Source organism: Schistocerca americana, unplaced genomic scaffold (assembly GCF_021461395.2).
Source record: "Schistocerca americana isolate TAMUIC-IGC-003095 unplaced genomic scaffold, iqSchAmer2.1 HiC_scaffold_38, whole genome shotgun sequence".
Lineage (NCBI taxonomy): Eukaryota > Metazoa > Arthropoda > Insecta > Orthoptera > Acrididae > Schistocerca > Schistocerca americana.
In genome coordinates this window covers 2964465-3096772 of record NW_025726104.1, presented here as the reverse complement: position 1 = coordinate 3096772, position 132308 = coordinate 2964465, and the positions used below count along the sequence as shown (strand labels likewise).

Here is a 132308-nt window from a genome sequence, read left to right as displayed (position 1 = left end):
TCAGTGGGGTTTGTTGCAGGATTCTAGTACAGGTTGTCAATGAGATACAGTATTTTTAAAAGTTTCCACACCAATACTAGTTTGTGCCACTCAATCTGGGTAGTTGCTAGGTATGATGTTGTTTGCTTACAGTGTGTTTGTGTGTGTGTGTGGGTAGTTGCTAGGTATGATGTTGTTTGCTTACAGTGTGTTTGTGTGTGTGGGTAGTTGCTAGGCAACCTCTTCAACCAGTTATGTGGAAGTCATAGCCTAACTCTTAGCAACATAACAGATGAAACAAGTAGTTGATCCACATGTTACCTCTTGCACAATCGCATGTGGAAATGGCATTAATCGGGCAAGTGTCCTATGCATTCTCCATTGATATAGGTGTATCCCTTTCTATAAAGAGCTGCATGGAATTGATCAAGAGAATTGTGTTAACTTCCATACATGGGAATTAAGACAGGATACTCCAGCTGTATCATGTATCTTGTTTAGCGGTGAAGGAAATTTTAACAATCGTGGCCTGGTAAAGTGCTGAAATAAGCACAATTGGTCTGTTAACAATTGTCTTTGGCTGTGGCAGGTGGAATCTCAGCATCCTTGGAGTGTAAACGTGTGGTGTGAGGCAGTGAACCATCAGCTCATAGGCCCGTTTTTCTTAGAAAGAACACTGAATGCGCACAAGTATCACAGCCTCCTAACAAATCATCTTCCACGGATGCTAGAAGAGATTCCTCTGCAGACTAGGAGCAACTTGTGGTACCAATACGATGGCTGTACAACTCACAGTGCACGAAGTACAACATGGCTTCACAAACTGTTTACAAATCATTAGATTGGATGCAGAGGACCTGTATCTCGGTTGATCCATTCGCCAAATTTCATGCCTGGAGACTTTTTTTCTATGGGGAAAGCTGAAAGACTGTCTACAAGGGCATACCAACTACATCTGATGATATGCAATGATGTATTACTGCAGCCTGTCAGATTGTCCCTGCTGAAATACTGGTATGTGTGCAGCAGTCTTTCCATACCAGAATGGGAGCATATACTGGTGCTGCCAGTGGTCATTTTGAACACAGCCTGTGATGATCAATTGTCTCATTACTGGTCACAATCCACATAACTAGTGTATGGACTTGGACTGTTCTTTGGTGTGTGCTACCGCAGCTAATGTACAAGTGTTGGTGTGGGAACTTTACAGCTAATGTACAAGTGTTGGCGTGGGACCTTTTCAAAATATGATATCTCATGAATGGCTCACACTAGACTCCTGCAACAAACACCGCTGATAGACTAATTTACCCTACTTTTAGTTAATACCGATAGGCATAGTTTCATTTAAAAAAGTTTATGTTTGCACAAAAAATGCACTTTCTAATATCACTACAACCTGTTGGTTGGTTACTAGCATAAGCCCCCAACTACCAATCCATTCTGTGAAAACCACACATCAATAGCACTTTCCATTTCTGCAATGTTTGTGGTGCAGGTTTTAAGTGATTATCCCTGTATAAACAAATCTGTAGTACTGCCATGGGTACTCGCATGGTGCCATCCTATACCAGCTTTTATATTGGCCATCAGGAGAAGTCCTTCCTATCCTGTCAACACCTAAAACCCATTGTCTGATTCAGAGTAATTGAGACATTTTCATGATCTGGACTCATGGTATAGACTGCTTCTTCCATAACCTAAAAACCTACTCCCAAATCATCTTAACCTGATTATTCTCAACTCAATGCGCCATATCACTAGACATCGATATCCATAAATACATGTCAAGTGGACCAACCACCAACAGTACCTCCCTCCACTTTGACAGCCGTCACCCATTCCATGTCAAAAAGGCTCTTCCATGCAGCCTTGTCACACGTGGACTCACTATCCCCAGTGGAAAGCAGGAGTTGTCTAAATATGGCAATAGCACTACCAGAGCCACAGTATCCTATCCGTCTCATTCATAAATAGATCTCCCGTGCCATCTCCTCATTTCACACCTGTAACCCTGCTAACCAGACAATGGTCAGCACTCATCTAATCACCCAGGCCTTGAAAAGCTCAACCACATCCTTCACTGGAGCTTTGGCTATCTCAGATGGGGTATACTGTACTCAAGATACTACCCTATTCCTGCAAAGTAATGTTCCACTGCCCACACAATCTAGAGAACATCCTTGTCCACCCCTAATCCTGTGAGTGACCCAGGTGCAAGACCTGTCCCACAGATCCACCCACCACCTCCTACAGCAGTCCAGTCGCAGGAATCTCCCACCATATAAAAGGCACGATCATGTGCAAAAGCAACCTGTTAAAAATCAGCTATGCTGCAATTACCATACAATTTTCCATGTAGGGATGACAAGTAACCAACTGTTCACTCGCAGTAATGTCCAGCACCAAACTGTGGCAAACCACAGACTTGACATTGCAGTTGCCAAGAGGCTGTACACCACTTCAACAACTGCTTCACTAGACATACCATTTGGATATTCCCTTCCAGTGCAAGTTTCTCTGACCTACGCAGGTGGAAATTGTCTCTCCAGCACATCTAGTGCCATCCACCTGACCTAAACCTCTGCTAATTTGTTTCCCACTGTATCACTTCACCTTTTCCCTTCTCTCTTCTGTACCCACCAATCTTTTCCCATTCAGACAATGTACTGTCTTCTCCAATCACTCTGCCCCCCCCTCCCCCCCCCCCCCCAACCCCCCCACCCCACCCCGTGCAGCTACTGCGGGTGTGTACATTTGGGTGTTTGTGTGGTTTCCAAACTAAACCATGTGCATTTTAGATATGTTAGATCCATATACTTTACCTGAAACTAATTCTCTGAGGTACTGAGACTACTGCTTCCTGGCTCTATTTTCAGCTAACACAGAAGTATTGTCTACAAACAAAAGTGTATGGGACAGGATATTTACCAGTGAATCATTCACACGGGACACCAAAAAGACTGTTGTGTGGCATGTAGACAACCCCCGAGATGGTCCACCAAGGCAGTGTGACTGCAGGAGCATACAGCAAAAACTCTACACAAAAGATGGTCCAGCACTTCTCAGAGCTTACAGTCAAAAATTATCAGGCAAGGTGTCCATATTATGCAAATTAACGTAGGATTAACAAGTGACAAATGCAGTTACCAAAGCAAATTAGATGATGAGCATGCCATCAGTATTATAGCTCTATAGGAAATGCATTTAGGTGATAATTCAGAAGCTACATGCAAGATTACGCAATATAAAGCAATATCAATACTCCTCTCAATTGTTAGGTGCTACCACAATAAATGAAAAAAGAAACAGCTCTTGGATTATGCTGGCTTAAGCTGTCAGAAAATTAGTGATGTAGAAGTAATTAGAATAAAACTCAAAGGCCTGGTTATTACATCAGTCCACAAATCACCTAACGGAAAGTGTCTGACACTAGTCTTACACACAGCAACTAGACAGCACGTATATGTTTAAGATTTTAATTCCAAAACACAACCCGGAGATACATAAATAGAGACAAACATAGAGAACCATTGTTCGAATGGATCAACACACAAGAAATTATCTAAGTTTGATGCCAAGGAATTTAAAACGTTTTGGGCAGGCAGATGGAAACTGATACAAAACCTTACCCATCCATCTTTTCCACTGATGAGAACAAATTACCACTGAATCACTCAATAGTGGGTACTGAAACATTTTTCAAGGAGTGTACATTGGCTCACAAAAGTTATCATTGGTGCTGAAATATCAGTTACAAAATACATTGATAAACCCACATGGAAATTTGAAAAAGCTAACTCGATACAATACACCCAGGAAGTGGCGTCGAGTATGCAAGCAGTAGTAAATCGTGCCGTAGAAAATCGTATTACATTTAGTTTAAAGTGCATAGTCTGCCAAAACAGTATTCATAGCGGTATTTGTTTGTGCTCTTTTTCACATATATGGATCCATCTATCGTGTATGAACAACAGAAAAGTGATAAATCCGAATTGTGTATGTGGCTTTGTTAAGTGCAGTGGTCGAAAAAGTGCAGTCAAGATGTATAATGCTGGTACTGAAGAACTCATCTCTGATGTGCTGAAAGAAGAACTTGCAATAGCTAAAAAATATATGAATGACATCGAATCGTTAATTAATTCTTTGAATGTCGATTTTAATCCTTTTGTGAAAAATGTACAAAGTGAAAACTACAACACTCTCAAAGAAACCGTTACTGAAATTCAAAGTGCTCCAATATCTGCTATAGTTACGAAAAACTCGTTTGCGCCCATTGCACAAGAGAAACACCGACAAATGAAATTATTGAGAGAAGACGAGACAAAACCAAAAGTTTATATCTTTGCAGACAGCCATGGATGAGATTTAGCCACTATTCTTACGAATATGCAATCTAAATTTTCCGTTACTGCCACAGTAAAACCCGGGGCTCCTTTCCAGCAAATAATTAAAGATTTAAGCCCTCAACCAAACGATGTTTGTGTAATTATTGCTGGAGCTAACGATGTTTATAAAAATGAGTCGAAAAATGCAATCACAGCATTGCGAAATGCACTGGAAAGAATCTCGCCAAGAAAAACAATCATCGTTAGCATCCCATATAGACATGACCTAATAAACAGTTCATGTGTAAATAATGAAATCAAATTCACAAACAGAATGTTTCAAAAGGTATGCAAAGCATTCAAGGACGTGAAGTTTTTGGACAGTAATTCCGAAGAGAGAAACCATTTTACTCGGCATGGAATGCACAGGAACTGGCTAGGAAAACGTGTACTCGCTAAAGCATTATTAGCAGAAACATTCAAACTATTTGAAAACACCACTCCTCCAATCATTCTAAAAGCACCTGTGTCCATTGAAACTGTACCATTGGAAGAAACACATACAGTGTCGTCAAAATACTCCTTCAAACCTAATGGAACAGCTGAAGGGAAGACTTCATATGCAGCAGCACCTGTATGTGAATCAACACAAACAGGTCCTTTATACAAAAGCAAGACAGCACCAGCAGTTACAACTCAAGTGGGAAACGTTAGTCCACCGCCAACTTGTGAAGCAGCAGCATTTAAGGAGGAAGAACAGTCATCAATAGCAGAAACAGCAACACCAACCCCCACAGGATCAAGTGTATAAGCCGACAGTGTAGAAACCTCACCAACAGGAGATCCACCCTCTATGGCAAAAAGGATCACAGTAGTGACTGCAGCTGCTCCACATAGGATGTGCCTGAGATCAAGAAAGTCCTCAGCTGCAAATGGGGATTTTTTATGGTACTGGGGCAGAAGGGGGAAGGTTCCAATCAGAATGTAAGTAATGTAGTTAATAACAACAAATGTGGGTGTTACCAGCACAACAGCTCCCTCTTCCCTGCAGAAAACTGTTCCTGTAATACTGGTATGTCAAAAGTAATAAAACTCAGTCCTAGCAATGGTAACACCACAACTAATCATGTAATTAAAAATGAGCTCAAAATTTTTCACCAAAATATTCAAAGCCTGCTCTGTAAGTTAGACCAATTTATTGTAAATATTGATGAACCAACAGGCGCAAATTGTGCTCATATTTTCTGTCTGACAGAACACCATATCACTTTTGGCATTGAAATGCTCAATATACCAAATTATGGTTTAGCTACCTCATTTTGTAGAAAGCATATGTGCAAAGGTGGGGCAGTTATTTATGTGAAAAACAGCCTGTCCTTTGATACAATAAATGTAGAGAAATATTGTGTAGAGAAAGACTTTGAGGCATGTGTCACAGAAATAGTAGAAGGTAACAAGAAACTGGTAATCGTAGCAGTATACAGGGCTCCATCTGGTAATTTTAAAGTATTCATGAAACAATTAGATTCTGTGCTATTGTATCTCACAAGAAAAAATAGGGACATTATAGTGACTGGAGATTTTAATATAGATTTCCTAGGAAGCTCATCTTCTAAGACAGAGTTTGCAAACTTAATGCATACCTACAACCTTGTCTCCACTGTCAGTTTTCCCACAAGAACTACTGCCACTTCCAGCACTCTAATAGACAATATCTTTGTAGATATGAGTAAAACTAATCACATCAAAGTTGAAAAAGTCATAAATGGACTCTCTGATCATGATGGGCAAATACTCACAATTGACAACTTTAATACAAATCAGAACAAAGCTAGTGCACAGTGGAAAACCATTAGAAACATGAATGAGGAAAATATCCAAAAATTCAAATTATGCATTCGGGAGACTGACTGGAGGTATGTTTATCTTGCAAATGATGTTAATACAAAATATAATTTATTTACTGATGAATTATCAGATATATTTGAAAATGTCTTTCCAAAAAAGGTCTGTAGACTACAGAACAGGCAATCAAGCAAAAAACCATGGCTGACCAAGGGCATAAAAATATCATGCCAGAGAAAAAGGGAACTGTATATAATATCTAGACAATCCAATAATCCCCTGCAGATGAAATATTATAGGACATACTGCAAAATCTTAACTAAAGTCATTAAAAAATCTAAAAGTATGTGCATGCAATCTAAAATTAACTGTTCAAACAATAAAATCAGAACGATTTGGAATGTAATAAAGAGGGAAACAGGTACTTCACCATCTGACAATGAAAAATCTGCTGTCCTAAAAATTAACGATTTGGAAATAACTGATAGTAAACAGATAGCAGACACATTTAACAACCACTTTCTAAGTGTCACCTCTCAAATAGGTTCAGTGGTGACCTAAGAGAAGCTTTAGATATTCTGAAACTTAACCTCCCACAATGTTTTAATGATATAAATGTAACACCCATAACTGTTAATGAAATAAAAAAAATAATTCACTCATTGAAAAGTAAAGGATCTTCAGGTATAGATAACATCTCTAATAAACTGTTGAAAGCCTGCAGTAATGATGTAAGTGTAGTACTTGCTCACATTTGCAACATGTCTCTTTATGAGGGAGTTGTTCCAGAGAGAATGAAATATGCCACTGTGAGACCTCTTTTCAAGTCTGGCGATGCTACAGATGTAAAAAATTATCGTCCTGTCTCTCTCTTAACAACATTCTCAAAGGTTCTTGAAAAGGCAGTGTATAACAGGATTGTGGCACATCTTGATAAACTTAATATTATTAACCACAGACAGTTTGGTTTTCAAAAAGGGGTTTCCACAGAGTGTGCCATATATTCACTCACAAATGATGTCTTGGAGCCTATTAATAGTAAGAAGTCACCAGTTAGTGTCTTCTGTGATATTTCCAAGGCCTTTGATTGTGTAAACCACAAGATACTCTTGGAGAAGGTCTATCATTACGGAATCAAAGGGCCTATAGGTAACTGGCTAAAATCATATCTTCAAGACAGGAAACAAAAGGTGGTTCTACATGGCTGCAACAAAGGATCTCCTAATCTAGTGGATTCTGAATGGGGCAAAATTCAGCATGGAGTTCCCCAGGGATCTGTCCTTGGACCCTTGCTGTTTTTAATATATGTTAATGATTTACCCCTGTCCATTAGTAAAAATTGTGAATTCACAATGTTTGCTGATGATACAAGCATTGTCGTTGATGGTCAGTCTACTGCTGATATGGAGACTGATGTTAATGATATACTCAGAGAAGTTACAGCTTGGTTTTCAATTAATTCTCTTTCAGTTAATATTAAAAAAACTAATTTTATACAGTTCCACACAAAAATAAAACTCTAGAAAGTATAGTAATTGCTCATGACAACCAGGAACTAGAACAGGTGCAATCCACTAAATTCCTGGGGGTTCACATTGACAGTAGGCTCAACTGGGAACAGCATGTGTCCCTTACTCTAAAAAGGCTTTCATCAGCAACTTTTGCTCTAAGAATAATTACTCATTTTGGGGACATCAACATTTTAAAATCGTCTTACTTTGGGTACTTTCACTCATTAATGAGTTACGGAATAATATTCTGGGGTAATTCACCAGCCTCAAAAAAAATCTTAAATGCTCAGAAGAGAGCAGTCAGAATCATGTGTGGGGTTCCTCCACGAACCTCATGTAGAAAACTTTTTATACAGTTAGGTATTCTGACCACAACATGTCAGTACATATACTCTCTGATGAATGTAGTTAATAAAGACTATGCTCAGTATGAAACAAATTGTTCATACTATAACTACAATACTAGAGGTAAAGATGATCTACATGTTGAACTAAAAAATTTAACACTTGTACAGAAGGGAGTAAAGTATGCGGCTATAAAGACTTTTAATGCATTGCCTAATTATATTAAATGTACAATAGAAAATGAAACGCTGTTCAAAGGTATGTTAAAAAAATACCTGCTCGACCATCCACTGTACTCGTTAGATGAATTCTTTTCCAGAAGTAATGCCCTCCCTTAATAATAGATGTATTTAGTCTCTTAGTTATTAGATGGATGATACAATATTATGTTAATGTTATAGTGTTAATGTTATAGTTATAATGTTATGTTGAGAATTGCTATACTAGTTTAATGACAGCTTGTAATATCTATATCATTGAATTATATTACTATTCTGTAGCATTAATTGTATTTGTACAATTGTATTGACACGTTCCACATCCAGGCGAATCACTCGCATGTACGGATCTATGGAATACGCATATCAAATAAAAAATAAAAACAACCCGCACTGGACACCTCAAAAGGCAGAACATTGGGAATTATTGTAGATGTAGCTAAATGGAATATCTGAAGGGAGGTAACAAAATAATGTGTACTAGGATGGGACAAACCTGCCCAAGTCCTCTACAAAGGATACCAAGGGTCTAAATAATGTTTTGATAACATTTTGTATTTAAAAATATTTGTGTGTATAAATTGTTCATGTTGATGTAAATTTGACAATTTAAGAAATGGTCATGCTTAGGAACAATGTAAGAAATAGGTGTTATGTAAAAGCCAGTGTGCTTTTGTTTGAAACGAAAATAGCTGTGGGGAGTGGAAAAGGTGCGAAAGGCGAATTGGCGTGCTACCTTGAGCAAGTGTGGGAAGTAAGTCACACAGTCTGTAGGCAGCAGTGATTGAGGTAACTCCTTTGTGGAGCAGAAGCTTTGCCTGCAAATTTTCATAAAAATGCCTTGGTTGAAGACTGCAAACAGCTTACAGCATAGCTGCGAGTTGTTGAGCTACTGTATGTAAAACTGAATGAAGCCAAGAAGAGAAATTGAGCCCATACAGCAAGAAACTTGCAGGCCATAGTGTGGGTAGTGTAGCCGTCATAACTGTTCGCCAAACCCAAGCCTATAGCCACCAGATAAGATTTTTTTCTATTTTTACCTTTGTACAGCATGAACCATTAATTTAAACTGTGATTTAATAATCATTCTTGAAATTTACGGAAACTGGCTCACCCTGTCATTTCATCCTAATCATACATCTGTATAGGGTTCCTTCCTGGTGTTTGATTGATCCGAGTGTCCTGTTTTACAGACTTATGAAGTGCCAAGTTAATATAAAGAGGCACCATTTAAATTGCTTTAGTGTAAATAATAAAAATGTTTTCTTAACTATTGCAAAGTGTTATAGTTTGCTTACATAAAATTCAATCAGAGTGAAGTGCCAAGAGGGGACTGATGACCATAGATGTTAAGTCCCATAGTGCTCAGAGCCATTTTGAAGTGCCAAGTTAATATAAAGAGGCACCATTTAAATTGCTTTAGTGTAAATAATAAAAATGTTTTCTTAACTATTGCAAAGTGTTATAGTTTGCTTACATAAAATTCAATCAGAGTGAAGCCAAGTTACTAGAACCTGTTAGATGGCTATACAGAATTAGTTCAAAGAATAATAGCTTTTGAAAGTAAATTCCACCAAGAAAGAGGTTTTCTTTAAGTGAAATGTTCAGTTAAAAAGTGTGTGCTTTAGTGTCTAAGTATTTAAGTTTCTTGATTATGGAAAGTGCTTTTCTAAAGGTTGTTCCCCCCATCCCCGGCTAATTTTTTTTACCTTCCTTGAAGTTATCTACTGGGCTTTTTCTTTTTTTAAATCATAATGTATAAAGATGTAGCCCAAAATTGTTTAAGTGGGGTAATTTATTCGAAGAGCCAAACTAAACAGTAGCAAGAAAGTAGGCAAAATTCACATTTCTGCTTCTCCAATACTTCACTATTTCATTGCCAGGATAGGTTGGTGACCATTAAGTACATGTTTTAAACCACTAAATGAACTTGGAAATGAGTTGTCCTAGCTTCAGTATATTATTATTCATACTGTGTTTCTATCTAGCCACTGGGTAAGATCTTAGGAAAAGAAGTGAATAGTCCAATTTACTTATCCATTAGATGCAACACACGGTAAATCCTGTAAGAAGGATAACTCTATTGATTATCTTTTCCTATAAACAGGACTATCCGTCCACAGTGTATTTTATTTGGAAACTAAACTAAATTTTAGTAAGAGGGTTATACGTGGCAACATAGGGACAGGGTTTCTGTTATTTACATAAAAGCATACTAATATCATAATGGTAGTGTTACAAGGTCCTATTAATGTGTGGTCATCACATTTGTTAAATGTCTCACCACATTCCTATTGAAACTATTTACTCTTCTTGTAAATAACACCTATGACAAATTTATACAAATGTCCACTAAGACTTTGCTTGTCAACTTTCATTTAGGTAACAGCGATCTTTTAGATGTATTTAAATCAGTACTGTTAAGAAATACTGACTAGCTTTATTTTCAAGAATCTCAAGTCCAAGTTATACATACTGTTATCCTCCAATAAGAATCATTGGCCGATTCTTCATCTTTGACAGGTTCAGCATGCCTGCAATGCAAAACATTACCTTTTGTATTAACACATGAAATCCAATTTTTAAATTTAATAAATGCTTATACAAACATAAAGTTTCTTCAAAAAATGTATTTCTGACAACTTCCTGTCACAGATAATTTTCACTGAATGTTTCAACCCAGTTATATTGCTGATGAGAAGCAAATGTTGATCTTTTCCCTCTCTTCCTTCACCATCTCCTGTTTTGTTCACCTTGACATATTTCTACCAAAAAGACTACCCCAATGGATCCACTGCTTATATTTAACACACAGTAAATTCAGTGCAAATATTTCCTTAACACAGGATGTGCATTGACGAGCTTGAATTAATCAGAAAAATATAAACAGATACTAACCATTCCACAGCTCTTACAAAATACTTGCATTAAGTAATCATCAAAGCTACTTTTTGTACAGCAAGAGGACTAACAGTCAAAATGGTGCTACATGCTACAGGCAGTGCAATACAATTTATTTTACTCATTGCTACAGCAATAAATGTACTTATAAAAATATTCAGACTTAGACTATAATCAAATACAGAGAGAGAAAATATTCTAACTAAAGAGATATAGCAGCCATAGGCAGAAACAAATAAAAAAAAGTGATACTAATCTTAGCTTTGAGGACCAAAAGTTTCTTCATCTGGAAAATGTAAAAAGAGAAATGAGACTGTTCAAGAAATAAGGATGAAAATTTAGGATCTTGAGTCATGGAAGATGGATGGTTAAATGAATGAAAAAACTAGACTGGACATGATGAAATTCAGATGCGAAAGAGCAGCAGATGATGTAATTTTAAATGCTGAGAAATAAGATCTCTTCAAGAGGAGCCACCAAAAGGTCAAATAAGTGAAGAACAAGCTGAAAATACCGGTAAATGGGCTAAAATGGTGGCAAATAGATAAACGAAACAGAAAGATAGTGCTGAAGAACAGGCAACCAAACAACAACAACAACAACAACAATAACAATAACAGCACATTGTAGCAATATATAATAGCAGTCCCACAACATCTGGAGGAAGATTTTCCACTAACAGAACAATAAATTCATGAAGCCATCAAATCATTCCAAAACTTCAAAGCAACAAATGAAGACTCCACTACAGCAAAATTATTGAAATAGTCAGAACACACAAATGATCTACAACTGCTGTTTGAGAACATTTGGAAAGCTGAAGAGATTATTGAAAGCATTAATCCACAGCTATGAAAAAAAGGGGACACACAAAATGTCAACAATTGCAGAGATGCCTGACTTCTGCCAGTGGTATACAAAATATTATCAAAAATTCTCTGGACAGAGTTGTAGAAACTTTAGACAAATAACTGGGAGAATCTCAAGGAGCTCTAGAAAGGGAAGACCCTGCACAGAACAGATGTTTATTAGAAAATTGATAATTCTCCACAGACTGTTAATCACCAAACCAATAATAGTATCACGTATTGGTTTCAAGAAAACATTTGATTTGGTAGGCAGAGAAATTATGGGTAAAATCATCAAAGAATTTTGTGTTAAAGCAAACATAATCCTCAAAACACTAGCAAATAGGGTGACTGAAGCTAAATTTATGGGAGAAGTATCTCAACCATTTGAAATAAAAACTGGTGTTAGACAAGGGGACAGTTTATCACCTTTACTGTAACACTACATTCTAGAAAAAATAGAAAGTTATTGGAATTTGGAGAAAAAAAATCACAAAATTGAACCAATAGTTTTAGGACGAAAAACAAATGGAATTAAGGTAAACTGCCTGGCTTCTGCAGATGATTCTGATATACTTTCAAAAAATCTGACAGACAGTTATTAAAAGAAATCTTTTGGAAGAAATAGCAAAGAGAGCTGGTCCCAAAATTTCAGACGAAAAAACAACATTGATGACAATTTCAAACAATGCATCAACATTCTTAGAAAAACAAAAATGTAAAATAGCATTAGTAAGTAAATTTAAATATATTGGACAAACTGTACAACAAAATGGACTAGAAGAATTAACAGTAGATGCAAGAGTCAGCAAACTGGAGAGAGCAAATCGTTTGACAAAGGATATTTACAACAAGAAATGTACAACTAAAAAAAACAAATTTAAACACTATCCCACAGTGGTATGACCAGGATGTTTACATGGATGAGGATGCCTAATGATGAACTATAAGCTGGACAGAACAGAGGTTCCACAAAGGAGCATTATTAGAAAATAATGGTTGCAATACAAGCTACAGATGGCTGGAAAATGAGAAGTAATGAGGAGATATACAAAAATTTTGAGAAAATATCAGAAGTAATGGCTAAAAGAAGATTAATCTTATTTTAGAGACCTCTACTGAATGAGTAGTTCTGGAAGAAGGAATCAATGATAGCATGGATTACAGAAATAAGAAAGAAACAACATCAAACAATCAGAAATAATAGAAAGAAACCTTTTTACAGATAACATACTGAATGTAAAAGGATCATCACCTCTCCAAGATCAAAATTAATTTCATCCCTCTCAATAAGACTGTGAAAACCGGAAATAAATTTCATAAATATGATACTGCGAAGCTCAAAATCAATCAAAACGTAATGGAACAATGCCACCAGTAACTGACAGTTGAATCCCATAAATGGGCAGACATTGCCTCCATGATCCAACAAGCAGCTAATACTACAATCCTGACAGCTAAAAAGAGGAATCATACATGGTGGAATGAGGTTTGTGGTGAGGTGGTGGCCCAAACAGCAAGTGCATGGAAATAGTGGAACTCTACCAGGAGACCTGATGATTTTGATGTATTCCATGAAGTTCAAAAATATGCAGCCAGAACTCTACTGCATGAGAAACAGCAGTTAGAACAGATCGATCAGCGTTTCCAGATAAACAATGTCAGAGATTTCTATCAGACGTTCAAATCGAATTTGAAAGGATACCAAGCCCCTAGTTTTTGTTTTAGAGACGAAAATGGAAAGCTCAGTGTTGTGTACATAGTTCCGCATATTCAGCGCGTACACAAATTTCCCACTAGAGTGCGCCCCGCTAAGCACAACAGCGCAGGCGCAGCACTCGTCCATCTCCCCACTACGAGATGGTGCTGCCATAGAGACGGACCAAATTCTGCTTCCGCCGATCCGCGTATTAATATGTAACGCAGCCAATGAGATTGCTGCTAACATAGAACACTTTCTCCTCGCGCATCACACTCACGCAGTGATACATGAACGTGCGAGGTATTATAACGGGTGTAAAGACCTTCGATCAGTCAGTCTGCATTTGTCTGCACCAGTCTGCATTAGTCTGTACCAGTCTGCATTAGTCTGTACCAGTCTGTACGAGTTCTACAATTGTCTGTGCCAGTCCATAGTCAAGATCCAGTCTGCGCCTAATAAGATTACCATATTCCTGTACATAGCCATGAAGATAAATGTATAGACACTTTTGTCAAGTATCCGAGATATATGTAAGAATAAGATTAACGTACCAATACCAAAGGAACTTCAGATTGTCAATTGTAAATAGCATCCAGAACCAAGTTAAATAATTTTTATATTTGTTATTATTTTAATAAATGTGTGTGAAAATTAATCAAGTTCTATTTAAAGTTGGTCACCATCAATCTGCTACTCTAAGTGTGCAAGTGGCATTTCTATCGTCTGACCTAATGGCAGAAGATAAACATGCCATGATAAGACCACGAGACATATTGCTGACACTCGCTTACTTCGTTAGAGCAACAAGTCAAATAATCTGATGGTGTGTGTACTGAAGGTCTTACAGTACGCACACCACACTCGGCCTGACCAACAAAGAGAACTGCAAGATAATGTCTCGTTACTTTGAAAACCTACTTAATTGTGATGAACCGAAAGAAAGATTCCCTGTATGTGCCCCAATCCACAAACTACCCCTCATCTCCATCTGGTAAAGAGGAGACCAAAGAGATCATCAACAACTTTAAGAATAATAAGGCAGCTGGAGAGGATTCAATAGTGGTGGAACTACTGAAGCTGGCAAATAATGAAACTCTAGATATACTAGTCCAACTTTTTGAGGAGATCTGGAGAGCTGGGATGATACCAACTGAATGGCAGTCAGCTTTAATCCATCGTATACACAAAAAAGGTGATAAATAGAATGTCAATAACTATAAGGGTACCTCATTAGTATCTGTTCCATATAAGATTCTCTCCAAAGTGATACAGAATAGAATAGAAGATCATTGTAACCAACTGGTTGGGGACTATCAAGCTGGTTTCCGAAAGGGCGATTCTTGCGCAGAACAGATCTTTAACCTGAAGAGCATGATCAGGTACAAAAAAAATTGGAAAAATAACTATGTGGTCATATTTGTTGATTTTCAGAAAGTATATGACTCCATCGACTGACAGGCAGTAATGAATATTTTGGAAAAGAAAGCTGATCAAACAAACTCTTACTAACACAGTGTCAAAAATTAAATTTATGGGTGAGGTATCTGAACCTTTTCAATTGTGTCTTGGAAAAGGTCATTCAAGAGTGGAGAAAGTTATTAGCCCAAGGAGAAACAAATGAAGAGTGGTTCAGACTTGGTCCTAAGAACAAAGGGGTGTGCATTGGCTGCTTAGATTTTGCGGCTGACCTAGCCATTTTTGCTAACAACATAGAGTCAGCAGTCAACAAGATAAATAGGCTGTCAGAAATTGCTGAAAAAAGTTAGACTCCAGATCTCTATTCAAAAGACAAAACATATGACGAACATCTGTGATGGACCTGAATGGATGATAACCAACCTGGGAAAAAATTGGATGAGTTAAGAATTTCAGGTATCTTGGTGAAGTCATCCACCTGGAGAATGGATTAAAAGAAGAAGCAATTGTCGGGATGAGGAAGTTAGACCAAGCATACCAACTGACAAAGAATACTTATAACAAAAAGTCTATGAGTATATGGGCCAAGTTCCAACATTATAATACAGTTGTAAAACCTGAGGGCTTATAAGCATCCAAATCTTTGACCACGAATAGACAAGGTAAGCTGAGCGGCTGGAAAAGCGTGAGTGTAGGATATTAAGGAAAATCCTAAGGTAATAGATGGGTCGATGGACAATGGCGAATGAGAGCAAATGAGGACTCGTGCAGCAAGACAGAACCTATCACAGCATCCATTACGAAGAAATGATTGTTATTTTATGGTATCTCATGAAAATGGACGGTGATCGACTAACAAAAAGAATATGGAGTTTCATTCCATCTAAGAAAACGAGGCCGAGATGGTTCAAAAAATGTGAAAAAGATCTTAAGCAGATTGGTATCTCAGAGAGAAATTCCTGAAAGGAACAAATTTAGAAGATTGGTGACCAACTACCAAGGTTTTAACATGGCATCAACATCCGAAAGACAGTGAGGACCATTATCTGAAGAGCATAAAAAGGCACTTCTTGCAGGGGCTCAGAAGATACTGGCAGGAAGTCAAAGCTGGAGCAAGAACAAGACCTGGACACTAGAGTGAAGTCGGTTGTTACCACGCAGTCCGTAGAGACTCACCTCAATAAAAAAAATAAGTAAATAAAAATAAAAGGCTTTCAATGCAGAAGAAATAGGGGATTGAGAACAACACGAATAGAATAAAGGGGGAAAAACATGAGGAGGAGATGGACGAGTACTGGAAAAACAGGAGACGACAAGGGAAGAAGAAGAAGTGAAGTTATTACATGATGAGAGATGGTGATTGGATTTGATTTGATTCAGTTTTCATTACATACACCGAAAAAATGAGATGATTCTCGAGGGTGTGGAACATGTCAGAATGTATAACACAAAACATTTTAATATAATGAATACTACCCTGATCATTTGTCATGAGATTGTCAAAATAGGTGAATACAATACAATAAACTGGAAAAGCTAATATTTACAGAATTAATACGCTGTCAGAATGAAACATTGTTATGCACTATTAATAAATTTATCATACACAAAATACCTAATTTTGACTGTTGCAACCAAGTGCTGTCAAAACTTAAATCTAACATATTTTTACTTAAGCTGGCCTTTCAGTCTCTGTTAGGATATTCATCTATAGAGTAGAAGGCATTGCCTATCAAAAAGTCATTCAAACTCTGTTTAAACTGTGCTTTATCTGAAACCAAGTTTTTAATGGTTGCTGGTAATTTATTGAAAATGTGTGTTCCTGAATATTGGACCCCCTTTTGGACCAACATAAGTGATTTTAGGTCTTTATGTAGATTTTTCTTATTCCTAGTATTGATAATATGTATTGAGCTACTTGTTGGAAATATAGATATATAACTTGCAACAAATTTCATTAAGGAGTAAGTATACTGAGAAGCAATGGTTGGAATTCAAAGTTCCTCGAATAGGTTCTACACGATGTTCTTCAAAGACTGGTCCCAGATACTCCATTGCACCATTCACCAAACCTGATAACCCCGAGCCGTCAGTAACAAAAATTAAGTCTTGCTTAAGAGATTTACAACACTACATGCACTTGTTACCAAAGTCTCATTTACTTTTAGAGCTATCTGTTCCACTTCCTTTTTGGCCCCACTTCTCTCTGTCTTCACTATATCTGAAACAGTTCTTATTTTGTTGCCCGATACAATTATCATTTTCTCTTAATAAAGCTACTTCGATTTCTGGATTACTTGATTCAATATTTTGCAGTATTCTTTGTAATGCATTACAATTCTAATATCAGAAACGTTCCTAGATAGTAGATACAGTCTCCTTTTTGCCCCACATGATATCTTTATTCCTTGTATAATCCATGGTTTATCTTTTGACTTCTGTGTGATCTGAGTTACCTTTAGGGGAAAACAATTTTCAAAAGAGGAGGTAACTTTATTAATAAATGCTTTGCATTTTCCATTTGAGTCAGGTAAACATCTCTCCAGTTCATGTCTTTGAGCAATTTCCTGAATTCCTCAATTTCTGGCTTATTTATTATCCTCCTGTACTCAGATTTAATATTTTTTTATCCTGACAAGTTTCAACATTTAACACAAGATGCTGCACGTCGTGATCAGATAGTCCATTTACTATTGGTTTTGTGATATGATGTTTTTCCCCTAGATTTGTTCATAAAGATATTATCAATAGCAGTCTCAGAGCATTTACATATCCTAGCTGCAAAGTTCACAATAGGAACTAAATTGAATGATAGTGTTAAAAACACCAGCAACCACTATTTCCCCTTCTTTTGTTTTTTACACAAGCTATTCCTTTCGCTTTGTGAAATGAAGCACTGCCTAGTTCCAAAACACAGGACTACTATGACAAGGTGAAATGTTCTCAGAGTGCTACATGTATGATAGTAAATGTAATCAGCACTATAGTTGTTTTCTGAGTAGTTATGCTGTGTGTGTTTCATTCAATCAGATGAAATGGAATAAAATCATCAATTTATTTATTTGGGCTCTTTATCACCAAGATACATTCAATGTTGGTTGAGGTTTATCTTTTGAATTCACTCCAGTGTAGATTGTCAAAATTTTATCAGTTGTCAATGTACTTGTAACACAGTTTCCGAATTTACTGCCATCCAGGAAAGTATCGCACTCAAATTATTCTCAGAGACTGAGAGATGGCTGAAACCGAGAGCAGAAAGCTCTGACATATTTAGTGACTAATGGAATATATATCAGAAAGGCAGGTTAGACACTGTAGGAGAGGGAGTGTCCATTGTCTCTATTGAGGTCAAAGCTGATTGTGACAGTGAAGTTATCTGGTTGCGTATAACAAGTCTAGGTGAAATCACGTTAATTAATGGATAATCAGCCACCCAGTTCTGCTATGACAGTTTTGGAGCCATTCACAGAAAGTCTACAGACAGTAGCACATAAATACCTAGATCATGCAATACTAGTTGGAGGTGAATTTAGCCTACTGAGTATAGATGGTAGCCTATGGCTTCATTGCAGGGGGTGCAGTCAATCTTGTGAAGCACTTTTGAATGTGGTTTTCGAAAATTGTCTTGAGCACCTAGTTTGCCATGCCACATGCAATGGAAATATCTTAGACCTTGTAGTTACAAACAGGCCAGATATCATCAATGACTTCAGCATAGAGATGGGGATTAATAATCATGATAACATAATAACAACTAAGGTTACAAAAATTAATAAATCAGTCAAGAAGGCTAGGAAAATGTTCATGCCAGAAAGAGCAGATAAGCAGATGTTAGCATCTTACTTAGACAGAACTGACATCACTTAGTTCCATTAAGATGGACGTAGAGAGATTATGGTCAAAGCTTAAACAGATCGTGAATTGCACTCTCAACAAGTCTGTACCTAGTAAACGAATTAAGGATGCAAAAGAGCCACTGCGGTTTAACAATGAAATTTGGAAAATACTGAGGAAGGAAAAGCTACTGCACTCTTGGTTCAAAAGAGAATGCCAAATGGCAACAAGGAAAGGTTACTACCACTGTCATACCTCAGCAAAAGATCTGGCTGAGAAGCAGGGGAATTTATTGTCCTATGTAAAATCACTAAGTGAGTCAAAGAATTCCATCAAGTCACTTGACCAGTCTGGTGTGGCAGTAGGAGATAAATGTTTTAAATTTTGCATTTAAGAAATCATTCATGCAAGAGAATCATATAAACATACCGTCATTTGACAATAGCACAAAGACACCTAACAACAATCACCACAAGAGGCCAGCACTAGCACAAGTTGTTCACATGATATTCGTTGGACTGTTGCCTGTAAACCCGTCCCATGTCAGTGCTCTTGGAAGAGAGCTGTGGCAGTGACACGGCTCTGTTGTTGTTCCTGTGCAGTGATCTGCAAAGACGCGACGGTACGGGACGGGGGGTTGGGTCGAGATTCAAGCAGTGATTAAATACTTCATAAAGAAAGGTACGAAAGTGAAGGACATTCATGCCGATTTCCAGAAAACACCAGGGGACTCTGCTCCTTTGTCTTCAACTGTTGCCAAGTGGATAAATGAATTTCAATTTGGTCAGGAGAGCTTAGATGATGATCATCCATGAATAGGTCAGCCAAAACGTGTCACTACTCTAGAAATCATTGCAAAAGTCCGCATAATGATCAAGGAGGATCACCAATTTAGAGTGCATGAAATTGCTCACGCTTGCCAGATGTCATCTGAAAGGTATTCACAAGATGGGTGCCGCGACTCTTGACGCTGTGTCAAAAACGCATGAGAATGGACATATCACAACAATGTTTGGCCTGTTTTAGGAGAAACAAACAAGATCTTTTGTGCTGGTTTGTGACCACGAGGAAACTTTGGTTTACTACTATACCCCAGAGACAAAGCAACAATCAAGGCAGTGGAAACATGCTGAATCTCCGCCGCCAAACTCCTTCAGCGGGGAAGGACATGGCGTCAGTGTTCTGGGATGCGCCACCAAATTCCTTCAGCGGGGAAGAGCATGGCATCAGTGTTCTGGGATGAGAAGGGGATTCTGTTTGTACATTATCTCCCCACTGGGCAAACAATTACTGGAGAATACTATGCTAACCTTCTGGACAAATTGCAACAAATGATATGCGAAAAAGGCCAGGTTTAATAAGGAAGAAAGTCGTCTAGCATCAAGCAAATGCACGCTCGCATGCATGTACCATCGCCATGGTAAAATTACACAAACTAAGGTATGAATTGTTGCCACACGTGCCTCTTCCCTAAACTTAAAATTTTTCTTTGTGGATGAAGATTCACTTAAATGAAGAATTGATAGCCTGAGTTGACAACTATTTTATAGGCCTGGAGGAAAATCATTGTCGAGATGGGATCGAGGTATTGGAACACTGTTGGACCAAGTGAATTAATCTACAAGCAGGGTACATTGAAAAACAAAAAAGTTTCAGTGACATAAGTACATTTTTTCTATTCTGTTTCAAGAACTTTTCAAACCACCCTCGTAAGCATCCCCGACGCCTGAAATAATTAAAAACAAATAAGTCGCCAGTTGCAGATGGAATCTCAATTTGGTTTTACAAAGAGTGCTATATGGCACTGGACCCTTACTTAGCTTGTATTTATTGTGAATCTCTCACCCAGCAGAAAGACCTAGCAACTGGGGAAAAAAATACAGAGGCGTCTCCTGTATATACGAAGGGCGAAAGAACAGACCCGCGAAATTACAGACCAATACCCGTAACATCAGTTTGCTGCAGAATTCTTGAACATATTCTGGGTTTGAATCTAATCAGTTTCATAGAAACCAATAAGTTTATGTCCACAAATCAGTACAAAGCATCGCTCATGGGCAACTCAGCATGCCCTTTTGTCATACGACGTCTGTTCAAAAAATTCCAAAACTTTGTCCATAAAATTTTCTATGCTTATCTTTTAATTACTATGGATTGTCTCCTTCGAAATACTCTCCTCCACAATTGATACACTGCTCCCAATATCATTTCCACTTCCAGGAGCAGTCTTGACACACATCTTGCTGGGTCGCATAAAGTGCCGTCTGCGAATTTTCTTTTATCTCATCTACCATAGCAAAACTTCATCCTTTTCAACTTTGGAAATAAAAAGAAGTCTGCAGGGGTCATACTATTCTCGCAAGGAACATCTCATTCTCATTTGTGAGATCCAAAAGTTTTTTTGGTCTTGACTCATGAGCCGTGGAATGAACTTGGCGGCAACACAATGCATTCCAAGATGCTGTGTCATTTCATAACATGATCCAATTGAAATGTTACATTCTTCTACAATCTCTCAGACAGTGTATCTTCGACTGCCACACACAATTTCTTTGACGTTCCTGACACAAGCGTCATCAGGGGACATCTAAGAGCGTCCTGAACAAGGATTATTTTTGACTTTTGTAAAGCCATTTTAAAACGTGTGAATAATACATAACACCAAGTATGGCTTAAGCACTCATCGCTATAGGCTCCCTGCATCATTTGGTGTGTCTGTGTAAAGGTTTTCTTGAGTTTCACGCAAAATTTAATGCAGATGCATTGCTCCTCTAACTTTGCCATCACAAAATTCACAAACCCAGATTCCATATTTCTTGATTTCCGAGAAGCATTTGACATAGTGCCTCACTGCAGACTTTTAACAAAGGTACAAGCACATGGAATAGGTTCCCAGACATGTGAGTGGCTCAAAGACTTCTGAAGTAATAGAACCCACTACATTATCCCGACGGTGAGTGTCCATCAGTGACTAGGGTATCATTAGGATCATTCCAGGGATGTGTGATAGGAGCGCTATTACTCATATTTTCTATGTGCATAACTGATCTGATGGACAAAGTGGACAGTAATCTGTGGTTGTTTGCTGATGATGTTGTGGTGTATGGAAGGTGTCATCGTTGAGTGATTTAGGAGGATAAAAGATGACTTGGGCAAAGTTCCCAGTTGGTGTGATAAATGACAGCTAACCCTAAATGTAGAAAAATATAAGTTACTGCAGATGAGTTGGAAAAACTAATCCATAATGCCAGAATCCAGCATTAGTAGTGTCATGAATGAAGTCACATTGTTTCAATATCTGGACATAACGTTGCAATGTGATATGAAATGGAACAAACTTGTGAGGGTCATGGTAGGGAGGGCGAATAATCATCTTTCGTTTGTTGGGTGGATTTTACTACAGTGTGGCTCAGCTGTGATGGACATCAGATATAGGATGCTAGTGTCTGGGATCCACAAGGGGTCGAATTAAAGCAGACATTGGGGTAATTCAGAGGCAGGATACTAGATTTGTTAACAGTAGGTCGAAACAACAACATACAAGTATTATGGAGATGTTTCTGGAACTCAAATGGGAATCCCTGGAGGGATTTTGAGGAACACTGTGCTGACTGCAGAACAATTCTGATTGCACCAACATACATTATGCGTAAGGACCACGAAGATAAGAGACGACAAATTAGGACTCATAGAGAGGCATATAGACATTCACTTTTTCCTCAATCGATTGGCAGATGGAACGGAAAAGGAACTGACTACAGTTGAAATAAAATTACTTGATAGTTGGCACTTCAAACGCCAATAAGAGTAGTCAGCGTCACACTTGAACTGTCTGCTGTTGCCAAACTCCACCAAAATTGGCCAGTCACTTCCAATTCCTGGTTCAGCATTCTTTCTTGATGTATTTGTATCCCGAATTACGAGCCCGACACTTTTATTATGTATTTCATGACACGCGATAGCTACACCAAAAACAACACACATTAACAATGCTAATGAAAGACACACGTTTCATTCATAGCACTAACCAAACACTACCGAATAACTCAGCACAAGGTGTAATTCAGTATCATACATATAGTTATCATATTCACAGAGATCATCTTACATTAGATAAGCTTTTCACTACATTGTGTGAAACTGAAATTTTTAAGGTTGCAGTTCATAGTTGCAACTGGGTCACTACATTCACATATATAAATACTTCATGCAGTGCTGTGGCATAGCACAATGGTTGGCAGATTAATCTAATGTGTAGCATGTCGTAGGTTTGAATCTCATCAATGTAGCAAAATTTTTATTTCTAAATCTAACCAAAAGAGTGTGATTATTATTTTCATTCAATTAATTGGTTTAAATGTATTTTTTTATTTTTAATACTTTGCTGCATCATTTTTCATCATTGTTTTGACTGTTCTATTTGGTCTTATTTTTCTTCCTGTCACTATTTCTTCATTTGGAATCTGCCTCAGTCATCTATAATCCACGAACAAGTGCCCACATGGACTGTTCACTGGTTTCTAACATGGCAGCATGTGCAGCTAGAGTAAGGATAGTTACAGGTAACAAATGAAACGGAGAAATTTTAATTTGCTTTCAGCCCTGAAATTGAGTTTTTGTTGTCTTGAGTTTACCCTTAAGCGTTAGCTTTAATCGCCATGAACAAAGCGATCATGATATTAGTACTGCTGCAGACTGTTGACCACAATTTTCTCAGCTGGGTTAGGACACAAGTTTACAGTCAGGGATACAAAACGGGTCGTCTTCCCCAGTTCAGTCACTGGTCACTTTAAATCAATAGTCGACAGAGTATCCAACATTTCTGACATACCTTGCACCAGCCACTAGAAAAATTGCTCTGTGTTAAACGTTTAACATAATTTGTGAAGTGAGCCGCTTGTTTGTTGTCACCTGTAACCAAACGGTAGCTGGTAGCCAATGTGGCAACATTGTTGCGGCAAGTGATTGATGTCAACTATCAAGTAATTTTATTCAGACTATTGTAGTGAGACAGGGTACCTTCTGCCATGCACCATATGGTGGCTAGTGGAGTATGTATGTAGATGTGGAATCAGTCTTTCCTTCTCATCCCATCTGGAAAGTCTCCCCTGATCTGCAGTTCTGGGTAACTTTCTCAAAATCTACAATTTTTCCTAGACCTATCCTTCACCCCTCTTCCTTCCACTTCAACCCTTCTGCTTGAAGAATGAGCTACTGGCTCTGAAAGCTTGCCTAATTATAATCTTCTTTTATGTGTGTGTTCTGCCGTCACTTAGCAAGTAGATTGTTTATCTATCCAATTCAATTATCATGTAACCAAAAGCTGCATTTAACACACCAAGTCTCTTTTACCAATCACTTTTAATATGTCCTACAGAATGTACTGGCTATCCTGTCCTTTTTTGAGATTACTGTTTTGTTGTACTTTTCTACAGGCATCGTCTTACTTATTAGGAGTCAGTTCCTTCATGTTGTTGTTGTTGTGGTCTTCAGTCCTGAGACTGGTTTGATGCAGCTCTCCATGCTACTCTACCCTGTGCAAGCTTCTTCATCTCCCAGTACCTACTGCAACCTACATCCTTCTGAATCTGCTTAGTGTATTCATCTCTTGGTCTCCCTCTACGATTTTTACCCTCCACGCTGCCCTCCAATGCTAAATTTGTGATCCCTTGATGCCTCAAAACATGTCCTACCAACCGATCTCTTCTTCTAGTCAAGTTGTAGAGCTGCATGTACTCGGGAAAAATTACGGCTGTAGTTTCCCCTTGCTTTCAGCCGTTCGCAGTACCAGCACAGCAAGGCCGTTTTGGTTAATGTTACAAGGCCAGATCAGTCAATCATCCAGACTGTTGCCCCTGCAACTACTGAAAAGGCTGCTGCCCCTCTTCAGGAACCACATGTTTGTCTGGCCTCTCAACAGATACCCCTCCGTTGTGGTTGCACCTACGGTACGGCCATCTGTCTCGCTGAGGCACGCAAGCCTCCCCACCAATGGCAAGGTCCATGGTTCATGGGGGGAGTTCCTTCATAGTCAACAGTTAAGGAATGGGTGGCTGAATTCATATGTAGCATATGTCTCTGTAAGATGACTCATGAACAACTTCCTAGAATTACAATCAAATATGAAAATGCTGAGAAAGAACACAGTGTGATATTGCAAGATCAGTAATTAAAAAGATGTGCAAAACATTTGATGCCGTGGCCATACCAGAAAGTGAGTGGCATGTCTGTTGAAGCCTGACTACAACCTAATGTGAAAAACAATTTGGGACAATCTGACACACAACTGATTCTATGCACCAATCTGTTCCCGTGGATGAAATGAAACAGCAGTTGCACAAAAATAGCCAAGGTGACTTAATCGGAGAGAAAGAGTGGTCATTGTTTTCTAGGATGCAAAAGGGATTTCTATTTTAGATTAGCTTGCAAGACTGAAACAATACCTCACAAATACAATGCAAGTATTCTGACTCAACTGGATGAAAATATATGGAGCCAAGACCCAGGGGGAAAAAAAAAGTTTATTGTCAGTGAAATGCATATGGTCACAAAGGCACTTTCACAATAGGAAAACTGGGAGTTTCAAGTGTGAAGTCTTCAAATATCTATTCCATTCTCCAATTTTTTCACATTCTGACTTTAGCTTCTTCTTCTTTTCTTTTTGTATGAATGATTCACTTAAGACTACATGCGTCACAGCTCAAAACCGTTTTGTGAGTCAACAACTGGATATGTTTTCACTGGTCTGTCTCTTGTAACTCCGTTGGACATGGAGGTAGCAAATGAGGATGTAGGATGTCCATGACATACTGCTGTGCTGTCAGAGTGACCTGAAGTCATATCCGATGCTGCCCCACACGCCCTCTCCCTATGTCGTTGTCATACTCACTGACAACTGTCATCGCGGGTCTTGCAGAATGTCTCACTGCTGGTCACATGACAGGTGCAGGTGTGAAAGGGTTACTATGTGCTCGGCGTACATTAGAGCAATTCTCCCATGGGCTCGTCAGACACGGTAAACCGGAAGCTTGCTGACAAGCACACCACCCTTACGTTCCCAAGCAGTCCAACATGGGGCCACTACCACATCTGAATGACTCACAAATCTGCATATTGCATAATTCAATCAGCCTGGCAAATGGAGACACCCAATTAGGCCCCTTCAAATTTTGTTGCGTGCTGATAATGCTGACTCACAGAAGTACAGGGCATCTGTGTCCTTCACAGGGATCACTCAACATCTTACACTCTTCACATCTCTTATAGCTCCTACCATTCTTGGTAACAATCCGAGACACAAACAAAGCTAATGCAATCTGGTGGCCTTTGTATCCATTTCAGAGAGTTGCGACTCTCATAATTTACCACTGGTATGCACACTCGTGAAACTACGTTGCTTCAGGGAGCTTCCCTTTTTTTTCTTCAAGCTGTTTAGTTCTTTGAATCCATTTTTCTTGTAGCTCAGAATAATTATTTTATTGTGTAGCAAACTTACAGACTAGCATTCTGGTCTGAGCTGTCGGAGTTGGCGGTCATGTGTGTGTGAGGTGTGCTTGCTTGTGTGAATGAATGGTGTGTATTTCTATTTCTTTTTCTGATGAAGGTTGTGGCCAAAAGCTTATGTGTAAGTGTCTTAACTGTGCCTGTCTGCATTTTAACGTGCCATCTTTATGGTAATTAGCACTCTATCTTTTCCTACACTGCTGATATTCCAACCTGGAGTTTCCATTGTTTGAACTTACGGTCTACTGTTTTATGTTGCAGTGCACTTCTCCAAGTGTAATACACAAATGTTGCCTTAGGAAAGAGTCACAATAACATCCATGTCTACCGTTTGCTATTTTTTACGAAATAGCACATCACACTCGAAATTTAACTTAGCCAATGAAATAAGTTTGAAGATTTATTGTGTGTAAGAGACACGAGGGCCCACTGTGTGGGAAATGTGGGAAGTTCTGTGCAGAGATGGAGTTATCCACAGACGCAGTAAGTCTTGGGAGCTATACGGGTGTTTAAACATCGACACCTGCTGGGATGAGGGGCCACTTACTCTGAGGTGGCGCTGTGCCAGCAACGAGCTCGACCCATTGATTAGCACCACAGATGACAATGAGCAACCAGCTGCTTCTCTGTGCAGAGATATAAAATTTATCGATTTTGGACATCTTTTGACAATCTGTCACATGGAGAACAATGTTTACTCTGGCAATTTTAACACTAATCTACTGTTCTGCAACATATTAATGTGAAATGTTGTCTATGATGTTGAAGCGTGTAAGTTAAACTGATATCTGAGAATTTGTTGTTTTTGTGGCACTATCTGGAAAATGACCTCTCTTGCAGCTCCAAGCATAAATGTCAAGTGAAGAAGAATAATTAGCACAGCACACTGGAACCGAGTAGGGATCCGGTTTACTGCTCGGCCACTAAATTAGCATATTGTGAGTACACCAGAATAGACGCTGTACACACTTGCATATACTACATACACAAGTACAAGCATCGATCAAGCTACTGTGAAACTGCACTCTGTGTGACTCATCACTACATCAGAATACTGTAAATGTGGTGATTCCAATTTCTTAAGGTCTCCTGTTTGTTTTCATCAGTAGGATCTTATTTTTCAAGTATGTGGGAATCCAATGAGCTGCCTGTTTGGATACATTCTTTCTGTATGTCCCACAAGTTGGATTCCTTGGAGACACATTGTAACAAGAGCTTTTAGGAATTTGCCTGGAGATTTCACACTGGGTTCTGTGTGATGTATCCCATCCTTTATTCTTGGACCTAAGATTTTTACTACAATTTTACATTCTTCTAATTCAGTTTGCTGTTTTCATGTCTTGTGTTGGACAAAGAGTCTCTCTCATGCATAAAGAAATTCTAATTTGATCACTGTTGTACAATGTTAGATTTTAGAGTTCCAGGAAAAATACTTTTAGTTAACTGAGAGACAGTTTGTACTTTCTGAAGTCTGGATTCTATGGCCTTCTTTTCATTATGATGTTCAGTGGTCTTTTTCACCAAATTATTTAAACTATTTAACACCGAATACTATGTCATTGCCTATATAAGTTCACCCAGTGCCATTTTGGTATCAGCCAAGAATTTTTTCTCCAGGTGAAATTAGTAGTCCAATTTTCCTAGCTTGCTCCCTTAATATTTCAAATTGCTTTAGCATATCAGTGATGTTTTTGTCAATTAGTATTATGTCATCGGTATAGGTTACACAATATAATTCTATCTTTAAGTTTACATTCTAGTCAGTGTAATAGTGCACCTGCTCTTCTCCATTGTCTTACAATTTTCTTAGGGGCATAGTTGAATAGCAATGTGATATGCCATCCCATTTTCATATTCTTATGTCTGTCTTAAATTACACTGCTTGAAAAAAAGTGAGACACTCAGAAGGTGGGGAGAAAACAAATTGAAACATAGCTAATTTAGAGGGTATGTGATGTTATTTCAGTGATAACAAAACAGAGTCAAATTTACACAGAACTTATCAGTTTGAGCCCACTTATCAATACAGCAATGCACCCTGTCTGGCCTGGACAGTGCGGGAGGATGTCGTATAGCTGCTGTATACCCTCCTGAGAAAGGTGATCCACAACTGTTGTAACTGGACATTGCAATCATGGATACAGGCAGTGGGATGGAGTTGACGTCCATGTTGGTCCCATAATGTTATATCGGGGACAGATATGGGGATTTTGCTGGCCACAGGAGTATATCAACATCACACAGACAATTTAAAGAGACACACACTACATGTGGACAAGCACCGGCCTGTTGAAAAATAGCACCACAATACTATTACACACTGCTGTACCATCAGAGTTCCCACGGCCATTACAAGCCGTGACCTGAAGTCATACCCAATGGCTCCCCACACCATGGGACTCCTTTGTGACCCACCCCCCCCAAAATGTGGAAGAATGGGACCTCTCCCCATCTCCCCGGGTCACTGTCAAACTTCTCCACGATAGTCATTTGGAGCAGTGCAGGACTGGGACTCATCAGTGAACATAATGTGACGCCATTCATTAGCAGTCCATACTTCTTGATCATGGCACCACTTCACATGCAGTCATTTGCTTGGGTGTTAATGGCAGCCTATGCACAGGACGGCAATTCCATAGTCTGGCTGCTCCTAGCTGTATGACACAGCATGTTGCAAGGAGACTATTACAGTGAACTCCTGTTTATCCGAAATGATCAGGACGGTGGTCAGTTCCGATAACGAAAATTCCAGATAAATCAAAGTCCCCCTGTTTTCACATGTGAACACTCCAAATTGCGTCAATATTGCGAAATACGATCGTAAAACGTGCGTAGGGTATGTAAAACATTACTGATATGGTTGCAAATAACCCTACACTTTTTTACTGAAAAAATTGTGTTGACATGTTAAAAAGGCACCAAACTATGATTGAAAACTCAAAGTTTTTAAATGCTGTATAACAAAGCTCGTTTATTTTGCATTCTTACAGAAAAAATCTCCCTTATTTGGCAGCAGGAAAAAACAGGAGTTTTAATTTTATTACCTACTCTTTTGAATAAAAAATAAACTACTGAACAAAATTATGAAACAAATCTAGAGATTACTCAAAGGAACGAAAAGTCTGTCCAGAGGAACTTTCAAGAAAAGTAAAAAAAAAAAAAAACTTTTTAAGTTATGGACATAGAAGTTCTAGGATGCTTCATTAGAGTTTATTTTTTGGTAACGAAGTCACGAATGTCTTTTTTTCTTTTTTTTTTTTTTGCTTGAGAAACTATTGCTGCAACAATACATCTCCAACGTTGAAATCAAACTATTTCAGGATAAATCGTCTCCTCCTGTTGGCTGATGTACTCCAGGGCAGTTTGGATCACTTCGTAACAGAATGTGTGAGGAATATTTTTCTTTGATTCATCATCAGAAACATAGTCTTCTAACGCTTTATGATCGGTTACAATTTGGACGATTTCATCCTCAGTCACATGAAAAAATGCCATTTTCCATCCACTCTTCAATGTCTTCGAAGTGTGTGTCTTTACAACCAGCTTCTCCAGTAAATTCACCAAAATTATGTCAGCTTGAGTTTCGGTGTTGTCTCCTCCTTCCCACCACTTAGGTTGCCTTACGATCTAAGAGTTTTTTCCAAGACCTAACAAGAGGAACTGGAGGAATTAGATTCCAAGCTTCAGCAATCAATGAATGACACTTAAAACATCAATTTTTTTAAGAGCTTCCACAAAATCATCTGCAGCATCAATCACACCTATTAAGTATTCCAGCATCTTGTGTCTGTAATGTTTTTCCATCACCTCAAGAATACCTTGGTCCATCGGTTGACATAGAGATGTGACATTTTGTGGAAGAAATACAACTTTGATATCCCCATCTTGCAGATCACCTGGGTGAGAAGGAGCATTGTCCACAAGAAGTAGCGCTTTTCAAGGAAGTCCTTTTCCTTCCATGTAATTTACTACAGCTGAAACAAACTCTGCCTGGAACCACTCTCTGAAGATGGCACGGCACTGTTCATACATGCCTTAAGACTGATTCGTGTACCTCAGTGGGAAAGCTGGTTGGTTGGTGTCTAAATGCTCTTGGTGTTTTGGATTTGCCAATTAAAGTAAGACACAGTTTATGATTGCCAGTGGCATTACTGCAAGCGAGGACAGTAAATCTTTCTTTGATTTTTTTGTATCTGGAAGCCATTTCTTCTTCTTTAGAGGCAAGGGTTTTCGTTGGCAGCATTTTGTAATTCAACCCAGTTTCATCGCATTTGTAAAGTTGATTGTCAGTATAACCTCCTTTGTCAATGATTGTGTGCAGTTTCTTCTTAAAATCAGCATAGCAGCTTCATCCCCAGATAATGATTTGGCACTGATGGCAATTTCATGGATGCCATGCTGCTTCTTGAAATGATCCTGCCAGCCATTACTTCCGAGGAATTCTTGCTTCTTTCCTTCTATCAGCTCATTAGCTCATTTTGACAAATTAGAGGACCTGAAACTGACACACCTTTGGCTCTTATTTATTCGTGCCACAAAAATAATGCCTCTTCTAACTGAGGATGTGCACCTTTTCTCATTGTTTTTCAAGATTTCACTGCGCTGCCCAATGCTTGGATGGAACAAAAATTTTTCAATTCCTGATCGATTTGTCTTCCGATCAGTAATTGTACTCCTACTCTGCAGCAACTTTTGTGGGTGGCTCACCAGCATCAATTCTCTGCAAAGTGTGATGATCTTTTTCCAACAAGATCACATTCATTTTATGTTACGTGCCCATAGTCACGTTCAGTGTTCTTTTTACAGACACTCGACTGAGTCCTTTATGGTTTTTGGCCCCTTTTATCTCTGGACACTTTAAGGCACATAGTGGGAGCACAAAACCTCAAATCAGAAACACACAAATGCACAACTTGACAACACTCGAGATGCACTAGACAAACTTTTGATTTTTGAAACCAGGCTGTGGCAGCCATCAAATGAAAGCATTCGATACATCTATGCCATTTCCTCTGTTCTACCCAAGCCCACGTGGCAACACAACAGGGTGTTGTACGTTCACTGTTAAACACTCAGCTTTGATGTACCGACAACAAGTGGAAAGTGTTAGGTGGCGCACTCTAATTGTCAGTTTCGACAGGCCTACGTTGTGCTCCATAGAACAATACTGTATGTACTGTACTTCCAAGGAGTTCCAATAGATGGCAGTGGCATGAAACCATGCAATACGAATAAGAAACGCACTAGAGCTTCAACCAACACACGCACGAATTGACGATACTTGGACTTTTGACACGCACCAGTGCACTGATTAGCAGTAGATTGCCAAAAAACACCAGCAAATGCTTGGCTCCAGGTGCACGCAAATTGAAACTTGTCAAGTGTCAATCTAGCTAGCCAAAAGTGTAGCTGCACGAGAGTTTACTGTACTTGTTCTCAGATGGCAGTCACAGACGTGAACAGGTTACAATGTACTCAGTACACTACACAGTGATGCTCTCTTGTAGTGGTCTGATGTAGTCAACTGGAACATTGATGATGAGTAAGCCCTTACTTTCCAACATCAGGCCACTGTCAGATCCAAATACTCCAAAAATACAGATGTTGCAAGGTTTAACCAGGGGACCAAATGGACATCCACAATGAGGTTTCTTTCAAACTCTCATCAGATAATGCTGTCTCACACCAATATGCAGCACCTTCATATCCTCCAGAGTGATGATTCAACATCTGACGCTATTCACATCCCTTATATACCACACGATGCTTGCTAAACAGCAATAAAAAAAAAGAACACTAATGAATAATGAAGGAAAAGACAGACTGTTACTTACCATAAAGAAGATACCTTAGGCTGCAGATGGGAAGAATTAAAAGACACTTACATAAAGCTTTCAGCCACAGCCTTCATCAGTAAGTAGTAATCTGTCTTTTCCAACATTGTTGATATTCCTACTCGAGTTTCCATTGCTTCAAGGACACTGATGCTTTTCTGTGAGTGTTTGCTTTATGATGTTTTCTGCATTTTAGCTTTTTTTTAAAAAAAGAAAAAAAAAGAAAGAAAGAAAGAAAAAAAAAAAAAAGATTTGTTGCTGGAAAACTTCTGAAGTCCAATAAAGGAGTTACAACAGCCATATATGGTTATCTGGTGGACCTTGCAGAACCAAATTCTAGGGCTGAAATATACTGTTGACCAATGGGCATTAATCAGAATGAATACTAAATAAAAAATTAAATCCAAGTTTACACAAAAAACACAGGTTCTATCACTGTTGCTTTTCATTCTATTTTGCTCTTATGTTTGCTATGACTTGTTAAGCAGAAATTTTCTTTCTATCTACAGAGTTACATTTGCTGTAATGTATCTTACCTCCATGTTGTTTCTTCTTTCTTCTCACTGCTGCCCCAATCATGGCAAGCAAGTCATCCTCACTGCATTTCCTTCGTATTGCATCTCTGAAACAACAGTTAAAACACCCGTTAAACAGTACCAGGCAATTACCACACAGTGAAATGTTGGTACACTAAAACGGAAGAAAAACTTTGCAGAAATCTTCAACAGTAATCTTGTAGTCTGCAGTAGGCAACAGCAGGATAACAAACCCACTGGACAAGAGTGGGAAAGTCATGATAGAAGTTACTTTCATTTTTATAAATAAACAGGTATCTTACACAAATGCTCAAGAGTATACATAGGATCTCGGGCTGAAGAGGTGGAGCAGAAACTGACATTAGTTTTGTTGAAGAGGGAGTACTGGAACACAGCACAGTTTCTTGCAAAATGAAGCCAAATTTATTGATAAACTCTTAATTAATTGCCAAGCTCACTAATGTGACCATTTTATAACAGGTACTTACTGCTTGGAGTATATGTGACTTTTCAGGCTTGCCTAATAGATCTGTTGCAAAAACACTTTGGGTTTCCCACCAGATAACATTATGCAAGTCCCTCCCTCAATATTTCAGTGACACAACATTTTGGCATCTTCAGGTGGTGGTGATTTCCACCATCACTGCTGCAAGATGCAACTGGCAATTTCCACGTGACAGCTTTGAAATTTATCATGTGGATGACTATGACCATCATATTTAGAATTCAGAGGATTTCATAGAATACCTGAAGATGCTTAAACTAGAACTTTCAGATCTTTTAGTTAGCTCAAATGTTATATCATTACTTACAAAAGTGCCCCTGCAGCCCTCATTAGAGGTTATTAGCAGCAAGTTTGAGAAAGAAATTGTGATGCTGTTTAAACATGTGCATACCTCATCCAATTTCTTATGTAACACCAACTACTTTAATCAAGTGGACAGTGTTCCCATGGGAGATCCTCTATTTCCCTTAGTAAATATCCAACATTCCTCCTTCTGGCAGAATGCTGAAGAGACATTTGTGGTGTGGCCCACATAATACAGACACTACCTATGTCCCTGCAGCATTTGCACTCGCTCCATCTGAATATTCAGTTCACTGTGGAAGTACAAAAAGATAGCAGCTTACCATTCCTGGATGTCACGGTTAGAAGAAAAGCTGACATAGCACTGGGGCTTAGTCTCTACTGCAAACTGATACACGCAGAGTTATATTTGAGGTCCAAAAGTTGCCGTCACCCTGCACAATGTGGTAGTGTCTTACACTCCCTGGCACATAGAGCACACGTGATTTCAGATACCGACAGTCTGCCTGGTGAACTGTAACACCTAAGAACAGTGTTCCAGCAGAATGTTTATTCTTGTAAACAGATTTGCAATGTGTTCTGAGCAAAGCAAGTTCAGTGTAGGGATGTAAATGAAGATACTTAGACAAGCACTGCAAATGGCTTTCTTGCCATATTTCAGTGGCATGTTTTCAAAATTAAAAGAATCGCTAAGAGAAACAGAATCAAGTGTATTTTTCGTCTACCAGCAAAACTAAGGAATTGTTTGTGTTCAGTTAAAGACAATCTTGACCTTAGAAAACACAGATCATATATAAGATCTGATGCCATTATGGGAAACCTTATATAGGGCAGACACCTCACATTGTGCAAGAACACTGTGTTCAACAGCGCTGACAAAAATGCCACCCAGTAAATTAATGGTAGTAGAGCACTGCCTGAATACAGGGCACCACACGTTTCCCAAGAGGACTGAAATTTTATCCTCAGCATCATCACTCTAGGACTGTGTTTTTAAGAATGAGGCATGTATCCATACGGTGGGCAATCTTACCAACAGGAATATGGAATTTTGACTAAGCACTGCCCAGAATCCAGCACTGACTGCCATGAAATTAAAACAGTAGAAACCAGATCCTCCGATGTATGACCTGATGCAGTACCTTGCAGAGAGTTAATTCAGCTCTTAACCACACGAGTGTCCAGAAGTGCAGTCATTGCCCACAACACATAAGCAGAAGGCTACTATGAATGGCATTTACATCCAACTGGGAGTGCCTGTCCACACATTCGTACTCCTGCTTCTAGCCTGACAAATTTCAATTCTGCTGTGCGAATATCACCAGCCACATCTTGCAGCAGTGATGACAGGACCCACCACTACCTGAAGATGACGAACAGTTGTGTTGGTGAAATATTGTGAGGCTTGGACAAAGTTATTCAGTGGCAAATCTGAGAAGATTTGTATACATTATTTTTCTGTGACGCAGGTAATGTGCAGCAAAATGTGATAACTTTCTGCATTTTCCTTTTTGTACATTTCAAAATACCCCAAAAATTGGTGAGAAACACTGAACATATGACATAACCAGATGACACACCCCACAGCATGTGCAGCAGTCGGGGTTGAGTGTAAATGAATTATTGAGCAGTGCAATACATTCATTTGAGCAAACAGAGCAAATTTCGAAAACATTTTGTAAATATGATCTGTTGTAAATGTAGATGTTAAAAATTATTGTCCCTGCTGTAATCAAGCAAAAGCAGTTCTGATTTTGTGTTTATTGCTTCTGTCCCTTCTCTTGTTAGTAAAGAAAACATAGGTCATTTAATGGCGAAGATGCTATTCTGAAGTTTATACTCATCTACTTGTTATGCAATATGGTAGGTTTTCATTGTACTGTACTTTGCAAGAAATCAAGGAAACTGCAAGACCGGTAAATAAAATAATAAACTTCTATATATAAAAATAAAGATGAGGTGACTTACCGAACGAAAGCGCTGGCAGGTCGATAGACACACAAACAAACACAAACATACACACAAAATTCAAGCTTTCGCAACAAACTGTTGCCTCATCAGGAAAGAGGGAAGGAGAGGGGAAGACGAAAGGAAGTGGGTTTTAAGGGAGAGGGTAAGGAGTCATTCCAATCCCGGGAGTGGAAAGACTTACCTTAAGGGGAAAAAAGGACAGGTATACACTCACACACACGCACATATCCATCCACACATAAAGACACAAGCAGACATATATATATCTGCTTGTGTCTGCATGTGTGGATGGATATGTGCGTGTGTGCGAGTGTATACCTGTCCTTTTTCCCCCTAAGGTAAGTCTTTCCGCTCCCGGGATTGGAATTTTACTATCATTACTTTTTTTTTTTTTTCTTTTTTTTTTTTTTTTTTTTTTTTTTTTACTTGTACCACACATATTCCACACGGTTCATGCTCACTCCTTCAATGATACTGCCCATCCTTCTCTAGTGTGTGAGTTGTCCATGCTTTCCTGCGTGTTTGTTGGTTTAAACACCCTTGTTTCAAAAGAGAGTGACAGCTTAGATACAGTCTTGTCAACATTTTGTATTTTTATTTAGCAATTATTGTTTGAGCCTTATAGGTGAATGTCACAAGATATTGTCAACCACTGCATTCACTAGATGGGAATGGGGTTCATGGGGTTCATTTTTTAAGTTGCTGTTATCTTTTTCATCCTATCTTGGACTAGCTTTTCCATACTCCCACTCTATTTTACGTAGCCAAACAGTTATCTGCCCTTGCAAACTTGCTCCTTTACTACCAAGTCAACTAATACTGGGCAGCATAACAGAAGTTCCAATATCCAGTCTTTCACCACAGTTCACCTACACACACTTTTCACTCACTGATTTTCTTTTTTCAATGTCATAAATATTTTGCTTTCACAGGCTGCTGTGCTTTGAACATAAAATTGTAGGAACATCTGCCTCACATGTCTTTTTTTTTTTTTTTTAATTAAAGAATATGTTCCTTGCTTAATCCTATTTGCTTCTGATACATTTCCATTCTCACTTTTATTTTGTTTTGATCCATTTCTTTTTTCTTTGATAGACAAGTCAAACAACAATGGCAATATGTTGCAGCCCCCTGTGTTTCACCCTACTTACTATGAACTTACTTTTCTTAGCTTCCAATTTTATTAGTCATTTGGTTTTTAAGATACTTAAATTAATTGTTTGACCCTGTATTTTTATATCTTATTTTACCTTCGGTTGATAAAGGATTTCTGGTATGCTCACAAAGAGAGAGCTGATTCTTCCCACACCTCACCCCCCTTACCATGTCCTGAAACAAACTTATCGCCAAGTCTTAGTCTAGTCATCAATTTAAAAGTGTCAGTTGTTGGTCCCATTGTCTAATAATTTGTACATTTATACACATGAAGTTCCAATTTTTATTTGGAACATATAGACTCTGATAATCATGAATCACAGTTCAAATGGCTCTGGGCACTATGGGACTTAACATCTGAGCCAAGGCAGGATTCAAACCTGCGACCGTAGCAGTCGCGCAGTTCTGGACTGAAGCACCTAGAACCGCTCGGCAACGGTGGCTGGCGAATCATAGTTACCATCACATGGACAGAAATACTATGTTAACTTTAATACAACACAGGGACATAGCCAAAAATGTCTTTACATAATTTCCAGTTCTGATTACTTTCCTTTAATTTAATCTCACAAATAGGTTAGTGTAACATGATGTTGACAGAGGCAAATTATATATACTCACAAATTATTTAGCTAGAGGTATCTGGTTTGTATGTCTGGGAGGGAGGAGGGTGCAAGCTGAAAACTTCAAGAAAAGATTACTCATTTCATACCTGCTGGATTTAACTGCAGTTTATCTCTTCCATATACCAACCACATACCTAATGTGCATGGCAAACAGTTTGAAAGTATTATTCTATACTCAGCATTTGGAACTATCAGTTCCTTCATGAGAGAGGAAAGAGGGATAAGTTTCTGAAGGTCTGAAAGGTCACTCGGACTCCACAACTAATGTGAGGACAAGAGGAACGAATGTGTCTATAAGAAGTTTTGGAATTTCACCTCCTGAAGGTAAAATACTGATCAGTCTGTCAGTCTTCTAGTAATTTTATGGTTTCCTCGCATGAATTTTCACTTGGACATGATTATTCTATGTTTCATCACTCACCTGAGAGATATCTCTGAATACCCAAAGAGACACACCTCCAAATTGCCATCAGCTGTTATCTGTAAACGGTTGCACGTGCCACAGAAGTGTTCACTCATTGAGGTAATAAATCCCACACGTCCCTTGAAGCCTGGGACATGGTATGCCTGCAAAAAGAAATTGTAAGAAAATAGCTACTGCTGTTGTGTAAATACTATAAATGTGTTGCTCACCAAGTGGAGGAAGGAGAAAATGTGCATTAAGGGGAGTTTGAACGGCCTATCCTGACAATGTTAAATTTGGTGACTTAACTTCCCCGTATTTCAGGAACAACTGTAGCCATTGACAAGAAACTTTTACAGGACATTAAACTATATGTTCTGAGTCTTACAATAATTGCATTTCAGCCACTGCTTTTGGAAATGCAATTTTTTAATTACACAGTTAAAATTTTGTGTACTTTTTTGTATGTTATTCTAAATAATTTTATTTATGCATAATATTATGTTCTTCTTTTAGTTCAGAAGACTCAGAATACGTATGTTATTACTCCCTGAAAATTTTAATTCGCTACTCGAAGTAGTTTCTGAGATTTAGGGAAAAATGCAAGAGAAAATCTAAATTTTCAAGAAGAGTTTTTAAAGTTTTAATAGACTGTAACCCAATATATGCTTAACATTTTATTTTTAGTCACTCAGAAGCACCCTGCACCATACTGTATATCATCCTCTTGACCTTTTTTAAGTTTTTTCTTGTTTTCTTCTTTCTGGACTCCGTAGTGGCCAACTGTGCTGCATACAGTGCTTTACCATTGCAAACCTTGTCCATCCATTCAAATTCTCTGATGCAGTTTGCTCCAGAATTAATTCCCATATGTTGTAGCACTTTCACGCTACCAATGTTGCCATCATTAAAAGCAATAACAGCATGACTCACCCCCACTTTAGTGTCTTCATTACAAGAAAAACATTTTTTGGTCTACATCTACATCTACATCCATACTCCTCAAGCCACCTGACGGTGTAGGCTACCTTGAGTACCTCTATTAGTTCTCCCTTCTATTCCAGTCTCGTATTGTTCGTGGAAAGAAGGATTGTTGGTATGCCTATGTGTGGGCTCTAATCTCTCTCATTTTATCCTCATCGTCTCTTCGCGAGATATACGTAGGAGGGAGCAATATACTGCTTGACTCCTCGGTGAAGGTATGTTCTCGAAACTTCAACAAAAGCCCGTACAGAGCTACTGAGCGTCTCTCCCGCAGAGTCTTCCACTGGAGTTTATCTAACATCTCCGTAATGCTTTCATGATTACTAAATGATCCTATAACGAAGCATGCTGCTCTCTGTTGGATCTTCTCTATCTCTTCTATCAACCCTATCTGGTACGGATCCCACACTGCTGAGCAGTATTCAAACAGTGGGCGAACAAGTGTACTGTAACCTAATTCCTTTGTTTTCGGATTGCATTTCCTTAGGATTCTTCCAATGAATCTCAGTCTGGCATCTGATTTACCGACGATCAACTTTATATGATCATTCCATTTTAAATCACTCCTAATGCGTACTCCCAGATAATTTATGGAATTAACTGCTTCCAATTGCTGACCTGTTATATTGTAGCTAAATGATATGGGATCTTTCTTTCTATGTATTCGCAGCACATTACTCTTGTCTACATTGAGATTCAATTGCCATTCCCTGCACCATGCATCAATTCGCTGCAGATCATCCTGCATTTCAGTACAATTTACCATTGTTGCAACCTCTTGATATACCACAGTATCATCCGCAAAAAGCCTCAGTGAACTTCCAATTTCATTCACAATGTCATTTATGTATATTGTGAATAGCAACAGTCCTACGACACTCCCCTGCAGTACACCTGAAATTACTCTTACTTCGGAAGACTTCTCTCCATTGAGAATGACATGCTGCATTCTGTTATCTAGCAACTCTTCAATCCAATCACATAATTGGTCTGACAGTCCATATGCTCTTAAATTGTTCATTAAACGATTGTGGGGAACTGTATCGAACGCCTTGCGGAAGTCAAGAAACACAGCATCTACCTGGGAACCCGTGTCTAAGGCCCTCTGAGTCTCGTGGACGAATAGCGCGAGCTGGGTTTCACACGATCGTCTTTTTCGAAACCCATGCTGATTCCTACAGAGTAGATTTCTAGTTTACAGAAAAGTCATAATACTCGAACATAATACATGTTCTAAAATTCTACAACTGATCGACGTTAGAGATATAGGTCTATAGTTCTGCACATATGTTCGACGTCCCTTCTTGAAAACGGGGATGACCTGTGCCCTTTTCCAATTCTTTGGAACGCTACGATCTTGTAGAGACCTAAGGTACACTGCTGCAATAATGGGGGCAAGTTCCTTCGCATACTCTGTGTAATATTGAACTGGTATCCCATCAGGTCCAGCGGCCTTTCCTCTTTTGAGTGATTTTAATTGTTTCTCTATCCCTCTGTCATCTATTTCAATATCTACCATTTTGTCATCTGTGCGACAATCTAGAGAAGGAACTACAGTGCAGTCTTCCTCTGTGAAACAGCTTTGGAAAAAGACATTTAGTATTTCGGCCTTTAGTCCATCATCCTCAATTTCAGTACCTTTTTGGTCACAGAGTGTCTGGACATTTTGTTCTGATTCACCTACCGCTTTGACATAGAAGCAAAATTTCTTAGGATTTTCTGCCAAGTCAGTACATAGAACTTTACTTTCGAATTCATTTAACGCCTCTCGCATGGCCCTCCTCACATTACATTTCGCTTTGCGTAATTTTTGTTTGTCTGCAAGGTGTTGGCTATGTTTATGTTTGCTGTGAAGTTCCCTTTGCTTCCGCAGCAGTTTTCTAACTCGGTTGTTGTACCACGCTGGCTCTTTTCCATCTCTTACGATCTTGCTTGGCACATACTCATCTGACGCATATTGTACGATGGTTTTGAACTTTGTCCACTGATCCTCAACACTATCTGTACTTAAAACAAATCTTTTGTGTTGAGCCGTCAGGTACTCTGAAATCTGATTTTTGTCACTTTTGCTAACCAGAAAAATCTTCGTACCTTTTTTAATATTTCTATTTACGGCTGAAATCATCGATGCAGTAACCGCTTTATGATCACTGATTCCCTGTTCTGCGTTAACTGTTTCAAATAGTTCAGGTCTGTTTGTCACTAGAAGGTCTAATATGTTATCGCCACGAGTCGGTTCTCTGTTTAACTGCTCAAGGTAGTTTTCAGATAAAGCTCTTAAAAAATTTCACTGGATTCTTTGTCCCCGCCACCCGTTATGAAAGTTTGAGTCTCCCAGTCTATATCCGGCAAATTAAAATCTCCACCCAGAACTATAACATGGTGGGCAAATCTACTCGAAATATTTTCCAAATTATCCTTCAGGTGCTCAGCCACAACAGCTGCTGAGCCAGGGGGCCTATAGAGACATCCCATTACCATGTCTGAGCCTGCTTTAACCGTGACCTTCACCCAAATTATTTCACATTTCGGATCTCCGTCAATTTCCTTCGATACTATTGCACTTCTTATTGCTTTAAACATGCCTCCCCCTTCACTGTCCAGCCTGTCTCTGCGGTATACACTCCAATCTGAGTTTAGAATTTCATTACTGTTTACATCTGGTTTCAGCCAACTTTCTGTCCCTAGTACTATGTGGGCATTGTGACCGCTTATTAATGAGAGCAGTTCTGGGACCTTTCTATAGACGCTCCTGCAGTTTACTATTAGCACATTAATATTGTTATTCCCTGTTGCATTTTGTCTACTCCTACCTTGCCGCATCTCAGGAGGTGTCTTGTCGGGCCTAGGGAGGGAATTCTCTAACCTAAAAAACCCACATGTGCACTCCACATATACTCCGCTACCCTTGTAGCCACTTCCTGCATGTAGTGCCTGCGTGACCTATTCAGGGGGACCCTACATTTCTCCACCCGATAGCGGAGGTCGAGAAATTTGCACCCCAGATCTCCGCAGAATCGTCTGAGTCCCTGGTTTAAGCCTTCCACTCGGCTCCCAACCAGAGGATCACTATCGGTTCTGGGAACGATACTACAAATAGCTAGCTCAGATTCCACCCCGCGAGGCTTTCCGCCTTCACCAACTCCGCTAACCGCCTGAACGAACTGAGGATGACCTCTGAACCCAGACGGCAGGAGTCATTGGTGCCGACATGAGCAACAATTTGCAGTCGGGTGCACCCAGTGCTCTCTATCACTGCCGGCGCGGTCTCCTCCACATCTCGGATGAGACCCCCGGCAAGCAGACAGAGTGAACACTGACCTTCTTCCCCGACCTTTCCGCTATTTCCCTAAGCGGCTCCATCACCCACCTAACGTTGGAGCTCCCAATAACTAATAAACCCCTCCCCCCATGTGCCTGCTCGGACCTTGCTGAAGGAGTGGCCACATGTCCACTCACAGGCAGAACGGGCGATGCCACACGGCCAGCCTCCACACTGACCCTCCACCTCGTGCGCCGCGAACGCCGCTGAACCCGCCACTCCCCTTGGGAAGAGGGTGGCACAACCGCGCCCGGTATCCGCAAAGATGTGTCGACAGCAGGGTCAGTGGGTGAAGCATGTAACACCTGGGGTGTACCATGCAACGCACAAGACTCACCACTGCCTGAAGACGGCTAACCGCGGCCATCAACACGTTCAGCTGTTTGCGAACAGTGGCCAGCTCCTCCTGTGTCCGTACACAGCAGTCTCACATCCTATCCATCTTAAGAAATCAATTTACTGTAGAGAGTTAATCAACTTATAACTAGACTGCTAATTCACTAAAGGCGGCTGATAGTTGACTAAACTGTGGTTACTAGACACTTCCTGTAGAAAACAATGAAAATAGCACTACCTGTCTCTGGACTGTATTGAAAACAAACACTAGCACTACTGGCACTATGGCTGACTAAACGGACTTTCTCTGACTGTATTCAAAACAAACACAAAATCTATGGAACACTATTAGTAGCACTCGACAATTAAAGCTTCCTAAAAGCAAAAACACACGGAAGAAGAAGTTACAAGTAAGAAAAATAGAGTTAATACTTAAATCAGCATAGCTCGCTGCACAGCAGACGTGACGCAGACGGCAGTTACGACGACACTGATGCTATAAGATTATTGAACGACTCATTGGGATTTTGAGTCTGACAATGCAGACACTTCTTCAATAATTCAGGATTGCCAGGTCTCTGTAAACAGGTTTTATGATATCCACAACTGCTGCTGGGATATAATGTTTATGGCTGTATGACCTGTTTGAGTACTGGGCATTGCGGTAATTGCACCATGAACCAGATCCAGGAGGGCATGACCAACACATTCCAGTTCTGTGATAAGCTTCTCACCATAAGGCTGAGTGGCTACTACACTGTTATATGCATTTGAGTCTGCACAACCAAAGAACTTAGTGTAACACACTCCCCTTTAGTTTACAGATCGATTATAAATTTCAACAGCTGCACAGGCCTCCGTACGACTAGTTGTCCTTCATAATTTCTGTCACAGATATGCCCTTCTTCATTCCCTGATTTATACTTATAAGAATGTTTGGTTAAAATCTGGAAATCTATTAGCTTTCCAGTATCCACCACTGGTCACTGTAGCAACAGAATTCTTAGAACTTCAGCTGCGCTTCTACCAAGTGCCCCAAAAGCTACTGATATGTCAATCATACCATCGTTTATTTCAGCAGCTTCATTTGCAGCACCCTTAATTGACTCACATGCAGTGGATTTCACAGCAGCTCCAATAAATCCTGCATACTTGCCCATTTTACAAAGTGGGCGTGGCATATACATCACGACACACATTGTTTCTGCTGCAGTGTGTCCTTTGCCAATAGCTCTCAATCCATAAAACCACCTAACATTTATTTCAAAATAATTATCTTTACACTTATCAGAACTCCAAAATGAATGAGTATATTTACAACTGGCAGAACTAATGATAAGTTTCCTGGCTAGTCCATTTGATACCTCAATGTCTTCATGTAAACTAACTGGCCCACCACATACATACAGCACACACATTCACATAACACCCCTGTTACGATGTGTAGATGTATCAGAATATAACCTAACCTACCATTTACATGAGTTTTGTTTTGAGATAACTGTGTTATCACTATGTTTTATTTTAATCTTCGAAGCACTAATGGGTGTTTCTCTAGATACTCATGAGTTTGCGAGTATTTCATTGTCTGTAACTTCACACACCACATGCTGAACGCAATGTTTCTCTTTATTCAAAAATTTATTACCATGAAACCCACATTTCTTAAAAACACTTCATTTTGGAGTCATACTTTTTGAGAGATTTACCAGTCTATTCGTCACTATTCCTCAGAAAAATGTTAGCACTTCGATATACAAAGCATGTTTATACTATGAAAAGATACGATACTATTTTTGACAGTGCTACCAATACAAACACATAATTTAACCTTTATAACACAGCAATCCACAGCTTTCTACAGGGTGGTCCATTGATAGTGACCGGGCCAAATATCTCACATAATAAGCATCAAATGAAAAAACTACAAAGAACGAAATTCGTCTAGCTTGAAGGGAGAAACCAGATGGCGCTATGGTTGGCCTGGTAGATGGCACTGCCATGGGTCAAACTCATATCAACTGCATTTTTTTAAAATAGGAACCCCCATTTTTTATTACATATTCATGTAGTACGTAAAGAAATATGAATGTTTTAGCTGGACCACTTTTTTCGCTTTGTGATAGATGGGGCTGTAATAGTCAAAAATGGTTCAAATGGCTCTGAGCACTATGGGACTTAACTTCTGAGGTCATCAGTCCCTTAGAACTTAGAACTACTTAAATCTAACTAACCTAAGGACATCACACACATCCATGCCCGAGGCAGGATCGAACCTGCGACCGTAGCGGTCGCGCGTTTCCAGACTGTAGCGCCTAGCACTGCTCTGCCACTCCAGCCAGCTGCTGTAATAGTCACAAACATATAAGTATGTGGTATCACATAACATTCCGCCAGTGCGGACGGTATTTGCTTCGTGATACATTACCTGTGTTAAAATGGACCGTTTACCAATTGCGGAAAAGGTCGATATCGTGTTGATGTATGGCTATTGTGATCAAAATGCCCAAGGGGCGTGTGCTATGTATGCTGCTTGGTATCCTGGACGATATCATTGAAGTGTCCAGACCATTCGCCGGATAGTTACATTATTTAAGGAAACAGGAAGTGTCCAGCCACATGTGAAACATCAACCACGACCTGCAACAAATGATGATGCCCTAGTAGGTGTTTTAGCTGCTGGGGCAGCTAATCCACACATCAGTAGCAGACAAAAAGCGTGAGAATTGGGAATCTCAAAAACGTCGGTGTTTAGAATGCTACATCAACATCGATTGCACCCGTACCATATTTCTATGCACCAGGAATTGCATGGCGATGACTTTAAACGTCATGTACAGTTCTGCCACTGGGCACAAGAGAAATTACAGGACGATGAAAGATTTTTTGCATGCATTCTATTTAGCGATGAGGCATCATTCACCAACAGCGGTAACCTAAACCGCCATAATATGCACTATTGGGCAACGGAAAATCTATGATGGCAGCAACAAGTGGAACAGCAGCGACCTAGGCAGGTTAATGTATGGTGTGGCATTAAGGGAGGAAGGATAATTGGCCCCCATTTTATCGATGGCAATCTAAATGGTGCAATGTATGCTGATTTCCTGCATAATGTTCAACCAATGTTACTACTACATGTTTCACTGCATGACAGAATGGCGATGTACTTCCAACATGATGGATGTCCGGCAAATAGTTTGCGTGCGGTTGAAGCAGTATTGAATAGCATATTTCATGACAGGTGGATTGGTTGTCAAAGCACCATACCATGGCCCGCACGTTCACCGGATCCGACGTCCCCGGATTTCTTTCTGTGGGGAAAGTTGAAGGATATTTGCTATCGTGATCCACCGACAATGCCTGACAACATGCGTCAGTGCATTGTCAATGCATGTGCGAACATTACGGAAGGCGAACTACTCACTGTTGAGAGGAATGTCGTTACACGTATTGCCAAAGGCATTGAGGTTGACAGACATCATTTTGAGCATTTATTGCATTAATGTCGTATTCACAGGTAATCACGCCGTAACAGCATGCATTCTCAGAAATGATAAGTTCACAAAGGTACATGTATCACATATGGAACAACCAAAATAAAATGTTCAAATGTACCTATGTTCTGTATTTTAATTTAAAAAACCTTCCTGTTACCAACTGTTCGTCTAAAATTATGAGACATATGTTTGTGACTATTACAGCGCCATCTATCACAAAGCGAAAAAAGTGGTCCAACTAAAACATTCACATTTCTTTACGTATTACATGAATATGCAATAAAAAATGGGGTTCCTATTTAAAAAAACACAGTTGATATCAGTTTGAGCTATGGCAGCGCCTTATAGCAGGCCAACCATTGCGCCAGCTGGTTTCCCCCTTCGAGCTAGACAAATTTCGTTCTTTGTAGTTTTTTCGTTTGACACTTATTTCGTGAGATATATGGCCCGGTCACGATCAATGGACTACCCTGTATATAAAAAATTACCGATTTTATTAGGTCTTGAAGTAATGCGTGTAAAAATTTTAACATTTTCAACTAGTGTAGATTATATTTTAGAAAATAAAATATAATACTTCCCACGCAAGTTTATAAGTAATATACATATCATTTTATTTGGAAAATTGCAAATTTTATAATCAGGTAAAAACCCGAAAAAGTGAAAAAGAATGTTTTCCCCTTCTAACTCCCCTTAAAGTTATGGAAATGTGCAAGCTTTCGGAGCCAGTGGCTTCTTCTTCTGGCAGAAACAATAAGGGGACGGAAAAGGGAAGAAAGAAAAGGATTGTCAAGGTTTAGGAAATGGGGAGAGTTGTAGAAAAGCTGCAGAGAAACCCAGGCCAGGACAGACTTACTGAATGGGATGAGAAATATGTAACTAAACCAGTCCATCTCTCATACCACCAGCAGATGTGAAGTATTATTGTGATTGGTAGTAAGTCATAAACATTAAATTATTTTCAATGTATGTTCATATGTAATACTGGACGTACCTTTGAGGTATCATTGGGCCCATTGGGCAGAGGATCAAAATTAGGCCACTGCTTTCTAATTATTTGGACCATTTCACTAAATGAGACCATCTTCCCATCATTCCATTTGTTGCCGCTGAAAGGCATGTACTCGATAAATCTTACATCAACATTTTTCTCTTTTGTTAACTCCACAAAACTGCACACTTCATCTTCATTAAAACCTCGCATTACAACACAATTTATCTGTGGAAGAAAGACACCATTAAAAACTTGGTATCAGATAAAGCATGGTTTAAACAGAGTTTGAAAGACTTTTTGATAGGTAACTCATCCTACTCAATAGATGAATATCTTAACAGTGGCTGTTAGGCCAGCTTAAATAAGAATGTCTGTTAGATTTCAGTTCTGAGAGCACTTTGTCATAACAGTCAAGATTATGTACTTTTTGTTTGATAAATTTATTAATAGTGCATAACAATGTTTCAGTCTGACAGCGTATCAATTCTGAAAATATTAGCTGTTCCAGTTTGTATTGTATTCACCTAGTTTGACAATCTCCTGACAAATGATCAGGGTATTCAAATGTTTTATATTTTTTATGTTATACTTTCTGGCATGTTACTCACCCATGAGAATCATCTCATGTTTTGGGTCTTGGAACAAAAGCTGAATCTAATCTAATCTAACCTACAAAATAATGGTTCTACAAGTCTGTTGTTATATTTGTATACCTCACTGATTCTGTTAAATTAATCTTTTTCTCTCTTTTTAGAGAATGTCTGAATTTATCTTAGCATGCCAAGCTGTTAACCTTCTTAACAATTTATGAAAATTAAACTACATACATCTCCAATCTTTTTCCCCACTCCAACGCACAAATCTTTTGCTGAAAGTGTTATTTTAACAATTACATGAAACTGTGCTGCCATTTGTGAAACAAAGTTGAAAGTGTTCTCAAGATAAAAGGTCTTCAGAAAAGGAGCATTTAGTATCTGTGCAGGTGGTAATACTGACAGCCATCATATAAACAAGCCCAAATGGTAGAACATCCCGCTTTACACATACACGCAATGGCAGAAAAAAGGAAAAGAGCACACCTTTCATTCAAGCATTGAATATATAAACTGATGAGACAAAACACTATGACCTCCTGTTTGATAATGTGTTTGTCCACTGTTGGAACACAATACAGCAGTGATTTTGTGTGGGACAAGTTCAACAAATTTCAGGTATGTTCCCAGCATTATGTGAGGTATGTTCCCAGCATTATGCAGCACCGCATGTCTAAGCACAGGTCATGTAATTCCCATAAATTGGAGATCAGTGGTTTCTGGGTGCAGAACTGGTATCTGATAGCATCGCAGATGTATTCCATCAGATTCAGAAGGGGTGAATTTGATTCTGGCCTCGTGACACTGAAAGTCATATTGTTGAAACATGTCACCTTCATTAGGGACAGGGTGCGGACAGTGCACAATAATGTTCACACAGAACAAAGCTGTTATGGAGCCTTCAGTTACTACCACAGGACCCATAGAAGACCAGGTGAATGTCCTCCATAGCATAATATTGCTCCCACTGGCCTAAGTCTGTAGCAAAGTGCACCTTTCAAGCACCAATTCACTCTGTTGACAGTGTATGTGCACAAAACCGTCAAGTAGGTGTAATGCGAAACTCGAATGATTCAACCAGATGACACATTTCTATTGATTCACTGCCCAATCTCAATGCTCCTGAGCCACAGAAATTGTAATTCAACTGTGTTGTCAACATGGGAACATACAGGGGTTTTCTGCAGCAGAGCCCTATGTTTAACAATGTGCAATGAATGGTGTGCTCTGAAATACTCGTGCTTCCACCAGCACTGTGTCATCAGACATGCCACAGAAATTAACTTCCTCAGCCGAATGTCATCTTTTTCAAAGGAACCATCCCAGCATTTGTCTTAAATCATTTAGGGAAATCAAGGAAAACCCAAATTTTGATGGCCCGATGGGATTCGGGTCCGTTGTCCTCTGGAAGTCAAGTCCACTGTCTGACCACTGTGGTGGCATGACCTAGTCTTAATTAAGCCAGAAAATCCTGGGAAATGCTGACATACTTATTGATTTAAGATATAACAATTTAAAACAATCCTCTCATGAATTTCACTACAATTTTCCGCTCTTTTGAAAAAAAATTTCTTTCGACTGTTTTGATGTTGTTTAGTATGTTTAAATAATGATGGCAGTCTCTATAAAAGGGCAGTTTGACTTTTAAGTTTAGTTATACTGTTTTAAACTACATCCTTCATCTATTTGTCCACCCAGAAGTGCTATAGGATATAACTTGAAGACTATGGTGAGGTGGTGGGGGACAGTCATGTGTTGAGAAGGAGGTGCTGCCAGAAATGAAGTGTGTGAGGTGACGTTATTGACACTGCATACAGGGAGAATAAAAATACTCTATTCCATATTCATTTACAATCTACGTCTGGCCCCCATATGGTTTTACTTTTCTCCAATAAGAAAAAAGAAATTGTCAGTAACTGTCTTTATAAGGTCTTAAAAGGAAACAAACAATAGAAATCTAGGCTGGAGTAATGACCATATTATAAAAAAGATACATTGCTATTCACTGTATACAGGAGATGTTAGGTCACAGACAAGCACAACAAAAAGACTACTAAACACGTAAGTTTTCCATCAGAAAGACTTCTTCCAAAGTGGACAAAACACACACACACACACACACACACACACACACACACACACACACACACACCCAACCGTTGTTTCTCCCATGATGCACAGTTGCTCCCAGTCTGGCCCTAGCAGCCGGAGACAGTGGTCATGTATGTGTGATCTGCATTTGCGCGCATGTGTGTGCGTGTGCGTGTGTGTGTGTGTGTGTGTGTGTGTGTGTGTGTGTGTGTGTGTGAGGGAAGGGGGGGGGGGGGGGGGTTTGCACCAAAAGCTTACGTGTTTAATAATAGGTGGTGTTCCTTTCCCCCCCCCCCCCCCACCCCCCCACCCCCCTGCCAGCAACACATTTACACTATACAGTGAGTGCCAATCTATCCTTTTCATAATACTGTCATTACCACCTTGCCAAGAGGCATATTGTGGAGTAATCCAAAGGGCTCTACTAATTTGTACAAGAGGAAGGAGAGCACAATCTCAATGTAAGTTTTTAGAAAACTGGTATGTGCATTACTTCTGCAAACCTTTCAGAAAGGATACGGTATGCACTTCATTCAGCAAGATGAGTAATAAACAATATTAGCAATACTGCATCAAACTTGTTCACTTTCATCTTTGGATTAAACATTCGATTTCAGAGAGTACAGAATTTGGCAGAATCAAATTTTGGGGATATGTGGAACTGGGACAATGGCATATTTTTTACCCATTCAACAAACTAAGCACTGCTGATTGCTACTTTTATTGTGTCTGCTGCTGCAATGCATATATGAAACTATAAGTGCAGCATCTATGATGGAATAAAATGTTATACAAATGAAACATACAGGTACAGTGAAATAGAGTAGTATGGCTCATCATTTCGGTCTCACAGATTAGCAGGTGTTGACTTGAAATATAATACTTAAGAAGTTGAATCCAAAGGAGAGGATGTACCGTATTTACTCAAATCTAAGCCGCACTTTTTTTCTGGTTTTTGTAATCCAAAAAACCGCATGCGGCTTGGAATCGAGTGCAAAGCAAGTGGAAGTTCTGAAAAATGTCAGTAGGTGCTGAAACAACTAATTTCTGCCATCGAATATATGTAGCGCTACACAGGCATGCTTCATAGGCACAAAGATAAATACTGGCGGAAAAACCTCTGCGTCAGTAAATAAATTAAAAAAAAAAAGGTGGAAGACAATTTTCATACATTATCCAACGAAGTAAATACAAATTCCGTATTGTTCATCTTCGAATGTAGCAGAACTTCAATGTATTACGAAAATCCGACCGGCAAGACTGTTTGGGATGTTTGTCAATATGGCCAACTCAATGTTCCGAATTTTTTCCTACCTGTGAGAAGAGACGGTTGCTAATAGGAACCTGATGAAATGTGAATCACATGCAGTATTCTCTTCATCATAAGAGTAATACGAATATAAACATTTTGCCACGTATTCTTTCGTGTTTGCTGCTATCTTATTTAAATCCTGTCTGCCTAATAAACTACAAAACTAGAGTGAGACAACAGCAAACGCGGAAGAATATACGTATCGTGTCATGTTTATATTCATATTATTCTTATGCCTAATAGTGATACAGTCAGAAATGAAGCACGGCAACTGACTAGATTTTTATATCCAAGATGACTCTAATTTCTGTGCAGAATTTGATGTACTAAAGAAGCGGCCGCAAAGATTTTCAAATGGAGAAAAATTTTCACCTAACTCTCGTTCAGAACATGTTCTATCATACGCAGTCTATTATTTGGTTCTTGTTGATCATTATCAAAGAAAGCAGCAGTGTAAGGAACAACAAATAGTAGTCTCTTGCCATTGTTTCGCTAATGAGATGATTTCTCTCTCTTCTTCTTTTTTTTTTTTTTTTTTTTTTTTTTTTTTTTTTTTTTTTTTTTTTTTTTGTAGGCAGCGGTAGCGTGTACAAAAGCAAGCCATGCCACGAGTGACGACAGGCCGCAAACACGCACTATCAGAATGCGACAAACAATGCATGACACAGTACAGTAATGCATTTTCAGCTTAGAGTGACATAAACGCCTATAACAAGGAAAACGGCACTTATCAGATCAAAGCAAAATAAGCAATTGATTCAAACCAGATGAAGCACATGAAAAAGGAAGGGTACCAGTATAAATACGGATGGAGCGCCTGACGCATAGCAAAGGCTACCTGGTAAAGCTTAACTGCTAAGCTTACGACTCGAACCAAACTACTGTAGCTGTATCGTCATTCATTCGACCTAAATTGTGTCTCATATTACAACGGACCAACTTTGTTTCGATTTGGAGGTGCGGCCTAAAACTTTTCTCTCCCCTTGAACTTCGAGTCTCAAATTTCAGGTGTGGCTTAGATTCGGGAATTTTTTTTTTTTTCTTTCCTTTATTTCGAGTCTCATTTTTCAGGTTTGAGTGCGGCTTAGATTTGGGTAAATACGGTAGGTGGTATTTCAACTAATTCTGACTATGAAATAAAACAAAGTACAGCAGGGAGCTCTGACGAATCAAAGAGCAGCGATGAAGATTCTGATGAATAGTAAAGTATGAGTTAAGAAATAAGATGCTACTGAGATCATAAATTTTTGTTGTGTTGATGAATCTGTTAACAAACATATTCAAAAATGCACTGAAACATTGGCACATGTAGTGTTGGGAGGTGATAAACTGTCATTACTGTTAGAGGAGCTACGTATTTCTTGCTGTTCTACTCCTAAATGACACTGTATCTGAAGGTATAGAATGAATCTTCACTGGCTAGAGAAATGGGTAACACAATTTTACAAGTCTCTGCTGTCATGTAATCTCTTCAGGGAAATCATGACTGTACTAAGATTCAGTTTGTGGTTGACAAGGTCAGAGTCATTAAGAAATGCAAGGCAGCTACCATGTCAGTCCTAGAAGAGAGAGACGTAGCAAACTGTCAAAGCATGTACAGTCCCGGTCCATATGTTTGTGGTGATGTACTAACCAAGTAATACTGTGTGTCAGGCAGCGCATTACTCAAGAACCATCATGGAAAAAGGTGGAGTGGTAATTTATGTAAAAAACAACATATTTTACAATGCATTAGATTTAAAGAGCCATTGTATAGAGCAACAAATTGAAGTATGTGGTGTTGAGATTACTGTAAATGACTTCACGGCTGTAGTGTTAGCACTGTATAGATCTCCCTCAGGGAATTTGAATGTATTTCTTAAGCACTTAGATTCTTTATTATCCATACTGTACTCAAAGTCCAAGAACTTGATAATTACTGGTGACTTTAATGTTGATTTCCTAAATGAGAGCAATAGTAAAGCTGATTTAGTACATTTAATGGAGTCTTATAATCTGATGACAATAGTAGATTTCCCAACTAGGGTTGCTGTTAACAGTAAAAGTCTGATAGATAATATATTTATAGGTAAGTCTACATGGAATGAGATCATTGTACATCCAATCCTTGGCCTTTCTGATCATGGTGGTCAATTGCTTAGGCTCAATTACATCAGTGTGTGCAACAGTTCCGAGCATTCTTGGAAATCTTTTAGGATAATAAATGAACAGGGCCTTAAAAAATTCAGTGATAGCCTAAAAGAGATAGACTGGAGCCGAGTTGATAGGGAAACAGATGTAAACAAAAAGTACAATTCATTTTTAAATGAATTCATGTCTGTATTTGAGTCCATCTTTCCCAAAAAAAAGTAGTTAGAAATAGTCATATAGGCAATGCCAAGAAGTCTTGGATCACTACAGAGATAACAACATCTTGTAGAACAAAAAGGATGTTATACAGTTCTCTCAGGACTTGTAATGATCCAAAGAAATGACAACACTACAAACTTTACTGTAGCATTCTCAAGAAGGTTATAAATAAATCTAAAAGTATGTGCATAAAATCAGAAATTGAAAGCTCAGAAAATAAAATTAAAACTATAAGGAATGTAATAAAGAGGTAAACTGGCAGGACAACAGGGAACATGTCTCAGGTAGAGATTAAAACAGGGGACAGTATCATAAAGAAACCTGAGTTGGTTGCAGAAATATTTAATAACCACTTTTTGAGAGCAGCAGAGAAGACAAGCTGTAATGGTTCTATGGAAGAATCATTGTCCCTCCTACAGAAAGCTATTAGCAACAGAATCCCACAGTTATCCTTATCTCCATTTACTGTAAGCAAAGTCATAAGAGTAATTAGATCATTAAAAAACAAAAATTCTGCTGGTGTGGACAATATTTCTAGTAAAATACTGAAACACTGTTATAAATTTGTTAGTCCCACCTTATGCAACATATACAATGCATCCCTACAAGATGGGATTGTCCCTGACAGACTTAAGTTGGCTGTAGTGATTCCTCTCTTTAAAAAAGGGGATAAAAGCATTGTTACAAACTATCGCCCAATATCCCTATTAACTACCTTCTCGAAAATTCTAGAAAAACTCATGCACAGGAGGATTGTAGACCATCTCAAATTCCATAGTATCTTAAGCAAAAATCAGTTTGGTTTTCGTGCCGGTCTTTGTACTGAACAGGCAATATTCTCTTTCAGCAACCAAGTTTTGGAAGCCATTAACAAAAAAATGTCTCCAGTGGGTATTTTTTGCGATCTTACGAAAGCCTTTGACTGTGTAAACCACCAAATTCTTTGGAAAAAGGCAGAATACTATGGTTTAGGTGGTACTGTTGGCTTGTGGCTACAATCATATCTACAGGATCAGAAGCAGACTGTAATGCTAAATGGCTCTTCTGGAGAACCTGCCTCGTCTGAATGGGGCATGATAACGTGTGGTGTGCCTCAAGGCTCCGTTTTGGGCCCACTGATTTTCCTCATCTTTATTAATGATCTTCCTCTTTGTTCTGAGACAAACAGCTAATTTACCCTGTTTGCCGATGATACCACAATTCTAATTGACGATTTGACTGATCATGATCTTGAAAAAACTACAACTACTGTTTTTAATGACATCTTAAATTGTTTCTCCTCAAATGGTCTCTCACTCAATGCAGATAAAACTCATTATATGAGGTTCCATACATCACAAAGTAATCCCAATGAAATTGACATAAAATGTAGAGATCAACCAATACAGAAAGTTGAAGAAACAAAATTCCTGGGTGCTTACATAGACAGTAAATGTAATTGGTCAGTTCACATTCTTCATCTATGTAAAAAACTTAGCTCGGCAACATTTTCACTACCGGTAATTTCTTCAGTGGCTGAAGTTGACACTATTAAGGTTGCCTACTTTGGCTACTTCCACTCATTGATGTCATATGCTATCATATTCTGGGGGAACCAACCACTTGCAAAACAAGTTTTCACCATCCAAAAAAAAAGCAATCAGAATAACGTGTGGGGTTAATCAAAGACACTCTTGCAGGCACTTGTTTCGGAAGATAGGTATCCTAACAACTGCCTCACAGTATATTTTTTCCTTGCTGACCTTTGTGTGCAAAAATTATTCCATCTACCAAGACAACAGTAAATTCCATGGTTATAACACCAGAAACAAAAACAATCTACATTTAGAAATGAAACATCTCACTCTGGTACAAAAAGGAGTTTACTACTCCAGCATTAAGCTGTTCAATGCTCTACCACTACATATCAAATGTGTTCATACAGAACTGCCAAAATTTAAACGAGTTCTCAAAGATTACCTGACAGAGAAATCTTATTATACTGTGGATGAATACCTGAAAGAAAATGTATACCATCACTAAACTTATTGCGTCTAGAAGTAGTTCAATTGATTTTATTGTGCATTTGGGAATTAGCTCACTTTTTGTAACAACAGATTGGCTATACATGTATTTACTCTTGTAGGCCTAATATCTGATTTAACTTTGTGCTCTTGCCTTTAACCTTTATTTGAAACTCCTTTTTCTGTCAAATGGTTGTTATGTTATCTAGCTGATATTGTATCTGTTACTTTATTTATAGTATGTCTTACTTAAACTATGTACAATTTGCCATTGAATTGCCCTTGTATAGTTTAAATTGAAACCTGTACAATTTGACACGTTCCATATCCTTGTGATTGACTCACTAACTGGATCTATGGAACAAGAAATAAATAAATAAATAAATAAATACTGAAGTGTGATCCAAGTCGCACAAATATGGCTTTAATAATAACCTCCGAACAATGTGCCTCTAAGGACTCAACAAGACACAGAACACTGATGTGCACATTACAAACTAGAATCACACAGAGAGTCAGTCAGCACTGTTCCACACTAATATATGTGCGAGTCACCAGCAGATGGCACGGCAGGGACCGCACGGCACGCTTGGCTCCCAGAGACGGCCTCCAGCAGCCAGCCTGCAATGATCAGTCGGTGACCAATTTAAAGACGCATGTACGGCAACACCACTCTCGGTGCACTCACACTGACATGTACTAGTAGCACGATACAGCAGTGATGAGTAGTAGTACCCCTCCTGTCTTGTGCGCCTTTTATCTGGCTCTACAATTTACTTTCCTAGACCCACACAAATGCCTGATCCTCCTAATTCAATTTGCTCTGCAGACTATTTAAAACTTTTAAAGAAAAAGGAGCCACAATTGCACTTTGTGTGCCAGTTACTTTCCAATACATTGGCACCAGCTGATCTTATTTAAGAATACTCAACTTTCGTAGCCATACTTACAGCACATCCTTTGCTTCCTGGCCTAAATCCAAGTTAACTCCCAGCCCCCCCCCCCCCCCACACACACCCCTCTCTCCCCCCTCGCAAATCAGCTAGTTGTGTGCTGTTATCTCACGTCACACCCTAGTCTATGAGTGCCCAGCTGTCTGTCACCTGACCCCTCTACCTGCACCCCTAGCTAGCCCACAGATGGCTCCCCACTCTCCCACGAGCCACTAAATGCTTCCCTCCAAACCCCTCCCATCTCTCTCCATCTCTCACATTGCCTCAACCCACCCCATCCTACCCCACTCTAAAGCCCCACCTCACTCCAGAACACTCACCATGGGCCAGTAAAGAGCTGGCAGTTGAGCGACCACAGCATAAGGAGACATGCATGCGCATGTGAGAGAGAGAGAGTGTGTGTGTGTGTGTGTGTGTGTGTGTGTGTGTGTGTGTGGGCGAGCGCACATGTTTTCCCTACAGCTAGAAAAAGAAAGTGCATTCTGGAAGCTCGCCAAGTAACGTACCTTTTAGTTTGGAAGGTAGAAGACGAGGTACTGGTGGAAGTAAAGCTGTGAGGATGGGTCGTGAGTCGTGCAAGGATAGCTCAGCACTTGCCCACGAAAGGCAAAGGTCCCAAGTTTGACTCTTGGTCCGGCACACAGTTTTAATCTGCCAGGAAGTTTCATATCAGTGCACACTCCACTGCACGGTGAAAATCTCATTCTACATACCTTTTGTTCGTGTGCCTATCGATGAGACAGTGCTTCTGCCTTTTGGTGAGCCATCTCCTTTATTCCTAAATAATTCGTAATTTTCAACAGAAACTTTCTGTACCTTATTGTTGCATCCTACATTACAATATGCAATTTCCACAATATGTGGTCATCTGTGAATATAATGGGGGTAACAACTGTAGGAGACCAAAAACTGACTGCAGTAAGCAAGTTCAAGTTATTGTACGCTGCAGTAGTTACCCAGAGGTGAAGAGGGTCACAGAGGATAAGCTAGCATGGGCAACTCCATGAAACCAATCTTCAGATGGAAGATCACAACAATAAAAACATTTGATTCAGCATACAACAGGCTCCAAACAGCATACACAACCTGTATGCTCAGAAACACAGAAAATCATATTGGTTCCATCAGCAGGAAACTTCAGCCCGTAATTGTTATGGAACACTGCGGCGATTTTGTTCATTAATAAAACCCAAAACTGGGGAGTAATAAGAGAGTATTGTTGTAACTTCTTATCAACCGGGTTACCAAAATACATATTAAGAAGACTGGTAAAGTGTTATTTTGAAGGGGTCACTCCAAAGCCCCACGAAAGTATTTGAGCAATGTATAAAATTAGAGAATCAGTGCACAATATTGAAAGCCTATCTACATTATCTATATCTGCATGACTAGTCTGTAATTCACAATTAATTGCTGGCAGAGGGTTCAGAGAACCACCCTCAACCTATTTATCTACCATTCCACTCCCCTACAGCATTTGAGCAAAACCAAACACTTCAATATTTCCGTACAAGCTCTGATTTCTCTTATTTTATTACAATGATCATTTCTCCCTATGTAAGAGGGCTCTAACAAAATATTTTCACATTCGGAGGAGAAAATTGATGATTGAAATTTTAAGAACCTGCTCCAGCAAAATGCTTTTGCTTTAATGACTGCCACCCCAATTCACATGCGATATCTGTGGCATGCACTTTCCTGTTTCCCAATAATACAAAATGAGCTGCCCTTCTTTGAACTTTTAAATGATGTCCTTTGTCAGTCCTATCTGGTAAGGATCTCACACCATGCAGAATACTCCAAAAGAGGACAGACAAGTATAGTTGTAGATAGTCTCTTTAGTAATCCTAACCTTCTAAATGTTTTACTATTAAATCACAGTCTTTTGTTTGCTTTCCCACCGCGTTATCTATGTGGGCATTCCAATTTAAGTTATTTGTAAATGTAATTCCTAAGTATTCAATAGACTTCACAGCCTTTAGATCTGCGTGAATTATCATGTAACCAAAATTTAGTAGATACCTTCTACTACTCATGCGGATGACAACAATTTTTATTATTTAAGGTCAGTTACCACTTTTTGCATCATATGGATAGGTAGCCTAAATCATTTTGCAGTTCGTTTTGATCATCTGATCACTTTACAAGACAGTAAATGATATGCAAGACTGTAAATGATATCATCATCTAAGAGGACTGCTCAGATTCTCTCTTAAATTGTTAATGTAGATCGGCAACAGCAGGTGGTCTATAACACTTCCTTGAGGAATGTCAGATATCACTTTTGTTTTACTTGACGATTTTCCATCAATTACTATGAACTGTGACCTTTCTGACAGGAAACCACACATCCAGTTGCACAACTGAGACAATACACCATAGGCACACAAGATGATTAGAAAATACTTGTGAGGAACTGTTTCAAAAAGTCTTCTGGAAATCTACAAATATGGAATCAATTTGAGAGCCCCAGTCGACAGCACTTATTACTTTGTGTGACTAAAGAGCTAGCTGTGTTTTAAAAGGTCAATATTTCTGAATCTATCTTGGCTATTTATCAATGAATCATTATCTTTGAGATAATTCATAATATTCAAACACAATATATGTTCCAAAATCCTAATGCAAATCAACATTAGTGATATGAGTCTGTTATTTAGTAGATTACTCCTCTTTTCTTTCTTGAGCATTGGTGTGACCTGAGCAACTTTTCAGTCTCTAGGTATGGATCTTTATCAAATGAGTGGCTATATGTTGTTGTTGTGGTCTTCAGTCCTGAGACTGGTTTGATGCAGCTCTCCATGCTACTCTATCCAGTGCAAGCTTCTTCATGTCCCAGTACCTACTGCAACCTACATCCTTCTGAATCTGCTTAGTGTATTCATCTCTTGGTCTCCCCCTACTATTTTTACCCTCCACGCTGCCCTCCAATACTAAATTGGTGATCCCTTGATACCTCAGAACATGTCCTACCAACCGATCCCTTCTTCTGGTCAAGTTGTGCCACAAACTTCTTTTCTCCCCAATCCTATTCAATACTTCCTCATTAGTTATGTGATCTACCCATCTAATCTTTAGCATTCTTCTGTAGCACCACATTTTGAAAGCTTCTATTCTCTTCTTGTCCAAACTATTTACCATCCATGTTTCACTTCCATACATGGCTACACTCCATACAAATACTTTCAGAAATGACTTCCTGACACTTACATCTATGCTCGATGTTAACAAATTTCTCTTCTTCAGAAACGCTTTCCTTGCCATTGCCAGTCTACATTTTATATCCTCTCTACTTCGACCAACATCAGTTATTTTGCTCCCCAAATAGCAAAACTCCTTTACTACTTTAAGTGTCTCATTTCCTAACCTAATTCCCTCAGCATCACCTTACTTCATTCGACTACATTCCATTACACTCGTTTTGCTTTTGTTGATGTTCATCTTATATCCTCCCTTCAAGACACCATCCATTCCGTTCATCTGCTCTTCCAAGTCCTTTGCTGTCTCTGACAGAATTACAATGTCATCGGCGAACCTCAACATTTTTATTTCTTCTCCATGGATTTTAATACCTACTCCGAATTTTTCTTTTATTTCTTTTACTGCTTGCTCAATATACAGATTGAATATCATCGGGGAGAGGCTATAACCCTGTCTTACTCCCTTCCCAACCACTGCTTCCCTTTCATGTCCCTCGACTCTTATAACTGCCATTTGGTTTCTGTACAAATTGTAAATAGCCTTTCGCTCCCTGTATTTTACCCCTGCCACCTTTAGAATTTGAAAGAGAGTATTCCAGTCAACATTGTTAAAAGATTTCCCTAAGTCTACAAATGCTAGAAACGTAGGTTTGCCTTTCCTTAATCTTTCTTCCAAGATAAGTCGTAAGGTCAGTAATGCCTCACATGTTCCAGTATTTCTACGGAATCCAAACTGATCTTCCCTGAGGTCGGCTTCTACTAGTTTTTCCATTCGTCTGTAAAGAATTCGTGTTAGTATTTTGCAGCTGTGGCTTATTAAACTGACTGTTCGGTAATTTTCACATCTGTCAACACCTGCTTTCTTTGGGATTGGAATTATTATATTCTTCTTGAAGTCTGATGGTATTTCGCCTGTTTCATACATCTTGCTCACCAGATGGTAGAGTTTTGTCTGGACTGGCTCTCCCAAGGCCGTCAGTAGTTCCAATGGAATGTTGTCTACTCCAGGGGCCTTGTTTCGACTCAGGTCTTTCAGTGCTCTGTCAAACTCTTCACGCAGTATTGTATCTCCCATTTCATCTTCATCTACATCCTCTTCCATTTCCATAATATTGTCCTCAAGTGTATCGCCCTTGTATAGACCCTCTATATACTCCTTCCACCTTTCTGCTTTCCCTTCTTTGCTTAGAACTGGGTTTCCATCTGAGCTCTTGATGTTCATGCAAGTGGTTCTCTTATCTCCAAAGGTCTCTCTAATTTTCCTGTAGGCAGTACCTATCTTACCCCTAGTGAGATAAGCCTCTACATCCCTACATTTGTCCTCTAGCCCTCCCTGCTTAGCCATTTTGCACTTCCTGTCGATCTCATTTTTGAGACATTTGTATTCCTTTTTGCCTGCTTCATTTACTGCATTTTTATATTTTCTCCTTTCATCAATTAAATTCAATATTTCTTCTGTTACCCAAGGATTTCTACTAGCCCTCGTCTTTTTACGTACTTGATCCTCTGCTGCCTTCACTACTTCATCCATCAAAGTTACCCATTATTCTTCTACTGCATTTCTTTCCCCCATTCCTGTCAATTGTTCCCTTATGCTCTCCCTGAAACTCTGTACAACCTATGATTCTTTCAGTTTATCCAGGTCCCATCTCCTTAAATTCCCACCTTTTTGCAGTTTCTTCAGTTTTAATCTACAGGTCATAACCAATAGATTGTGGTCAGAGTCCACATCTGCCCCTGGAAATGTCTTACAATTTAAAACCTGGTTCCTAAATCTCTGTCTTACCATTATATAATCTATCTGATACCTTTTAGAATCTCCAGGGCTATATATGATTTCTAATGGAGCTATTGTATCAGCATTCTCTGAAAGAAACATAACTGCTTTATGACACTGAGGAGAGCTACTACTAAGTTACTCACAGTTGCAGTTGTTCTTGATTTGAATACTGCAATAATAACTTTGTTGTCTTTGGTGAAGAAATTTCAGAAATCCGTGTTTAGTAACCCTGCTTTAGTAGCACTGTCATCAGTAATATTACCACAGCTATTGCGCAGTGAAGGTATTGGTTGTGTCTTGCCATTGGTGTACTACACATGCAACCAGAACCTCTTTGGATTTTCTTCCAGATTTCAAAACGAAGTTTCACTATGGGAATTATTAAACACATCTTCCACTGAAACCCACCCTAAGTTTCGAGCTTCAGTAAAACATCGCTAATCTTGGAGATTTTGCATTCTTTTAAATTTTGACATGCTTTTTTTCATTGCTTCTGCAGCTGAGTTTTGACATATTTTGTGCACCACCCTTTTAATTTATTTGGTATCCTTTCAATTTATTTGGTATATATCTCTTAATTGATGTCGATACTATTTCTCTGAATTTAAGCCATGTCTGGTCTACACTTACAAAGTCAGGCTTGAAGGAGTAGAGACTAAGTAGAGACCATCTCCTTGGAAGGCATCAAGTTAATTTTTATATGCTTTCTCATTAAATGCCCTATTGTGTAGGGCTGAAAATTAATAGGGATAAGGTAAACAGAATGTGCAAAGTAAGTGGAAATTACTCGTCTCTTCCCCGATTACAGTGCAATAGAAGATAATACAAGATGTTGACAGATTGCCATATCTCGGTAGCTTTGTATGTAATAATGAGGTCACAGATGCAGAAATCACCAGCAGAACTGGAAAATCAGTCCATATGGCAATTAGGTCTGTAATATGCCAACAAAGCTTTGACTGCACTCCTTTATCGTTTATATGTGTGAGACTTGGAAAATGTCAGTAAAATCAGCACACAGTCTCCATGTTTTTCACCAACAATGCTAGAGATGAATTCTGAAGATGTTATCCCAACCAAGTTACAAACGATGAAGTGCTGAGAATAAGAGGTCTACACAGCCTGCACAAAATTATTGTTGAAAGAAGACTGAGGATTGCAGGTTATGTTCTACGCATGTAAGGTGGAAGAATCCCAAAATCAACACTGTTGTTGAAATCAATGGACAGATACAGATGTACAGGAAGACCTTTTAACACCTGGAACTTTTGCAATGAATCTTCAATCCATGGACACAAACTTGGAGGAAGGTGAGAACTTGGCAGCTGATCAAGTGAACTAGTGGAAACCAGTTCCTTGTATGGTACACAGCAAATCTGAGTAAGTTAGTAAGTAAGTAAGTAAGTAAAGTACAACTGGGGATTTTGCAAAACTGTTGGATGATTGATATTATTGTCTAGATTTGACACTCTTGGACTTCTACCTTTTCCTTGATGTGTATTCTTCAAATTGTGAGTTTTACGAGAAAGCTGATAGATACTTACCAATCAACCTTCCCTGACACGAACTGACATTGTCTCTTTATAAATTCTACTGTGCTAACAATTATCTACTGAGAATCCTCGACTAGGTCTCCGCAGCTCAAATGAGCCAGTTTCTTTTAAATTTCTGTCTTTGGCTATAATTGTCTTCCAAGTATGGTGACACAACATCCTGTCATGAAACTTTTGCCTTTACACTTGTTTACTTTTCTGGACACTGCCTTTTTCTGCACTGTGCACTAAATACACTATGTGAGTAATGTCCAATCTCCAACAACCAATCGTGAACTGTAAACAGCTGTAAACTCTACCAGGGCACATAACAAACAATTAACATTTGTGTTTTAGTGTTCTAAGCTGTGAGGTCATCAGCGGACAAATAATTTAGTACCTATTCCTGGACAGCCAGAGTGGCCGTGTGGTTCTAGGCGCTACAGTCTGGAACCGAATGACCGCTACATTCGCAGGTTCGAATCCTGCCTCGGGCATGGATGTGTGTGATGTCCTTAGGTTAGTTAGGTTTAATTAGTTCTAAGTTCTAGGCGACTGATGACCTCAGAAGTTAAGTCGCATAGTGCTCAGAGCCATTTGAACCTATTCCTGACGTGCTGTTGTTTGGAACAACAACTGACATGATCCAAAATATTACTTTCTTTTATTATAGCTTCACTTTTATTTTGTCTAATGATTACTAATTTCAGTATCAAATTCCATCATAAAGCCACTATATGATCAGAAAGCATAGTGTATCGTTAAAATATTGTTTAATAAACAGATTACCATTATATCATCATTCCTTAAAGTAATGTCCAAAGTGGAAGGACAGATGATTAATTTTGAGTATATACTAAAGTCAGAGTACTGAACCGGATATGAAAGAAGGAAAACCAGAAGGGCAGTGAGATACGGGTGCCTTCTATCACCTTACTTCCTTAATATGTTCATCTAGGAAGTAATAACAACAACAAAGAAAAGATGACCAGAATCAAAAGGTAATTTCTGGAATACGCCATGGAAATGTGATAGGACCATTACATTTACAATGTATATAAATGATCCAGTAGAAAGTGTCAGAGGCTCCTTAATATTGTTCACAGGTACTCTCACTTGTCCATCAGAAAGTAGCAATAACAGAAGACAGTATCAATTTGCACAATGACCTGCAGAGGATTGGTGAATGATGTAGGCTCTGGCAGTTGACCCTGCACATAAATAAATGTAACATATCACACACACACACACACACACACACACACACACACACACAGGAAAAGAAATCCAATACTGTACAACTACACTATTAATGACAAATTGCTGGAAACAGAATCTACCATAAAATATCTAGAAGTAACTATCCAGAGCAACCTTAAAGTGGAATGACCACATAAAACAGCAATAGAAAAGCAGATGCCAGACTAAGATTCACAGGAAGAATCTTAAGTGAATGTAAATTACCCCTGTGTCCTTACCCAGTAAGACTGACAGAAGAGAGAAAGAAGATCCAATGAAATGCGGAGTGTTTTGTCACAGGATCATTTAGTCGCTGTGAGATCATTACAGAGATGCTCAGCAACTCCAGTGGTAGATGCCATAAGAGAGCAGTTGTGCATCACGGAAAGATTTACTACCCAAATTTCGAGAGAGTAGTTTCCGAGAAGAGTCTGACAACATAATAGTTTCTCTCATATACAATTCACGAAATGATCACGAGAAGAAAATTTGAGAAGTTAGAGATAATACAGAAGTGTACTGACAGTCATTCTTCCCAAGCACTGTTCACAAGTGGAACAAGGCAGAGGGGATCAGTTGGTGGCATGAGACGTACCCCCTGCCACACACAGTTAGGTGGTTTTTGGAGCATGATGTCGATATGGAAACTTAATTGCATGCATATACACTGCAGATTGATGACATCACAATAGTAAATCAGAGTAGGAACTAAATAAAATGTTTCAGGCCTTAAATCAAGAAGTGGTAAAACTAAAGCTAAAAATGAATACAAAGAAGACAAAAGTTATGGCTACAGACAAGAAAGGAGGAGGAGGTAGGACTGACACAAGAACAGGCAATGAGCAACTCAAGAAAGGAACTGAAATTCAATATCTCAGTAGCATTTTGCAAGAAAACAATCAATATTTCAAGGCATTCAAGAAAAGAATAGCACAGGTGAAGAGTTCCTTCCAAAATAAGAAGAAGCTGCAACTGAATAAACATATCAGCTTCCACATTAAGAAAATATTTGTAAAGACCTTTGTGTGGAGTGTTCTGACACACAGATGCAAAATCTGTACATTAGAAAAGCCAAAGGAAGCTCGCCTCAGACCTGCTGAAATGTGGTTCTGGAGGAGAAGTACAAGAACTATCTGCATTGACAGAAAAATTAAAGGAAATAGGAGAGAAGAAAGAACCACTGAAAGTTATAGGCCAGGGCAAAGCAAAATACACTGGACACTTAACTGGAGACGATAATCTTTTAAAAAACATTTCTGAAGGCAAGATCGTAGGTAAGAAAACAAGGGGATGACTGAGAACATCCTACTTAAACAATATGATCAATGAATGGGATTTTCTTCACACATGGAGATGAAGACAACTGCTGAAGAGAGGAAGCTGCAGCTGCAGAGACAAGGTTTAACCTTTTGGAAGAGTAAGGACAAACTAATACAAAATATGAGTCTGCATGGTAGCTACATATGGAATAAATGACAACTTCTTGTGTGCAGTCATCAAGTCACTTACCTCAGTAGGTGTCTTATCTACTAAAAGTAAAGGTCACTGTTGTGCTTTCAATAGATGTGAACTGCACCCTGAAAATGGTATGTCTAGTTTGCAGTTGTACAGAAGCTTTTTATTTTGCAAAATGGTTCAAATGGCTCTAAGCACTATGGGACTTAACATCTGAGGTCATCAGTCCCCCAGACTTAGAACTACTTAAACCTAACTAACCTAAGGACATCCCTGCCTGAGGCAGGATTCGAACCCGCGACCATAGCAGCAGCACGGTTCTGGACTGAAGTGCCTAGAACCGCTCGGCCACAGTGGTCAGCTTTTATTTTGCACAGAAATGTTTGATAATAAGATGAACTGATGCTGGCACTTGCTACTGAAACCAGTAGTACTTAGACACAACAAAAATGTGACTACAGAATTAAGAATAATTTTTCCAAACAATCGAGTATTTTTACCAAAACAACACCACAATAGTGGAAACTTATTTTAAACTAAAGACACAAAAGAAAAAAAGAGAAACTGTAAAGATCTTGAGTCTCATAAGACTCTCTTGGGAGGAAAATATAAGATTTTTAATTGGTAAACTTGCAAGGCATCCTTTTTATGTTGTATAAACTACGAAACTGTTAGCATCGTCAGCTAAAATTTACTTCTTCTGTCTTAATATACCTTCCTTCACTTACAGCTGCAGTGTGGAGACAGCGGTGAGGGTGGGAGCGGGGATGGGGGCGAGGGTGTGGGCATACTGCTTTAAAATGGTGATTCTTGTATTGATATTCTTAACAACAGATTTATATATTTTGTTTATGAAAGTCTGCATGCGATGACAGCTGCACTAGTAATACCTTCACAGGGTCGTATTCAAGTTGCAAGGCTAGATTTATGCCAACCATGACACGCTCCCAGCCTTTCCTCCTCGTGATCTGGTTGTAGCGTTGGGACTGCAGGGTGTCTAAGCTGATGTTCAGACCGTCAAGCCCTGCCCTCTGCAAGGCAACCAGCTGTCTTGTCAACATGAGGCCATCGGTTGTCATTAAGCCACTTTCGAGATCTTTTATTTCCTTCAAGGCACCCATGAAACAGCAAATTATTGTAAAGAAACTGAAACAAATAATTTGTAACATTGCTGCTGCATATGAAACAAAACTCCAGTTGATAAATTGAAAATACAAATTCCTCAAAAGTTAACTGTACATTTGCCCTAATACAAAGAGATAAGAAGGGTTAATAAACTGAATTGAAGAATGCAAGTTAAGATGGCAATGAAAAAATAATTAAAGGCATAAGATCACCTACTGCAACAGGGAAATGGGAATCAATATGAACCATTACCCAGCTACTGTCAACTGATTCCATGTCTCCATGCACACTGTATAAACCACTGTGGGTTTGTCCGACAAAGTACATTGTTGTACCACACATTATGGTTTTTCCCCATTCAATGCTCATGTGGAGTGTGGGAAGAATGATTCTTTAAATGGTTCTGTGCATGCTGTAATTAATCTTGCCTTCATGGTCCCTATAGGAGTGATACATATGCGGTTATTGTATAATCCCTAAATACCTCACTTAATACAGGTTCCTGAAATTTCATAAATTAGGTTTTGTCATATATTTGGCGTCTATCTTCACTTGTCTGGCATTTCCAATTTTTAGTAGCTTCTTGATGCTCTCCCATGCATCAAATAAATCTATGATCAATCATGCTACACTATTTTGTATACATTCAATGTCTGCCATTAGCCTTATTTGTTATGGGTCATACTTAAGCAATATTCTAGAATGGGCCACACAAGTATTTTGTAAGCAATGTCCTCTATAGACTGATTGCATTTTCCAGTATCTTACCAATGAATTGAAGTCTGCATTCTGCTTTGCCTACAAGTGAGTCTATGTCACCATTTCATTTCATCCAGATATTTGTATGAGTTGACCAATTAAAACTGTGATTATTTGATAATGTAGTCATACAATACTGTCTTTTTTTTGTTTTGTGATGTGCTCCAATTTACATTTCTGAAAACTTAAACTCAGTTGCCTATCTTTGGACCAAATTGAAATGTTATGATCTGACTCAAATTTGTGCAGATTTTTTTCAGGCAATAATTCATTATAGACAACTCTATCATCCAGGAAAAGTATGAGGTTCCTTATAATATCGTCTTCCAGAACATTAAGGTACAACATAAATGCAATGGTATAAATTACTATAACTGTATAAATAAGTTTATAAGTGTGTAAAATACATTGAACTATTTGTTACAACAAAATATTGTACCGGTATACTCAGCAAGATGTTAAATCAGCAGATAGCTACATTTTATGTTCAACATTTTGTGTACAGCATATATGCTGGAAAGGATTTATACCCAAATTAAATAAATCTGAAGAAATGGTAGTGTGTGTCTGGAAAAAAAATCCGTAAAAACTTATACAGTCCAATTTGCTATTATGTCACTGTTACTGAAATATAATACAAAGTAACTGAATTCGATGAACATTCTCAGAGTGCAATATGCCTCAGAGTGAAATGCACAGTAATGTCAACATTATTTTTTAGGCTATGTTTGTGAAAATGGATGAAAGCAAACCACACATTTTGTTCTCAATCTGCGGAAGCATTATGCACTGTGAAACACTGTACTGCTGTTATACATAAAAGCTGTCTCATTGCCAACATCTTTCCCCTGCTGGCTGTTCTACACTTCTCATAACTAATTCAACACGTTGTAAGATATTTTATGCTGTATGACACCACAGTCCAATCTGGTTAGGATAGCATAAAAATAATATATGAATTTCAGTATTGAAACTGGAAAAGCAGAACAGCTCTCATCACACTGGATATCAAGTCGAGGTTGGATTACAGCCATGGGTACATCATTTCATGCTACTCAACTGAATGTCATATGTCAGAGTTCTTCAACTGTAGTGGCTGGCGACTGGTGGCTGGCGGCTGGTGGCATACCCATCTCTTGGCATCCTGTGAACAGATGTTCTCCACAGGTGACAGATTTGAAGAAAATGCTGGATACGGCAACAGTGGAACACTCTCTGTATCGAGGTAGCTCAGTACAGCTCAGGTGATGTGTAGTCTTGCATTATCTTGTTAAAAGATAACATCAAAGAAAGACTTGTAAGGGATAGAACAATTTATCAGCTTCCTGAACATCCTTCCAACAGCGAGGAAAACAAAATAAACAAGAAAGAAGAACAAAAATACAACGCTGCTGACATTCCTAATTTAAACTAGAGGTATGTGATGCTGTAAATATGATTCCCAATTACCAAATTGTGAATACGCCCGATTTAAAAATTTATCACCATAATGTGCAATCCCTGCGTAATAAGATCGATGAAATTAACGTTCTATTAACACATGAACTTAATGATATCTCAGTGTTATGCATTTCTGAGCACTGGCTTAACCCAGAATTAATCCAGAATACTAAAATAAACAAATTTGTCTTGGGTGCTTACTACTGCAGGAAAAACAGCAAACAGTGTGGGGTAGCAATTTACACAAAGGATAATGTAGATTTTATTACACTACCTGACTTAACTAGGGCAAATGTCGAAAAGGATTATGAAATTGCAGCTATAAAAATTACTCAGTTCAACCTGGTTATTGCTACAGTTTACTGATCACCGTCTGGGAATTTTGAACTTTTCTTAAACAAAATGGAGTCATTGCTAAATAAAGTAAATAAAATGGATTGTGAATTTATAATCTGTGGTGACTTCAATATTGACTTCCTCACGAATAGTGGAAATAGGGAGACCACTTTGAACCTTGCAACGTCCTTCAATTTAAAGGCTGAAGTAAAAGCAGCTACCCGAGTATCAGAAACTTGTCAAACAGCTCTTGATCAGTTTCTAGTAAATAAGAGTTTACACAACACCTCACTAAAAATTTTCAATGCAGGTTTTAGTGATCATCTTGCTCAAATATTAAGCATAAAAGTACAAGGCAGTATTATTAACAACATGTCTTTTAGAACAGCATATCGAAGCTATAATCAGCATAATGTGAACTACTTCAACAACTTATTACACAAAGAAAAATGGCTAGGAGTGTACAAAATGAATGATATAAATGAAAAATTCGACACTTTCATTGATACATTAACCCATTTCTTTGAACTTGCATTCCCACTGAAAACATTAACCATACGGGGAAACTCTAGAACAAACAGCTGGATCACAAAGGGAATAAGGGTTTCATGCCAGAAGAGAAGACTACTTCATGAAATATGTAACTCGAAAAATTCCTCACCTGTAGTACGCGCATACTATAAAAAATACTCCAAAATATTAAGAAAAGTAATAAAAGCAGCAAAAATAATGCATAATGATGAAATCATTTATAATTCAGCTAATAAATCAAAGGCTATGTGGAGTGTTATAAAAAAAGAATGTGGAGAATACAGACAACCTTGGAAAAATATAACACTATCACATAAAAATAAAAAAGTAACAAACCCCTTAGAAGTAGCTAACACATTTAACAACTTTTTCACAGGTGTTGCTGAAAATATGTTACAATCAAACTTTAAGAGCATCCAGGCAAATGAATATAAAATAAGTACATGTAGAGGATCAATGTACATCGGTTCTGTTTCACAAGATGAAGTAGCTAAAGCAATAAAAGGAATAAAAAATTCCAAATCGGCAGGTATTGATGGTATACCTGCAACAGTGTTAAAGGAGAGCGCATCAAACCTAACTGAAGTACTCACACATTTATGCGACTGCTCACTTCAGGCAGGCACTTTCCCTGATGTGTTAAAAACATCAAAAGTTATTCCTGTATATAAAAAAGGGGATAAAGACAATGTAAATAACTACAGACCCATCACAATTTCCTCCTGCATCTCTAAAGTACTGGAAAAAGTTATGTATGAGAAACTTATGAAATTTATAAATAAAAACAGCATCCTATGTAATGAACAACATGGATTCAGAAATAAGAGGTCAACGACAACTGCTGTCTATGAGTGCACCAATTTCATCCTAAAACTGATGGACAAAAAACAGGAAACAATAGGAGTCTTTATTGACTTGTCAAAAGCTTTTGACATGGTGGACCATAAAATTCCGCTATCAAAGCTAGAAAGATATGGTATTCGAGGTCTGTCCAACAAGTGGATCAGTTCCTGCCTGACAAATCGTATGCAGGCAGTGTGCGTCAAGCACACAAATATTGAACTAAAAACTGTATCTAATCACTTATCTGACTATAAACAAATAAAATGTGGTGTACCCCAAGGATCTGTATTGGGACCCCTTCTGTTTCTTCTGTACATAAATGATCTAAGCTTAAATATTGATGCACACAAATGAATCATATTTGCAGATGACACCACGATTCTACTAAAAGGAGACGACGATGAACAGTTACAGCAGACAGTAAACACAGTCACAAAACAACTTAGCAGCTGGGCACAGAGTAATCGGCTTGTAATAAACAGTAAGAAAACTGTTGCTCTAAAATTCCACAATGTTCCTAACAAGGACATGTTTATCCCATCAGTCTCTATCAATGACGAACCAGTTGGTAACAGTACTGAAACCAAATTCTTAGGACTTTGGCTGCAGAGTAACATCAGATGGAACAAGCATATTGAATGTCTCAATGCAGAACTGACCAAAACACGTTATCTTCTTTGTTCATTAAAATCATGCTGTAGTGAGAAAACAGTATTGAATGCATATCATGCGTACTTTCATTCTCGTCTTAGATATGGGGTCACCTTCTGGGGAAACTCTAAAATAGCTAATAGCACTTTTAAACTACAAAAAAAGGGCCATTAGAATCTTGTTTGGGTGCAAGCCTAGAGACTCTTGTAAACCCCTGTTTAAGAAATCTGGTATTCTCCCATTACCGTGTGTATACATTATGGAAACCCTTTTGTTCTTTAAATTAAATGTAATAGGCAAGGACCAGAGGCTAAAAAAAACTGTGATATACATGAGCACTTTACCAGACAAAACAGGAACTTACATATGACTCAAATCAGCATAGCACTGTGCCAAAAAGGTACTTTTCACATGGGAGTTAAGCTTTATAACAAACTTCCTGAAAACATAAAAGCTATCACTGAGGTCAATACATTTGGAAAATCTCTAAAGTCATATTTACAGCATCACTGCTTTTATTCCATTGAAGAATATTTAAATTTATGAAATGTGTTATATAAATACTTGTGTGTAAAGTGTATTATTGTAAGCTTAAATATGTATGCTTTGAAATTACTTTCAGCCTGTATATTTATAACTTGACTTGTCCAATGTCTTATGCATAAGCTGCTATGTAGACAACAGGACCAATAAAATACAATCTACAATCACGGAGCCCTTGAAAATAGGGCACAGCGATAGGCCTTAACAAAACACAAATGCAATGACTGCTGTCCAAATTACTGGATATGTGAACCAGAAGTTGTGACATGTATCCAGTTGCACCCCATACCATCACATCACATGCTGGACCCGCATGAGAATGACAGGTACAATCTGGCCAGGTCTGTTGGCATCAGAGCCTCCAAACACAAGTACATCAATTGTGACGATGTTGCAGAACCGAGACTCGTCTGACACGATGACACAGTGCCATTCCTGTGTCTGGCATTGTTGTCAGTTGCACCGCTGTCAGTTCACCTCTCTCTAGAGCTGCATTAAGGGCTTGACAGTCTGTGCTGCTCCAGATGCCATCACATTGTCTGTGTGGATATCTGTCTCACTGTATACAAGCCCACTTCCTGACTAAATGTACACAACTTCACTGCAGGATCACGTACGCATGAGCGAACACTTGTCTGCCCTCTCAGGTGCTAGTTGGGTGGCACTACTGAGGCCCTGCAAGGCATTTAGCATGGCCCTCCTGAACCTACCAATTCTATGTTGGCACAAAATGAGATTCTGAGCAATGCAAGCAGCAATATAGTGAAACAATAAACCAGAGTCTCAGCAGACCATGAGCCTGCCACTGCCAAATCTGGAATGCTGATAAACATTTCTCCTTCTTCCATTATGCTTAACACGGTCATCGTGTAAACAACCAACACTGAAATAGAATTTCTGAATGAGAAACCTGCTCTATAAGCTTTTCTTGCATACAGAATATGCATGGGAGTGCTGAAAAGTAATGCCTCTGAATTTTTTATTCTGTTCTCAATATCGGTCGAGGTATGACACATCACGCATATTACTTGGTCAACTTTCCCACTTCACTGACTTGTGGCACACCTCCCTTCCGCAAACAGATGGTGTCGCAATAGGCAGCCCACTCTGACCAGAGATTGTGAATATGTTTATGGTGCGCTTCGAAGAAGAGGCCCTGATGTCATCCAAATGGAAATCCATCTTCTTCTTCTTCTTCTGTTATGTGGATAACACACTTGTCATCTGGCCTCATGGAAGAGACAAACTTCTTGACTTCTTTGTACATCTGAACTCCACACGCCACAAAATCAAATTCACTATGGAGACCAAAGAAGAGGGAAGACTACCATAGCTGGACATCATAGTCAGGAGAATAATGGACAGCACCCTGTGCCACAGCGTGTATCTGACTCTATAAAACACATAAACTCAGTTCTCCCTATGGCACTGTGAATAATTTCAATAACAAAAAGTGAGATGAATGTTGCAGCTTACAATTAATTTCCACTTTGGCTTTGTATTCAAGATCAGTCTTACCTGAGAGTGCAACATTACATCTTTAGTTAATTTAATTATATGTTCATTAGATTTTGGTTATAAGGCACGTTTTGCTGCCTAATGTTTCATCTCCAAATACTGGAAACAATCCATGGAGGAGAAGGTATTGACGCAGTGCTTAAACCAAACAGAAGACCACAACTGCAGCCATACTCAAGCAAATTGCTATGCAGTAGTTTCAGTGAATTTGATAATGATGTGGCTGCTTTCATAGTGGCCCAGTCATATTGTGGGGTACGGAATGCCAGTGACAGGGCTGGAATTGTAGGTGACAGATGGGTTTTTGGCAAAGCCTTGTATCAATACCTACTTAATTATTGAGCTGAAAAACTGTAAAAAACATTCATGCAGTAAAATCACACAAAAAAATTTCCTATTTCTGCAGGTATTGTGCCTTCTGTTACTTTTTCATTACAAAAACATATTGATTCAAGTTTATAAAGTCACAACTATGTCACTGTGATTTGTGTAACACACATTCTGGAACATGTTCCAGGAATGTCATGAAACAGACAGCTTAAAATAATTACTCTAGCTCATCTTTCAAGACTTGCATGCCAACAACAACACCATCTATCCAATCTCTTTTTATTTCACTTTCATGAAAAGATTTCTCCACAAAGGATATCATCTGCCATGTAGGTAGTGCAAGAGGAAATTCCACACTAACATTTGGGTAATCAAGTGGATTCTGTGTCTTGTCAGAACCAAGTACAATCAACCCAATTTCATCTTTACCACTGGTAAATATCTGGAAACATATTAAATGGTAAAAATAAGTTTTGTTTATAACAAGTTGTATACCAATAAAACATCACACACAGATAATCTTTATAAAATTATTTAATTGGATAGATAAAAAATCTACTCACCAAGCAGTGGCAGAACACACACATAAAAGACTGTTGTGATAGGCAAGCGTTTGGAGCCAGTGACTCCTTCTTCAGGCTGAAGGGTTGCAGGGGAAGCAAGAAGGATGAAGGAAAAGGACTGAAGAGGTCTAAGAAAAGGGGTAGATTTTGGGAAAGTCACCCAGAACCATGGGTCATGGGTGACTTACCGTACAGGATGAGAAGGAAAGACTAATTGTTGGGGACTACATCGGGCAAGATTCGGAAACCTGAGAGCTTAAAGGTGGAAGACAGGGTAATATGCAAGACAGAGATTACTACTAAAACTGTATATGGTTAATAAGAGTGAGAAGGTAAGTGTATTGTATGCAACAGTTGTGGGAGGGGGCAGTGAAAATAGACGGGAAAGACAATGAAAGATGTAGAAAGCTAAAACGGAGTGAAGCAAAGAGTAATTACAGTGAAGAAAAGCTGAGACAGGAGAAATTAACGTAAATTAAGGCGAGGTGGGTGGTGAGAACCAAGGACACGTTGTAGTGCTAGTTCCCACCTGCGGAGTTCTGAGAAACTGGTGTCTGGTGGAAGAATCCAGGTGGCATGTGTGGTGAAACAAGTGCCGAGGTCACGTATGCCATGTTGTAGAGCATGCTCTGCAACAGGATATTGTGAGTTTCCAGTATATACACTATGCCTATGCCCACTTATCCTAACTGATAATTTGGTGGTAGTCATGCAGATGTAGAAAGCTGAACAGTTTTTACATAATAGCTGGTATATGACATGTGTCGTTTCTATTTTTCGCCTAATCCGAAGTTCTGGGTGACTTTTCCAAAATCTACACCTTTTCCTGGAACTCTCCAGGCCTTTTCCTTTACCCTTCTTCCTTCCCCTTCAACGCTTCTGTCTGGAGGAGCCACTGGCTCCGAAAGCTTGCCAATCACAAATAATTTATTGTTTTTGTTGTTATAGTTACTCTTTATAACCTACTTAAAATACATCACGTACCCTCCTCTCCACAATTCTTCGAACACATAGTTTTGCCTTTTGCAAAAAATCACTGCGTTTCTGTATAACATACTTGGAGTCAAAGTGTCCAACATCTATTACAATTATAAACAGAAGAAAGAAAGTCATTGTATTTATTGGCAGTATTATGCAATCAAATATTTTGAAAGAGTTCCAGTGGTATAAATTTACAAAATCTTACAAATAAATATATACGTTTATTCTTTAAATCAATTCTTAGCAATAACATAATAGTATAAATTGCAGAATCAATATAGCCAATTTTAATGTAATGACTGCAATACAAATACAATATAACAGCGATAAGTTATAACAAATGAGAGAGAGAGAGAGAGAGAGAGAGAGAGAGAGAGAGAGAGAGAAAGAGAGGCATTTAGACAATGTTTCATTACAGTGTGAAACTTATTAGAATTAAAATGAAGCCATAGTGAATTATTACATTCCAAAACTAGTAATTATTGTGTTCTTTCACCCCAAAATAATACATTCATTAGGCAATGTATACTTTTAATTTCAGAAATTTTTACAGCTCTGAACTTCACTGCTTCGATGAATTTATTACATGTGTCAATGAATGAGGGTTGATAACACTGATTTAGTCATTCAATTGTTCGTCATGTGATATTCGCAATGTTCTTAATAACTTCTTATGTAAAGTTCTATCATCAAAAAGATAATCTACGTAAGTTTTAAAAGTCGCGAATCTTTAAACAACAACTTGAAAATGGGTATATCAGTATTTTGTATACATTCTAGCATTGCTAGATTTACTTTCAAATTTTAAAGTATATGAGCAGATTGAGCGACTTTCCATCCAGAAAATTTGCTGTTGGCAAGACCACACTACAAAGAAAAATGGTCTTTCCGGAGTCAAATGCTAAAAAATTCATAAATACCAGCATTATAAGTGATACAAACAGGTATTAAGCACCGGGCATAAATATCATTCTGCTTGACGAGAAAAAAAGTAGGTAGATGAAAGAGTAAATTGTGCGCAAGGATTGAACATAAACTAACCCAAATTGCACAAAAAAAAAAACATGAGGGTCACTGCTCAAGAATTGAGAACTGCCCCCCCCCCCCTTTCTTTTACAGGCTTGTTTCACATTTCAGATGAGACCATGTCCCCCATATGTGAAGAAAATAGCCAATATGTAAAGAGAATTACAGATAAAGAGTTTTCTAGAATGAGATTTTCACTCTGCAGCATAGTGTGCACTGATATGAAACTTCCTGGCAGATTAAAACTGTGTGCTTGACCAAGACTCAAACTTGGTGATCGTAGCCCCAGACCTGTGTTGCCGTTTTGGGAGGTAGATCTCATATCTGGAAAGAGGAGATGACAGTTAGGGTACTATGGGTGAGCAGCTGCCATCAATTTTTGATGGTGCAGAACCCAAAATAGTGGAACTGCTCCCTAGTCCAAAGGCACCTGTTACCAGTCTTACCCCACAATAGTGTATCGAATCCAGACGTAATGTCGAAGCTGATAAAAAGTCATATGAGAGATTCCTGTAATCTAGGTGTGACTGCACCAATGCTGCATACAGCCATATCAAAGTAGAGTGGACCACACCGCTGAGGCATAGAAGAGCATTCAGGTGCGACCTACATGTCTGCTTTAGTTGGCAAAGACGGGGAAGCCATGTCAACTAGGCATCAAAGACCAGTCCTAAAAAACACAATGACAGAAATGCATAACGTAGGTCATGGCAGCCAAAAAAGGGATGCTATGAGTCAAAGCCCAGGATTGTGCTTGGTGTATTGCTCCCTGCATTCTGCCTCCAGCAATAGCCGTCGCGGACGAACAAAAATGATGGGGACAAAATATGTCATGCAGCTGCCGCCAGATCATTGATAGCCACAACAAGGAGAGTGACACTCAAAACAGAACCTTGTGCAAGCCCCTTCTCCTGCAGGGGGGGGATGCTACAGGAGGCACCAACCTGTACCCAAAAAGTGTGACATGGAAGAAAGTTCTGGATAAAAATCAGGAGTGGGCCATGGAGGCCCCACTCCTTTAAGGTGGCAAGGACGTTATGGCACCATGTGGTATCATAAGATATACACGCAGATCAATGAAAACTGCAACAAGGAACTGATGCTGAGCAAAAGCTGTTCAGATAGCACACTTCAAGTGGACTAAATTATCTTCAGTAGAGCGCCCTTGGCGAAAAGCACCCTGGATCGAAGCCAAAAGATCCGGGGATTCAAGGACACAATACAGCCTTCAACTAACCATATGTTCAAGTAACTTGCAGGACACTGAGTAAACAATCTGGACGACAGCTGTCCGTTTGAAGAGGCAATTTATGTGATTTCAAAATTGGAATAACGGCATTTTCTCGCTACTGGGAAGAGAATTCTGCATTGCCCCAGGGATGGTTAAAGAAAGCCCAGGTACACTGACGGAAAAATTTGCAACACCAAAAAATAATTAATGTAGAGTAATGAAATACCAGGAATATATTTGTTGAGGCAACGTATGTAAAGTGATTAACGTTGCAGGATCAATGGGAGTGTGAGACAAGCCACTGCAAATGTAAATGCAAATGCTGGTACGCTATTGTACACGTGTCATGTGTCAGTTTGTGGGATGGAGTTCCATGCCTGTTGCACTTGGTTGGCCAATATAAGGACAGTTAATGATGTTTGTGGATGGGTTGAAGCTGTCATCAGATGATGTCCAATACGTGCTCGATGGGAGGTAGAGCTGGTTATCGAGCAAGCCAAGGCAATATGTTGACACACTATAGCATGTTGGCTTACAACAGCAGTATGTGAGCAAGTGTTATCCTGTAGGAAAACACCTCCTGGAATGCTGTTTGTGAATGGCAGCACAACAGGTCAAATAACCAGACGGACATACAAACTTCCAGTCAGCGTTCGTGGGATTCATACAGACAGTTTTGTCAGTGGAAAAGCGAAAGCCATTGTTGATGCTCCACGAGTAAAGACAATCAAGACATTGCTGAAGATGCCACTAAGTGAGACAGGTTCATAGAGAATTGAAATAGAAGGCAAAATCGTCAAAAAAAAAGAGAGCCGGAGATGCCCAGTGGGAGACAGGCCATTATAGGGTTTATGGTGATAGCAAAGAGAATGACACTCAGAATGGAACCCTGAGACACACCATTTTCCTGGATAAAGGTGTCCGACAAGGCAGACCCTTCATGCACCTCGAAAACTCGGTCTTTTAAAAATGTCTGAAGGAAACAGGGTAGGTGGCCACGGAAGCCCCACATGTGAAGAGTATGGACGTTACTAGCTCTCTAGCAGGTGTCATAGGCCTTCTCCAAATCGAAAAACACAGCGACAATCTGGGATTTCTGCAGAAAACCATTCATGACATGGGTGGGCAAAATAATGAGATGGTCCACTGCAGAATGCCGTGTTGAAAGCCACACTGTGCATTCATAAAAAGTTGTGAGACTCGAGCCACCATATCATCCGGGCATGAATCATATGTCCCATCACCTTGAGAACACACTGGTAAGAGAGATGGAGTGGTAGCTAGAAGGAAGAGTGTGTGTGTGTGTGTGTGTGTGTGTGTGTGTGTGTGTGTCAGAAAGAGAGAGAGAGAGAGAGAGAGCTAATTTCGGCAAGAGCTAGATTTCCATCAATAAACTGAGTTGAAGCTGCTGTTGTGGTCTTCATCCAACTACTGCTTTGGTGCAACTCACCAGCCTATTCCTGCCTTTGTAAGCCTCTTCATCTCTGCATAGTATTTCAACCTAAATCCACTTAGAATGGTGAACCACCATTCAGAGAATAACTTTTTAACAACACAGTTTGACTTCTGTAAAGGCTTCTATACTGAGAATCCAACATAATATCTCACAAATTCAATTCCAGTAGAATTAAATAGTGGAAATTATCCCCTCTGTCATCTTGCCAAAGCCTTTGACTGTTTAGATTAAAAAATTCTGTGAGGGGGAGCAAAAAAAGTATGGCATTAAAAGTCTTCCCCTTGCATGGATTGAGTTGTACTTTAACTACAGAAAATGGAAGGTCACATTAACAAATGATAAGACAGGAATAAGATTAAACTCAAAAAGGGAGAACATAAAATATGGTGTGGCACACAGTGTTTGCTGCCAAGTCCACAAAAATGATTTACTTGGGGCACTGGAGGGCTTTGGAAAAACTCTAATGTTTTGCAGTGTCACAAACTTATTGATACAAGATCTAAACTCATCCATACCAGAAACATCCAGGAGAATAACAGAACAGGCTTGTACTGATCAACAGATACCAGCTTAATGCCTAAAAACTTGTATTGTGCAGTTCTAAAGAAATAAAAGCAACTTACAGATACGAATATCAAAAGTAGGGATAAATGGGCAATTAGGCTCCCGTGTTCTAAGTTCCTGGGAATGCAGATACCAATCACGTGTGGGACCAGCATGTGGGTCAGTTAACCGAGAAGCTCAGTTCCGCCCATTTTGTGCTTAGAAATCTCTTACTGTATCAAACTGGACAAAGGATTGCTAACACACTTTCACTCAGTTTACTCATATGGCTTAATCTTCTGAGGTACTTCAGCTAAGCGGAAAAAAATTATTTATTCTACATCTTGAAAAAGCTTCTTCAGGGACCCATGGATTCTCACACTTACATGCCTATAGAAGTTATATTCCCTAATGGTATATGTGATTAATAACAAGATTTAGTTTAAGATGAACTCAGCAATTCAGAACTGCAATACTAGAAGCAAAAATAATTTCCATATATAAAAACCTAAAATCAGGTTTGCCACAAGTTTCTCCAAGTGAAATTCCCTGATATTTCTCTGATTCCACAGACACGTTTTAGAATTTTTCCCCGACAAATTTTGAGGTCTCAAGGGGAGGTAAAGACATAAGTCGACAAAAGAATGTAAGGGCTTTGTATTTCTCCCCCATTTTGTTTTAGGGCGCAAAAACAACTAGGGTCATATGTGTCCATGCCAAAACTGTGAAACACAAAGATGAAGAGAGGAGTTAAAAATGATTACATGTCAACGTTTAATGACGGAAGATAGGACAGCTAGAAACAGGGACGTGGAGAAAGGTCTATGAAGTACGCAATAGTGAAATGGAGGCCCAGAACTAAAAATTAAATGGCCTTCACTATATTGCTACAACTGATAAAAAGTAAAACAGAGTCGACAGCCCACGCATTGTTCACTAAAATGGCCAATAACTCAGATGGCAAACCCAAAAGGGAATGTAAACTCTAAAAAAAAAAAGGGCATCCCCTCAGGAAACGGCAGACAGTTAAAAGTTGGGTGCAATGTGCACAAAGTAGTAGGGGAGCACCACTTAACAAATGGTGATGGCTAAAAAGGCAGTGCCCAATATGCAACCTAGTTAAAATGACCTCCTCGCCACAGGAGGACTGAGAGGAGGTTGTCCAAGCCACTGGGAGAGGCTTAATAACCAAGAGCTTATTCCTATGAATGGAGGACCAGTGCCGATGCCAAAGTGACACCACCTCTTGACAGAAAGTAACAAGAGATCATCAGAGGGAATGCAAGAATTATTGGGCTGAAGTACGAGGAATGCAGCTTTGGCAGCAGTGTCAGCAACCTCTTGGACCGATATGACCTGGAACACACATAAACATCACAGTGGCTCCATAAAAAGTGAGCAAGTGGAAGCTTTCCTGGAACCGGTGCACTAAGGGATGGACAGTCTACACTGCACAGAGGCTTTGAAGGGTGCCAAGAGAGTGTGAGCAGTGACACAGTGAAAAGAGTATGTCAGCAGATGTACTCGATGATCTGATACAGGGTGAAGAGCTCTGCTGTAGATACTGAGCAATGTGCCGGACGTCAGTACCAAAAAATGTTGGTTGACGTTGAAGGCACACCCGACACCATGGTCAGTCCAAGAGCCATCAGTGTACACAAAGATACTACTGCAAAATTCCATGCATAGGTCGTGAAACTGAAGGCAATAGACCGAGCCTGGTGCAGTGTCTTTAGAAAGTGAATGAAGGTCAAGGTGAAGATGGGCTGCCGCACGAAGCCAAGATGGTGAAGGGTTCACACCCATCGAAAAAGCTGCAGGGAGCATGAAGTGGGAGGACCAAGATAGTTTTGTATAAAGCAGGAGCCTCAGGAATTTTGTAGTTTCAATGAATGGAAGAGCAACAGGCCCAAGATGTAAAAATGGTGGGAGAAACCAGCTGTGCTGCCAGAAATTCATACAAATGTTTTTGTCAGTAGAAAAACTTAAGCCACTGTCCATGCTCCATAAGTAAAGACGATCAAGACATTGCTGAAGTCACCACTCAATGAGACAGGTTCATGAAGAGCAACAGTAGATAGCAAAATTATCAACAAAAAGAGAGCCGGAGATGCCCGGCAGGAGACAGGCCATTGTAGGGTTAATGGCGACAGCAAAGACGACGACACTCAGGACAGAACCCTGAGGTACACCATTTTCCTGGATAAAGGTGTCCGAGGAGGCAGACCCCATACGTACATCGAAAACTCGTCTTTTAAAAATTCCTCAAGGAGATGGCGCAGTTGGCCACATGTGTAGAGAGTACAAACGATACCAGTCCTCCAACAAATGTCGTAGGCTTTCTCCAAATTGAGAAACAAAGCCAGTCTGGGATTTCCACAGAAAACCATTCATGACATGGGTAAACAAAGTGGGTGATAGCCAGAAGGAAGTTGTTTGTCCTTACCGGGCTTAGGTGTGGGTATGACAGTGCCTTCACAACAGTGGCTGGAAAACATGCCCTCTGCCCAGGTCCGGTTGTATGTATTAAGCAAAAAGTGCTTGCCCACAAGAGAAAGGTGCTGCAACACTTGAAAGTTAACAGTGTCTGGTCCAGGGCGGAGGATTGAGATGAAGTGAGAGCGTGGTCTAGCATCCTCATAGTAAAGGCAGCACAGTAACACTCAGGATTCTGAGAAGAGATGTTATTGCCCGAGTCTTCTCTGCTCATCTCCTATAGAGGTAGGCAGGATGATAGTGGGAGAAGCTCAAAATTTCTGCAAAATGGCGATCCAAGGTGTTGGAGATAGCAATAGGGTACACGATGATATTGTCTGCTACTGTCAGGGTGAAAATTGGGGAATGGATCTTGCTCCCAGAGAACCGTCGGAGGTTGGTGCACACGATGGAAGAGGGGGGTGAAACTGTTAAAAGAACTAGTGAATGAAGTTCAGCTGCCTGTTTGGTTATCCCAAAGAATGCGAATTACATCACAGCAGGCTTCAGTCCACCAAAGGACTGGGACACAGCATGGTAAAGAGGAAGTGTGAGGAATGGAATGTTCTGCGACGGTAAGGATAATGTTTGTAAGAAATTCCACCTGGTCATGACAACTGAGGAAATCGTGTTCGTTGAAGGTCGCCAGGGAGGAGTAAAGTCTCCAGTCAGCCTTAGTCAGCTGCCATTTCGATGTGCACGGAGGTGGGGTAGGAGTTAGCAAATGGATAGCACACAGGAAATGGTCGCTCGAGTAGGTGTCAGAAAGAACGGACCGGTCAAGATGATGTGCAGCACAGGCAGTGAAGAAGGAAAGGTCCAAATGGGAATAGGTGTGTGACGAGTCTGAAAGCAACATGGGTGCTTCTGTGCTAAAGAAGAAAAGGTTAAGTTGATTAAGAATGGCAGCGAAGAGGGCACCTCTCAGATAGGTTCTGGAAGAGCCCCAAATGGGATGGTGTGCATTAAAGTCCCCAAGCAGCAGAAATCAGCAAGGAAGCTGTCCAATAAGCTGGAGGAAGTCGAACCTGGTGACATCGAATGACGGAGGGATGTAAATGGTAGAAAGGGAAAAGCTCAAGTGAGGAAGGAATAGACAAACTGCAACAGCTTGATGACAGGTAGTCAGGAAGATGGATGGGTTGACTATGAATGTCATCCCATAAGAGCAGCATGACTCCCCCATGAGACAGAATGCCAACCTCGAGCGGAAGGTCAAAACAGACCAGGAAGAAATGTGAAAGCTCAAAGCAGTCGTGAGGATGAATTTTGTTTCCTGAAGGCAGAGTACAAGTAGAAGCTGCAATTCTAAAAGCAGTCATAAATCCTCTTTGTTGGATCAAAGGCTGCAAAAGTTCCATTGGAGGACAGTCACGATGAGGACAATAGGAAGGGGTGTCACCTCGGCAGCTGCCGAGTGCCAGTCTGCGAAAACTCGCTGCTACAGGGCACAGAGGCAAGAGGATCCTGCTCCATGTGGTCCTACAGAAGTGTCGGCTTTCTTCTGCTGTCGACATGAGGAATCCAGGGCACAAGAAAGGTTGGTGGGGCACACTGGAGAAATGGTGGCCGGCCAGGAGAAGGTATCACATGGCGACACCGTCAAAGAGGATCTTTGGGTCAGCGAAACAGAAGACCATTTGCCTTTGTTGGACTTTTTCGAGCCTTTCCAGTTGGCAGAGGGAGACTCATGTGTTGATTGGCTGGAGGGATGTAGCAAGTCTTCAAGGGAGTCTTCCTTCTGTCCTTTCCGGCCTGCCGGTTGTGTAGCTGGTGAGTTGCACAAATACTCTGAGAATCAACGCTAATGAGGATAGTAGCAACTCACGGTAAAGATGATTGCTGAGCCACATCCAGGCATGTAAAAAAGACAATAACATTCTCACAACTAAACTTCCGCCATACCCTTTGTCAGAAAACAAGAGCACACAGATATTCAGACAGTCACCCAGACACAACTCATGTATACGTGATCACCACCTCTGGCTGCTGCGTCAACAATCTCTGAGAATCAGATTCAAATAACCACTCCTCCTGCCTCCCTGTCTCTTGTCGATAGCTGCTAGGCTAGTGGCAAGAAGTGGTGGTGGTACTGATTGCAATTCGAGGGGAGTGGTATAAAGGGGAGAAGCAGTAAGAATAAGGGAGTACGGAAGTTACGCACGTACTCAGCTGCACCCAGCCAGTGATGACACATGACATCTCAGTAAACAAACCATTTCATCTACTGAGACAAAAACAAGATTTTTCCAGTGCTCTTTTCAAAATTCCCTGATACATTTGAAATTCCCTGATTTCCAGGACATGTGGCAACCCTGGAAATACACATGATTGATGTGCCATAATAATATTTATTTCATATTAATAACCATCTAAGCTGTATTATTACACATTTATTGTGTTATGACCAGATTTGTTCACTAAACATATTCAGGTGGCCTACATGTGTAAAGTCATGAGACAAATGGGCAATTTGAAGATGTTCAATCAGTGAAACCAACTGCAACATGATAAATATGTAATAACACATATAATCATTAATATTGGTCTCAGCTGTGGTGCTCAGCATGATCAAAGTCATTTATTTTACAGTTTGTTATGAATCAGATTTTGGCTTTTTTGGACATCATCAGAAATTGTCTGAGGATGACACAGAATGCCAAAAGCTGGTTTATAACTGACTATAAAACAAATACTATTGTGGAAAATCAATGATGTGAATTTAAGCATTAATATATCTATGTTCCCTCAAGTACCAATGGCATATTTCCATGTAGACTGTGCACCTCTCCGTACGGTTCAGATTACAGCTTTATATTCTGCTAGAAAAGTGTAACAGTATGACAAGAGACGGACAGGCAAACAAAAATACCCAAATCCTTAAAAATGAAGTAAAAAAATACCCCATGAGACAAGGTGTCCATAATTTATAAGAATACCTGGGCTCCAGAACGTAAATTCTGCATACTAATACTATTATATAGATCCTGACTTTACCCATATATAGAGAGCTGACAGTAGTCTGCGTCCCATTACATGAATGTTTTGTTTGAAGTATTATATAAAAATAGCAGCTAAATAGTATAGGACGAGCAGTGGATATTTTCAAAATCGCTGTTTTACCCCTGACATAACAAATCTACAAGTAATTTCATAATTATCAATTTGAGCAGAGTAGCACTAGCCATAATTTGTTGTTAGCATATTTTACAGACATAGGCAGCAGGGGATTACCAAAAGTTCTTGTTCTCTTATTTGCTTTAACCCGTGGCATCTTCAAGATGGTGACACTCCTATTTCAAGCGTTTTCAATATGGAGACCACGACATCTATCACTACACCCATGAACAAACATAAACAGGCCCTAACAAGTGGAATATTTAACACCAGAAATAAAGTGAAACTAATGGGGGAACCGCTCGAAGTAGGGGTCTTGGGCAGTGTCAATCACCACACACAACAATAAGGATGATGACACCATTCCAAAATAAATATCAAACCAAAAATTATGCACACAAAATCCTCAACAAACCCTCAACAATCATCCCACCCCAAAACTGCGAATAACAGCTATTGGTATCATACATTTTGCCTGAACTAAACAGCTCCAATGAAGACAGTGATACTAGAAACCCACACATACACTGAAACTTTCACTTGGTCTATACGGCTCAAACATAGCCAGAGATACCATGAAACCAGACACAAAAACCTGGTACTGCAAATTTCACTTGACCTATATAGCTCAACCAAGGTGCACAATACTACCAACTGCCACAAATCAACAACACCAGACCACACTCCATAAAACCCACCGATATAAGCAAATAAATACCCCCAAAAAATAATACCAAATTAATCAAACATAAATTACCTCAATGAACCGTAAACAAATCCACTACATTACAAAAAGGAAAAAGGTCTTACCAACCACAGTTTCCCCCCCTCCACTCTCTCTCTCTCTCTCTCTCTCTCTCTCTCTCTCTCTCTCTCTCTCTCTCTCTCTCACACACACACACACACACACACACACACACACACACCTAAGCACCACTTACCAAACAACTGATGCCCATCCCATACATACATACATACATACACACACACATCAAAAAACGTTTTGCATCCCCTCGGTTCCTGAACCTGTGCAGAAATTTGCAATAGAGATCAACATCGTTTCCGCCCTTTCTATTGATCATGAAAACCACACAGTGCATGTTGTACCACCATACAGCGAGACTCTCAGAGGTGTTGGTCCAGACTGCTGTACACACGGGTACCTCTGATACCCAGTAGCACGTCCTCTTGGATTGATGCATGCCTGTGTTCGTCGTGCCATACTATCCACAAGTTCATCAAGGCACTGTCAGTCCTGATTGTCCCACTCCTCAACGGCGATTCGGCGTAGATCCCTCAGAGTGGTTGGCAAGTCACATGCCCATAAACAGCCCTTTTCAATCTATCCCAGGCATGGTCGATAGGGTTCATGTCTGGAGAACATGCTGGCCACTCTAGTCGAGTGATGTAATTATCTTGAAGGAAGTCATTCACAAGATGTGCACAATGGGGATGCGAAATGTCATCCACAAAGACGAATGCCTCGCCAATATGTTGTCAATATGACTGCACTATTGGTCGGAGGATGGCATTCATAAAACTTTGAACATAGCTGCTAAGGTTCAGTGCCCGTGTCAGAATTATATTAGAACAAATAAGCCCTCGGTCACAAATATTAAGTCAAAATTGACCAGGTTTCGATGCTACTATGAGCGTCGTCTTCAGAATTAGCCTGACTGTTCTAAAACATATTAGGTATATAATACATTCATAAAATTAAAGTTTGTACTTCATCTTTTCCAGTCAGTACAAACTTTAATTTTATTAATGTATTATATACATAATATGTTCTAGAACAGTTAGTGTAATTCTGAAGACGACACTCATAGTAGCGTCGAAACCTGGTCAATTTTGACTTAATATTTGTGACCGAGGGCTTATTTGTTCTAATATAAGGATGGTATTCACTTATAGCACAGCTGTCATGGTGCCTACCATGACCACCAACAGTGTGCATCAGCCCCCCATAATCCCACCCAAAACAGCAGGGAACCTCCACCTTGCTTCACTCATTTGACAGTGTGTCTAAGAATCATTCCATGTAGGCTTTCACGGCCGGCGTCTTTATCAGTAAACTCTTCCGGGCTAAGTTGCCGTGGTCGATCTATAGAACTTCTTCTCCCTAAGAAGTTCTATAGATCGACCACGGCAACTTAGCCCGGAAGAGTTTACTGATAAAGTGTGTCTAAGAGTTCAACGTGACCGGGTTGCCTCCAAACACATCTCTGACAATCGTCGGAAGGCATATGTGACACTCATTGGTGCAGAGAACGTGATGCCAATCCTGAGCAGTCCAATTCAGCTTGTTATTGGGTTCATCTGTACCGTGCTGCACGGTGTTGCAGTTGCAAAGATGGACCTCGCCATGGATGTGTGGAGTGAAACTGCACATAATGCAGCCCATTGCACACAGTTTGAGTCATAATGTGATGTAAGGTGGCTGCACGAAAAGCATTATTCGACACAGCGGCATTGCCGTCAGGATTCCTCAGAGCCATAATCCGTTGGTAGCGTCACCCACTGCAGTAGTAGCCCTCGGGTGGCCTGAGCAAGGTATGTCACCGACAGTTCCTGTCTCTCTGTTTCTCCTCCATGTCCGAACAACATTGCCATGGTTCACTCCACGATGCCTGGACACTACCCTTGTTGAGAGCCCTTCTTGGCACAGTGTAATAATGCAGATGTAATCGAACTGCAGTACTGATCATCTAGGCATTGTTGAACTACAGACAACATGCCCTGGATTCCTCATGTCGACAGCAGAAGAAAGCCGACACTTCTGTAGGACCTCGTGGAGCAGGATCCTCTTGCCTCTGTGCCCTGTAGCAGCGAGTTTTCGCAGACTGGCACTCGGCAGCTGCCGAGGTGACACCCCTTCCTATTGTCCTCATCGTGACTGTCCTCCAATGGAACTTTTGCAGCCTTTGATCCAACAAAGAGGATTTATGACTGCTTTTAGAATCGCAGCTTCTATTTGTACTCTGTCTTCAGGAAACAAAATTCATCCTCACGACTGCTTTGAGCTTTCACATTTCTTCCTGGTCTGTTTTGACCTTCCGCTCGAGGTTGGAATTCTGTCTCATGGGGGACTCATGCCGCTCTTATGGGATGACATTCATAGTCAACCCATCCATCTCCCTGACTACCTGTCATCAAGCTGTTGCAGTTTGTCTTTTCCTTCCTCACTTGAGCATTTCCCTTTCTACCATTTACATCCCTCCGTCATTCGATGTCACCAGGTTCGACTTCCTCCAGCTTATTGGACAGCTTCCTCGCCGATTTCTGCTGCTTGGGGACTTTAATGCACACCATCACATTTGGGGCTCTTCCAGAACCTATCCGAGAGGTGCCCTCTTCGCTGCCATTCTTAATCAACTTAACTTTTTCTTCTTTAGCACAGAAGCACCCATGTTGCTTTCAGACTCGTCACACACCTATTCCCATTTGGACCTTTCCTTCTTCACTGCCCGTCCTGCACATAATCTTGAACGGTCCGTTCTTTCTGACACCTACTCGAGCGACCATTTCCTGTGTGCTATCCATTTGCTAACTCCTACCGCACCTCCGTGTACATCGAAATGGCAGCTCACTAAGGCTGACTGAAGACTTTACTCCTCCCTGGTGACCTTCAACGAACACAATTTCCGCAGTTGTCATGACCAGGTGGAATTTCTTACAAACATTATCCTTACCATCGCAGAACATTCCATTCATCACACTTCCTCTTTACCATGCTGTGTCCCAGTCCTTTGGTGGACTGAAGCCAGCTGCAATGCAATTCGCATTCTTCGGGATAACCAAAAAGGCAGCTGAACTTCATTCACTAGTTCTTTTAACAGTTTCACCCCCCTCTTCCATCGTGTGCACCAACCTCCGACGGTTCTCTGGGAGCAAGATCCATTCCCCAATTTTCGACCTGACAGTAGCAGACACTATCATCGTGTACCCTATTGCTATCTCCAACACCTTGGGTCGCCATTTTGCAGAAATTTTGAGCTCCTCCCACTATCGTCCTGCCTACCTCTATTGGAAATGAGCAGAAAAGACTCGAACAATGCCTTTCTCTTCTCAGAATCGTGAGTGTTACTGTGCTGCCTTTACTATGAGGAAGCTAGATCATGCTCTCACTTCATCTCAATCCTCCGCCCTGGACCAGACACTGTTAACTTTCAAAAGTTGCAGCACCTTTCTCTTGTGGGCAAACACTTTTTGCTTAATACGTACAACCGGATCTGGGCAGAGGGCATGTTTCCCAGCCACTGTCGTGAAGCCACTGTCATACCCACACCTAAGCCCGGTAAGGACAAACAACTTCCTTCTGGCTATCACCCACTTTGTTTACCCATGTCATGAATGGTTTTCTGTGGAAATCCCAGACTGGCTGTGTCTTTCAATTTGGAGAAAGCCTATGACATGTCCATCCCTTAGTGCACCCGTTCCAGGAAAGCTTCCACTTGCTCACTTTTTATGGAGCCACTGTGATGTTTATGTGGGTTCCAGGTCATATCGGTCCAAGAGGTTGCTGACACTGCTGCCAAAGCTGCATTCCTCATACTTCAGCCCAATAATTCTTGCATTCCCTCTGATGATCTCTTGTTGCTTTCTGTCAGGAGGTGGTGTCACTTTGGCATCGCCACTGGTCCTCCATTCATAGGAATAAACTCTGGGTTATTATGCCTCTCCCAGTGGCTTGGACAACCTCCTCTCAGTCCTCATGCGGCAAGGAGGTCATTTTAACTAGGTTGCATATTGGGCACTGCTTTTTTAGCCATCACCATTTGTTAAGTGGTGCTCCCCTACTACTTTGTGCACATTGCACCCAACTTTTAACTGTCTGCCGTTTCCTGATGGGATGCCCTTTTTTTTTTTACCGTTCACATTCCCGTTTGTGTTTGCCATCTGAGTTATTGGCCATTTTAGTGAACAATCCGTGGGCTGTCGACCGTGTTTTACTTTTTATCAGTTGTAGCAATATAGTGAAGGCCATTTAATTTTTAGTTCTGGGCCTCCATTTCCCTATTGCGTACTTCATAGAGCTTTCTCCACGTCCCTGTTTCTAGCTGTCCTATCTTCTGTCATTAAACGTTGACATGTAATCATTTTTAACTCCTCATTTCATCTCTGTGTTTCACAGTTTTGGCATGGACACATATGACCCTAGTTGTTTTTGCGCCCTAAAACAAAATGGGGGAGAAATACAAAGCCCTTACATTCCTTTGTCGACTTATGTCTTTACCTCCCTTTGAGACCTCAAAATTTGTCGGGGAAAAATTCTAAAACGTGTCTGTCGAATCAGAGAAATATCAGGGAATTTCACTTGGAGAAACTTGTGGCAACCCTGATTTTAGGTTTTTTTATATGGAAATTATTTTTGCTTCTAGTATTGCAGTTCTGAATTGCTGAGTTCATCTTAAACTAACTCTTGTTATTAATCACAAATACATTCTTTTGTCGACTTATGTCTTTACCTCCCCTTGAGACCTCAAAATTTGTCGGGAAAAAATTCTAAAACGTGCCTGTGGAATCAGAGAAATATCAGGGAATTTCACTTGGAGAAACTTGTGGCAACCCTGATTTTAGGTTTTTATATATGGAAATTATTTTTGCTTCTAGTATTGCAGTTCTGAATTGCTGAGTTCATCTTAAACTAACTCTTGTTATTAATCACAAATACCATTAGGGAATATAACTTCTATAGGCATGTAAGTGTGAGAATCCATGGGTCCCTGAAGAAGCTTTTTCAAGATATAGAATAAATATTTTTTTCCGCTTAGCTGAAGTACCTCAAAAGATTATGCCATATGAGTAAACTGAGTGAAAGTGTGTTAGCAATCCTTTGTCCAGTTTGATACAGTAAGAGATTTCTAAGCACAAAATGGGCAGAACTGAGCTTCTCGGTTAACTGACTCACATGCTGGTCTCACATGTGAGTGGTATCTGCATTTCCAGGAACTTAGAACACGGGAGCCTAGTTACCCATTTATCCCTACTTTTGATATTCGTATCTGTAAGTCACTTTTATTTCTTTAGAACTGCAAAATACAAGTTTTTAGGCATTAAGCTGGTATCTGTTGATCAGTACAAGCCTGTTCTGTTATTCTCCTGGATGTTTCTGGTATGGATGAGTTTAGATCTTGTATCAATAAGTTTGTGACACTGCAAAACATTAGAGTTTTTCCAAAGCCCTCCAGTGCCCCAAGTAAATCATTTTTGTGGACTTGGCAGCAAACACTGTGTGCCACACCATATTTTATGTTCTCCCTTTTTGAGTTTAATCTTATTCCTGTCTTATCATTTGTTAATGTGACCTTCCATTTTCTGTAGTTAAAGTACAACTCAATCCATGCAAGGGGAAGACTTTTAATGCCATACTTTTTTTGCTCCCCCTCACAGAATTTTTTAATCTAAACAGTCAAAGGCTTTGGCAAGATGACAGAGGGGATAATTTCCACTATTTAATTCTACTGGAATTGAATTTGTGAGATATTATGTTGGATTCTCAGTATAGAAGCCTTTACAGAAGTCAAACTGTGTTGTTAAAAAGTTATTCTCTGAATGGTGGTTCACCATTCTAAGTGGATTTAGGTTGAAATACTATGCAGAGATGAAGAGGCTTACAAAGGCAGGAATAGGCTGGTGAGTTGCACCAAAGCAGTAGTTGGATGAAGACCACAACAGCAGCTTCAACTCAGTTTATTGATGGAAATCTAGCTCTTGCCGAAATTAGCTCTCTCTCTCTCTCTCTCTCTTTCTGACACACACACACACACACACACACTCTTCCGTCTAGCTACCACTCCATCTCTCTTACCAGTGTGTTCTCAAGGTGATGGGACATATGATTCATGCCCGGATGATATGGTGGCTCGAGTCTCACAACTTTTTATGAATGCACAGTGTGGCTTTCAACACGGCATTCTGCAGTGGACCATCTCATTATTTTGCCCACCCATGTCATGAATGGTTTTCTGCAGAAATCCCAGATTGTCGCTGTGGTTTTCGATTTGGAAAAGGCCTATGACACCTGCTAGAGAGCTAGTACCCTCCATACTCTTCACATGTGGAGCTTCCGTGGCCACCTACCCTGTTTCCTTCAGACATTTTTAAAAGACCGAGTTTTTGAGGTGCATGAAGGGTCTGCCTTGTCGGACACCTTTATCCAGGAAAATGGTGTGTCTCAGGGTTCCATTCTGAGTGTCATTCTCTTTGCTATCACCATAAACCCTATAATGGCCTGTCTCCCACTGGGCATCTCCGGCTCCCTTTTTTTTGACGATTTTGCCTTCTATTGCAATTCTCTATGAACTTGTCTCACTTAGTGGCATCTTCAGCAATGTCTTGCAGTGGCTTATCTCACACTCACATTGATCCTGCAACATTAATCACTTTACATACGTTGTCTCAACAAATATATTCCTGGTATTTCATTACTCTACATTAATTATTTTTTGGTGTTGCAAATTTTTCCATCAGTGTACCTGGCCTTTCTTTAACCATCCCTGGTGCAATGCAGAATTCTCTCCCCAGTAGCGAGAAAATGCTGTTATTCCAATTTTGAAATCAGATAAATTGCCTCTTCAAACGGACAGCTGTCGTCCAGATTGTTTACTCAGTGTCCTGCAAGTTACTTGAACATATGGTTAGTCGAAGGCTGTATTGTGTCCTTGAATCCCCGGATCTTTTGGCTTTGATCCAGGGTGCTTTTCGCCAAGGGCGCTCTACTGAAGATAATTTAGTCCACTTGAAGTGTGCTATCTGAACAGCTTTTGCTCAGCATCAGTTCCTTGTTGCAGTTTTCATTGATCTGCGTGTATATCTTATGATACCACATGGTGCCATAATGTCCTTGCCACCTTAAAGGAGTGGGGCCTCCATGGCCCACTCCCGATTTTTATCCAGAACTTTCTTCCATGTCACACTTTTTGGGTACAGGTTGGTGCCTCCTGTAGCATCTCCCCCTGCAGGAGAAGGGGCTTGCACAAGGTTCTGTTTTGAGTGTCACTCTCCTTTTTGTGGCTATCAATGATCTGGCAGCAGCTGCATGACATATGGTGTCCCCATCGTTTTTGTTCATCCGTGATGGCTATTGCTGGAGGCAGAATGCAGGGAGCAATACACCAAGCACAATCCTGGGCTTTCACTCATAGCATCCATTTTTTGGCTGCCATTACCTACGTTATGCATTTCTGTCATTGTGTTTTTTAGGACTGGTCTTTGATGCCTAGTTGACATGGCTTCCCCGTCTTTGCCAACTAAAGCAGACATGTAGGTCGCACCTGAATGCTCTTCTATGCCTCAGCGGTGTGGTCCACTCTACTTTGATATGGCTGTATGCAGCATTGGTGCAGTCACACCTAGATTACAGGAATCTCTCATATGACTTTTTATCAGCTTCGACATTACTTCTGGATTCGATACACTATTGTGGGGTAAGACTGGTAATAGGTGCCTTTGGACTAGGCAGCAGTTCCAATATTGTGGGTTCTGCACCATCAAAAATTGATGGCAGCTGCTCGCCCATAGTATCCTAACTGTCATCACCTCTTTCCAGATACAAGATCTACCTCCCAAAACGGCAACACAGGTCTGGGGTTACGATCACCAAGTTTGAGTCTTGGTCCAGCACACAGTTTTAATCTGCCAGGAAGTTTCATATCAGTGCACACTATGCTGCAGAGGGAAAATCTCATTCTAGAAAACTCTTTATCTGTAATTCTCTTTACATATTGGCTATTTTCTTCACATATGGGGGACATGGTCTCATCTGAAAAGTGAAAGTAAGCCTGTAAAAGAAAGGGGGGGGGGGGGCGGGCAGTTCTCAATTCTTGAGCAGTGACCCTCTTTTTTTTTTTTTTTTAACCTTTGCAGTTTATGTTCAATCCTTGCACCCAATTTACTCTTTCATGTACCTACTTTTTTTCTCATCAAGCAGAACGATATTTATGCCCGTTGGTTAATACCTGTTTGTATCACTTACAATGCTGGTATTTATGAATTTTTTAGCATTTGACTCCGGAAAGACCATTTTTCTTTGTAGTGAGGTCTTGCCAACAGTAAATTTTCTGGATGGAAAGTAGCTCAATCTGCTCATATACTTTAAAATTTAAAAGTAAATCTAGCAATGCTAGAATGTATACAAAATACTGATACACCCATTTTCAAGTTGTTGTTTAAAGATTCGCAACTTTTAAAACTTATGTAGATTATCTTTTTGATGATAGAACTTTACATAAGAAGTTATTAAGAACATTGCGAATATCACATGACGAACAATTGAATGACTAAAGCAGTGTTATCAACCCTCATTCATTGTCACATGTAATAAATTCATCGAAGCAGTGAAGTTCAGAGCTGTAAAAATTTCTGAAATTAAAAGTATATATTACCTAATGAATGTATTATTTTGGGGTGAAAGAACACAATAATTATTATTTTTGGAATGTAATAATTCACTATGGCTTCATTTTAATTCTAATAAGTTTCACACTGTAATGAAACATTGTCTAAATGCCTCTCTCTCTCTCTCTCTCTCTCTCTCTCTCTCTCATTTGTTATAACTTACCACTGTTATATTGTATATGTATTGCAGTCATTACATTAAAATTGGCTATATTGATTCTGCAATTTATACTATTATGTTATTGCTAAGAATTGATTTAAAGAATAAACGTATATATTTATTTGTAAGATTTTGTAAATTTATACCACTGGAACTCTTTCAAAATATTTGATTGCGTAATACTGCCAATAAATACAATGACTTTCTTTCTTCTGTTTATAATTGTAATAGATGTTGGACACTTTGACTCCAAGTATGTTATACAGAAACGCAGTGATTTTTTGCAAAAGGCAAAACTATGTGTTCGAAGAATTGTGGAGAGGAGGGTACGTGATGTACTTTAAGTAGGTTATAATGAGTAACTATAACAACAAAAACAATAAATTATTGATAAAATTATTTAATTGAATAGATAAAAAATCTACTCACCAAGCGGCAGCAGAACATACACATAAAAGACTGTTGTGATTGGCAAGCTTTCGGAGCCAATGGCTCCTCCAGACAGAAGCGTTGAAGGGGAAGGAAGAAGGGTAAAGGAAAAGGCCTGGAGAGTTCCAGGAAAAGGTGTAGATTTTGGAAAAGGCACCCAGAACTGCGGATCAGGCGAAAAATAGAAATGACACATCTCATATACCAGCTATTACGTAAACACTGTTCAGCTTTCTACATCTGCATGACTACCACCAAATTATCAGTTAGGATAAATGGGCATAGGCATAGTGTATATACTGGAAACTCGCAATATCCTGTTGCAGAGCATGCTCTACAACATGGCATACGTGACCTCGGCACTTGTTTCACCACACATGCCACCTGTATTCTTCCGCCAGACACCAGTTTCTCAGAACTCCGCATCTGGGAACTAGCACTACAACGTGTCCTTGATTCTCACCACCCACCTCGCCATAATTTACGTTATTTTCTCCTGTCTCAGCTTTTCTTCACTGTAATTACTCTTTGCTTCACTCAGTTTTAGCTTTTTACATATGTCATTGTCTTTATCGTCTATTTTCACTGCCCCCTCCCACAGCTATTGCATACAATACACTTAGCTTCTCACTCTTATGAACTCATGTACAGTTTTAGAAGTAATCTCTGTCTTGCATATTACCCTGTCTTCCACCTTTAAGCTCTCAGGTTTCCGAATCTTGCCCGATGCAGTCCCTAACAATTAGTCTTTCCTTCTCATCCTGTACGGTAAGTCACCCATGACCCACGGTTCTGGGTAACTTTCTCAAAATCTACCCCTTTTCTTAGACCTCTCCAGTCCTTTTCCTTCACCCTTCTTGCTTCCCCTGCAACCCTTCAGCCAGAAGAAGGAGTCACTGGCTCCAAACGCTTGCCTATCACAACAGTCTTTTATGTGTGTATTCTGCCACTGCTTGATGAGTAGATTTTTTATCTATCCAATTAAATAATTTTATTAAGAGTATCTGTGTGTGATGTTTTTATTGGTATACAACTTGTTATAAACAAAACTTATTTTTACCATTTAATATGTTTCCAGATATTTACCAGTGGTAAAGATGAAATTGGGTTGATTGTACTTGGTTCTGACAAGACACAGAATCCACTTGATTACCCAAATGTTAGTGTGGAATTTCCTCTTGCACTGCCTACATGGCAGATGATATCCTTTGTGGAGAAATCTTTACATGAAAGTAAAATAAAAACGGATTGGATAGATGGTGTTGTTGTTGGCATGCAAGTCTTGAAAGATGAGCTAGAGTAAGTATTTAAAGCTGTCTGTTTCATGACATTCCTGGAACATGTTCTAGAATGTGTGTTACACAAATCACAGTGACATAGTTGTGACTTTATAAACATGAATCAATATGTTTTTGTAATGAAAAAGAACCAGAAGGCACAATACCTGCAGAAATAGGAAATTTTTTTGTGTGATTTTACTGTATGAATGTTTTTTACAGTTTTTCAGCTCAATAATTAAGGAGGTATTGATACAAGGCTTTGCCAAAAATCCATGTGTCACCTACAATTCCAGCCCTGTCACTGGCATTCCCTACCCCACAATATGACTGGGCCACCATGAAAGCAGCCACATCATTGTCAAATTCACTGAAACTACTGCATAGCAATTTACTTGAGTATGGCTGCTGTTGTGGTCTTCAGTTTGGTTTAAGCACTGCGTCAATACCTTCTCTTCATAGCACTCGGAGGTCACGATCTGCGACAGTTTTTACAAATGGCAAGAGAACTTTTCCTCTAGTTGCTTGTTTTTCAGTGACAGATGCAAATATTTTAGAATGTAGTGCCTTATGTATATCTGTTAGAATAGCCACAAGGTCTGAAAGTTATTTTCAAATGATTGAGCTCTTCTACAGAGTATTGAAATTCACAGATTCTTCCAACCTGGTCCACCAATGTCTTACATACTCCTCTTCCTCCATGGATTGTTTCCAGCATTTGGAGATGAAACATTAGGCACCAAAACGTGCCTTATAACCAAAATCTAATGAACATATAATTAAATTAACCAAAGATGTAATGTTGCACTCTCAGGTAAGACTGATCTTGAATGCAAAGCCACAGAGGAAATTAAATATCCGCTGCAACATTCATCTCACTTTTTGTTATTGAAATTATTCACAGTGCCATAGGGAGAACTGAGTTTATGTGTTTTATAGAGTCAGATACACACTGTGGCACAGGGTGCTGTCCGTTATTCTCCTGACTATGATGTCCAGGAATGGTAGTCTTCCTTCTTCTTTGGTCTCCATAGTGAATTTGATTTTGTGGCGTGTGGAGTTCAGATGTGCAAAGAAGTCAAGAAGTTTGTCTCTTCCATGAGGCCAGATGACAAGTGTGTTATCCACATAACAGAAGAAGAAGAAGAAGAAGAAGAAGAAGAAGATGGATTTCCATTTGGATGACATCAGGGCCTCTTCCTCGAAGTGCACCGTAAACATATTCACAATCTCTGGTCAGAGTGGGCTGCCTATTGCGACTCCATCTGTTTGCGGGAGGGGGGTGTGCCACGAGTCAGTGAAGTGGAAAAGCTGACCAAGTAATATGTGTGACGTGTCATACCTCGACCGATATTGAGAACAGAATAAAAAATTCAGAGGCATTACTTTTCAGCACTCCCATGCATATTCTGTATGCAAGAAAAGCATATGGAGCAGGTTTCTCATTCAGAAATTCTATTTCAGTGTTGGTTGTTTACACGAAGACCGTGTTAAGCATAATGGAAGAAGGAGAAATGTTTATCAGCATTCCAGATTTGGCAGTGGCAGGCTCATGGTCTGCTGAGAATCTGGTTTATTGTTTCACTATATTGCCGCTTGCATTGCTCAGAATCTCATTTTGTGCGAACATAGAATTGGTAGGTTCAGGAGGGCCATGCTAAATGCCTTGCAGGGCCTCAGTAGTGCCACCCAACTAGCACCTGAGAGGGCAGACAAGTGTTCGCTCATGCGTACGTGATCCTGCAGTGAAGTTGTGTACATTTAGTCAGGAAGTGGGCTTGTATACAGTGAGACAGATATCCACACAGACAATGTGATGGCATCTGGAGCAGCACAGACTGTCAAGCCCTTAATGCAGCTCTAGAGAGAGGTGAACTGACAGCGGTGCAACTGACAACAATGCCAGGCACAGGAATGGCACTGTGTCATCGTATCGGATGAGTCTCGGTTCTGCAACATCGTCACAATTGATGTACATGTGTGTGGAGGCTCTGATGCCAACAGACCTGGCCAGATTGTATCTGTCATTCTCATGTGAGTCCAGCACGTGATGTGATGGTATGGGGTGCAACTGGATTCATGTCACAACCTCTGGTTCACATAGCCAGTAATTTGGACAGCAGCCATTGCATTTGTGTTTTGTTAAGGCCTATCGCTGTGCCCTATTTTCAAGGGCTCCGTGATGTTATCTTTTAACAAGATAATGCAAGACTACACATCACCTGAGCTACCTCGATACAGAGAGTGTTCCACTGTTGCCGTATCCAGCATTTCCTTCAAATCTGTCACCTGTGGAGAACGTCTGTTCACAGGATGCCAAGAGATGGGTATGCCACCAGTCGCCAGCCACTACAGTTGATGAACTCTGACATATGACATACAGTTGAGTAGCATGAAATGATGTACCCATGGCTGTAATCCAACCTCGATTTGATATCCAGTGTGATGAGAGCTGTTCTGCTGTTCCAGTTCCAATACTGAAATTCATATATTATTTTTATGCTATCCTAACCAGATTGGACTGTGGTGTCATACAGCATAAAATATCTTACAATGTGTTGAATCAGTGATGAGAAGTGTAGAACAGCCAGCAGGGGAAAGATGTTGGCAATGAGACAGCTTTTATGTATAACAACAGTACAGTGTTCCACAGTGCATAATGCTTCCGCAGATAGAGAACAAAATGTGTGGTTTGCTTTCATCCATTTTCACAAACATAGCCTTGAAAAATAATGTTGACATTACTGTGCATTTCACTCTGAGGCATATTGCACTCTGAGAATGTTCATCGAATTCAGTTACTTTGTATTATATTTCAGTAACAGTGACATAATAGCAAATTGGACTGTATGAGTTTTTACAGATTTTTTTTCCAGATACACACTACCATTTCTTCAGATTTATTTAATTTGGGTATAAATCCTTTCCAGCATATATGCTGTACACAAAATGTTGAACATAAAATGTAGCTATCTGCTGATTTAACATCTTGCTGAGTATACCGGTACAATATTTTGTTGTAACAAATAGTTCAATGTATTTTACACACTTATAAACTTATTTATACAGTTATAGTAATTTATACAATTACATTAATGTTGTACCTTAATGTTCTGGAAGACGATATTATAAGGAACCTCATACTTTTCCTGGATGATAGAGTTGTCTATAATGAATTATTACCCGAAAAATATCTGCACAAATTTGAGTCAGATCATAACATCCAAAGATATGTAAATTGGAGCACATCACAAAACAAATAAAAGACAGTATTGTATGACTACATTATCAAATAATCACAGTTTTAATTGGTCAACTCATTCAAATATCAGGATGAAATGAAATGGTGACATAGACTCACTTGTAGGCAAAGCAGAATGCAGACTTCAATTCATTGGTAAGATACTGGAAAATGCAATCAGTCTATAGAGGACATTGCTTACAAAATACTTGTGTGGCCCATTCTAGAATATTGCTTAAGTATGACCCATAACAAATAAGGCTAATGGCAGACATTGAATGTATACAAAATAGTGTAGCATGATTGATCATAGATTTATTTGATGCATGGGAGAGCATCAAGAAGCTACTAAAAATTGGAAATGCCAGACAAGTGAAGATAGACGCCAAATATATGACAAAACCTAACTTATGAAATTTCAGGAACCTGTATTAAGTGAGGTATTTAGGGATTATACAATAACCGCATATGTATCACTCCTATAGGGACCATGAAGGCAAGATTAATTACAGCATGCACAGAACCATTTAAAGAATCATTCTTCCCACACTCCACATGAGCATTGAATGGGGAAAAACCATAATGTGTGGTACAACAATGTACTGCGGTAGCACACACTAAAGAACAGTCCAAGTCCATACACTAGTTATGTGGATTGCGACCAGTAATGAGACAATTGACCATCACAGGCTGTGTTCAAAATGAGCACTGGCAGCACCAGTATATGCTCCCATTCTGGTATGGAAAGACTGCTGCACACAAACCAGTATTTCAGCAGGGACAATCCGACAGGCTGCAGTAATATATCATTGCATATCATCAGATGTAGTTGGTATGCCCTTGTAGACAGTCTTTCAGCTTTCCCCATAGAAAAATGTCTGCAGGCATGAAATTTGGCGAATGGATCAACCGAGATACAGGTCCTCTACATCCAATCTAATGATTTGTAAACAGTTTGTGAAGCCATGTTGTACTTCGTGCACTGTGGGTTGTACAGCCATCGTATTGGTACCACAAGTTGCTCCTAGTCTGCAGAGGAATCTCTTCTAGCATCCGTGGAAGATGATTTGTTAGGAGGCTGTGATACTCGTGCACATCCAGTGTTCTTTCTAAGAAAAACGGGCCTATGAGCTGATGGTTCACTGCCCCACACCACACGTTTACACTCCAAGGATGCTGACATTCCACCTGCCACAGCCAAAGAGAATTTTTAACAGACCAATTGTGCTTATTTCAGCACTTTACCACGCCACGATTGTTAATATTTCCTTCACCACTAAACAAGATACATGATACATCTGGAGTATCCTGTCTTAATGGCCATGTATGGAAGTTAACACAATTCTCTTGATCAATTCCATGCATCTCTTTATAGAAAGGGATAAACCTATATCAATGGAGAATGCATAGGACACTTGCCCCATTAATGCCATTTCCACATGCGATTGTGCAAGAGGTAACATGTGGATCAACTACTTGTTTCATCTGTTATGTTGCTAAGAGTTAGGCTATGACTTCCGCATAACTGGTTGAAGAGGTTGATAACATCATACCTAGCAACTACCCAGATTGAGTGGCACAAACTAGTATTGGTGTGGAAACTTTTAAAAATACTGTATCTCATTGACAACTTGTACTAGAATCCTGCAACAAACCCCACTGACATTCTGATTTACCATATTTTTAGTTTGTTAATGTCAGTAAGCACAGTTTCATTTAAAAAGTGTACATCTGCACAAGAAAGGATTTTTACAATCTGTTGATTGGGTAACAATAATGAGTCCCTGACAACCAATCCATTCTGTCAAAGCCGCAAATCAATAGCACTTCATACTTGTGGTGCGAGCTTTAGGCATTTCACCCTGTGACTTGGTCTTCAAAAGTGAAATAATTGTGGGCCAGGATGTGATTGGGTAGGGGGATTAGGAAAGAGGTGGTGGGTTTGGTATCAGGAGGATGTTTGGAAAGTGAGGCCACGGGCATGGGGGATGTTGTAAAATGATGTTGCATCCATAGTAACCAGCAAGGAGTCATGTGGTAGCAAAACAGGAAATGCAGAAAGGCGGTGAAGGAAGTGAGCATTGTCTTCACTGTAGGATGGGAGGTTACAGACAATGGTTTGCATGTGATGTTCAGTGGGAGGCTTGTACCCAGCCACAGTTGGACAAGTGGAGAGACCTGTGTAGTTGGGTTTGTGTAGTTTGGCGAATAGGTAAAAAGGAAGGAGTGGTGTGAGGAGGGAGATAGATCCAGGAGTCAGGTTATGGGATGGACTTAAGGTCTTGGAGAGCTGCTGGAGTCTTGTTGGAATTCAAGGATGTGATCATGGTTGTAAGGTTTGTATGCAGAGGTGTTAGAAAGTTGGTGAAGACTCTCAGCCACATAGTCACTATGATTCATGAACACTGTGATGAAGCTTTTATCTGTAGGGAAGATGATAAGGCACGGATTGATTTTCAGGATATGGGTAGGTGTGTGTTACATAGGAGTGATGTTGGTCTCACTAGGGAGAATTTAGGAAAGGAAAGTAAGGCTGGGTTAGAAGTGACGAATTCCTGAAAGATAACCAAGAGATGACTGGCTGGAATGGGAGGTTCAGGGTGGGAGGGAGGCTGGAACTGTTTTAAGCAAGGTTCTATGTGAGGTTTTTGTTGGCTGTTATTAGTGGGATGCATCATCATCATCATTTAAGACTGATTATGCCTTTCCGCATTCAGTCTGGAGCATAGTCTTGATCTATTTCAACAGTTTTTATACCCCTTCCCTTCCAACACACACACACTAGCCACCAAGGAAGAGCCTACAGCTTTGATTCACCCCCCCCCCCCCCTCTTCCAGTCATACCCTCATACCTCTCTAATGCACATTGAAGAAATTTCAGCTGCAGAGATTAGGTAAGGAAAGAAGGTCCTTTACAAGTCCAGCACACTTGAATTTAGGTTTTGGGCTAAAGGTGGGCCTTTAGAAAGTACCAAGACTTCTGCAGGGCTAAGAGTTGTGGCAGAAAGGTTGACAACAGTTTTACAGGATTGGTGCTTAGGATGTATATATCTCGTGGAGGATGGAGGAATTCGTAGTGATTGTGGAAGATGGAGTAATGAACAAAGCATAGTTAGGGAGGTATGAGGGTATGACTGGGGGGAGGTTGAATCAAAGCTGTAGGCTCTTCCTTGGTGGCTTGTGTGTGTGTGTGTGTGTGTGTGTGTGTGTGTGTGTGTGTGTGTGTGTGTGTTGGAAGGGAAGGGGTATAAAAACTGTAGAAATAGATCAAGACTTCACGACAACTAGCAGGTTTAAATGGGTGGGTGTTGTAATAGATATGTAGAGGTGGAGGTGATGAGGCTTGCACAGGATAGATTAGTATTGAGAGCTGCAGCAAACCAATCTTCAGACTACCACAGCAACAACAAGAAGGTCATAAGATGGAAACAATTTTGCGTCGTAGTATCTCCCTCTGTTTCCACTCCATGTAGTTTTCACTTGTGGTAATGTGGCGTGTGTACAGAGATTTATCGGGTGTTGTTATTTTTTATTGGACTGTATTAACAGGATTTATCAAGAGTGGTGATAACATCAATTTGTGACAATCAATCTTTGTCATGTGCAATCTATAATACTGTTGTTCCATTTGTAATAAACAATTTCTTTGATGCTGTTTTCCCAAATAAGCCTAAATTTTACTGTTATTCACATGGACAGAGGCAGAGTAAGACATGGGAGATAACTTCAGCTGATCTTCGAAGATCAATTTCTTGAGACAGAGACAGTGTCATTATTATTATTGTTATTCTTTACTTCCTCAGGCGTTAAGTCTGGTTAAAAATGGAAAGTGACGTGGACCTTGATAAAGCGTCACTTCCTTTCAACTGTATGGTATGTGTTATATTGCATTTAGGAACTTTCGGGTAATTGAACATGTATCAATAATTACTGATTTCTGTAGTTGTATATATATGTTTGGATGTAGCTGTATTGCATTGATGTACTGGTGGATATTGTGTGGTATGACTCCTGTAGTTGATAGTATAATTGGTATAATGTCAACTTTATCCTGATGCCACATATCCTTGACTTCCTCAGCCAGTTGGATGTATTTTTCAATTTTTCTCCTGTTTTCTTCTGTATATTTGTTGTATTGGATATGGATATTTCGATTAGTTGAGTTAATTTCTTCTTTTTATTGGTGAGTATGATGTCAGGTTTGTTATGTGGTGTTGTTTTATCTGTTATAATGGTTCTGTTCCAGTATAATTTGTATTCATCATTCTCCAGTACATTTTGTGGTGCATACTTGTATGTGGGACTGTGTTGTTTTATAACTTTATGTTGTAAGGCAAGCTGTTGATGTATTATTTTTGCTACAATGTCATGTCTTCTGGGGTATTCTGTATTTGCTAGTATTGTACATCCGCTTGAGATGTGATCTACTGTTTCTATTTGTTGTTTGCAAAGTCTGCATTTATCTGTTGTGGTATTGGGATCTTTAATAATATGCTTGCTGTAATATCTGGTGTTTTTTGTTTGATCCTGTATTGCAATCTCGAATCCTTCCATCTCACTGTATATATTGCCTTTTCTTAGCCATGTGTTGGATGCGTCTTAATCGATGTGTGGCTGTGTTAAATGATACGGGTGCTTGCCATGTAGTGTTTTCTTTTTCCAATTTATTTTCTTCGTGTCTGTTGATGTTATGTGATCTAAGGGGTTGTAGAAGTGGTTATGAAATTGCAATGGTGTAGCCGATGTATTTATATGAGTGATTGCTTTGTGTATTTTGCTAGTTTCTGCTCGTTCTATAAAGAATTTTCTTAAATTGTCTACCTGTCCATAATGCAGGTTTTTTATGTCGATAAATCCCCTTCCTCCTTCCTTTCTGCTTAATGTGAATCTTTCTGTTGCTGAATGTATGTGATGTATTCTATATTTGTGGCATTGTGATCGTGTAAGTGTATTGAGCGCTTCTAGGTCTGTGTTACTCCATTTCACTACTCCAAATGAGTAGGTCAATATTGGTATAGCATAAGTATTTATATCTTTTGTCTTGTTTCTTGCTGTCAATTCTGTTTTTAGTATTTTTGTTAGTCTTTGTCTATATTTTTCTTTTAGTTCTTCTTTAATATTTGTATTATCTATTCCTATTTTTTGTCTGTATCCTAGATATTTATAGGCATCTGTTTTTTCCATCGCTTCTATGCAGTCGCTGTGGTTATGCAGTATGTAATCTTCTTGTTTAGTGTGTTTTCCCTTGACTATGCTATTTTTCTTACATTTGTCTGTTCCAAAAGCCATATTTATATCATTGCTGAATACTTCTGTAATCTTTAGTAATTGGTTGAGTTCTTGATTTGTTGCTGCCAGTAGTTTTAGATCATCCATGTATAGCAAATGTGTGATTTTGTGTGGGTATGTTCCAGTAATATTGTATCCACAATTTGTATTATTTAGGATGTTGGATAGTGGGTTCAGGGCAAGGCAGAACCAGATAGGACTTAATGAGTCTCCTTGGTATATTCCACGCTTAATCTGTATTGGCTGTGATGTGATATTATTTGAATTTGTTTGGATATTAAGTGTGGTTTTCCAATTTTCCATTACTATGTTCAGGAACTGTATCAATTTAGGATCTACTTTGTATATTTCCAATATTTGTAGTAACCATGAGTGGGGTACACTATCAAAAGCTTTTTGGTAATCAATGTATGCGTAGTGTAGCGACCTTTGTTTAGTTTTAGCTTGATATGTCACCTCTGCATCTATTATCAGTTGCTCTTTACATCCTCGTGCTCCTTTGCAACAGCCTTTTTGTTCTTCATTTATAATTTTGTTCTGTGTTGTATGTGTCATTAATTTCTGTGTAATGACTGAAGTTAATATTTTGTATATTGTTGGTAGGCATGTTAGGGGGCGATATTTTGCTGTGTTTGCTTGATCTTTAGGTTTCAGACAAGTTATTCCACGTGTAAGTGTATCAGGAAATGTGTATGGGTCTGCAATGTAACTGTTAAATAATTTAGTTAGATGTGAATGTGTTGAGGTGAACTTCTTTAGCCAGAAATTTGCTATTTTATCTTTTCCAGGGGCTTTCCAATTGTGAGTAGAATTAATTGCTTGGGTGACTTCATGTTGCAAAATTATCACTTCAGGCATTTGTGGTATCATCTTGTATGTGTCTGTTTCTGCTTGTATCCACCGTGCATGCCTGTTATGTTGTACCGGGTTTGACCATATGTTGCTCCAGAAGTGTTCCATGTCTGTTATGTTTGGTGGATTGTCTATTTTAATGTGTTTGTTATCTATTGTCTGGTAAAATTTCTTTTGGTTTGTGTTGAATGTTTGGTTTTGTTTCCTCCTATTTTCACTTTTTTTGTATCTTCTGAGTCGTTTGGCTAATGCTTGTAATTTCTGCTTCTTTTCGTCTAATTGCTCTGTCGCTTCTTGTTGTGAGATTTTACCCAACCTTTTTCGTTTTCTTTCCGAGATTTCATTTCTTATAAATTGTGTTAGCTGTCCGATGTCTTTTCTCAGTTTTTCTATTTTGATCTGTAGCCTGTGTTGCCATGCTGGTTTTGTGGGTTTCTTGTGTGTGTTGGTTGGTTCTGATCTCTGCCTAGTGTGTATATTTAGTGTAGTGAGTGCTCCTGTATAAACCAGTAGTTGTAACTCTTCCATAGTTGTGTTTTCATCTATTTTGTTGTGTATGATTGTGTTAATAGTTTTTAACGTTGTTTCGACTTGTGGGTTATTTGGCGGTCTTTGCAAGAATGGTCTAATGTCTGTATTTGTGTCTTTGTATTCTATATATGTCAGCTGAAAGTTTTCTTCTATATCTAACATGTGTGTCACTTCATGTTCTATTTGTGCTTGTTCTGGTGGCTGTCTTAAGATTTCGTTTTCCTCTGATTGTTTAATTGATGCGTGTTGTTCTTTGTTTGTTTGCTCTGGGATGTTTGAGTCCATTACTGTATTTTCTTCTTCTTCTTCTGATTGCACATTATTTTGTTCCAGTATTTTTTGTACTTGTTGTTTGATGTTTTCTAAAGTACAACAAATATTATTATTATTATATTGAATTATTGTTAATTAATACCCCCTTTAGGAGAGCAGTAAAGCACCATCAATTTTCAAGGTTTTTTTCTGTCTCTTTCATTTGTCTTTCAAAAACTTCTCATATATTCATTGTGATTCTTCTTCCTCTCTTCTGTACCGTTCTTCCCCGTTTCCTTCTTTCAATATCTGCTGAAATTTCTGTTTTCCAGTTATTTACTCTGTATTTTTTCCTGTCTGTGATGTCTTCTGCGGAGATGTTTAGTTTCTTGAGGTCCTCCATGGTTTCCTATACCCAGTTGGTTTTTACTTTATTAGTCATAACTATATTAAAAATATTCTTGGTAAGTCTGTTTTTGTGCATAATTTGTATGTGTCTCTAGAACTTTGTCCTTCTTTACCTGGTGTTGTTTTTAATCCTCTGTTTGTATTTGTACAGTTCTTTTGTCAATATGTTTATCCAGATCCCCTCTCTCTGAACTGGCCTGTAGATCTTTCCTTCTGTTTTTCCATCTCTTTGATTTTTGTTCTTCCCTTCATGGCTGTTGTTCTGAGGTGTACAAGGCCTGTGGTAACTACTGTACTACAGTGTCTTAATTTGGCATTGATGGAAAAACTTCTTTTGTTATAATTGTTCCATATAAGTCTGAATACCTTATGTAGTTTTGTGATTCTTTTTTCATTGGATGTTGAGTTCAGTCCCATTTTCTGTGTAATCTCTTCCAGGCACTGGAAACTTTCTTCATGTGATATCGTTCCATACTTTGTTACTAGTGGGTGTCTGTCTCTTCACATTGTGTCAATGTACAAGTTTTTTTCATGTAAGATTTGTAGTCCCGTTTTGACTGAGATTTGATAAGTAGTTTGTAGAGCTTTTTTGTCTTCTTTTCTGTTATTTGTTATGATGGCTATATCATCAGCAAAGGCCAGACATTTTATCTACATGTGCATATATATTCCGCAAGCCATGGTGTGGTGTGTGACATGATCTGACTACACGTAGAGTGCAGTCTTTGTTTGGCACGGCACTTGGAGGGCGACGGTTCAGTCTTCACCCATCTGTCTCTTTTGTCCCATGTCCTGATTATTTTCTCCTCATGCCTCACTCCTGTCTTTACTTTGAACGGTTCATAGATCTCTCCCATGAACTTCACTTTCGATATTGCATTTTTCATGTTTCTTGTCATATTAACATCAAAGATAATGATAATGTGCAAGAATAATGTAAGGCTAGCATCTTTTTAGTCACATGTTTCTGCTGATACAGCTTATATTGTACACCTGGCAATACAATGTCAATTTTGTTCTGATGACAACACATGTCACCTGGGAATAGTAGATGTACTGGCAATGGTTTCAGTGTCATCCGCCAACAGATAGTGTAATGGCATAGCTATCAGAGTGCTATATGTGTCTACCCTTTAATATGAAATGCTCACAGCCAGTGTGATGCAGACATGTGAAGCAAGCAGGCAACCATGCCAGGAAGGCACACTTGTGATTCTTATAGCCAACGAGTGAGTTTAAAAAGTGGTCAAATTGTGGGCTTCCGAGTGGCAGGATGGTCCTTTCGGGGGAATTGCCACACAAGTTGGATGTGCTGCGTCAATTATGCAACATTGCTAGTATCAGTAGTCACGTGAACATTCTCACACACGTAGTCGAGGTTCTGGACATCCACACAGCACAGATGCTCACTAGGATTGTTGTACTGAAAGGGCAGCAGTTGCAGATCGTACGGCTACCACAGCACAGATAAAAGGTCTTGTGAGTCCCAGATGTGTCAACACAAACTGTTGCGAAGCAGTTATTGCCAGTTGCGTTACGGACGTGCACACATCTATCCCGTCTTCCAATCGTGCCTCAGCACTGACATGCATGGCTCGAGTGGTGCCATCAGAGGATCTCTTTGAGGATAGCATGGCACGCCATGGTTGTAAGTGATGAAAGCAGATTCTGCTCCCACACAAGTGATGGTCGTATCAGCAAATGACATAAATCTGGTGAGCACTCTCTTGTAGAGTGCATTCGTCCAAGATACAGTGGCCCCACCCCAGGCCTTATGGTCTGGGGTGCGATAAACTACAACTCTCATTCGTCTGTTGTGTTTCTGCACTTGGTACATGCAGAATGATGTTACACCCGTTATTTTTGCATTCTTGCAACTGGAAGGTAATGTACTGTTCCAACAGTACAGTGCTGACCCACACGCTGCCCACGAATCTCAGTGTTCTCCGAAAGATGAGCAGTGACTTCCTGGGCCAGCATGTTCTACGAGTTTGTCTCCAACCGAGCACATGTGGGAACATGGGATGAGAAGTGACTCGTGCAACTTGTCAACCAACAACTCTTACATAACTATGTGAACAGATTGAGCATGTGTGACATAATTTATCTCAGGACAGTATTTGCCATCTGTACTATCGACTGCATGCCACAGTCAGTGCCTGCATTGTCACCAGTGAGGGCTACACCACATACTAATGTGTGTGTTTTAGCACGGGTCGATACATGCTAGCTGAGAAGCATTTGCAGTATTGATCTGTAAATGTGATCATTTCATGTACTCCATATGCACTGTTACAACATTAAATCTGGAGTGAATTTTCTTCTGGCAGTGGGCACAGACTTTTACCTCACAACTTTGATACATTTTACTTTTTCTTAGTCTTTATCCCCTGCTATCACAGTCTCAGCATGTTAATGTGGATTTGGTAGTATTAGTGGTAAATTGTGGCCAGATGCCCTTTCCGTGCCACCTCCCCCCCCCCCCCTTCCAACCCACACCAGGATGAAAGTTATGTACCCTGTATCTGTATGTATCTAATATTATCGTGTGTGAAAGTGTGAGAATGTTTTCAAAATGTTTGAGGATCATGTAACTGATGTGGGGTGTGCATACCAGTCTGCTATTCATCTAGTCGGATGTGGACAACAACCTAAAAACTATGTCCACACTGGCTCTAGCTGCATGCTAACGTTGGCATCTACCCAGGAGTATTACAATTTCGATAGAGTACAGTAGAGTTTTAATGATTTATACAATACTTTTATGTCATGAATTTTAGAAAATTGATTGAAGATGTCTTTCTGTTGTTGTTTAATTTATGATATAGCCGCAACAGAAAATCCAACAGAATATGTTAATTATTCTGGTCTTGTTCATTTCCGTATTTGTTCTGTGTTAAAGTAATTGTTCAGATGCATACAACATAGAAGTTAAAGTAAGGTCTATGATGGCAGGCAGTGACTGGGCTGTTGTCCTGACAGCAGGTAGGGTGCAGCCTTTGTTCACCGTGGCACTAGGAGGGAGAGGGTTATGGCCTATCACCCCAGCTTCCTTTTACCCCTGGGAAATATCCCCAGGAGTCATCTGATAACAGGTTGGCGTCACCTGGGGCCACCCTGCAGTCACTGGAACAAGGAAAAATCCCCACCTTTTATGTTTTATTGGGAATTGAGCCCAGGACCCCCTGATTGGAGACTAGTGCGCTACCCACTAGACCACCACAACCACCGTGCTTATGGGATATGAAATGTCTGCATCTATATGACTACTCTGCATTTCACAGCTCAGTGCCTGACAGAGGATTTATCAAACCACTTTCATACTTTTTCTCCACCGTTCCACTCTTGAACAATGTGTGGGGAAAAGGAACACTTTAATTGCTCTGTGTGATCTCTGATTTGTTGTGTTTTATTATAACGATCATATTTCCCTATGAAGGTGAGTGCTATGAAAATGAAAATGTTTTTGCATTTGGAGGATGAAGTTGGAGACTGGAATTTTGTGAAAAGATCTTGCCACAGCAAAAAAGTATTTCTTATTGTGATTACCATCTCAACTTGCATATCATGTCCGTGACTCTCTCTCTCTCCTAATATTTTACAATAATACAGACTGAGCTGCCCTCATTTTGACTTTGATTTCCTCCATCATTCGTATCCCATGGTGTACTTGTGCATTGTCATCTTGTAACACAACCAACGATCATCCAAACGTCGACTATATGACAGGACAGTAGGTTCGAGGATCCTATCATCACATTGCACAGCCCTCAAATAGCCTCATTCGAAATGAGATGTGTCAGACATCTGTATACCATACTGGCCCAAAATATGACCGATCCATCTGCCTGCTAAACTTAAAAGACTGGACTGCAGGTCTGAAACTCATTTTTCACTGGAGCGGACACAAATGAACAAGAATTCTCTGTGGCTCTGAACAGTAGCTGAGCACAAGCAGACACCATTCTGTTGCATTTGGTTAGCATTCACAGGTGTTCACTCGTGTTCTGCCCATTATCAGTCTTTCGATGAACTGTCAAACGAAGTCTCCATTATCTCTGCATTGGTGAGAGCAGGAGAGAAAGAGCTAAATTCTGGTGTTTCATCAGTGAACTTTTGTCTTCAACTCAAGATCTTTGAGCAGCATAATGGTCTGAAGAGAATGTAATGTTTCTGATAACAGAATAGATGCTCGTGAATTCCAAGATGTCTACACCATAAATGCCAAATAAAAAGAAATACAATTGACAGAGAGTTTCCGAGGTACTGGGAACATGAGAAAGATGATAATTGCAATAGACACTTTCATCAGCCAGGAATGGAGTGAATAAGCACGTGCTTCGTATTTGTTTTTATTAAAAAAGAACAGCACAACAAAGTTCCTTGAAAGTAAACATGTACAAAAATGTATCTATCGTGCTGATTAAAATTACGTACATACCCCACAAGCCACCTTAGTAATTTCTTGTCCTGTTCCACTGACAAATAGTGCTAGGAAAAACGACAGTCTATATGCCTCTGTACAAGCCCTAATTTCTCTTGTCTTTGTGGCCTTTAAATGAATTGTAAATTGGTGGCTGTAGGATCGTCCTGCAGTCAGCTTCAAGTACGAGGTACCTAAATAGTTTAATAGTGTTTTGTGAAAAGAATATCATCTTCCCTCCAGGGGTTACTATTTGAGTTCATGAAGCATCTCTATAATACTTATGTGCTGGTCAAACTTACTGGTGATAAATCTCTGAATTGGTTCAATGTCTTCCTTTAATCCTATGTCATGCAGATCCCAAACACTCAAGCAATGCTAAAGAATGGGTCACACTAGTGTTGTGTCCTTTACAGATAAGCTACACTTTCCTAAAATTCTTGCAATAAACCAGTTTGGCCATTTGCCTTCCCTACAACCAAATTTGCTTGTTTCATGTCTTACTGCTTTGCAACATTATGCCTAGGTATTTAATTGACATGACTGTTAAGCAGCATACTACTGATGCTGTATTCAAACATCATGGGATTTTTTTTCCTTCTCATCTGCATTAAGCTACATTTTTTTTTATATTTACAATAAGCTTCCATTCATCTCACCAATCACAAATTTTGTCTAAGTCATCTTATATCCTCCTATAGTCACTCAATGGCGACATTTGCTCATACACAATAGCGTCATCAGCAAACAGCCTCATAGTGCTGGCCACGTTGGCTGTCAGATCCTTAATGTACACTTATTAGCCAAAACATTATGACCACTGCCCACTGCGAGTTGGATGCTGCCTGGTGGCATTGCGGGCATGTGATGCGGTAACAAAAATATGTAAATAGAGCAGACACAGATGGGGGCTCACTTTAGGGAAGATATGGGCTGCAAATGGGAAAATCAGTTGAGATAAGTGATTATGATAAATGGCAGATTATTATTATGCTGAGCCTGTGACACACATCTCAAAAGCAGCAATGCTGGTCAAATGTTCATGTGCTATCTATCACTAGGTGCTAAATGGTTAGACATCCATGACGCTTCACAGTACTTGGGGTTTGAGGGCATGTCTGTCTGCAATGTAGGATAGACGGTGATTTGTAGCAACTCTGCTGAAAGAGCACAATGCTGGTGCACGCACAAGTGTTCCATAGCACACTGTTCATTGTAAATTCTGGAACACGGAGCTCCACAGCAGACCACTCCTACATGTTCACATGTCTACCCAACAACATCATCAGTTGTGATTGCAATGGGCACAGGACCATTCGGATTAAACCATCAATCAATGGAATTGTTGGCTCTTTGCTACACCAGGTTGATAGGTGTCTCCACAAAAACCATCATTGAGGAGAATGGCGGCTCCAAATGTGCAGCACACCACGGATGCCGGCTGGTGGGAGCAGCATTATGCTTGGGAGACATTCTCCTGCACTTGCATGTAGTAATCGAAGACATGCCGACAGCTGTGAATCACCTGTGTCCCTTCATGCTTGATGTCTTCCCCGACAGCGATGTCATCTTTCAGCAGTGTAAATGTCTGTGTCTCAGAGCCAGAATCATGCTACAGAGGTTTGAAAAGCATTATAGTGACGTCACATTGATGTCTTGGTGGCCAAATTTGCATGATGTAAACCTAAAGAACCCATCTGGATCACTATCGAGCGTCATTACCACGTATGCAAATCAGTGAAATGTTATTTACGTGAATTACAAGACCTGTGTGCAGACATCTAATGCTTCATACCTCCTCAAACCTAACAACAAGCCGTCTGATCCCTCATACGCAACATCAGTGATGTATTTTGTCCCAAAGATGGACAAACAAGCTATTAAGCAGGTCATAATGTCTTGGACCACCAGTCTATACAGGATGTTACAAAAAGATACGGCCAAATTTTCAGGAAACATTCCTCACACGCAAAGAAAGAATGTATGTTATGTGGATGTGTCCGAAAACGCTTACTTTCCATGTTAGAGCGTATTTTATTACTTTTCTTCAAATCACATTAATCATGGAATGGAAACACACAGCAACAGAATGTACCAGCATGACTTCAAACACTTTGTTACAGGAAATGTTCAAAATGTCCTCCGTTAGCGAGGATACATGCATCCACCCTCCATCGCATGGAATCCCTGATGCGCTGATGCAGCCCTGGAGAATGGCGTATTGTATCACAGCCGTCCACAATATGAGCACGAAGAGTCTCTACATTTGGTACCGGGGTTGCGTAGACAAGAGCATTCAAATGCCCCCATAAATGAAAGTCAAGAGGGTTGAGGTCGGGAGAGTGTGGAGGCCATGGAATTGGTATGCCTCTACCAATCCATCAGTCACCAAATCTGTTGTTGAGAAGCATACGAACACTTCGACTGAAATGTGCAGGAGCTCCATCGTGCATGAACCACATGTTGTGTTGTACTTGTAAAGGCACATGTTCTAGCTGCACAGGTATGAAATCATGATAACAAGCTCCATAGAGCGTAGGTGGAAGAACATGGGGACCAATCAACACATCACCAACAATGCCTGCCCAAACGTTCACAGAAAATATGTGTCGATAACGTGATTGCACAATTGCGTGCGGATTCTCGTCAGCCCATTCATGTTGACTGTGAAAATTTACAATTTGATCACGTTGGAATGAAGCCTCATCTGTAAAGAGAACATTTGCACTGTAATGAGGATTGACACAATGTTGGAGAACCATTCGCAGAAGTGTACCCGTGGAGGCCAATCAGCTGCTGATAGTGCCTGCACACGCTGTACATGGTACGGAAACAACTGGTTCTCCCGTAGCACTCTCCATACAGTGACGTGGTCTACGTTACCTTGTACAGCAGCAACTTCTCTGATGCTGACATCAGGGTTATCGTCAACTGCACGAAGAATTGCCTCGTCCATTGCAGGTGTCCTCGTCGTTCTAGGTCTTCCCCAGTCGCTTAGTCGTAGGCTGGAATGTTCCGTGCTCCCTAAGATGCCGGTCAATTTCTTCGAACGTCTTGCTGTCGGGACACCTTCGTTCTGTAAATTTGTCTCGATACAAACGTACCACGCCATGGCTATTGCCCCGTGCTAATCCATACATCAAATGGGCATCTGCCAACTCTGCATTTGTAAACATTGCACCGACTGCAAAACCATGTTCCTGACAAACACTAACCTGTTGATGCTGCGTATTGATGTGCTTGATGCTATTACTGTAGAGCAATGAGTCGCATGTCAACACAAGCACCGAAGTAAACATTACCTTCCTTCAATTGGGCCAACTGGCGGTGAATCGAGGAAGTATAGTACATACTGACGAAACTAAAATGAGCTCTAACATGGAAATTAAGCATTTCTGGACACATGTCCACATAACGTATTTTCTTTATTTGTGTGTGAGGAATGTTTCCTGAAAGTTTGGCCGTACCTTTTTGTAACACCCTGTATAGAGAATGAGAGTGGTCCTATCATACTTCCCCGGGGCACTCCTGAGAATAACCCCAATACCCCTGCCTCTGATGAACACTCACCATCAAGGATGACATTCTGGCTTCTACTACACAAGAAGTCATCTCGAGCCATTCACATATCTTGAAACCTAATCTGTAATTTCAGACCTTCATCAACAGTCTGCAGTGGCGCACTGTGGCAAACACTTTCTGGAAATAACAATGTGGAATCTGCCTGTTCCCTTCATCCGTGATTTGCAGGATATCTTGTGAGAAAGGGGCAAGTCAAGTTTCACACGAACGATGATTTCTAAATCTGTGCTGATTTGTGAACAGAAGCTTTTCTGTCTCGTGGAAATCAAAGTGAAAATACATTCAAGAATTCTGCAGCAAACCAATGTTAAGGATATTGGTTTGTAATGTTGTGGGTCCATTTTTTTACTCTTCTTATATACAGGAATTACCGTGCTTTTTCCAATTGCTTAGGACTTTGTATTAAGCAGGAAATTACAATAAATGCATGCTAAGAACAGGACCTATGCCATAGTGCACTATTTGTCGAGAGACCCATTGCTGAAATTTTGACATTATGTTGGCTAGACAGTAGGCTGGAGGATTCAGTTCTGATACTGCACAGCTCTCAAATTATACTTACTAGTTATTAGAGGCATTTGATATCCATAGGTGACACCAGACCAAAACCAGGCTGACTCAACTATGTGCTGAATCTGTGGGTCTTCACACTTCAGACATGCATTGGTACCTGGTCATTTCCGCACCCTTCTACAAGGATCATCAGGTATCAAAGAAATGCTTCACTTATTGTGAAAGGAATACAATACCACTGATCCAAGTTCCGCTGGAGGTCACCCTGTATCACCACTAGTAATTTCCTTTCCTGTTGTACCACAAACAGAGTGAGGGCAAAATGACTTGTCTATATGCCTCTGAATGAGCCCTAATCTCACTAAACTTGTCTTCATGGCCCTTACATGGAATGTACATTAGTTGCAGTAGATTGTTCTGCAGTCAGCGTCAACAGCCATTTCTCTAAATTTTCTCACTAGTGCTCCTTAAAAAGAATGTCGCTTTCCATCCATCGGTTTCCATGTACACCACGATTCTTTGTGCACTACATTGCCCGGGGGTTTGTACTGTAGTACATAATGGACACGTAGAGACCCCACTCAATGGGTCGAGATGGTTGTGTACCGTGTGAGTCAACACAGCTCTCCCCATTAGCTGCAAAAAAAGTCACAGTGCAGTTACATTAATTTCCCGAGGTACTACCTGTCAGCTATAATTTGAAGTTAGCAGTCGTCAGTTGTTGTTGGCTCTGAGCAATCTCTGTAGTGCCGATTTTTAACATTTTGTTACTGCAAAGGCTGTGGAATGTTCATATGACGTCGCTGTAGTGTTTGCCAATTGTGTGGTAACTTTCCATGCTGACAAACATTCTTACTGTAAAGTAACGATGCTTGGGCAGTCTTTAAGCGTTAACGCTTTAATCCCTTTGCAAAGTCAAATTTTTTGATGTTATATTGGAGATGTGATCAGTTTGTTTATTTATTTATTTTTGTAATTTTATTTTGTGGTTTAGGACAAAAACTGTAGTGGTAGTGTATTTCTCCTAAAGCCCTTTTGTGAGCTGCTATTTCCCACTGTGAAAATGAGGCAATTTTTTTTCCAACTACACAGGTGACGATAGTAGTGATCAGACAACAAACAAAAACTATTTGTTGTAGCAATTTTTATGCATCTGGTACAGTGTACTATCACAAGATACCAGGTACATCTACAGATGGTAATATATATTCCCAAAAGCTTCGTAAAACCACTAAGTGGTTGGCAAGTATGCTTCCCGAGATTCACAAAAGACATAATTGTGTAATACCGTGTTTACTCGAATCTAAGCTGCACTTTCTTCCGGTTTTTGTAATCCAAAACACCGCCTGTGGCTTAGAATCAAGTGCAAAGTAAGCGGAAGTTCTGAAAAATGTTGGTAGGTGCCGCCACAACTAACTTCTGCCATCGAATATTTGTAGCACTACACAGGCATGCTTTGCAGGCACAAAGATAAATACTGGCGCCAAAACCTCTGCGTCAGTAAACAAATTAAAAAAAAACGGGGGTGGGGGGGTGGAAGACGAGCTTTTTTCTCTGCCCCAAGTTTCGACCACTGCATTTTCATACTTTATCCAATGAAGTAAATACAAATTCCGTATTCTTCATCTCCGAATGTTGCAGCCTTTCAATGTACTACGAAAATCCAACTGGAAGAGTGTTTGGGATGTTTGTCAATATGGCCAAGTCTACGTTCTGAATTTTTGTCCCACCTGTGACAAGAGATGGTTGTTAATAGCAATTTTTATGAATTGTGAATCACATGCAGTATTCTCTTCACCATAAGAATAATTCGAATGTAAACATTTTGCCATGTATTCCTACGTGTTTCCTGCTATCTCATTTAAATCCTGTCTTCCTAATAAACTACAAAACTAGAGAGAGACAACAGCAAACGCGGAAGAATATATATATCATGTCATGTTTATATTCGTATTATTCCTATGCTGAATAGTGATACAGTCGGAAATGAAGCATGGCAACTGACTAGATTTTTAAACCTAAGATGGATCTAATTTCTGTGCAGAATGTAATGCACTAAAGAGGCGTCTGCAAAAATTTTCAAACGGAGAAAATTTTTCGCTAAACTTTCGTTTGGAACATCTATCATATGCAGTCTATTATATGGTTCTTGTTGATCATTATCAAAGAAAGTGGCAGTGTAAGTAACAACAAATAGCAGTCTCTTCCCATTGTTTTGCTGATGAGACGATTCCTCTCTTTTTTTTTTTTTTAATTGTAAGCGGCGGTAGCGTGCGCAAAAGCAAGCCATCCCGCGAGCGGTGACAGGCTGTAAACACGCATAATCAGAATGCGACAAACAATGCATGGCACAGTATGATAATGCATTTTGAGCTTAGACTGACGGAAACACCTATAACAGAGAGAACGGCACTTATCAGATCAAAGAAAAATAAGCAATCAATTCAAACCAGACGAAGCACGTGAAAAAGGCTCTCTAGTATAAATACGGACAGAGAGCCTGACACATAGCAATGACTACGTGGTAAAGCTTAACTGCTAAGTTTACCACACGCACCAAACTACTGTAGCTGTATCATCATTCATTCGACCTAAATTGTCTCATATTACAATGGACCAACTTTGTTTCGGTTTGGAGATGTGGTCTAAAACGTTTCTCCCCCTTGAATTTCGAGGCACAAATTTCAAGTGCGGCTTAGATTCCAGAAAATTTTTTTTCCTTGATTTCTAGTCTCATTTTTCAGGTGCGGCTTAGATTCGAGTGCGGCTTAGATTCGGGTAAATACAGTAAGTGTACTTCCCAAACCATTTTGAGAAACTATTTTGATGGAAAGCATATTTTCCAAGAGCCATTAAAACACTGTTATTTGGTGGGCTGTATACTTCTCACAGCCCTAAAAGCTATGTTTCATAACAAAAAGAAAGTAAACTGGTGCAGCGGACTATCACTGGATGCCAGGAGCATGCAGAGTGGTTCAATGTATTCCCATAAATGCAGTAAAGAAACACAGCTACTGCTAAGTATATCTCTCATGACCAGTAAAAGCCTTAAGTGATTCTTTGCAGCAGGTCGACAGACTGTACGGCCCACGTGAGTCACACTGTCCCATTAACGAATGGAGACACAGTGCACTCTGCTAAGGTAAATGAGAGTGCAGGTTCGCTTTCACCTACATTACACAGTCAGTTGTACTTAGTGATTTCTGGTAGACAAAAGAATATTGAGAAAGGAGAAATGAAGGAAGATAAGTGTTTAATGTCCCATAAACATTGAGGTCTTTAGTGTCTGAGCACAAACTCTGATTGTTTCAAGGATGGGAAGGCTATTTATTGTGCCCTTTCAGAGAAACCATCTCGGCATTTGCCTATACTGATTTAGAGAAAGCTAAGAAAACCCAAGTCTGGGTGGACTAGATGGAGCTGTAGAGAGCAAAAACTGTAGAGGAAAACAGAGACTGGAATACATCCAGCAGATAATTGAGGCTGTAGGTCGAAAGGGCTACTCTGAGATGAACAGGTTGCCACAGGAGAGTAATGCATGGACTTTAACTGTTAGTCGCCCTGAATGTGAGTCAAGTGAGCTCACCACTGTGCCACCTTGCTCAATATATTGTGAGAGAAGTTCCTGAGCTCTGTATGCACCTGGCACCTGATGTTAGTTTGCTGCACCAGCTGAACTCTCTGTCTGTTATGAAATGTAGCTTTTAATTGTCATTAAATGTCACTTGTTCCTTTCAGAAGCAGTTGCAACTATATGTGCCACCAAATAATGTTGTTTTGAAGGCCACTGGGAAGTATGCTTATTACCAAAGTAATTTTTCCATGATACAAGGGGAATATACTTACCACAAAATTAATTTCTTTTTTGGACAGCGGAAAGGATACTTACCACCAACTGACCATACTTACCACTAATTTAGTTGTTTTACTATGCTCTTGGGAAAATGTTGTACCTCCTCTGGATGTGGTTGACCTTTTGTGATAATATGCTAAACAACTGGTGTCTGTTTGTCATGACATCAGTGCTTTTGTCACTTGTTACAACAGAACACATTGTTTCATTCTGCAATATATGCTATTGTGACTTGTCTCAGCTCGTTTCTTTACGTAGTGTTGAATGAAGTTTCTAGGATTGTAAAATAGATAGTCAAATAAAAACAGAAAATTCCTTTTTTTCACATGTAGTAGTAACTCATAACAGCTTACTAAAGACAGTGGGAAATATACTTACCACTATAGTTTTCTGCTCCTAAATCACAAAAATAAAATAATCAAAAATGAAATGTAGTTGACACTTCTAAAATGATACCAAAACAATTAACTTTACAGGGCTGCTGCCCTTTATGCTGTCAATGCCACGTTGGGACCAGTACAGTAGTTTCTGTTCCGTGGAGAACCAACCGTACCTGCACATAGGCTATTACTAAGGTGGAATCACCACTTCAAAAGGCATTCCAAAGCTGCTGCCAGCTTCCCTCTGTGGAATAAACCATCTGCCATTCCTGTCTGCTCCTAGAGAATATGTTGCATGGCTAAATATGGTTTCTGTTAGAAAGTGTTTGTGCGTTGTGTATCTGAGGTGGGACAGGTAGGTAAATTCACATATCCAGGTAAATTATTGGTGGACTGGCTAATAAAACATTTTTTACTTTAATTTTGAATATTTGGGGATTTCCAGATTGCTCCTAATGTCGGCTGGCAGATGTTAAAAGGGTGTTGCACCTGAATATAAAACAGTTTTCTTAACCCTAAGCTTCAATGCATATTCTCTATGGAAATTATTTATATTGTGATTGTTATGGTTGCAAACTTTGCAATTAATGCTAAATTCTCTCTTGTCCATTTGAGCAGCTCAGAGGTCAGCATATCTTGCTGCTATGTGGAGGACCCAGGTCCAATTCGTGGTAATGCCTTTTTCTTTAAAGGGCGAAGCTACTCCACACCCACACTGACATGGTGACCATCACCAAAGTTCTACCATCACCTCCGTTTGCTTCGTTACAATTGAGAAGTGCACAGGATGTGGGGTCATGATGCTGTCCGTAGGATTACCCACTAATACAGGTACTTTGAGGCGATAGAAGTGGTCAAGAAGTGAGCAGAACGTAGCAGTTTTAAGGGCAGAGGGAGAAAAGTGCTGAGGCAAGCACCAAAGGAAAAGAACTTCTGCAATAGTCTGGACAGATAGTAAGAGCAATAGCAGTTTCTTTCTGTCTGCAAGGGTGAGGTTGTCGTTAGTTTTGGGTATCGTGCGATGCTCAATACCACTGTCGCAGCTTAAAACACTCTTTACGAGTGTCAGTCCTATTGAGGAGGGGTACTCCTGGGCTGTGCACCTGAGTGTCTCCTGGGCCACCTGCAGCATCTGTACTTGTAACATGCCAAGGTCATTATACAAGTGGTCAATTGGCCATAAAGAGGTTTGGTTGGATATGTTTATGTTTAGTGTGCAATACTGCTTTCCCGTATTGCCAGTTCGTCAGCTAGATATTTGCAGCTGGCAATGCCATTTAGTTTTGCTGTAATGCAGGGATTCACCAGTGTTTATTTTGTCTGTGAGCTTGTGCTGTCCACAGGTGATTAATTGTCCCTAGATAGATGTGTTTTTCAGCAGTTGTGTTTTCACCCACGGTTGTGGTCGTAGTTTCCCAGGTTAAGAATGAAGTGATTGTCAGAGTGTCTCAAGTTCCTGTACAGTCATGTGGTGAGTTTTTTGAATATCTGTGTGTGAGTCTCAAGGCAGTATTCTCTGTGAAGGTCGACAGTGTGTGTGTGGACTGTGGTGCACTTCGTTCTGTATCACCTGTAGGCAGCACAGGCGGTCAGAGCCACGTAACCCCAGACTGCAGCTGCATGTATCATCATGGGTCTAATCAGTATCATGTACACGGACCTCGATACCCTCCTATTCAGTGTGCTTTACCTGCTGAGCTTAGAGTAACACTGTTTGAGCCTTGCATTTGCTCAGTTGGCCTGTCACTGAAGTGTTTGACTTTCACACTGAAACGTATCGGGCGTGTGTGTAGTGTTATTCGTCTGCAGTCTTAATGTGGGGTCCTGCCCACTCATCTCGTATAGGGTGCCTAAAGGATGCTGCATTCTCAAAATGCTATACAACAATTCAAGCAAACAACATTAATAGTTTTTATTACAAATAAGAAGCTTGACAATGCTTAACCTGGAATTTACAATGGTGTCGCAAGCAATAGGCGACATGCAGTATAAATCAGAGTCCTTTGCTATATACAATGTTCGTGCAAGTTTGACACACAGTTTGTGGATCACTAATAACTGTTATTGTAGCATTCTGCGCTAGGCCTGTCCGTATACTGTCCTAATCCTGTCCAAATACTGAGTGGCCGAGGCTGGCAGGAGCGGCACTTATATTCCCTTGGTCTAGGGGCCTGCTCCCGTCGTGGTGTGGTCCTTGCCAATGGGCTATTGGCTGCCTTCTTTGCTCTTGCGATCTTAATTTTCATTCCAGAGCTTGTGGGTATGCCAGAACACTTAATGTTTGTGCAGTTGTTATGGCTTGTCAATGAACAGAACTGCTTCACACTTGTCAGCATTTGCTTTAACACACTGTCATTCCAGCTAGGCAGTTTTGCTTGCAGTTGCGAATTATGCCTGATGGTTTCCAGTCTTGCACTAGGATGGTAGTGTCATCTGCGTAGATGGTTGCCATTGTGTTTTGTTCAGTTGGAAAGTCATTGACGTAGAGATTAAACAAGAGGGGCCCTTGGATGCTGCCTTGGGGTACTCCCACTTGTATACTGTGTTGTGTTGACTGTTTGCCCTGAACGTCGGTGTTGAAGCTTCTGTGGGTGAGATATGAGTGTGTAAGATGTATGAGCTTGTCGGAGAGACTAGCAGTGCAGAGTTTGCGAATGAGACGATTGTGCTGTAGATGACTGAAGACCGGGAACAGCGCTCCTGTAGCTTTGTTGGTGTTGGGGGTGTGTGTAATATGTTCTACTACGCGGAGGAGTTGTTGTGTTGTGGAGTGGTGATTGCTGAATCCAAATTGCTCCAGTCTCAGCGAGTCATTGGTGTTGCAGTGCATAGTAAGATGTTTGAGAATCATCTTCTCAACAATCTTATTTAGGGAGCTCAGCAGGCTGATGGCTCCGTAATTTTGTGGTAGGGAGTGGTATTTCCCTGGCTTCCTGAACATCAGGACAGGGAAGTGTTGATGTTGTAGAATGGTATTCGTCATATGTGTGAGATGCTCTATAGCTTTATTCATGAACTCCTGGGTGACACGGTTTTGAAAGTGATTGGGACCAGGAGCTTTTCTAGCTGTTTTGTGCTTAATAACCTGTGTAATTTCATGTGTAGCAGTATGTATTGTTACACTGCACTTGGGCTGGGTTACAAGCCATGTAACCTCCTGGTCCATTTCAAGTAGCAGTGCTGGATTGGAAGGAGCCAGATTCAGTGTGAATGATGTTGCTAGTGTTCTGGTCATCAGCTCATGCTTCTCCTCCATGGAGTATGCTGGTCTGTAAGGTATTTGTAAACTTGGTGTGTAGTATTTCTTCTTGGTGGAGTGGACAGCTATTTGCCACACTCCAGGTCATGTGGTGTGCAGCCCTGCGAGTGTATTGTCCCAGTTTGTGGTTTTAAAAGTTTTAATTTAGCCCGTATGATCTCCTGGAGCCTGCTAATATTCTGTTTGTACAGCCAGTATCTCCCGAGATGATCTCTCATTGACATCGGCCCCTGTATTTCTGGGAGCAGGGCCATTGAGCATTCTTGTGGTATAAGTACTGTAATGGTACCTGCTATTGCATCCTGAACTGCGGTGGTAAGGGCTTTGACAGCTTCAACAAGTTTCCTGCTTTGTGTAATTTTGGGAATTTGTGGGATACGACTTTTCAAGCATTTCCTTGAACAATGCCCAATTCACATGCTTGTAGCTCAGTATCCTGTGAGATTCATCATACTGCTGTGTTTCTTCCGAGTAAAGTACTACAGGTGTTTGGTGAGGCCAAATCATGTAACTAAAGGATGTTCTGAAATTCCCGCTTTTTTCCATGCAGTTGCTTCTTGTGATAATCAGAGGCTGATTTTGACTAGTTAGAAATACTGCCAACTCCCCAATGAAATGTTGGTTGTGGTCAGATTTATATGTAGCGTAGCTAGAGTATGGGTTGCTCCAGAGTGGTTAATTTTGTTTTACCTTGTACGGAAGCAACAAAGAGCGTCCAGTGGAGTTAAATACCCTTGGCAGCAGAAATAAGTTTCACATGAAGTACACACAGCCTATCCTGTCTCAAACGCTTGACAGCTACACAGCGAACATTATTCAAATGTAGATGGCAGCTGTACCTTGAAAGTAAGCGTACCTCATGAGTATATCAGCAGTACATCTTCTGACATGCTTGATGTGAATGTGAACATAGAATAATAGTTAAAAACAACTATAGAATTGGTCAGCAGAATCACCATTTGAGGTTCCGTAAACGTCCCCATTGGTTGTTTTCATGTCAGGTCTCCAGGTGGAACACATCGTCATCTGGTCACAATACTATGGCTGTGAGCCGTCGCACTATCAGCCGGAACACAAATATCCATCGACCGTGGGTCCACCGCGCGTGCGCGAACACAACTGCCCTCTAGCGACAGGCACAACAGCGCACAGGTGGTGAAAGCTCGTGGGAACAATAGATATAAAAAACTGACAGTTTCTGATGACCGAAACAGGGACCATTGTGTTTCTTAACATCAAACAGAACAAGGTTCTAATTGTTAGTTAAAGGGTACCTCTTATCTCAATTCAGAGTATTGTTAGATAGCGGCATTCCAATGGCTTCTTCCACTACACAGTCCCAATACAGCGACGCAGGGTCAACCACTTGTCTCATCGTACAACATTTCATATTTTTCAGTAAGACAATGTTCAGACACTCAGATTTTTCTGGCTGAATTAAATGTGCGTGCCGATCGTGCTTCACGCAACGATACTGGAGCGTACGAATAGTTCGTCCAATACAGGCTTTCCCGCAACTGCGGGAATTGTGTAGATCCCGGGCTTTCTCGAACCAAAGTTATCCTTCACTAAGCCCAGCAGAGCTGTGGTCTCAGGCGGTGGACGGAAAATACTTTGAATATCAAACTTCTTTAAACTTTTTCCTGTTTCTGAAGATATGCTCCCCGCAAAATGTAGGAATTCCGCAGATTTGCTTGTATCTTCTGTTAGTTCCCGCGAATGTCCAGTCTCCAGTTCTTGCGTCAAACTGTCTGCATCTCAGATAGCGTAAACCCTTTTCACCAATGTAAGTAGGACCTCGTTGCGTTGGTAGGATTGATAACTGCCTGATGGATAAAGATATCTGTTCGTATTCGTGTGCTTCAGATAAACTGTCCTAATGTCCCATCACCCCTCCTGTGGACCAAGACACCTAAAAACGGATGTTCGCCGTCCTCTTTGACTTCCATAATGAACTCAATATTGGGATGCACACAATTAAAATGATACAGAAAACGATCCAGAACATCCCTCCCAAATGGCCATCCCATAAACGTATGGTCGACGTATCTCCATGAACAAGTTGGTTTAAAGAACCATGTTGCAATGTCCTCAATCTTCCACAAATTGGCGACCACGGGGGATAATGGACTCCCAATAGCCACTCAGTTTGTTTAAAACTTTTGTCATTAAGTAAAAAAATACGTCAACATCAACACATGGCGACAAAGCTTGTTGTTTCTTCGTCCAATTTTTCACAAATTAACTGCAAAGAATCCTCAAGAGGAACTTTGGAAAACAGAGACGCAACATCAAAACTAAAGAGCCAATTCTTGGGATTGAGACTCAGAAGTCATATGTTGAATAAAAACCAGAGAATTGGAAATAAGATTATAGCAATTTCCGACAGGGGGACTGAGCATGGACGCTAGATACTTAGCCAACTTATAAGTAGGAGTGCCCAAATTTCTAACAAAAAGCCGAAGAGAAAGTACTTCCTGTCTACCTTAGGCAAACCGTATAATCTCGGCTGGACTGCAGAACCAGGTCGACGTTTTTCCCAGAACTTCATCAGATAATGAAGTCTCTTTTAATGACTGGAAGAGTCTTGAGAGTCTTGGGTTTTATACGGTGAGTTGGATAGTTCTGCAATCTTTGGTATGCCAAGTGTGCAAGAGAGAGATAAATTTTAAGCACATAATTGTCCCGCAAAAGAAGAACCGTTGAACTGGCCTTGTCCGCTGGAGGAATTACGAAATCTTCTCTGAAGGACCGGATTGCGGCTCTTTAAAGCGAGATGTTACCTCGCGGGGGTGGCACCTGACACAGCTGAGACACCTCTTACCTAACCTCATCAGCTAGATGGTCGGGAAACCTGGACACGACTTGTTCAACGGCAGAAATGTATTCCGTAATTGGAACATCACTGGGTGTATGGGTAAAATTGAATTCCTGTTCCAATACTGCAGGCATAGCATCGTTCACTCTTTCGTTGTGAGACTGATCACATGTCGACGGGTGTTATCAGTGTAGACTGCGAAGAAAACCGTTGAATTTTCGAAGATTTCCTACTGACGGCGTTTGCCTACACCCAGTCTGATATTGCCCAGGACGAACTGTCGACCCAATTCCAGGATGCAGCGGAAGCAGCGCTGAAACTGCCAAATGCAGATAAAATAAATCTTTGGATATGAAATCGAGTTGTGCACGTATAAAACTATTGCGCTCCCTTAGTAAGGCAAAACCAGCACACTTCTTAATGGTGTTGGCCATTCTTGTCTCAATGTAATCAACAATTCTGGCAAATTTAGGTATTAAAACTTCATTCCAGCATCTCAGCCAAAAAGCGAGGTTGCTCAGTAATTTCCCCTTCTTACGAAGTTCATGAAATACCCTTGAAAGTTGAAACGTCCCCTCACCGTAGAGGATCTTCATGTGATTCCGTAATCTCTGCCGGCGTAATAATTGGTTGTATTCATGTCGGGGCTCCAGATTCAAAACATCATCTGATCTGGCTGGAGAGCCGACATGAATACCCATAATCACGTATCAAAGGCCAATGATGCAAACAAAATGGTCTTCGTCTCTTTGGTTTGGAGTGATCATGTGTACATGCGTGAACTCGAGTACACAAGTTATGTGACTAGAAGTGAGACAGGGTCATACAGCGTATAAATTCTCAACCATGCAGTTGAGAAAGATCCAAACACCATTTCAACCTCAATATTCACAATTTTCCATCGTGTTTAGCCTAGGATTATTGTTTGCCCTCAGATAAACCAAAAGTAAAGAAACACATAGTATAGGATGTTATGTTGTCCATACTGCAAATGAAATAAATCTTTGGATATGAAATCCAGTTGTCTGCTGTTAAAGTCTCAGCAAGCCTTAACAGGTAAAGTTCAGACATTTTGTTAAGGTCACGATGTCCAGAAACGAAAGGGCTGTTCTTAAAATTTCGGACAGTTGTCAGACAGGTATACACGGTGCTAAGTCGGAACTGTCCATTACCGCAACTAATTTCCAGCTGTATGAGGGGGCGAAAGAAGCAACACAAGGTACTTTGTTTCAGCAGTGTTCCGAAACGACAGGCAAATGATGTATTTATTATAACGAATGAAACATTGCACAAATAACTGACAGGACACTCAATATTTAGTCTGTCACGAATTACATGCGGGACACATCCAGAAATTAGTGAGAATTCTTAAATGGATGAAGTTTATCGCAGACGCTCATGGTGGGGAGGGAGGGGGGGGGGGGGGTTGGTGGCAAGTGCAACTCCTTGCTGTCTGTCCCCTGACGTCCCCCTCCTCCCTCCCCCCCCCCCCCCACTTCTGTAGCCTATGACTAAGTATAAATCTACGAAGTGCGACACACTATGAATTAAATTTCAAAATAGGATATAAAAAAGTTTGCTCAAATGCGATTGCACAGATTAGAAATGGAATTCCTGAAAAACCACCCATGCTTTCTGAAAACCGGGGAAAGTATTTTAACAATATAGCTATGCTACTATCTGGGGAAAATCGAATGCATTTCTCGCAGTTACAGTGGAAAATTTACTCACAGAACATCCAGTAATATGCAGGCAGCACTGTGTGGTGGAAAAATTTCATAATTCACACAGTACTTACATGAAACTAAGTTAATTACTGTCTGCCAGCACTGAATCAGAAAAAAAGATGGTTCAGCACTAATCTTGATAACCACAGAGAATACATGCAACTATCTAAATATGTTCCTGAGCTGTCCAGAATGCTGTGTTCCAATAACAGGTACATGGCTGTCCGGACCTCACTGCTGCTCCGTCCCAACACACGACGACCCGGAAATACTAGCGGTCGCTCTAAAGATAGTACGACAGTCCTCTTATCGATAAGCGCCACTGGTGCCACTCACGGGCAGGCAAGCCAGCAACTTAGTGACGCCAGTAAATCTAATAAGAAACAGGACGGCAGTACCGCAAAGACAAGATGTTAAGCAATAAACGGCACTAACACGAGCCGCGCACGGCTCAATCAGGGTATGGTATAATGCAGGACAATATAATTACATGGTTTTCAGTGTATGTAGTATTGCGATCTTCGATTTGCTTCCTTACTTTATACCACTTTATAAAGTAATAACATAGTCCCGAAACATGTTCTGGTTATTATATCACACATTTAACAATTGACGCGAAACATTGTCAGTACTGATTCATGAACCAGTTGTACGTTGCTTGACAAGCTTAGAATTTAGGACCTTAGCCACAGTCTTCCCACGTGGTATTGCTTCAGTTTATCCTGGTGTACAGCTGTGTATCCAAAGTACTGTCTGTTTTTTTAATTCATCTGTCTTTCGACTGGTTTGGAGTCCTACATCGCTTCCTATCTTCTGCACTACTTTTCATCTCTACAGGGTGTCCCCGAAATGTTGCGACAAAATTCAAGGAGTTGTAGAGGGTGTCTTGAGGAACAAATGGAGGATAGGAGTACGTGTCTAGAAATTTCATCCAACGAAGCTACAGAACGTCGAAGTCATAGAAGCCTATGTCTGCCACTAGGGCACCCTTTCGGCAGCAAATTCACATTGTACACTGACGAAATGTAAGAGGAACGCCTCGCAATGTTATTTCTTATTCAGTGATCGCAACTGATTGCCATGATCGCCATTGGAGAGGATGGAGCTAGCTGCTGCGTAGACAGGCCTTGTCTCCAATGAATGCGATGTTCTGTTGCCTTGGTGGATGACTGTTTCGGACACGGGTTTCCATCTGTAGTTTATTTTTCTCCTGTATTTTAGAGGGTTCCAGGAGAAAAATAAACTGCGGGTGGATACTCGTGTCAGAAACCGCCACCAACCGAAGCACCAGAGCATCGTATTTATAGGAAACAAAGCCGTTCTAAGCAGCAGCTAGCTCCACCTTCTCCACTGAAGGTCGCGGTAATCAGTCGATCAGTGAATAAACAAACAACATTAAGAGACTTTCTGCCTACCGTCCGTCAGCGTGCAAAGTCACGTTTGCTGCCAGCGCCTATAACATCGGCGCGCTCTAGCGTCGTTGAACGACGTTCCCCAACACGGGTTTCTACCCGCAACGTATTCCTCAAGATACCATCTACAACCGCTCGAAGTCTGTTTCAACGTATCTAGAACACCAAGTTTATAATTTCTTTGTACTAGGACACGTGTTCTAGTATCTGTCTACACCTACATTACTTTTTTCCATTTCTAATTCCTTCCAGCGCAAAATTAATTTTAGCGGCCTGCGTGGCAAATGTTCCATTAACGTAACCATTCTACTGGTAAGGCTTTCCCATAGATTTAATATAGGGCCTATTTGTTTTTTCAAAATGGTTCAAATGGCTCTGAGCACTATGCGCCTTAACATCTGAGGTCATCAGTCCCCTAGAACTTAGAACTACTTAAACCTAACTAACCTAAGGACATCACACACATCCATGCCCGAGGCAGGATTCGAACCTGCGACTGTAGCGGTCGCGCGGTTCCTGACTGTAGCGCCTAGAACCGCTCGGCCACTGCGGCGGGCTGTTTTTTCAGTACCTCCTTGTTTCGTATCCCGTCTCTCTACTTTACTACCTTCTTCGATAGTACCTCATCTGAAAGGATCAAATTCTCCCCAACTTCTGATCGTTTGAAGTGGCGTAGTGATGAAGGTAAGGGTCTCGTACTGGGGAGGACGGTGGATTCAAATACTCGCCCCACACTGAGATCAGATTTTCGTGGCTTCCCTGAACCACTTCAGGTCACTGCATGGATAGATCCTTTGAAAAGCATACACCGATTTCCCTTCACACCCTTCACACATCTCAGTTTATGCACAGTCTCTAGTCATGATGATGCTGAAAGGAAGCCAAATCTTCGGTCCTTCTAATTTATACTTCTCAAATTTTCGCTTGGTATATATTTCAGTTCCACACAATGATGTGCTCCAGAACTTTCTTCAGGTATGCCACATCCACTTGACGAATCCACCCCTGCAAGAGCTGTCATCTGCAGAGAGGAGTGAGAGTGTTTGTCATACCAGGAACATAAGAATACAACCCTGTGAAAATGGCTGCTGTCATCCTGGAAGACGGGAGGGTCCACAGCATATCCATATCAAAATGTAGAGGGGTAATGCTTAATTACAGATAATGTAGAGATGAATATCGTGGTTTATTTTCATGGCAATGAATGGTCGCAAGTCACGGTGCGAAAACTGCCCCAAAACATCACAGAACCACCTCCGGCCTGATCCACAACTTCCACTCTTCAGTATTGCATGATTGCACTCCAGTCAACTACTGCCCAGATACTGTGTTGTTTGTCCAATTAAAGACGTCCAACTCCACATGCCGCTGAGAGCAATGACCTTTTGCGAAGTACCTCGTTTCGAAAGTCCATGGCATGCAGTTCCATTCGCAACGTTGGTTCGCTGGAAACTTGTTGCATTCTTTCAGTCCTGGATCCTTCCGGTGGGAGAGGTGAGAAAGTAAGAAACTGAGAGCCCCCCCCATTAGGATCCTACTGTGGATCCGTGTCTGCATTGAATGACTGCAGCAATTTCTGTCGGGTTGGAAAAATATTGTCATTGGCGAGGTGTGACATCCGTCACTAGTCACTGTCGGTTAGGGTGTTTTAACAATGGCTGCTCTTAACATGTGTTACATGACTGTGAGTGGTCCACCATTCCTTGTAGACAATCCACAATGATACACCAATCAACCTCTTCATCTCAGAAGAACAATGTCCTCAATTATTTGGTGCATATATTCCAATCTCTGTTTTCACCTACAGTTTTTACCTTCTACAGCTCCCTCTAGTACCATCCAAGTTACTGCCTAATGTCTTAACACATGTACATGTCCTATTACCTCGTCAACCTATCTTACAGCGCAAATTTCGGATAATTGAGTGGCACATACACAGAATTTCATTGTAAAGAGGCACTGTCCTGAATTAGGTCAGCAGTGGAGTGTCACACAACCGTCTGGTATCAGTTCTACGTGACTTAGAGTGATCCAAAGCATTCGCTGTGAGCAGCAATTCCTTGTCATGTTTGAAACCGATTGTATCTGGTAGTGTATGACAATTGTCTCTGGTCCATGTCAGCTAAAGTCTTCTTACTAGTGTTGCTCCTACGCCGTACTACATGGCTGCGAGAGATCTACCATTACTGTCTTGATACATCAACAAATCGGTGGACTGCACTCACGATCTGATCACAGGAGAGTCCAAACACGATTACTACTAACTGCAATCCTGTCACTTCTCCATGTAGAGCCTTCTTACTGCGGTGTTCCTTATAACTGACTGGCACATAAACCATCTCATCAAAAGTATCTGGACACCGCTATGTGATGCGGAATTGGCGACTATATGTCACGAGAGGTAGACTTGACAGGGTAACTGGAGGTGGGAGCCATTGTCTTATTAGCAGAGAAACAGTACTGTAAAATGGGTTGTTCACGAGGGCTCGGTGATCTCGAACGTAGTGACTGGATGTCACCAGAGTAACAAATCCATCAGGGTCATTTCAGACGTTCTAAAGCTGCCCAAGTCGACTGCTAGCGATGGGAGTGTGCAGTGGAAGTGGAGAGGAAACTTAACAGCTAAACCTAGATGAAGCAGACATCACGTACTGACGGACAGGACCTCCAACCCTAGCAGACGGTGGTTGTAAGAAACCGCAAAAAATGAGTGGAAGGGATCACTCGTGTGTTCCAAAGTACTACCAGTAGTCCAGCTAGCACAATGAATGAGAGTTAAATGGAATGGAGTACGATGGTCACGCAGCTTCTGTCAAGCCACAAATTTCTGTAATTAGTGCTAAGCAAAACATGGGGTGATGTAAAGAATGACGCCATTGGGCAGTGTATCACTGGAAAGGGGTGATTTGAAGTGAGGAACCATGCTACATACTTTGGAAATCCAATGAAAGGGTTTGTAGAATGCCTGCCATCATGCGTAATTCCAACACAGAAGTACAGAAGAGATGATGTTACAATATGGGGCTGTTTATCGTGCTTAGGGTGTCGTTCCCTCATTGCACTTAGGAAAACGCTATATGCAGAACTATATGAAGACATTTTGTGGAGCTTTAGGCTGCATTCAGCACAGGACGTTTTCGGAGACTATAATTGTTTCAGCGTGATAGTAAACCCTGTTGTGCGGCAGTATCTGTGGTTTGTGAATAACAATATTCCTGAAATGGACTATGCTGCCCAGTGTCCCGACCTGAACCCAATGAAACTCATTTGGGAAGTGTTAAAAGATCGACTTCGCTCCAGAATCCAACATCACTACCACCTCTGGTTTCAGCACTTGAAGAAGAACAGACTGTCATTCCCTCACTGACATTCATGCACCTCACTGGAAATGTCCCCAGCAGAATTCCAGCTATCATAAATTAAAGGGTGGTCATATCCCATGAGTAATAAAGGGACACACACACACACACACACACACACACACACACACACACACAGCCAACAGCCGACCCACCAGCCCTTCGCATGATCTCCGTCACAATTTCACCCAACCCCTCCCTCCCCCAATCACTCCACCCAAAAAATTATGTTATGTGTAGCGCTGCCCTGCCAGCCGACCAACAGAAGTT

General features: G+C 40.0%; 1 protein-coding gene across 1 annotated transcript; it reads right to left on the bottom strand.

Annotated features, from left to right (window-relative positions):
* Positions 1-10704: 10704 nt before the first annotated feature.
* LOC124581876 (molybdenum cofactor biosynthesis protein 1-like) lies at positions 10705-75158 on the bottom strand. Its single transcript, XM_047131300.1, has 7 exons — positions 75030-75158; positions 73704-73924; positions 66297-66552; positions 46900-47124; positions 37782-37927; positions 32801-32886; positions 10705-10760 (listed from the first exon to the last, which is right to left on the bottom strand). The coding sequence occupies exons 1-7, from the start codon at positions 75156-75158 to the stop codon at positions 10705-10707; spliced, it is 1119 nt and encodes a 372-aa protein (XP_046987256.1).
* Positions 75159-132308: the final 57150 nt, after the last annotated feature.

What these genes read in the sequence shown, in the direction of transcription:
- LOC124581876 (XM_047131300.1), bottom strand. Translation starts at nt 75,158, where the DNA reads ATGACTTTCTTTCTTCTGTTTATAATTGTAATAGATGTTGGACACTTT. An exon ending in GAAGAATTGTGGAGAGGAGG is followed by an intron (nt 73,925 to 75,029) that starts GTACGTGATGTA and finishes ATATGTTTCCAG; the next exon opens with ATATTTACCAGTGGTAAAGA. An exon ending in TATTCAGAGATATCTCTCAG is followed by an intron (nt 32,887 to 37,781) that starts GTGAGTGATGAA and finishes CTGTTGTTTCAG; the next exon opens with AGATGCAATACGAAGGAAAT.